This window comes from Notamacropus eugenii, chromosome 5 (genome assembly GCF_028372415.1).
Source record: "Notamacropus eugenii isolate mMacEug1 chromosome 5, mMacEug1.pri_v2, whole genome shotgun sequence".
Lineage (NCBI taxonomy): Eukaryota > Metazoa > Chordata > Mammalia > Diprotodontia > Macropodidae > Notamacropus > Notamacropus eugenii.
The window spans coordinates 20,158,659-20,273,859 of record NC_092876.1 but is presented as its reverse complement, the minus strand read 5'-3'; the positions used below and the strand labels follow the sequence as shown (position 1 = coordinate 20,273,859).

The window sequence follows — 115,201 nt, the reverse complement described above, 5'->3', positions numbered from 1 at the left end:
AATTCTCTCCACACTATTACTAAGACTTAACTGATGGTAACTTATTGTTGTTGATCTAAAGTCCTAAGCCTAATAGCTTAATTTTAGACTTTACCTCAGATGTTCCCCTACCAACAATCTATAATTTAATAGATCTGGTATTGGGCTTACAAACCTTTTGACTATAGGAAATTGCCACTCAGAGTAGGGACATTGCAGGGAAACAATATCTCTCCACCTTCATGTCAATTCTAGGCAGGAGTAGATTGTCAACTTGCATTCAATCAGGCTTAAAGTCTGTCAGGTGGCAGTGGGGAAATTGAGTCAGGAGAATCCTACCTCATCCCAGGCTGAATAGCCACTCTCCCAACCTTCGATGAGATCACCTTTTGCAGTTCATACCAACCTCTCACAGGCTTATTGGCATCATGGATTGGAGGCTCAGACTGCCTTTCTTGCCATCCATACCTGGAGTTAGACTCAAAAGAACAGTCACTTGATAGTCCCATAGCATCTTAAAATAGCAAGTTCCAATAACCAGGTTTCAGATATGACTATAATTTCACACTGGCTAAGGAACATCTTTTGAGGCAAGTCTTAAGTGTCTTACATGCCTTTCTATACATGTTCTAGTTTCTGATTAAATAACAATCATACAATATAATTTACCATTAGAACCTTAACTTTTTCATCAATGCCAAATTTTACCTGAGGTTATCTGCCTCTAGGAAACTTAGACTAAAATTCTTTTCCTCAAACCCAAGATACCTCTGATTTAGTCTCAGTAATTAATTCAGTCAATTGTTTTAGTACTAATTGCTTTTAATACTTAATAATTTAATACTAATTTTAGTACTAATTGCTTTTACATCACTTAATTTTAGTGGGTTGAGGTATCTGGGATCCTCTGCCCCAGAAGTCTGTTCAGGTCCTGTTCCTCCCTGTGCCATGCAGTCAGATCTGGGCTTGGCTCTGCTCAGCGTCCCGTGTGATAGATCTTTCCTGTTGGCCTTCCAGGTAATCTTTACCTGGAAACCTCTTTTGCTCTGTTGTTCTGTGTCTTCTGCTGCTCTAGAATTTGTTGAGAGTCATTTTTTACAGGTATTTTGTGGGCTGCTCTATTCACTAGAGAATATGTGTCTTTCTACTCTGCCATCTTGGCTCTGCCATCTTGGCTCCACCATTTGGCTCTGCCCCCGCTATGGTCTTTTCAACAAGAATGTTTGGAAATCCCTCATTTCATTGAAATTCCAGTTTTCCCCTGAAAAATTATATTCAGTTTTACTGGGTAGATGATTCTTGGTTTTAATCCTACCTCCTTTGCCTTCTAGAATATCTTATTCCAAGCCTATCAGTCCCTTAGTGTAGAAACTGCTAAATCATGTGTTATCCTGCATGTATTTCCACAATATTTGAATTGTTTCTTTCTGGCTGTTTGTAATATTTTCTCCTTCATCTGGGAAATCTGGAATTTGGCTACAATACACCTAGGAGTTTTCCTTTTGGAATCACTTTCAGGAGGTGATCAGTGGATTCTTTCCATTTCTATTTTGCCCTCTGATTCTCAAAAATCAAAGCAGTTTTCTTGGGTAATTTCTTGGAAGATGATGTCTATGCTCTTTTCTTTACCATGGTTTTTCAGGTAGACCAATAATTTAAAAATTATCTCTCCTAGATCTATTTTCTAGGTCAGTTGATTTTCCAGTGAAATATTTCACATTGCCTTCTATTTATTCACTCTTTTGGTTTTCTTTTCTAATTTCTTGATTTCTCATAAAATCATTATCATCCATGTGCTCCATCATGATTTTTAAAGAATTATTTTCTTCAGTGAGTTTTTGGACCTCCTTTTTATTTGGCTAATTCTGCTTTTTAAGGTATTTTTCTCCTCATTGGTTTTGTGGAAATCTTATGTCATTTATTTCAGTCCAATTTTAAAGGTGTTTCTTTCTTCAGCATTTTTGGGGGTGTCCTTTAAGAAGGTGTTGATTTGTTTTTCATGATTTTCTTGCATCACTCTCATTTCTCTTTCAAATTGTTCCTCCACCTCTCTTACATAATTTTCAAAATCCTTTTTGAGCTCTTCCATGGTCTTTTTGGAGGCTTTGGATGTAAGAGTCCTTCACCTTGCTGTCTTCTTCCATGTGCATGCTTTTCAATGAGTTTTGAAGCTGTTTTTTTGGTGGTTGTGGGTTCAGAAATCTGGAAACCACAGTAGCTGCCCATGATTGAGAACCCTAAAGCCTGTTCCAGTACCAACTATGTCAGCATGACCCAAGCTGGGCTGTGCTTCATTCTGAGTCTGGTGCAATAGACACTTCCTGTGGGCCTTCCGTGTTGTCTTGGTCTGGAAATTTGTTTCACTCTGTTATTTTGTGACTTCTGTTTCTGTAGAGTTTATTTACAGTAATTTTTTACAGGTATTTGAAGGGTTTTGAGGAAGAGCTTGAGAAGGTCCATGTATTTATTCCTCCATCTTGAATCCCCCCCCCCCAAGTGTTTCCTCATTTTTATGATGTCTTTGGGAAAGAGCTCTAGAAGTGATATTACTGGGTCAAAGGGTATGCACATTTTGGTATCTCTTTTTCATAGTTCAGAATTGCTCCCCAGAATGGTTGGATCAATTCATAATTCCAACAACAGTGCAGTACTCCAATAATTTTCCCATATCATCTCCAACACTTATCATTTTCCTGTTTTGTCATGTTAGTCAATCTGATAGGTGTGATTTGGTACCACAGAGGAGTTTGATTTGCATTTCTCTAATCAATAGTGATTTAGAGCCTTTTTTTCTTGTGATTATACATAGTTTTAATTTTTTGTCTGAAAAGTGCCTGTACATATCCTTTGACCATTTATCAATTGGGGAATGACTTGTATTCTTTAAATTTGACTCAGTTCTCTACATATTTTAGAAATAAGACCTTTATCAGAAACCCTGGTTATAAAAATTCTTTCCCAGTTTCCTACTTCCTTTCTAATCTTGGTTGCATTGGTTTTAGGGCACCTTTTTTCTCGCTACTTCCTCACACCAGGAGATGAGCAGTGGGAACCTTACTAAGCTGTTCAGACACCCAAGGGACTGACCAAATCCCACTGTTACTTCCAGTGAGAAGATGACCCTATGTTCTGGGCTGCTTGTGTGCAGGATTGTGACTACAGCTCCCAGTGTATCTATACCTGCTGTTTCATGACTTGCTTGTTGCCACAGGACTTTGAGATTGGTAAAAATGGTAAAATGGCATGGATGATGTTTTTTGATTTATGGATAAATTGAATTTTAGTGAGGCAGAATTACACAAAGTCATCAGCCCCACTCTTGTGCAAAGTTACCACAGCCCATTGGCAGGACAGAGTCAAGATGACTGGTTAATTCTCAAGATCCAGTTGATGATCTTGATGTCTTTGATGTTTAACCAAGCTCTAATTGGTCCATAGCATCTCCTTTAGCTGACTTCATGGCCATTGGAACAAGTTGTTCTCATCCATCCATTCCACCAGTGGAAGTCTTCACATGCTTCACCTCCCTAATTTACCAAAGGGTTTGAGACCCCTTGGTTACCCTCATCTTGGTTTAGCCCATCTGCTCAAATGTGTGGCTGCTGCAAATGCTGCTACTTCTTGGAGTCATAGGTGAGAATTAGATGGAAGAGGTGGACACTAAAGGTGGAAAGCCCCATTGAAAAGGGCTTGGGAGCCTTCACCCCAGAGGTACTAGTCATCCCTGAATACACTGTACTCCAATAAATAGAATTAAAGCTGTTTTTCAGGAAAAACCCATAAAAGAGATAAACCTTTTTTAATTTGGTTACAAAAAAGAAAGAAGAAGCCAAATTACCAGTATCAAAAATGAAGAGTGAATATGCCACCAATGAGGAGGAAATTAAAGTCATAGTTAGTAGCTGTTTTCCCAACTCTATTGAAATTTAGTGAAATGGATGAATATTTACAAAAATATAAATTTCTCAGATAAACAGAGGAAGAAATAAAATAATTAAATAACTCCATTTTAGAAAAAGAAATCAAGCAAGTTAACAATATACTCCCTTAGAAAAAATTCTTCAAGGCCAGATGGATTTACAAGTCAATTCTTCCAAATATTTAAAGAACATTTAATTCCAATACTATGCAAACTATTTGGGAAAATAGTCATAGAAGGAGTCTTACCAGATTCTTTCCATGGCACAAACAAGGTGCTGATACCTAAACTGGGAAGAGCCAGAATAAAGAAAAGACCAATTTCCCTAATGAACATTGTTGGAAAAATTTTAAATAAAATATTAACAAAGATTACGGCAATTAATCACTAGAATATACACTATGATCAGGAGGGATTTACACCAAGAATCCAGAGTTGGTTCAATATTAGGAAAACTATTGGCATAATTGACCATATCAATAACAAAACTAACAGAAATCATATGATTACCACAATAGATTAAGAAAAGGCTTTTGACAAAATTAGGCATCCATTCCTATTAAAAACGCTAGTGAGCATAGGAATGAATGGAGTTTTTCTTAAAATGAAATGAAGTATATCAAAAACCCTAAGAAAGTCCTATATGTAAGGAGTATAAACTAGAAGCATTCCCACTAAGATCAGGGGTGAAACAAGGATGCTCATTTTCACTACTATTATCCAATATTGTACTAGAAATGTTAACTTTAGCAATAAGAGAAGAAAAAGGAATTGAAGGAATTACAACAGGCAATAAGGAAACAAAACTATCATTTTTGCAGAAGATATGATATACTGAGAGAGTCCTAGAGAATCAATGTAAAACTGACTTGAAACAAGTAACAACTTAAGCAAAGTTGCAGGATATAAAAAACCCCCCACATAAATCACATTATCAACATTTCTATATGTTACCGATAAAGCTCAACAGCAAGAGATAGAAACAGACATTCCATTTGAAATATCTGTAGACAATATGAAATATTCGAAAGTCTGCTTGTCAAGACAAACTCAGGAACTATATGAACACAATTAGAAAACACTTTTTACACAAATAAAGTGAGATCTAAATAATTGGGAAAATGTCAGGTGTTCCTGAATAAACCAAGTTAATATAATAAAAATGACAATTCTACTTGAATTAATTTACTTATTCAGTGCCAAACCAAAAATTTATTTTATAGAGCTAGAAAAAATAGAAAAATTCATCCATGTTGTATTTTCGCAGAAGACAAGAGTCAACAAATGCTGAACATGGAGTATTCCAAATCAGCAATCCTTTGAGAACCGAACCACACCCTCTCTGAATGCATACATCCTGTAAGCACCAGGGTTCTCTTTTGAGGTTTGAGAGTCAGGTCCCTTCCTGAGTAGGAATGTTTGACATTTCAGCATACAGTGACATTTCAGGATATGACTTCACCTGGGAGGACTGGAAACTATTGAGTCCTGCTCAGAGAGACCCATGATTTGATGCTGGATAGCCATGAGAACCTTGTCTCTGTGATTGAGAATATCTTTCCTTTGAGATACAGTTTCTCTTTGGGAAAGTCTTTCCTTCTCATTTTGAGGGAAGAGTCAAAAGTCCATTGGAACTTTTAGATTGGTTATTTCTTGTTCTAGGGGGAAGGGCTTTGCTTTGGATATGTGGAAACCCCCTCAAAAAATTCTTGTCACATTTCCAGAGTAGATACATTAAGGAATGGATATTTGTCCAAATGGATGAATTTTCTATGTTGGATGCAAATTCAGTGTCTGACTGGTCTCAAACTTATACAGAATACAAGACAGTATCATTCAGAGGTCCTTTGTGCCATTCTCTACACCTTCTTAATGACTTTTCTCTCATGGATTAGAGGATGGGATTAAATTTAAGTCAGATTCCTTTCAGAATGTTTTCTCTTTTCTCTCTCTGTGAGCAGGGTCTTCAATTGCTAAGTTAGATGTCATCTCCCAGATGGAAAGAAGCACCATGAATGCCAGAGATGACAGTCCCAAGAGGTACCTGTACAGGTGAGGGATGGACAAGGAAGCTGATGGAATTCATTGTAAGCAGCCTATTTTCTGGTCATCGAAATGACAAGGCTATTGGGATATTAGATATACCGTTTTTGACCACTTATCCCTTGAGGAATGATTCTTGAACTACATCCTGCTGATAGATTCCTTTATCTATGAAAGAATAGAGCCTTACTGGAGAATATTGGATGCAATGGTGTCTTCCCAGGTGTTACCTTTCCTTCCAAATGGACTAGGTTATGTACCCCTGCTTTGAAGGTCAAAAATGTTTACACAGCCATAGTTGTGAAAGTGATCCCATCCACTCCTTTTCCACATTTCCTATTGAGTTCCCTAACATTCAGATCATTTATCTTCCTTTTTTTCTCCTGTGTCCATTTTGACCTCATCAGGGTAAGTGATATTGGCCTGAACCTTATTTTTCCTAAATCACTTTCCAGGTTTTGCACTATTTTTAATCAAATAAAAAGTTGTTCTTCAAGTACCTATTGCCCTTGGGTTTATGGGACACTGTGTTGAGTTCAGCTCTTTCTCATCTATCCTCCTCTAGTCTATTATACCATTCTGCCTTTTCATTTCTCATCAGTGTAAAGTAGTTTGATGGGGACAATTTTTAACAAAGTGTTGTAGAGGGGAAATCATAGAAGGTAAAAAAGCAGTTTGGATCATCAACAGTTAAAAAGTTTTTGCAGAAGCAATTCATTTCTATTAACCTAACTCCTTTCTAGCCTGTCCTGTGAGAAGGTAATTCATCAGTTTCAGATCACTGAACCCTGATCTTAAGAATTTTATAACTTTTTTACCCCTGCCATTTGTTTAATTTTCTATTCCATGTTTCTCTGACCACCCAGTTGCTTTCATTTCATCTGAGAGTCCCTCTCCTCAGAATCTTTACCTCCAAATGGCATCCATTTCCTTCTGATCAAGTCCTTCTCTTATACTCCTCCTCCTCCCCTTTCTCCTCCTGCTCCAATGGTCTCTGGCAGAAGTCGGTGTCCACAAATATTCAACATGGACTATTCCAAACAACTAATGGTTTGAGAAGCCCGCTCAATGCTCCCATCAAAGTGCCTGGGTCTTTCCTAGACTGTGGGTCATGCTCCCTGACTGAGCAAGACTGTGTTCGATGTTTGAGCCTCAGTTGACAGTCATGGATGTGGCTTTGGATGGTACTGTGGAAGAATGAAGACACTTGAACCCTACTCAAAAGGATCTGTATGGGAATGTGATGCTGAAGAATTAGGAGAAACTCATCTTTGTGGGTAAGGATAGTTTTCCCTTGTGTTAATTTTTTGCCTGAAATAGAAAAGTCTGAGGCACCAAGCTTCCACCGACAATGATTGATTTGGAATGCCAGTAATTACAACCTAATCAGAACTACTGATTCCTCTATAGTCAGAGACAAATGGATGACCTACAGAGCTTGTTTGTAGAGAAAAAAAAAGAGGAACTTACAGTCATGGAAAATGAAAAAATTTTAAGAAACTAGTTTTAAATATAATTCAATTGGAAAGACAGGTCCCTTGAGTTGTGGTTAGGCTAGGTACCTTCTGAACGAGGTTGAGTGTACCTTGGGATCATAGCCAATATTTGGCATGTGGGTATGTTGGGGTCATACAGGATATTTCTAGGGTGTAACAACTACTAAAACTATGATTCTATTGGATTAGGACCTATGTCTATCTTCCTTCCTGCCAAAGAGAGATTGTCTTAGAAATCTTTTTCTGCAGAAAGATTTTTGTCTTGAGGAATGCTGCTTTTTTGATCCATGTCAATTTCTGCAGTTGCTGTAAAGAGGAACTTCAGGGAGCTAAAGAAAAGAGGAACTTATCCACTTAAACTTAAAAGAAAGTAACTTAGCCTATAGAAAAAGCATTCTGGCATTTAGCTTAATGCAATGACTATTCCTAGAAAGATATTTGTAGTGATAATAGTTGAAAATAATAATAATTTAACCAGGGATAGTTTAATCTGAGGAAAAATATTCACATGATTTATTATGTCAATAATAAAAATTTTAAAAATCATAAGAATATGTCCATAGCTTTAGATAAAATTGAACTCATTTGTGTTAGAAACACTTGAAAGTATAGTCCAAAATGGATTTTTCCTTAAATTGATAAGAAACATTTACCTAAAACTGTCAGAAAGCATTACTTGTAATGGGGATAAGCTAGAAATCTTCCCAGTAGCACCCAATGGTCACCAAGAATGGCCAGTATTGTCAATATTATTCAGTATTCCATTGAAAATCCTAGAATAACAATAAGAGAATAAAAAGAAATAGAAGGAAGCAGACTAGGGAATGAGGTAATAAAAATATCTCTTTTGGCAGATGATATGATGGCCTCCATGGAAAATCCCAAAGACTCAATCAAAAAATTAGTTGAAACAATTAATCATTTTCATAAAATAGTGGGATACAAAGTAAACCCACATTAGTCATCAGTACTGCTCTATGTTACCAACAAAATCTTGCAAGAAGAGATTATGAGAGATACCCTGTTCAAAATAACTCTAGATAGTATAAAATGACTAGAGCTACACCTACCAAAACAAAACCAGGAACCACATGAACATAAGCATATATATTAAGAAGTTTTATAAAAATAAAATCAGTAGAGATATACTAATTCTTCATGGGGAGAGGGCCAATAAAATAACAATGACAATTTTCCCTGAAGTAATGTATACCTTTAATACCATTCCAATTAAATGATCAAAATTTTACATTAAGGAGTTAGGAAAAAACAATAACAAAATTCATTTGGAGGAACAATAAGTCAAGAATTTGAAAGGAAATAATGAAAAATAATACAAAGGAAAGAAGTTTTGTAGAACCTGATCTTAAACTGTATTATGAGGCGGTCATTATCAAAAGTATATGATACTGGCTAAGAAATAGAAAGGTGGATCAATGAAACTGAGCAGCCATACAATTATATAGCAGTCAATAAATAGAGTAACCTGATATTTGACCAGTGTAAAGACTTTAGATTTTAGGATAAGGATTCATTATTTGCTAAAAAAATAAAATAAAATAAAATCTGTTGGGAAAGCTGTAAAGAAGTGTGGCAGATATTATGCATAGACCAACATTTTATTCTATTTATCAAGATAGGGTCAAAATGAATATATAACCTATATCTGAAGAGAGATATGACAAGAAAATTTGAAGAACATGGAACATGTTACTTATTAGATTTATGCACAGGAGAACAATTTATGAATAAACAAAACATAAGGAAGAGAGGGAGTTGATTACATTAAATTAAACAAGTTTTGTATAAATACAGGTAATGTAACCAAGATCAGAATGAAAGCAGAAAATTGGGGGAGGGAGCTTTTATATACAGTTTCTCAGTCAAAGTTCTCATATATCAAATATACAAAATAGTCAAAGATCTTGGTAAAATCTATAAAAATGTGATTCCATGATTGATAAATGGTCAAAGGATATGGACAGGCAGCGTTCCAAAGGAGAAATCCACATAATTTATAGTCATATGAAAACATGCTATAAGTCATTGAGTAGAGAAATGCAAATTGAAACAATCTTGAGGTACCATTTTGCAACAAGCAGATTGGCTAAAATGCTCGAAAGAGAAAGTGGCAAATGTTGGAGGGAATGTGGGAAAAATGGTCCACTCATTCATTGTTGGTGTAATTGTGAACTGATGTAACCATTTTGAACATCAGTCTTGATTTATGCATACCCGTTGACCCAACAGTAGTATGCCTAGGTGTATTTCCAAAGGAGATTATGGAAAAAGGAAAAGATCCTCTATATTTGAAAATATTTATAGCACTCTGATTAGTAGTGGCAAAGAATTGGGTGATCTTCACTTGGGAGATGAATGAACCAGCTGTGGTAGATGTGGTAGATGATTGTGATGAAGTACTACTGTACTGATGTTCTTGATGATCTTAGAAAAACATGGAGAGATTTGGACAAAACAATGAAGAGAGAAAGGAGCAGAACCAAGAGAACTTTGGATACAATGACAGCAAAATATTTTTAAGAAGAACTTTGAGGGAATATTTCATTTTCACTATTATGAATAACCAAAAAAAGTACAAAGGACATACAAAGGAAGGTATCTGCCTCCAGAGAAAGAGCTGATGAATAGAAGTATGTTTGCAATGATGTCACACATATACACATATTTGCCATCTCTAGGCCAAAGGGAGCAGGGAAGAAAAACAAAAAAAGAGAAACAGTCACCAATATCATACTCCATTTCCCAAGATGTGGTGAAAATGGATACATGACCTAGATATAAAGGGAGACATCACAGGAAATTAAGAGAGCATGATGGAATGTATTACCCATCAGACTTATGGAGGGGTGAACAATTTATAGATAAAGAAGAGATAGTATGGTGAGGTGCAAAATGAATAATTTTCAATTCCATTAAATTGCAAAGGTTTTGTAGAAATAATTTAAATATTTTAATAGTTTTGAGTTTTCTCTCACTAAAAAAGTGTTGTTATAAATAGTCAAAAACATATACATTCTTTTCCTTTTACCTTTATTATCTTGAGAAACAGATCTAATGGTGGTATTGCTGGATCTAAGAGTATATATACGCAGTTTGGGGACATAATTCCATATTACTCTTGAAAATGGTTGGATTGGTCCACAGTTCCACCAACAGTGAATTAGTGTTCCAGTTTTTCCACATCCTCTCCAACATTTGTCACTTTGCTCACCTATCCTATCATTTTAGCCTATCTCATAAGTATAAAATGGTGTCAATATTGTTTTAATTTGCATGTCTCTAATCAATAACGATTTAGAACACTTTGTCATGAGGGTAAATTGTTTTGATTTCATCCTCAGAAACTGCCTAATCCTACCCATTAACCATTTATCAATTAGGGAATAACTTACATTCTTATACATATGACCAAATTCTTTATATATTCAGGTATGAATCCTTTATTCTGAAAAATTATGTATAATTTTTCCTCAGTTTTCTCCAGTCCTTACTTTTACTACATCGGTTTTATTTATACAGTAACTTTTTAATTTGATATCATTAAAACTATCCACTTTGTACCTCATCATGGCATCTTTGTTCATAAAATGTTTACTTATTCTTAAGTCTGGGTCCAGTGACCAGATCAGGGAGAAAGTTCAAGGAAGCCCAGAAGGGTAGCAGAGGGCCAAGTTATGCATGGCTTTGGATTCCAAGCAAAGCATTTTGTATTTGCTCCTGGAAGGAATAGGGTTTAAAATTAGAGTTTACTGAGTGGGGGAGGGTTTGACATGATGGGACCTGCACTTGAGGAAAATTATTTCAGGGCTGGGCCAGAATGGGGAGAGACTTGAGGCAGGCTAAGATCTTTGTCTCCTCTCAAGCAGAGACGAATAACTGGGATCTCTGAGGAGTCCTCCATCAGATTTAGTCCAGGACTGGGGGCAGGTCTGAGATCAGGTCCCCTACCTCAAAGGAAGGAGGGGTCTTTGTTTGGAGATATGTCTGCATTATTGGGGTTGAGGTGGCAGCACTAACCTTAGGCCACCCAACTCGGCCAGAATAAGTAAAGGCAGGTATGGAAGTTTGGCCTTCCCATCACCTCACCCGTACCTGAACTGGGAGGAGGTTGGGTAGGGAGGAGCTATGTTTAACCTTGCCTGGCTAGGAAGGCAAAGGGATGGAGGGAGTAGAGATATAAACATTGGGAGCTGTGGAAAGGTGGAAGACAGATTCCAGGGAACAGTCCCTCTTTGCCTTCATTCAACTCTGTAGCCTGATAGGGAAGACATCAAAGGACCAAGAGTTTTTGGCCAGAAAAAGTAAGTCTGAGGTGCCCCCTTTCCCCTTCCTTCCAAACGCTGGTCTGGGCAGCCCTGAAACTATCTGCCCTCCACCACCTCCTTTAGTAGATAAACCTCAGGACATGTCTCATGTCCCCCCTTACCAAGAATCCTTCTCCTTTCCTCCCAAGAGATTATTCCAAAATTTTATATTAAACATTATCACCTCAAACTAAGCTCCTTTAAGGTTCCAAATATACATGCATTTCTGTGATCTGGAGATCAGCTCAGAAAAAAAACCTCAGAAAAGTTTAGAGTTGAGTTGGAAAGATGTGAGAAAATGATCTTGAAATTCCCTACTGTTGTAAATCTGCGACCCAGGATGGAATTCTGGATGTTCTTTAATGCTCCTATAGCCCTGGGCCAATCATTGATCATTCTGAGCCTTGTTCTTCCAGACAAAATGAGGGCCTGGAACTCTGATGTTCCCTCTGATTCTAACTCATGATCCTTTGAGAGCTGGCCACTTGAAAGGTGGACTCCAGCCTGTGAAACCATTTCTGTCTTTGCTCAATTTCCTGATTCTCTGATCCTTTCCTACCTTGGATAATATCCCAGCCCTGCTGGGGCCCAGGCTCAATTGGGAGAACCCTTCAAACCCATTCTGGAACCTGAATGAATCTTAATCCAACCACTGTCTTTCTGCCTTACTTCTATTTTTCCAGGCCAACTAGATTCCTGTGGGGGCTTTTTATTCTCTACTTCTCTGCACTCTACCCTTCTTTTCAGAGACAATCTCTGGCCTATTCATCATTTTCTCTTCCCTTATCTAAAAGAACAAACTTAAAATACCCTCCTACCCTCCTCTCAGCACTGATTCATGTTCAAAAATTGGTCCAAGAAGCCTTGTAGGCCTGAACACATGATAGAGGTTTATGAGTTGTAATTTTAGAGGTTATCAGTCTTGTCTGACTCTTTGGGACTTCTTTTGGGGACTTCCTGAGAAAAATACTAGAGTAGTTTGCAATCTCCTCTTTACAGATGAGGAAACTGAGGCAAGGAGGATTAAATGACTTACCCATGGTCATACAGTTAGTGTCTGAGGTTGACATAATGTAATGGAAAGTTATTATCTGTTACTGCAGATGCTGCTCAAATTATTTGCATGTCCTTAACTTTTTTCTTGCTTATCCTTTTAATTTGTCTTAAGTCTGATAGTGATATATTATTATCTCCAAGGACTGTAGTTTTGCTACTTTTTCCTTTATCTTTTTTTCTTTCAAGTGCTATCTGTACCACTCCCTCCCTTCCACTATTTTCCTGATCGAATTTGCTATACTGGCTGAGGAAAGAATTTTCTTTTACGGAGCCAAGTAAACAAAATTACCAATGAGTCACCTCTACTCCTGGGACCTATCCAGGAACATAACTGGTTTAACTTCACTAACTTAAAAGGATTTTGGGGGAAAAAAACTAAGCTAAACATGATGAACCTGTACAGGTCTAAACTTCAGCCTTCTCTATCACTTCCACTCAGTAAGTTCCAGTGGCTCCCAAAATATCTAGGAACAATTATAGATGCCTGTTTGCTATTTTAAAGCTCTTCAGAACCTGGCACCAACTACCTCTCCATTTTGGTTACACACAATTCTTTACACAGCACTGAGCTGCCCAACTGGCCTTTTAGCTTCTCGTTGGTGATGCTCCATCCACCAGACTTAGTCTTTATGCTGGCTGTTCCCATGGTGAAAATGTTATCCCACTCTTACAATCCCTGAGTTCCCATGAAAAGCTGTAAAAAAGGTTTTAATTTTCAAATGAGCAGCAAAGCTCTACCACCAGTTCAAGAATATGTGTGCATATGTATGTATCTCTATATTTTTCTCTATTTCTCTTCCTTCTTTTTGCTTCATTTTCATCCCCAAACTTTGCCTCTCCTTACCAATTCAGCTAACAAGAACAAAGCTCAATACCTACTCTGCTGTAGTACCTGGATGTTGAGTGTGATTTTATGCCCTATGGCCCCAAACCCAGCCCAGTAACTTTTTCAGCCAGAGAGCATTTCCCTGCCTACCACTTCCTATGGCAAGATAAGGCACTGGGAGTGGGGACTGTCTTATTTTTTTTAAAATGTCAGAAGGATCATTAAGGATTCTGTGCTTGAGTATTGTACTCCCCTCACAGGTTTTGTTTGTCCTTAGTTCTGGAAGAGGACCATGACATCAAGATGACATGACTTGCAATTGACTTTGATTTGAAGGAGGGCTGTGCAAGGCCACCAGCCTCACTTTCTCCTCTTGATCCATCTGGGTCCAGGGGCCAGATATTCATCAGGATGACTAGAGATGGCCAAGGATGCAATGGGAAACCCTGGCCCTTTTAGCATAAGACCTTTTCAGGTTCTCACTATGAGAAAAGAGTGTAACTAACAAGGCCCCAACTGTGAGAAACATGCTCACTTTACACAATGAACAATACCTGTTGTGAAATGTCACAGGAAAACTACAAAACGTTCAGACAAATGGAAGTTTCATATGTTGTTCCAAATTTTGGACCTCCCACCCCACCATCCATTGGCACATGACTTCACGTTCTCCTCTCTCATAGGCTTTCCCTCAAATGGGTCATCAAGCATACGCACAAGGTTCTGACGTTCACTCTGACCATGCTTGGTCACAACTCTGCTCTATCCAAACTGTACAAACAGAACTTCTTCCTTGTTTCCCCAAAACTCCCCCCTTTTTCTCTTTATTAAAATTTTTTTCCACACCTAAATCCAATCAATCAAAAACTCCTTACATTCTTTCCTCCAAGAATTCTTCCCTTCATCTATCTCCCCTTCATATGAATATGGGAAGGGAGTAGAGTTGACCAACCAAGAAGGTGGGCCCCTTTCATAAGTACAAATACAGAGACTCAGAAGAAAAAGGTAAATCAATGAATTGTCCTTTAAGAAGTTGCATCTCATACTGCAGTCTGGGGAGGAACATCATCTGATGCAGTTTTCTGGTTTGGATGCTCTTTCAAGCTATCTTCAGCACAGCATCTCAGCATCTTCTTCCCTTTATCTTCTTGTAGAAATCCAGATGTCCACTCTCCTACCAAACTTACTTTAATACAATTTTAGTTTACCATTGAAAAACTTTATACTCTTGTCACTCTTATGAAATTAAAGTTGGAAATTTGGCCAATTATCATGTGTAAGAAATTCTCATTAGAATCCAGTTTCTACATTTCACATCAATTCACTATTCATTTTCCCCATCAGAAAGACGAGATTTCACTAAGTAATTACAAACAAGTTCCAGTACATACATAAATACAATAAATAATTTTTTGTAAACAGTACATATCACGTCACCATCAGAACTTCCAAAACTGTCGGACCATTACATACCTACACAGTTACCAAAAAGGCAAGCACCAGCTTAGGGATTTTCAAAGCCTGAGGTGCTCCTTAGTGGTTTCCCAGAGTTTCATCTGGACAAAGAAACACTTTCTGTCACTAAGCCCCAAAGATAACCACATCACAGAATCTTTGAACACTTTTTAGAGCCAGAGGGCATAATCCTCAGACCCAGGGCCTGAATACAAAAAACAAAAGGTACTTGGGACCCTCCTACGAAACAACTCCCCTAATCAAGCTTCCCACCATGGGCAGGCCAATCAAGGGATGAGGAAGGTCTTCTTTAAGGATATTATTCAATCAGAGGCACTTTTAGTAAAACAAAGACAGCAAAAGATTCTACTTTGCTTGGCTTTACAAAGCCAAATTATAAGGGATGCAATAAGGTCAAACTGTTTACTTTTGATGTGTGAAAATATTATGGATACCTTTAGGAATGCCATATTACTCTGATAGTTTGAAAAATAACCTTAGGGTGAGTTGAGTATAATGGAATCCTTCTCAAAAATAAGATTGAGTAGGGAGAGATAAAATGGAGCAGTTCTTACACACTAACAAGTCCTAAAGAGAGATATAAAGAAAGCACATGGGAGTGGAACTGTAGTAGGGCTGGAACCCTGTTCTCATGGAATAAAGAGGAAAAATTGGAATATCTAAATCATCTTTAAAAAAAAAGAAAGAAAGAAAATGAACTGACCATAAATGTGCTTGCTAAGACACAGGACCAGATAGATTTACAAGGGAATTCTATTAAAAATGTAAAACTCAGCTAATTCCAGTATTGTTATTGTTGCAGAAAACAGGAAAAGAAGGGGGAATGATCAAACTCTTTTTATGAAACAAATATGATATTGATATTCAAATCAGGAAGAATACAAAAGAGAACATTATAGAGCAATTTCATTAATATCTATGGATGACAAAATCCTAAAAAAAGACTAGGTAGGAGATGACAACAAAATATTGCAACGATTGTATATTGTGAGCAATTTATACCAGGAATGTAGGGGTGGATTAACCTGAGGAAAATGATATGTTTAATCTGTCATGTAAATAACAAAAACAAAAATCATATGAATATATGAATAACTGAAGAATAATATTTTGATAAAATGGAACACTCATTTCTGTTACAAACCCTTGAAAATATAGGGGAAAGTAATTTTTCCTTAAATTGATATAAAGCACTTAACTAAAGCTGTCAGCTAATGTTCAACAAGGATGGCCATTGTCACCAATATTATTCAATATTGTATTGGAAATCCTAGAATAGCAATAAGATAAGAAAAAATGGAAGGAATCAGACTAGGGAAGGAGGTAATAAAAATATCTCGTCTTGTGGATGACATGATGATATTGTTGACTTGAAAACTTGGTTAAAGAAAAGGCAACAGGCTAAATGCATATATTTTATAATTTAATTAATTAATCAATCAATTCCCTATTAAAGACAATGGTAACATAATGCATTATGGAGCCAGAAATATTCTGGCTACCCAGTGCAGAAATCTTCTGGCTTATATACATTTTGCTGTGAGAAAGGAACTCTCCTAGTTGAACAAATCATAAATTTAGAAAGACAAGACAATTAACAAAGTAATGTTGGTTGGGCCTTGCGATTCCAGGCTGTGTAAACATATGTCTCGGTGACAAGGAAAGAAATCCTACCATTAGTGAGTGGCAGGCTTCCTGCCCTAAACAGATAACTGACATAGGAAAGAGTAAACAAAGTTCAATAGAAATTACAACCTAAGATGTCTATATTTTCTTTACCATTAATATGCCATAACATAGTATATGTCTTTAGATAATAAGATATAAAGGAAAGTCCCATTATTCAAGATAGTGTCTTAAGTTAAAGGTCTCCTAAGGAATGTAGAGTCAGCCTTGGCTGGCTCTGTTGACATAGGAAGAGGCATTCTCTGAGTTTGCTTCAGAGAGAACAAAGAGATTATTCCAAAATTTTATATTAAACATTATCAATATCCATGGAAAATATCAAAGACTCAACTAAAAAGTTAGTTGAAACAATTAATTATCTTACAAAAATAGCAGAATATCATATAAACACATAAATATCACCAACACAACCCTGCAAGAAGAGATAGTAAGAGATAGCCTACTTAAAATAAGTCTGGAACAGGGGTAGGGAATCTGTGGAGACCACATGTGGCCCTATATCTAAGTCCTCAAGTACAGCCCTTTCACTGAATCCAAACATTGCAGAACAAATTCCCTTAAGAAAGGAATTTGTAACATAAAACTTGGACTTACTCCAAAGGCAGCACTCAAGGAGGTCAAATATGAACTGGAGGCCACAGGTTCCCTACCCCTGCTCTAGACAGTATAAAATTCCTGGGAGTACATCTGCCAGAACAAACTCAGGAAGTATATGAACACAAGTAGAAAAAAAAAATATTTTATACACATCAAAATATACTTACATAACTGGAGAGATATGAATTGTTCATAGGTACCTTCAATGCCCTCCCAATAAAATTACCAAAATCTTATTATTCTGAGTTAGAAAAAATTATTTTAAAAATTCATTTGGAAGAATAAAAGTCCAACAATATGAAAGGAATGAATGAAAAATAATTTAAAATAAATAAGTTTAATAGAACCTGATCTTAAACTGTACTAGAATAAGGCAGTAATTATCAAAACTCTGTGGTACTGCCCAAGAAAAAGTAAAACAGAGAATTTGAATGGAACAGATGTACAACATACAGCAGCAATTTGTGCGTAAACAAGAGATGCCATGTGAGGTCCAAAATGAATAATTTCCTACTGTTTTACATTACAAAAGTTTCTTAAAATAAAGCGAATGTAGCCAAGATCAGAAGGAAACAGAAAATTGGGGGTGGGACTTTTATAGACAGTTTCTCAGATAAAGGTCTCATATGTCAAATATATAAAAAACTGGGTCAAATCTAAAAGAATATGACTCATTCCCAAACTTGCAATGGTCAAAGGCTAGGAACAGGCAGTTTTTGCTGAATACATCTAAACTATACAGTCAGAATCATTATTACAGAAATGTTAACTAAAACAACCTACCTGTCAGGGAAAAGGGACAAATGTTGGAGGGGATATGGAAAATTTGGGACACTAATTCATGGTTTCATGGTTGGTTGAATTGTGAACTGATCTATCAGTTCTGCAGACCAAAGAAAGACCAAAGAATTAAACTGTGAGTACCCCTTGATGTAGTAATGAGATCTGGGGTCTGCTTTGCAAGATGATTAAGGAAAATAGAAAAAAAATATATGTGTTTCAAAATACTTATAGTACTGATGTTTTTGGTAGCAAGAATTGTAAAATGTGGGGTTGTCTATTAATTGGAGTATGGCTTAATAAGGACGGAGTAAAACCTGAGATAGATGGTCAGTAGCTTCAGCACTGTTTAAAAATGGTCTCTTGAGACTGATATGAAGGTGTTCAGCCCAACTCTTCATATCATGTCCTCATCACTAATCAATGTGGCTCCATCAGCCCTGAGTAGGTGAGGTATACCACAGTTGGATAGGTCTTTAGCATATAAATAGCCTTCAGGGGGCTTGGCCATCTCCAGTTGTCCTGATCTCCATCTGGCCACTGGACACAGATGGTTCTGGTGGAAAAAGTGAGCTTGGTGACCCTGCACAATTCTCCTTCACTTAAATGCTATTCAAATGCAATATCATCTTCCTGATGTCATGGTTTACTTTGAGAATAAAGGACAAATCAGTCAGCCTTCAGTGTTTTGGATTTTTATAATCAGCATAAAACTGATTTCCATCTTCTTCCATACTGAGTCAAGAATCTTGAATCTCTAAATTTTGCTTGCATTTAACTTTTGCTTGAGTTCAATACAGTCTTTCAGAGATGGATGAAGTAATCTATTGATAGACCTGTCAATTTCTCATTTTTATTTAGTACCTTTTAAATTTCCCCATCATTTTCATGAAAATCAATTCAGATTTTTATTACTGTTCTGACGCATATGAGTAAATGTGGAATTATACAATAAATCCCTGAATGCTGATCATTCCTTTGCTGCTAGAATGTTGAAAATCATATTTGGGCTCAGCCTTGTCTCCAAGTAAGCAACAAAGTGTTCTCCCATGGAGAGTCACTCTTAGCTGTTGACATTAAGTTTTCCCCTTACCTTGGGGATGCTGCTTTTGTTGAATGTGAGTGTATAGGCTCTGATGGGCCCAGCACTCTGTGATGTACATCTCCTTTGTCACTCTCACATCCTGTCTGTTCTCCTTACAGTGACATAGTTTATGTAATGTCACTGTTTGCCCCGACTATAACCATGATGTTTTGTTGCATTTGAGCTGCATAAGTGTTCAGTAACAACTTATGGATATGTGTATATCTTTTTCTGCATATATGTTTGAATGTTTATTTTCTTCAGATGTAGAGACCAAGTTTGAAGTAAAAGAAATACCGAGAAAGCTGGGAATTCTTTTGGAAGAGTGTGACCAGCAAAGTTTCATGAGCAGTGGTCCTTGGGAATTCAATTTGAGAGAAATTCATGACTTTATTCTCAAAGTAGATAAAAATCCAAAAAGTGACTGCGAATTTGATGAAGCTGGAAAGAGATTCAGAGTCTTCAATTCTAAATGACTGTAAGAAAATTACTATCTTCCAGACAGTGAATATAAGAAATGTTTTACTGAAGAGGTAAAGCTTTTTCAGTCCCCTGGGAAGCTTCCTGAAATGCAAATGTATCTAGGTGATCCAGGGGAAAGATCTATGAGCTGGAGTTCAGTCCTCCATAGACATCAGAAAAGTGATACTGGAGAAATGTTTTCTGTAAGTAAATGGGAAGGCCTTACTCATCAGCAAATTCTCATTCAAAAGGAGCCTGAAGAATGTAATGAATGGGAAACATTCTCAACCCTTCACTCATCTCTCCTTTGTCAGCTTGTGTTTCACCCTGGAATGAAAAGATATGCCTGTGTTTCTTGCGGGAAAGACTTTGGTTGGAACTCAGATGTGGATAGATTTCAGAAGATTGATGCTGGGGGGGAAGTTTTTTTTTAATATAATTAAGGTGGGAAGGCTGTCTGCTACAGATCTCTCCTTATTGATCTTCAGAGAATCCACACTGGCGAGAATCCTAATGCATGTAATCAACGTGGAAAGAGTTTCACAAGAAGCTCCGATCTTAATAAACATCAAAGAATTCACACTGGACAGATACCTTATGAATGTAACCAATGTGCAAGGGCTTACACACAGAGGTTCCATCTTGTTACACATCAGAGAATCCACAGGAGAAAGAGGCCTTTTGAGTGTCCTCAATATTGAAAGGCTTTCACACAGAATTCCAGTCTTAGTAAACATCAGAGAATACACACTGGAGAGAAGTCTTATGAATGTCACCAATGTAAAAAGGATTTCACAATGAAGTAAAGTCTTCCTATCTACCCATTAGAGAATCCACATGGAGAAAAAGTTTTTGAATGTAATCAGGGTGGAAAGGATTTCTTCATGAGGTGGGATCTTGTTGCACATCATATAATTCAAAGTGGAAAGAAGTCTTTTGAATGTAATGAGTATGGAAAGCATTTTGCATAGAGATACATTCTTGATGCATGTCATAGAATCCACACTGGTGAGAAGCCTAATCAGTGCGGAAATATTTTGAGATACTCCTCCAATTTTGCTATGCAGTAGAACATCCACACTGGTGAGATATCTTTTAAATATAATTAATGTGGAAAATCTTTCATACATAGCTTTACATCAGAGAATTCACAATGGGGAGAAAGCTAATAATGCAATTAATACAGAACCTCTTTTACACAGAGCTTCAGTATTGTTAGACATCAAAAAATTGATACTGAAGAGAAGTCTTATGAATGAAATCACCATGGAACCATTTCCCACTGAACTCAGATTTTGCAAAATATTGAGGAATCCCCACTGGAGAAAAACCTCATGAATGTCATGAATGTGTCAGAGCTTTCAGTTACTATTCTTAACATGTGTTACAAGAGCTTCCATATGTGGGAGAAACCTTAGAAATATAATCCAGGTGGTGCTGTTTGCAGGCAACAATCATCTCCAATCTCCCATCTCAGAATTCATATGACATAGAAACCTGATCATTGGCACAAAAAAGGAAAGGCATTCAGATGGAGTTCAGAGCTCAGATTAGAGTTCAGATGAGAGAAACCATGCAGAGAAACAGTTCCCTATATTCTTCATATCCATCAGTCTGCCTCTTGACTCATTCTCTTGAATACTGATTCTCAATGTTCGAGAGCTCTTGTATCTGTCCTTCATCTTCAAAGAGGACCATGACATCGGTGAAATGAAGACATGATTTGCAGTTGACTTTGATTTGACTGAGGGAGAGGTGTGCAAGGTCACCAGCCTTACTTTTTCCTCAGAGTCATCTGAGTCCAGTGGCCAGATATTCATCAGGATGACTGGAGATGTCCCAGGAGGTAATGGGAGACCCTGGACCTTTCAGTCGAAGGTCTTTTCAGGTTCTCACTTTGAGTGAGGGAATGCCCATTCAGTGAATTCCCAAAAGACTCAGGATGGAAAATGCTATCCACATCCAGAAAAAGAACTATGGAGTCTAAATGCAGATCAAAGAATATGACTTTCACTTTAAAAAAATGATTTTCCCTTGGTTCCCTTGGTTCTCAATTCCTCTTACATCCCCCAATGAAAGAATGAATGAAAAGCCATTTATTCGGCTGTTCATTATTCCATTCCAGAATTTGCAGTAAATGCTTTAGATTCTATGACTAGAGTACAGATCTGCCCCCATTAGCTCACCTAATTACAGGTGCTGACCTTTGGAACCCATTTCCTGAAAATCCAAGTCTTTTTGATTGTTGAGCCCAGGAATGCAGATGGAATGGGCATGTGGGGATTGGGTAATGGCTCCTCTTCCCACTTCTGATCTTTCCTCTGTTCTCTGGGATTAGCATTTGTTACTCACTCACCCCTACCCACCAACTCACAGATTCTGGAATTCCATTTTCCCCTCCCTTTTTCTGGGACTTTCTTCCTCTACCCTCTCACCATCCCATTTACAGAAGGGGAAAATGAGACAAAGTAACTTATCCAGGGTCACGCTGACAGCCAGTGTCTGAAGACCTATTGAAACTCAGGTCTTTCTGATTCCATCCACTTTCCCCTTCCAGGGATTCAGATGAAGGCCCTGTGATCTTGAACCCAGTCTTGCTGGGGTCCCAGGGGACCCAGGTGAATGTTAATAAAACCTGGCTGAAAGAATATGAAATTAGCAAAGCTTGTCACAGAAGAGGGTTCCTAGAAGGGTCTTCTTGTCCACCCTTGCTGGGCCACATGCAGTGACAGGGACTTGATTTCAGTAACAGCAGTGATAAATGGCAGGGACAGGATCTGAACCCAGGACTCAGGCATCTAAGGCCAGTGGGCAGTGAGTTTGCTTCCTATTGCTCCATTCAGGCTCCCACACATATGTATGTGTACTCAGACATGGCTGTGCACACTGAGGTAAATCACAAACCATCTGTAAAGGTAGAGAAATAAAGACTGTCCTGGAAAAACACACATTTTCAGGTGTTGAGGGTGGAGAGGTCCTAGCAGAAGACTGGTGTTAACAGGATTTTATTGAGCCAATGTCTAGGGACTCTAGGGATCAGGAAGACCTTCCCAGGGTTGATTGGAAGCAGAAACCTTTGGAGGTCAAATTTTTCTGCCCTCAATCCCTGGGAACTTAGATCTGTCTGTCCTACGGGAGCCAACTCAGCACATGCAGGTGCCAGGTAGGTCTGCAGGAGGGCCACACCCCACACCCCACTTCTACTGGGTTCCCTTTCCATTGGGCCTCACCTTCCCCTCTGACATTTTACTGAGTATCCTCCAGGCTTACCAGGATCAGGTCTCCAAGTCCTGACTGTGGGGGCTGCCTCAGCTACTACCCCATGTTCCCTGTCATGTCCCCAAAGTACTGTGGGAGTGCAGTACATCCATAGAGCTGATCACCATCAGCAAAGGGGGAATCCAAGACAGCCGAGGAAACTGTATCCTAGTAGGCATATATTGTCCTTAGCAGCACTGTCAGTAGAACAGAAATTGTCCTCCTGGTTCTGCTCATGTCCTCCTGCCTCAGGCCACACAAGTCTTCTCAGGTCTCCCTGAATCCTTCCCAATTACCATTTCTTAGGTCAAGTCAATAAACATTTAGAAAGTGGCTCCTCTGTGCCAAGCTCCATGCTAACATATTGATTGTGCAAAGAAAGATTAAAAATATATGACCCTGCTCTCCATGAGCTCAGTCAAATTGGGAGAAAACATGTCAGCATCTCTGTGCAAACAAGCTCTATACAGTATAGAGGACAGGTATTATGAGAGAGTAGGTGCTAGGTACAGATGGTTTTGAGGAAATAAGATCTTACCTGAGATGTGAAGGCAGTTAGAAAGCCTAAGTGAGGGGGGAGACATTCCAAGTATGAGAGACAGCCATTGGGAAGGCACAGGGTCAGGGGATGGAGGGTCTTGTTCAAGGATCAGCCAGGAGACCAGTGTTCCTGGGTCAGAGAGAAGAGGACCAAGGTGCAAACAGACTGGAAAGAGTTGAGGGGCTGGTTATATGGTGTCTTCTGATAATATTTAATATAAATTTTAGACTTTAATAAGGGCCAAAGTTTGAATTAAGAAGAGTCTGGACCTAATAGTCTCCTTTGTTTAGAGGATGCCTACACCTTGGGTTGTGAATAAACATTTCAAAGGCCTGTTGAGGACAGGATGTCTGCAGTCTGGGTGATGGGGCTTTTCCTTGCCTTGAATCACAAAGGCACGCTAAGGAAGGAAGATGCCCAGAGCCTGGGATCACAAAACCTAATTACCATGTGTTTACAGTGTGAGAACTCCTTTCTCATGGCAAAATGTACTTAAGACAGTCAATTTCTGTACTAAGTCAGCCAGTTCTGATCCTGGCTCCATAGCGCTATGTAACCGTTTTCTTTATAGGGAATTGATTAATGAATTAAATCATAAAAGGTATGCATTTAGCCTGTTGTCTTTTCTCTAACCAAGTTTTCAGGTCAACAGTTATGGCTCCCAAACATGGATTGGAACTGTGGAACCGGATGGACATTTCCTCATCTTGCCAACGCCAGGACTCCGGCTCCAATAGGAACCGTTTTTCCTACAGTCCTGGGCCTTGACGGGGTCGGGGTAAGTCCTTCCATTCCCAGCTTCCAAAGGACTCAAAAATTCCCTTTAAAGATAACCGCAGGACTGAGATCACTCTGCGTGAAAATGCCTCTGTATTAATTAGGTCTCCTCTGAAGATCTATCTAGGGAAATCAGCTAGCTATGGCTCAGTCAAAAAACTAGAAGTAGAAATCCGGCTGACTAGACCCCTACTTCTTGTATGCCAAGCCGTTACCAATCTGATGATCACAGGTATTACTAGCACTAGTGTCAATCAACTAAGGATAGCCCTAAATTATGCTGGCCACCACAGGGCTCTTTTGGACCGGTCAAAGTTACTTTATCTTACAACCAAATTAAGTTTAAAGGCCAACAAAACAACCAGTCAGCAGTGAGAACGTTTCATCCTGGGCTTGCTGACTTGACTGAACAAGAAGAAAAGACAGGTAGCCTCTTCCCTACAAGGCTGGGAGCTGCTTCAGCACCTAGTCATGACCTGGCAAAAATCTTTTCTTCTTCAAGGGCTCCAGTCTGTCCTTCCCTTCACACCCTCCATCTTATTCCTTGCCCCTTTCTTCCCTCCCTTTCCCTTTGAAGGCCTCTGATCTGGGGAAACTGATAGCACTTAGATGCAATCTTTCCCCCTCGCCTTCCCCTACCTTAGACCTGAGGAAGGCAGCCTCTGTTCAAGCCTCTGTTGCCTCCCTCCTCCCCATTCCCACTCCCCAATTTCCCGTAAGGGTTCTGGTCCTGAAGAGGACAGTTACAATCCACCTAAGAACTAGAGGCCTTGAACCTATTCCCATGGGGCCTGTTCCTTTAAGGTACTCAGAAACTTTGGGGCACCAAGGCTTCCCACCCCTCCAATGACCACAGGGGTGCTCTGAGCAAAGGCTGCAGGATTCCCCTTTACTATCAAGTTTTGAATTCTTGCAACCCTCTTTTCTCAGAATAATAGCCAATTCATGGATGGGGATTTCTAACAAGCTTCTAATTGCCCTCTCTCTCTGGGTTGTTTTTTTTTTTTTTTTGTGAGCTACATTTGTATTTGACCTGTTGTCAATTTGTCTGTTGGTGTATGTCCCTGTCCGTGTCATGTGTGCTGTGAATGAGTGTGTTATCTTGTAAGATTTAAGTGCAAGCAGCCAGACTTCAAGAGCTGGAGCTAGGGAAATAAACAAACAAAACTTTGAGACTTTTCTTTGTCATTCTGGTCTGGCCAACCTGGAATTACAATGGAAAGTTAGATCATCTTAGGTAAAATCATTTTAGCAGATTTGTATGTTGTGAGATTAATCATAAAACATTTCAGGAACTGATCATTTGAAATTACTCCTAAGATTGTGGGTAGCCCACCTTTCTAGGTACAGCTTGGAAATGCCACCTAGGTCCTAGACATTCTGCCCACCCTGTCCCAGCAGCCGTATACCGCCTTAGGGGCTCAGTAAATTCTGCTGCTGTGGGAGGTTGGAGGAAACATGGAAGAATCAGGCCTGTAGCGAGCATTTTCTACACTCTGCCTGCGAAAGTCACCACTGGGACATCAGTTTCTCTGCTCGTGGTAAGCTTCACTTTTCTGTTCAGTTGCAAAAAGTATTTTATCTCTGTTTGACCCATTTTCTGATTTGGACAAATAATTGTGCTTGTTGTTATGGGATCAAAATGATAAAATGATTGTAAAATGCTTAACATAATGACTGGTATATGTTACATACAACATTATTATCTTTCTAATGTAATTGTTAACTTTGAAGTGGTTTTAGTTGCTAAAAGTAATAAGATCAATAATTTTTGGAAATGCAAATTATACCATCTTCAGTTATTGTTGCGTTGAAACTATTTCTAGGATTGTATTTCTGAATTTCTCTTAGATTGTGAAAATTGAGTGACCACTGTAATCTAGAAATAGTGTTAGACAAAGCAATTTTTAATTTGAATTTTGTTGAAACTAAAAGATGTCGGGAAAATTGTGTAACACCAGTCATGTTACTTTATCAGTTCTGCTAACTTTGTCTTATAATGTTTTGTAATTGCCATTTAGAAAACCAGGTATTTTCACCCTTGTCTGTTAAAAAAGTTGAAGCTAAACAATTTGGCTCTCTTCTATGAAGTTGTAGGATTGTTAACTAAGTTATTTGGGATTATTGTTTTAATGCTGAAACCTAAAATTGTTAAGTGATTCCTGTGTATGAAAAGGAGGGAATGGAGTGAAAATTTTATCTAGATTCCCTCTGCCCATTCAGAACAATCCTCCCATTCCTGTGGGTAAGATCATCAGTCCTAGTAAAGGAATTTGGTTGGTTAATGCAAATTCTAAACAATGACTATTACTTGCACAGAAGTTGTAATAGATAGAGAGAATTTTTAATAATTGGCTTTTACATCAGGACAAGTTTTAAATTTGAGAAGGAAAGATGTTAAATGGAATCCCTTACGTGTGTGTGTCCTGGTAAATCTTTATTGTTTATTGTAACTCCATAAGAGTGGAAATAACTGTTATCTGACTCTAAGCTGTGATTAGTGAGACTTGCTGTTTAAGGTAAAGTCATTTGGGACCATAACTATTTTTGGTTTTGAGTTTGAATTTGGGTATAGTTGTCTGCATTAAATCAGTATCTGAGACAAATGCCAAAAGCTACTCAGAGGGAATGTGATCCTGTACTGTTAACAGGTGAAGTTTGTATCTGGAAAGGAAACACCGAGGGGACAGTTCTAGACTCAATCTAGGATGGGATCCCCCTGGGTCAGTTTCCCTATTGTGTTCCTTTAAAAAGGAATGTTTCTCACCTGTCTATTCCTGAGTCTGGCTATGAAACAGATACTGCATGATTGGAGAATTTCACTCCCATCTGAATTCAAACAGAGTAAAGAATGTTTTATCCTGTCACATTTGGTATGTCACATGTCCCTGCTTTTTCCTTCTATGGCAAATTTCTGTGGTCAATAACAAGTGACCAGCAAAACATGTGAGCCTTTTGTGTAATCTTACTGGGAAATCTAATATTATTTTTATCTGAAATTAGAACATGTGCACAAAATTATGTAAAGTGCTTAAGACTCATCTTAAGATGTTCCCATTGTTTAAAAAAGGATTTAAAAAGCAACAGTGTTTTTCTGTGAGTCAGTCTCTTACATCTAAGAATACTGTAATAATTAAGAATTCAGTTTGTTATAATACTTTGGAATTCATATTACTTAAGAACATTTTTGTAACAACTCAGCTTTAATGATTTCCAGTTTTAAAGGTTTATTTTTGCTTAAGAAAAAAAAAGGAAAGTGATATCAAGCATTTTAAAAGTTTCCAACTAGTTTTCTTCATAAGAGTTTAGTGAACATGAGAGTAAATTTTAAACTGTTTTTAAGAAGGGAAATACTTTTAGAAGAAATGTTTTGAAAAATCATGTGTGATTCTTAGAAGGCCTACTAAAGCTTCAAAATAATATACTGTTAAATTAAGCTGTTTTGATCTGAATATGTAGTCATTCTATGGCCTAAATTAAAGTTTACGTTTGAATTTATTATGTAAAAGATTTAATTCCTGAAGTATCTCATTCTTCCAGAGTGAGTATAATTAGGGAAGAATAACAACTTGTGAAACAAAGACAATTCCATCAATTTATAAGTTTAGTCATTAACTTCTTTGCTTTGTTTAAGCTGGAATAGGATTCCAGTACAGTTATGCTAGTAAAAAAGTAATAACTTAGGAGCTATCTTGTCTTATGGTTAAAATGCAAAGGCAAATGGAATAATCTGGATAATAGGATTGAGAGATTTGGAAAGATGAATTAAGTTCTGCTTGAAACTATGAAAGGTAGATAAGATTTGGGAATAAATATGGGTTATCTAAACCCCTCTTGCTCCCCCATAGTTGTTCTGGACACTTGTGTCAGTTTCAGATGGTTTAAAGTGTGAGGAAGTATTTTATCTGAGGTATACCAGCCAATATTTATTTGCTATATAAGACTGGGACTGCAATTTACTATTGTTTGAAGCTCTAATTACAGGAATACTTGTCTAAGTTATCATAAATCCAATTGACATGTGCTGCAGGCTAATGGTGGATGCATGGAAAGGTTTTGAAGACGACCTTGGACACAGCCTAGATAGGATCTTCCTAACTCTATTTCCCAAATGTGCTACTTCTTTTCTGAAAAAGGAAATTCCCCACCTGATTAATCAAAGCCCTGCTTTCAGCACCTAGTGACCTCACATGTCAGATAACAGCTTATTCCTGAAATCAACCAGAACTAAGGAAATCCTTTCCTTCTGTTAACATTGTCCCTCTCTTTTGCTTTTATAGCAAATCTTTGTAATTAAGAAGTTCTGTAAGTAGAACTAAGTCTATCAAAGAATAAATAGAAATTGGAGCATCTCTGAGTTACTAAAATGGGATGCAGGAATAAATAGTTTACAATTTTAACCTACATTCCTGGCCAAATAAAAATAAATATAATATAGAGATAATATCGAGGAAATGCTTAGACAAAGTAATAAGAGCAAATTCTGAGGAAAAGTAACAGGATCAGACTGATTCCTCTAAGAATTACATACAGGAGTATATGATTGGCTTCTAAAATTTATCATGCTTTTTTGATAATAAGATCTCAAATCTGGATTTTTGCACAAGATTGTATAAGATAGTGGTAAATTATTTTTTGTCTATTAAAGTACCTGTGCAATAATTTAAAGGACAGATGAGTTCATTTTATGGTTGAACTTCACATTTTCAAAGATTCTTATGCCAGGTAGAAGATTTAGGTAAAAACAGAAACAGCAAATAAGATAAACTGAAATTTTCTGAAATTTCAAAAATGGAGAACAAATTTTAAGTAATTGTACTAATTTATAGTGTCAGAAGTATCTGGGAACTTCTAGATTTGAACCAGAAAGGCAGAATTTTCTTTTTGAACTATCCCAAGAATAAAACTTATTGTCAAAGAAAAGATATCTAGTTATCAGATGACTACATGAGAAATCTGGGATTCAAAAAGTGATACTTGAATGAAAATCAAGGATGGATTACTGAGATATCAGGAATTTAATGTTAATTAACGACTGCATGTATTTGTACGGTTCATGTTTAAGTTTTCTTGTTTATTTTGGTGACATGTAAATCTCCCTTTCAAAACTAGTCTATTGTGGGCCATCTGTACCTGACAATGTAAAAATGCAATTTTGTGAACTGGAAAGAAAAAAAAACAAACCAACTTCGATGTGTTGTTTGAACCTAGCCCTGCGTGGCTGGGAAACTAAACTATTGCTAAGTGCTTTTAGCCATGTTAACTATGTTGTATTGTTTCATGCCAACTATCAAATCATATGTTTTCTGGGAGACCGTGTCAGGTTTTCTGTGTAGACTCTTGGATCCATCTGTCACCTCCATTGTCCCTGCTCCTGAGTGGACCATGCCCTCCAAGATTGAAAGGGCCTGAAGAAGATGACATCAGACAGAGACAGCTTCCCCAAGACCTACATGAAGATTTAGTTTTTCATATCTTTGTTGTTCTACAGGCGAAGCCTTCAGCTTGCCTTTGACCAAAAGGAGGGAATGATAATATTTAATATAAATTTTAGACTTTAATAAGGGACAAAGTTTGAATTAAGAAGAGTCTGGACCTAATAGTCTCCTTTGTTTAGAGGATGCCTACACCTTGGGTTGTGAATAAACAATTTCAAAGGCCTGTTGAGGACAGGATGTCTGCCATCTGGGTGATGGGACTTTTCCTTACCTTGAATCACAAAGGCATGCTAAGGAAGGAAGATGCCCATAGCCTGGGATCACAAAACCCAATTACAATGTGTTTACAGTGTGAGAACTCCTTTCTCATGGCAAAATGTACTTAAGACAGTCAATCTCTGTACTAAGTCAGCCAGTTCTGATCCTGGCTCCATAGCGCTATGAAACTGTTATCCTTATGGGGAATTGATTAATTAATTATATCATAAAATGTATGCATTTAGCCTGTTGCCTTTTCTCTAACCAAGTTTTCAGGTCAACACTTGTACATACCAGAAGTCATGTAAATATTATCTCATTTGATCATTTTGTGAGAATTGCAAGGGTCCTTGCTATGGACAGTCACAAGGGACCTGTAGGTTACCCAAGGACAGTGTACTGTGGTTTATGTATCCACTCAAGACTGTGACACACTCCCTCCTAGACATGAGTGTCTCCCAGTCCTATAGAGACATCTATGTGGGGTAGGATCCCTAAGGCCTAGTAGGCAAACTTACCAAGAAGTTTTGGTCAATCAGGTTAGGAGACAGAAAGACAGAAAAAGCATTTTTAGGAAAAGAAACAAAATGTGAATTTAGAGTTAAGAGTTAGGAAGGTCTGTTACAAAGGTCTTTTAGCATAGCTATTTAGACCAGTCATTTGCTAAGCCCTTTGGGCCTTCTTAGATAGAGTAAGAGGACAGGAAGTGGATCCTCAGTTTTCTCAGAGACTGGGGGAAGGGAGGTACTGAAGGGGACACTGAGGACATTGACCTCAGAACATCCAGTATAGCATACAATGGAGTCAGTTTATGGTTTCTGAAAAATTCCCTTTTAAAAACCATTACCCACTTTCCATGTGAAAGCCTCAGTGGTCAGATTTGGGAAACGAGTGCCAAAGGTGTGAGTGTCCTTCCCAGAGGTAAAGAAGGAAAGGCATTTTAGGGGTAAGTGGGTGACCAGAAAGCAGCAGTCACAGGATGCAAGTTGTGCAGGTTGAGGTGAACTCTCTCCAAATAGGAGACAGGGCCTCTGAAGGGGAAGGAGGAGGGGGGCTCTAGAGGGTTGTGTGAAGCAGAAATCATGGCATGAAGTCCTTGTCAGCTAGAGTACAGGTAGACCATCATGCCTCAGGCAGCATCTGTCTCTGGGAAAACAAGGCTAAGCAGGACAATAATACTGACATACACCACCAGCACTATCATCTCAATTCACCTCCAAAGGCCACAGGCTCAGTGTTAACAGGTGTTGACCTGAAAACTTGGTTAGAGAAAAGGCAACGGGCTAATGCATACATTTTATAATTTAATTAAGCAATTCCCCATAAAGGAAACAGTTACATAGCGCTATGGAGCCGGGATCAGAACTGGCTGACTTAGTGCAGAAATTGACTGTCTTAAGTATATTTTGCCATGAGGAAGGAGTTCTCTTAGATAAACACATTGTAAACAAAGTGGTGTCAGTTGGGTTTTATGATCCCAAGCTATGGGCATCTTCTTTCTGTAGCATGCCTTTGTGATTCAAGATAAGGAAAAAGTCCCATCACCCAGATTTCAGACATCCTGTCCTAAACAGGCCTTTGAAGTTGTTCATCTTAACAGAGTTTGACAAAAGCTGAAGTTTCAACCCAAGGTATCTGTGTTTTCCTCTCTTCACTAGGATGCTAGAAGAAGGGTCTGATAAGGGAGTCCCATTTGCTTGACATCAAAAGGTATCCTCTAAACAAAGGAGACTATTAGGTTCAGGCTCTTCTTAATTCAAACTTTGGCCCTTATTAAAGTCTAAAATTTATATTAAATATTATCACAGGTCAGTTAACTTTAATAGCTCTCAAAAGAGGCTTATCCTCATGGGCATGCTTCTACCCTACAGCTACACTCCCTTTCAAAGTCTGGAAGCTCTTTCACCAAGACTCTGCCATCAGATGTCTCCTTCCTTGGTCAGCCCAAAGGTCTCCTCTCCATTCTCTTCTCTACACTGGCTTGTTCCTTCAAGGCTGGCTCTCCTCAGGTTTGCTTTCTCAACATCAGCTTCTATATACAGTTCTGCTCAGTATCTGGGGGGCCAGAACCCACATGTACGTGTCTGAATTACTACAGCATACATGCACAGCTATGGAATTGAATTGCAGAATGAAGCAGAGTATTTTCTTTTGTGTTGTATTTTGATTTCTCATAGTTTCACTCAATTCATTTTAATTCTTCTATGGAACAAGACTAATTTCAAAATGTGTTTTATAAGAACGTATGTGTAGAACCCATATAGTATTGCATGTTGTCTAGGAGAAGAAAGGGCTAGGGAGGGAAAGGAAATCTAAGACTTATGGAAGTGATTGTAGAAAACTGAAAACAAATAAATTAATAATAAAAAACATAAAACAATATGGCCCACTACCTTAAAAAATATCGATAGGTCTCCAATAAAAGAGTATCTTTTACAACATCCAATGCAACTGAGTGAAGAAAATGGGTTTCTTCTGTGGCATTAAGCAATGTAAGCAAATTTCCATTGGGTATGTTCAGGGATTCATTGTCTGTCTGTCTATCTCTTTCTGTTTCCATCTCTCTTTCTCAAGTGAGCCATACATGACGAAACTAAGGATCCAAGGAATGATAGCCATAAAAGTAGTATTTTCATACTGATTTAATGTTTGCAAAGCAGTTAACAAATATTGCTTTAATTAAATTTTCACCTCAACTCTGGGAGGTAGATGTCCTTATCATCCCCATTCCACAGATGGGGAAACTCAGGCAGGATGAGGTGACATAACTTGGTCAGTCATATACAACTAGGAAGCACCACAGGTGAATTGTAATTCACCTAATCCCTTAAAGAAAGCATTATAGAAATTGATGTACAAAGACACTTAAAGAATTTTTCTGCCTGGAAAGAAAAGGAAACACTGTGAATACCAATTAATGGAGGAATGGCTGAAGAAATGAAGTTTATGAAAGGAATGAAATATTGAGGAGAAATGGCAAATAGCAGGATTTCAGAGAAAAACCATTACATGTACAGAGTTTTCCGTACAGGATGGAACCTGGGGATGTTTAATGAGGTCTCTTTTTTGGGAGGTATAATGCAGTCTGGGCTGCAGCAAGAAGCCTTCCCTTTTTAATTAAATCCAAAGTTTTGTCTCCAGCATGATTTCTCCAAAGTATAGTCAAATAGAATTTCTAGGGGATGTCCTTTCCACCTTCATTTCAGTAGGGACAAGGTTGGGTACTGATCATTGTCCTCTAGAGAAAAGCATGAAACCAAGCCCAGCATGTGGCATGTAGACCTGCCCAGCATGCGGCTCACAGACCAGCACAGCGGTGCACAGACCACCTTGTGCAGCAGGGACAGGAGCCAGACTAGGCTTCAGGGCACCACTCTTAGATTGCTCAACCCACAAATGCCATATATAGCTTCAAAGGTCAGTGTGAGGGCTCCTTCAACCAGGAGAAGGGAACATGGTCTGGACCTCCAGCAGTAGGCACTGCAGTGGCAGCTGCTATTTTGGGAGCCGTCTGCCTAGAGCCCCTGGGGGAATTGAATGACAGATCTGAATCTCAGCCCTGAGTGGCAACCCTGGGAGACCTCTGCCCAAAGCCCCTAGGGAAATTGAACCAATGATCTGATTCTCAGCGCTGAGCTCCACCCAGAGGTGAAGAAGAGTACTGGCAGTGGAACTGGAGGCAGTTCTGGTGAGAAAATTTCAATTGAAGATTCAGGGCAGCAAAATTTTTTATTACTCCCAGACCAGTGTGCAGACCAGGAGAAGAGTTTACCCATGATTTTGCCACCATGCAGGAACTGAGAACTTACAGGTCCCCAGAGTATACCCTCCTCTTGACAAAGGACTCAAAAGTCAAGTAACTGTCTGGGAAAATGCCCAAAAGAGTGAGAAAAAAATAAGAGTACAGAAGGTTACTTTCTTGGTGAACAGGTATTTTCTCCTATCCTTTTGGATAAGGAAGAACAAACCATAGCATCAGAAGAAGTCATGGCTTCCACATCCAGAACCACCAAAATAAATATGCAATGGTTTTAGGCCATTGAAGAGCTCAAAAAGGATTTTGAAAATAAAGTAACAGAGGTGCAGGAAAAACTGAGAAGAGAAATGAGAGCAATGCAAGAAAATCATGAAAACCAAGTCAACAGCTTGCTAAAGGACACCCCAAAAAATGCTGAAGAAAATAACACCTTCAAAAATAGGCTAACTCAATTGGCAAAAGAAGTCCAAAAAGCCCATGAGGACAAGAATGCTTTAAAAAGCAGGATTAGTCAAATTGGAAAAGGAGGTTCAAAAGCTCACTGAAGGAAACAGTTCTTCAAAAACTGGAATGGAGCACAAGGAAGCTAATGGCTTTGAGAAACTAGAAATTACAAAACAAAATCAAAGAATGAAAACATAGAAAATAATGTGAAATATCTCAATGAAAAAAAAAAACTGATCTGGAAAATAAATCCATGAGAGATAATTTAAAAATTATGGGACTATGGGAAAGCCCTGATCAAAGAAAGCCTAGATGTCATCTTTCAGGAAATTATCAAGGAGAACAGCCCTGATATTCTAGAACCAAAGGTCAAAATAAATGTTGAAAAAATCCACAAATCACTTCGTGAAAGAGAGTTGAAATGAGAAACTCCTAAGAATAATTCAGCCAAATTTCAGAGTTCCCAGGTCAAGGAGAAAACATTGCAAAGAGATAGAAAGACACAATCCAAGAATTGTGGAAACAAAATCAAGATAACACAGGATCTGGCAGCTTCTACATTAAGGGATTGAAGGGCTTGGAATATGATATTCCAGAAATCAAAGGAACTAGGATGAAACTCAAGAATCATCTGCTCAGCAAAACTGAGTATAATACTTCAGGGGAAGAAATGATCATTCAATGAAATAGAGGACTTTCAAGCATTCTTGATGAAAAGACCAGAGCTGAAAAGAAAATTTGACTTTCAAACACAAGAATGAAGAGAAGCATGAAAAGGTAAACAGGAAAGAGAAACCATAAAGGGCTTTATAAAGTTGAACTTTACCTACATACCTACATGGAAAGATATTTATAACTCTAGAGACTTTTTTTAGTATTTAGAATTTTTTTTCGTATTAGAATATAGTAGACTATATTTTCTCTCTCTCTCTCTCTCTCTCACACACACACACACACACACACACACACACACACACACACACATCAACAGAGCACAGACAGATTTGAATAAGAAGGGATAATACCTAGAAAAAAATAAAATTGAGGGGTGAGGGAGGATTATATTGGGAAGAGAAAGGGAGAAATGAAATGGAGCAAATTATCACCCATAAAGGAGGCAAGAAAAAGTTTTTTCGGTGGAGAAAAAAAGGGAGAAGGTGAAAAAAGGAAGCTCACTTCCTTCACATTTAGCTTAAGGAGAGAATGACATGCTCACTCAGTTTGGTATGAAAGTATATCTTGTGCTATAGAAGGGTAGAGGAGAAGGGGACAGGTGGGGTGAGGAGGATGATAGAAGGGAGGGAACATGAGAGAAGGGAGTAATCAGAAGTAAACACTTTTGGGGAGGGACAAGGTTAAAAGACAGAATAGAATAAATGGGGGGCAGGATAGGATGGAGGGAAATATAGTTAGTCTTATACAACATGACTATTATGGAAGTCTTTTGCATAACTACACATATACAGCCTATATTGAATTGCTTGCCTTCTCAGTGGGAATGGGTGGGGAAGGAGGAAAGGAGAGAAGTGGGAACTGAAATTATTAGGAATGAATACTGAGAATTGTTTTCACTAGAACTTGAAAATAACAAACACAGGTAGTGGGGTATAGAAATTTATCTTGCCCTACAAGAAGAGAGAGAGGAAGGGGATAAGGGAAGGGAGGGGTGTGATAGAAGGGAGGGCATATTGAAGGAAGGGGTAATCAGAATGCAAGGCATTATGAGGTGGAAGGAGGAGAGAGATGGGGAGAAAATTTGGAACTCAAAATTTTGTAGAAATGAATGCTCAAAACTAAAAATAAATAAAGACAAAAAAATTACAGATTACCTAATTTTTAAAAATCAAATGAAAAAAAAGCATGACCCCCTTTCCAAAGTGATTGAATTCATAAGGTTCTCTCCAGTGAATTCTTTGATATTCCGTAGGACTGGATCTTATTCTGAAAGTCTTTCCACAGTGATGACATTCAAAAGGTTTCTCTCCAGTGTAGATTCTCTGATGGGCCCCAAGTTTACTCCTTGTAGTGAAAGCCTTTCCATATTAATTACTTTGAAAAGTTTTCTCTTTACTGTGGGTTCTCTGATGAGCAACAACATGGGAGCTTCTTATGAAACCCTTTCCACCTTGATTACATTCACAAAGTTTCTCACCAGTGTGAATTCTCTGATGTTCACCAAGCTGGGAGTCTGTTCTCAAAGCCCTTCCACATTGATGACATAGATAAGGTTTCTCTCCAGTATGGATTCTCTGATGTGCAGCAAGACTGCTCCTGTCTTTGTAAGCCTTTCCACAATGAATACATCCATAAGGCTTCTCTCCAGTATGGATTCTCTGATGTGCAGCAAGACCACTCCCATCTCTGTAAGCCTTTCCACAATGATTACATCCATAAGGTTTTTCTCCAGTGTGGACTCTAAGATGGACACAAAGATTCTCCCTTCTTGTGAAAGCCTTTCCACAGTGATTACATTCATAAGGTTTCTCTCCTGTGTGGATTCTCTGATGAGCAAGAAGATAGGAGCTTGCTCTGAAAGCCTTTCCACAGTGATTACATTCATGAGGTTTCTCTCCACTGTGGATTTTTTGATGAGAAACAAGATGGAAGCTTGCTCTGAAAGCCTTTCCACAGTGATTACATTCATAAGGTTTCTCTCCAGTGTGGATTCTTTGATGAGCAACAAGACGGGAGCTTGTTCTGAAAGCCTTTCCACAGTGATTACATTCAAAAGGTTTCTCTCCACTGTGGACTCTTTGAGGGGCACTAAATTTGTTCCTGCTAGTACTATCCTGAACACAGTCATTCCCTGAGGTCATATTCTTACAGTGATTTAGGATACAAGACTCTCTGAATCTCTTTCCAATTTCATCAAATTGACAGTCACTCTTGGGACTTCTATCTAACTTGATAGGAGAGTGATGGTTTTCTCTCAACTTGCAGTCCCAGTGACCATAATTCATGAATCTATGCAGGACATGCTTTTCCAGAAAAATTCCAAGATTTCTAGTCACCTCGTTTTCTTTGAATCTGTTCTCTAAATCTGAAGAAAACAAACAAGCCAACATATATACAGCAAAAGATACACACATATAAAGATACACAGCAGCAATTATCAAAACCACTTGGTACTGGCTAAGAAACAGAAGGGCAGACAAGGGGAATAGGCCAGGTACTCAAGACACAGAAGCTAATGAACATAGCAATCTATTGTTTGATAAATCCAAGGACCCCAGCTTCTGTGATAAGAAGAAAAATTGCTAGGAAAACTCGATAACAGTGTAGTGGAAACTAGGCACAGACCAGTGCCTGACATTGTACACAAGAATAAAGTCCAAATGGGTACATGATCTAGGTATAAAGACTGATACTATAAACAATTAGTGGAACAAGGAATAGTGTATTTATCAGATTTATGGAGAAGAATTTTTGATTAAACAAGAGATAGAAAACATTATGAAGTGCAAAATAGATAGTTCTGATCACATTAAATGGAAAAGTTTTTGAAGAAACAAACCCAATGCACCCAAACTTAGGAGGGAAGCAGAAAACTGGGAAAGAATTTTTGCAAATGCTGTCTTTGATAAAGGCCTCATTTCTAAAATATATGGAGAACTGAGTCAAATGTACAAGAATACAAGTCATTCCCCAATTGATAAATGCTCAAAGAACATGAACAAGCAATTTTCAGAGGAAGAAATTAAAGCTTTCTATAGTCATATGAAAACATGCTCTAAATCACTATTTATTAGAGAGATGCAAATCAAAACAACTCTGAGATACCACATCACACCTATCAGACTGGCTAACATGACAAAACAGGATGATGATAAATGCTAGAGTAGATGTGGGAGAGTTGGAACACTAATTAATTGTTGGTGGAGCTGTGAGCTGATCCAACCATTCTGGAGAGCAATTTGGAACTATGCCCAAAGGGCTACAAAAATGGGCATACCCTTTGACACAGCAATACCACTTCTAGGACTGTATCCCCAAGAGAACATAAAAATGGGAAAGGGTCCCAAAGGCACAAAAATATTTATAGAAGCACTCTTTCTGATGGCAAAAAACTGGAAATCAAGGGGATGCCCATCAGTTGGGGAATGGCTGAATAAATTGTGGTATATGAATGTATTGTGCTATAAGAAATGATGAACAGGAAGACTTCAGAGAAGCCTGAAAGGACTTACATGAACTGATGCTGAGTGAAAGGAGTAGAACCAGGTGAACTTTATACACATCAACAAGCACAGTGTGCAAGGATTTTTTCTGGTAGACAAAGAACTTCATTGCAGTACAAGGACTTAAAAAATTCCAAATGATCTCTTAAGGCAAAAGGCCTTCCACATCCAGAGAAAGAACTATGGAGTTTGATCGCAGAATGTAGCAGAAAATGAATTTATTAGGAATGTATGTGTAGAAGCTATATAAAATTGCATGCCATCTCAGGGAGGGAGGGAGGAGTGAGGGCAGAAGAAGGGGGAGGAAAGGGGAAAAAATCCAAGGTATATGGAACTGATAGTAGAACACTGAAAACAAATAAAACAATAAAAAAGAAGAATAATAAAAGAAGTGGTCCTTACCCAGGAACAGCAGGTTCTGGACATTCTCCAGCATGACCTCCTTGTATAGCTCTTTCTGAGAATGGTCCAAGAGGCCCCACTCCTCTTCAGTGAAGTCCACAATCACATCCATCAGTGTCACCACCTCCTAAACCATCAAAAGTCACATGATTTAGAGCTCAAAGAGACTCCAAAATTCCTCTAGTCCAACTCTCATCCACTTCGAAGAGGAAACTGAAGTCCAAAGAAAGGATTTCCCTATCACTCATAACTTTTAAGAGCATCAGAGCCAACATTCGAAATCAGTTATTAAGACCACAATGGAATATGGAAAAAAGCATTTCATATTTGAAATGAGAATCATGATGGAATCAAAGCTAGTAAAATGTTTTACTAGACAAGGCTTCTCCTGATGGGATTAGGAACAAGATATGTGCTCTGTTAGTGATGCACAAGAATCTGTATGGGAGATAGTGGGGTCATATATAACTCCACCTCTGTCCTAAGTGACATTAAGAATATTCTTATGAAGAATTTGCAAGAAGTTGGTTAGGACTGTGGATTCTGGGAGGAAAAAAACAACAAAGGGACAGTGATCTCTCAGGAGTGAACAAAAATTATCAAGTCAATTTGGTAAAGTCTGTAATAAAGTATGAAGAAGAGAAAAGTATGAAAAGAATTCTAAAGGGAGATTACTCACAATATGGCCTCACCTGAGTGGTATGACTGTTTCTTATCCTGAGAGGTTAAGATGGCCCTGGGTATGATGAGTCATACTTAAACATCTTCTCTCTTTGCTTTACGATTGCTTTCAAGTGTTCATGGAATAAATACTTTCATTCATTTTAATATTTAATTATACAGAAATAAGAATAACTACAAGGGGAAAGGAGGGTTTCCTCTTTCATTAAAAATTTGAAATTTTATCAAGTGGGATTAGAGATTTCAAAAGAATGAGTCAAGAAGCAGATTGATGGAGACTATACAAGAAAGTGACTGATTCTTCAATTCCTTTGAGGCTTAGGAGGGCCCATCTACTGTCACAATCTGGTACATGCAAAACATGTATTTAGCTAAGGCACTTGGCGTTTCATGCTTCTCATTTCTAGCAGAATGGTATGATTCACTGGTTAAGAAGTTATATTACTGTGGAGCAATTCTCTTGTAGATAGAAATTTCTCCCCCTTTTTATCATTTTGATTTCATTTAAAACTTCTCATTTATCTTGTATTCATGTTTCACATATGGCTTCCTTTATTTCTGTTATGGAATTTCTGAGCAATTAAAGAATATTTTAATCTTTTGCTGACTTTGTTGATTCCCAAGATTTTACAAGTCTTTTCTTTTCACTAGGTATTCTGACTCATGACCCTTTGCTGCATTCTATACATTCATAATTTGAACAATCACTAGAGGAAGGCCATGCTTTTCTTCACTGATAATTCATGTCTGAAATCCCTAACTTGTTCTCATCAGAAGCTCTTGCACATTTCTTGCCTTTCCCATCCTCCCACATTTTCTCTTCCTCACCATGGGGTGAGTTCATGTCCTCCAAACACCTACATAAGAAGAGGGTCAGCTCACATATCTTCACATCTGCACATGTGCACTGTGGTGCTCTACTTTTGAACTTCTCAATGACTTTGCCATGCTATCCCAGTGTCTTTTGCCCAAATTCGCATCCTTTGGTGTGTTGTCTTTCCATTCAAAGCGGAATCTCTATGGGGAGTGGAGAGTTTTTCTTCATTTCTGTTTGAATCCCTAGGCCTTAACACATTACCTGGCATTATTCACTTGTTTCAGTTGTGTCTGACTTTTTAGGACCCAAGCTGAGATTTTCTGAGCAAAGATACAGGAGAAGTTTGTCATTTCCTGCTCTTCTTAAAAATGATCAAGTGAGGCAAACACAGTTAAGTGACCCTAAGTGACTCAGTATCACACAGCTAGTTAAGTGTTTGACTTCAGATGAGAACTCATGCACATGAGACTTCCTGATTCCAAGCCTGAGTTCTAAGCACTGGGCCACCTTGCTGCCCTCTACTTACTCCTTACCCCTTTACCTAACTTAGGTTTCATCCTTTCTTTCCTGAAAAGGCCCTCTGCAAATTTAGCATTGATGCTTTAATTGCCAAATCTGAAATATTTGTCCTGTAAAATGGGATTTAGTCGAGAAGCTACACTTATGGATCCAGAAGTCACAGGTGGCCTTGAATGCTGCAGGTTCCCCCCCACCATTACTCTAGATGGATTGCATTCACATACCAGGATAGTGATATTTTAATGCAATGATGTTCTTCACTCTTATCTTTATAAGTTTTGAACATATGGCCTTTATATCAAATGTTAAGAATATGTTTTGTGAAGGTCTGACCCACTGATAGAGGGTAAAGCATCACAAATATCCATGTGACTTCAGAGGGGACCCTATCATAATTTAGTTTGGGACACACTCAGTTCCATTTGCAGGCAGGACCTCAAAGTATAGCGCTAATTTCTTTTGATTAGTGTACTGCAAGAGTTTTAATGTGGTAGTCTTTCTCCTCAGAAGGTGAAAGAACTCAATCCCAAAATAGGATGAAGGAGGGAGAATGGGAGTTGATGGACAGATGAGGGAACAGGAGTGCCTAGGAGGAATCAGTGCTTTACATTTTGGCCCAGGCACAATGTGAGCCTTGGAGAGGAAGTGAGTGCACTAGGACAGGGTCAAGGAAGAAGAGGGGTCATTGCCATGGCCATGGCATTGCAGCTGATGGAGACCAGGAAGAGGAACAGAGAAGGCAGGGCCCTGAATTTCCAGCCATGAGTGTGAATGGAGGAAGATGATGATCCCGGAGGTTCAGGATTGAGGAAGAAAGAGACTGCTGCACCCTCAGAAAGGCTTTCTTCTGCTTTCCATATGGCCCACATTTCTAGACAAATTCTGGCTTGCGCTCCTCAACCTGGCAGATTCCCTGGCTGGCAGAAACAACCCTCTACCTTGACATGAAGATGTCTCCTAAAAATCCAGTGATAGACTTGCAGTCCCCAGAAAGGTCTGAACCAAGAGATCAGAGAGGTCAGATGGCCTGCCTGTAATCTAACTAACTAGGTTTCAGAGACAAAGAAGTGATCTTTGACGCCACCTTCATGCCAGGATTCCTGCTTCACTCAGCCCTCTTAGAGCCCTCCCCAAGAGGCCCTGCTTCCTGATTGGAGAGAGTTCACCTCAATGAGCTCAACATGTATCCGGTGACTGCTGCTCTTTGGTCACCCTGCCCATTTCCCCCAATCCCTATGCTTCTTTAACTCTGGAAAGCACACTCACACCTTTTGCATTAATATCCCCCAAATCTGATCACTGAGACTTTCACACGGAAAGTGGGTAATGGTTTTTAAAAGTGAATTTTGGAGAAACCACAACTGACTCTATTGGATGCTATACTGGATGTCCTGAGGTAGGTCAATGGTCCCTTAGTACCTCCCTTCCCCCAATCTCTGAGAAAACTCAGGACTCACTTCCTGTCCTGTTATTCTGTCTAAGAAGGCACAAAGGGCTTAGCCAATGTTGATTACTTTCCTGACTAATCAAGAAGTTACCATTTCCTTTGGACTGGTACAAGTAGGTACACTAAACACTTTTGTGACAGACCTTCCTAACTCTAACTCCAAACCCACACCCGAGTCCTGGGTTCAGATTCTGTCTCTGACATTTATCACCACTGTTATCACAATCCAGGCACTGTGACTGCCTGGGCCTCAGCTGGGGTAGCAAGAAGTCCCTGCTAGGACCCCAAGCCTGTGACAAGCTTTGCTAAGTTAACATTGCTTCTCTAAGATTTCTCTCACATTCACTGTGGGCCAGCTCCTGGGGGACCAGCAGGACTGGGTTCAAGATCACAGGGCCTTCATCTGAATCTCTGGAAGGGGAACTTGGATGGAACCACGAAAATCTGGGGTCCATGAGGGCATCAGACACTGACTGGCTGGGCAATTCATTTCATTCTGGCTGCCTCAGTTTACCCTTCTGTAAAAGAGGATAAAGCTTCTTAGGCTCTCTTGGATTCTACCTTGCTGATGGTGGTCAGGTCTCTGGATGGACTGCACTCACCTGGGATGAGGGTTTCTGGGCCATAGGCATTATTCTCCTTAGACTCCTGCCTAGGAATAGGTTGTGGTGCTCTGCAAGGTGACCTGGGGAGGGAGAAGAACCTCAGGGTGGGAGACATTGACTTTGCCTTCTTCTTCCAGGATGGATGCTGACTTACCAAGAATGCTGGAGGAGGAGCTCTCAGAATGCTCTGCCCTCAGGGGAGAGACTTCACCTCAGAAGGAGGGCAGTAGGGAGTTTTTTTCCAAAGTAAAAGGCAAAGGAATTTCACCACCAAAGGAAAAGGGCAGAAACATCTCCATTCCAAGGGAAGAGGTCAGAGAGACCTCAGCTCCAGGCAACGTGAAGGGTTCTCTGTTCTGAATGAAGAATGCATACAGATATTAACTACAAAGGAAGAAAGCAGAGAGACCTTAGGTCCAAAGAAGGCAGAGATCTCACCGCCTACTGCTTCTTTTCCTAGCCAGTCTTCTCTGGTCTAATCCCAAGAGTCTTGCCCAGTCCTGCCATCCTTCTTCTAGAATGACCCCTCTTCTCCCCTGCCCTCCCCCCAGGATTCCAAATGTCACCCCAGGGAGAGAATTCCACCAGGGCCCCCACCCAACTGGCTGGTCATATTTGAGCTCCCCTCCCCCATTTCTCTACCACTTCCCTCCTTCCCTTTCTCTGGGACTCCAGATGTCCTGAGCAGAATCTCCTGGTCTTGCAGCTCTCCTGCCATTACACTCATCTCCCCTACATGGATATGCCCATCCTAAAACCTTCCTGGTTCTCCCAGCCATTCCCCTCCCCTCTAACACCCCCTTTCTTCTCTACAGCCTGGTCCCAGACCTGCCCACCCCCACTGAGCTCTCCTCCAAACTAGAGACATTTGTCGCCTTGGCCCATCTCCATTCCTGACTTTACATATTCCAATGTTAACACCAAGGGGCCCTTTCCTTCTGTCTTGCTTTCATCTGCCAAGAGATCTCATGGGAACATAGGTGGATCCTAATGGGGAGCTGGGGCCAGGACATCAGGACCCCTGGGTCCCAACTTCTGTTACAGCTCACTTTACAAACTTTTATCGACTGATATAAACCTTCCCACCTCCCTCTAAGTCTAGGGGTTTGGATGTTACCTGATTTAGTAATTTGATTCCATGTCCTGGGAGGACCAACTCTTTTTCTTCCCCTGCTCAAAACCTGAATTCTAATAGTAAGGGGAAAAGGGCAGGAAGCAGGAGATGTTGGTGCAGGGGCACAAGAATGGCAGGAAATTAGGAAGGAGACCAGAGAAGGACCATCCTGGGATTGCTGTTGGGAGTGAGGGGGAGCACATTAGCCCAGCATAGAATCCTCAATGATCCTTCAGGTACTTTTTTTTTGTTTTTTTACAAAAGTAAAGGCAGTCCCCCACCCTCAGGAACCTTATCTGGCAATGGGTATGGTGGGCAGGGAGAGGCTCTGTGGTAGAAAACTTTGCTGGGCTGGGCAGAGAGGCCTTAGGGCACAGAATGACACTCATCCTTCAGGGCCTGGAGCAGAGAGGGAGAGCACCTAGGGTCTCATTTCCTCAACTGGAGAGGAAAGGGAAAGGTTGGGAAGGAAAAATAAAGCCATATGAAGGAGTATATCTACCTACCTACAGATTTATATATTCACGTACTTACATATGTATCTATAAACCTACTTGGCTTGGTGGTAAAACTGACTGCTCAGTTGAAAATTGAAAGCTTTTTTTTACAACTTTTCAAGGGAACTCAGGGATTTTCAGAGAGGGATGCACTCTAACCATGGGAATTCCCAGGATAAAAGACAAAGCCTGGGATGGAGCATGATCAACGAGAAGCCAAAAGGCCAGTTTGGCTGCTCAGTGCTGCGTGAAGAGGAGCTGTGTGTAACCAACTTGGAGAGGTGGCTGGGGTCCAATTCTGTAGAGCTCTTAAGTAGCTAACAGATACATCTTATGGGAGGTGCTAGAATTTACTGAAAGGAACTGATGTGGGAAGAATTGAATTTTAGGCAGATAGAGATGTCACCTTCAGAAGAGATTTTCCCTCCCCTCCCCCTCCTTCCCCCCAGTGCCTAGTGGGCAATGCAGTTAAGTTCACAGTCAGGTGTTTTGAGTGGAAGTGGCTCACATGGGCAGTTTTGTTTACTTGGCCCAACTAGAGAGAATTCTTTCTGTAGCCAGTATTCCAATGTGGTTCAGAAAAATGGTAGAAGGGAGAGAGACAGATAGTTCTCAAAAGAAAAAAATGCAAGTCAAAAATAGACAGTAAAATTGTAAAACTTGGAGATAACAATATACCACATTCAGACTCAGACAAATTAAAAGGCTAATCAAGAAGATTTAGTAACTAATGCTCTATGGGGAAAGGGAGCCAAGACAGAGGAAGGAATAGGGATGGTTTCCATGTTGCTAATGTGGAAGAAACTGAATTTGGGGGACATAGCTCCTCTCCAGAATATTACCTTAGATGTCAAAGAAACTGAGGTTCCTTACAGGTGAGTGAAATAAGGACATTGTGAAGACTTTTTATAATAAAAAATATGGGTAATATTGTATTTTCTAAATAAAATTTCTTTCCTATAAGATATCTGATATCCAGGAATTCAGGCCTTGTGGGGCCCCTCCCCTCCTCTCCCCTCCCTTCTCTCTGTGAAAGTGCTATGGACTGTAGTGGAAACTTGGAAGTTACTAGAATCTCCCCTTTGTTTGTTATACTGTTGCCACATCGACACTACAAGCTCTCCTTTTCCCCCTCCCCTCCTCTTTACTTTAGTTATAGAATAGCTAGTTAGGAATTACATGAGGAAGTGTGTTGGGATAGGTGAATATTTCCTGGGTTTTGTCTAGTTTTTCTGTGTTTAGACTGTAAGCCCACCTCCCAGATAACAGAGAGGTGGGATAGTGGTGAGGTGGAATTCTCTGCCTTAGGATATATAATGGTGCTTTATTCTCTGTAAATTGCTTCCTTCCATCAGCACTGTCCTTGTGGAGGGATGCCCTTTCTCACAATTGTCATGAATTGAATAAATCACTTTCTATTCTTACCACAAGAAGTCTTTTAATTTATTTAAAATTTTGGGTAAGGGTCTTTTAACCCACACACAGGGTTATGAAAACAAAGACAGATCCTCAGTTGTGTGTTTTTTTTTCACAGCATAAGCTCACTAATTCTGTCTTGAAGGAAACCTCCAAAAACTGGGCAGTCTCCACCGCGATATTCTGACAGAATAACTAGAGACCTAACACCCCTGACCCCACTAGACATTCTGCAAAAAGGGAAAAAATCCCCACTGAAATAAACTTTGCAAGTTCGGAGACCAAGGTTAACATTCTCCCCAAACCCAAATCACCTGACTTCCTGTCTCTATTACCCACCTACCCCAATGAAGAAAGTGGCTGCCCAGCCTCCCCAAATGGACTGAGGCTGATAGAACCCTTAATTATGACTCCATTTGCCCTTCTTTCCTTGAGGTTCTAATCACAGGGTAATTACCAGGGGGCTGAAGCTACTTTATCTTCTGGGAGGAATTCCAGTTAGTTGGAACAAGGGAAAGAGGCCTGGGCCTGGAGTCAGGAAGAACCAAGGGTTCACATTTGACCTCAGCCTCTGTGTCATTGTTGGCAAGTTACTACACCTGTTTGTCTCACTTTCCTCAATTATAAAGTGGGGAGAATAATGGCACCTCACCTCAAAAGTTGCTCTACAGATTCCATTGGTCAAGTGCTTGGCAGTTCCTGTCACGTGGGTGTGATAAAAAGGCGAGCTATTATTATTTTTATTTCTCTCTAGGAGGTTCTGAGGACCTCTAGGATGAGGAATAATCCAACAATAATTTGCTTAAGACAAGACACTGTTTCTCCTCTGCTTTCCAGTGCAGTGTCTCAAACAAACAGATGAGGAAACTGAGGCTAAGAGACTGAGTGACCTGATACAGCTGATAGATATCTGAGGCAGTGTTTGAACTCAGGTCTACCTGACTGAGGTCCAACAAAACATGCTGTTCCACCCAGCCAGTTCACATCATGCAGCAGCCTGATAGCCACAAAAAAGCATGCCCAGGATTGAGGGAAAGACCATCCAGCAGAGAGAGCTTTTTCTAAGAAGTTACCTGTTGAAAGGCAGGATTTGTTGTGTTTGTCCTTCCTTGCCAAAGAAGACCATGCCATCAGAGAAATAATGACATGACTTGCACTTGACTTTGTTTTGAGTGAGGGAGGGCTGTGCAGGTCACCAGCCTCACTTGTCATCCAGAGCCATCTGAAACCAGTGACCTGATATTCCTCAGGATGACTGGAGATGACCTGGGATGCATTGGAAGACCTTGGGCCCTTTAGGCCAAGGTCTTTGCAGGTATTCCCTTAGGGTGAGGCAAAGCCCATTCACTGAAGAGGCCTGTTTAAGAAGGAGCCAGGGCATGGACCCTTTAAGGAGGTAAAGAAAAAGAAAGACATCAGGCTGGGTGGGAAAGCAAAGGAAAGGAAAGTGAAAAGGAAAAGGACAGGAAAAGAAAGGTGCTAGCTGAAGGATGAGAAGGTTAAGGGAAGGTCTTCTCAAAGTAGTGGAGACCTGGGCATTTCATGTTTGGAGTTAGTACTTCAGTGGATTGAATGCTGAAAGGAACTTGGGGTTCAGTTATTTTCAGTTAGGTCCCACTCTTCCTGACCCATTTAGGGTTTTCTTGGACAAAGGTACTGGAGTAGTTAGACACTCCTCTGTAAAGACATGTTCTTTGTCCCAGAAACAATGTTTTTAAGAACCCAATCGTTAGAAACAGTCAGTGATCACAGGACCTCCCAGGATGGGAAACAGTTGGAAGCAATTGGGAGATATCAGACAAGGCAGGGCTTAGGTGGGATGTAGGCAATCAAGAGGTAATCAAGAGATAACAAACAATGGAAGGCCAGGCTAAGCCAAGGACAACAGATTTGAGTATAAAAGGCCAGATTAAGTGGGAGGACTCAAGGAGGTTCCCAGAGTCTGAATCTCATCACATACACTTCAATGCCCATATCAGCAAATAAGACTGAACAGGTGAATAAATCAGTAAATATTAATTAAGCACGTACTAGGTGGTATACTGGACAATGTCTTGTCTGGAGTCGGGAAAACCTAAGTTCATATTCCAGCCTCAGATATTAGCTATGTGACCCTGGGTAAGTCACTTAATCCCATTTCTCTCAGTTTCCTTATTAGTAAAAAGGAGTTAGAAGAAATGGCAGCCCACACTAGTACTTTTTCCAAGCCCCCAAAAGAAGTTCCAAAGAGTGAAACATGATTGCAAACCTACAAATGAAAAAAAAAAAAAACCTCAAACCCCATAAAACTCCAGTGCCTTCAAAATGCTGGGCCAGTGCTGGAGAGAGGGGACAAGGGTATTTTATTTTGTTTCTTTTTTTAAATACGGGAAGAGAGCTTGACTAGGAGGCCAGATGCCCTCCCTGAGAGAAGAATAGAGCACAGAGGAGTGGAGAAGAAAAAGACCCCACAGGAATCTAATTACCCTGGAAAAACTGGAGCAGGGGAGAAAGCTGCTACTTGGCTGAGGATTCATTCAGGTCCCCAAAATGTTTGAAGGATTTTCCAATTGAGCCTGGGCCCCAGCAGGGGCTGGGGTGCTGTCCAAGGTAGGAAATTATCAGGGAACCAGGAGATTGAGCAGGGACAGAGGTTTCACAGGCTGGAGTCCACTTTTCAAGTGGCTAGCTCAGAAAAGACCATGGGCTAGAGCCAGAGGGGACCAGAGAGCTCCAGGTCCTCATTTGGCCTGGAGGAACAAGGCTCAGAGCTGTCACCGACTGGCCCAGCATCACAGGGGCATTAAAGAATAACGAGGATTCCAGCCTGGGTCACAGATTGACACCAGTAGGAATTCCAAGATCATTTTCTAATGTACTTTCAACTGTAAATGTCCAAGAGGTTTTTTTTTTTTTTCTGAGCCGATTTCTAGGTCACAAAAATGCTCCTATACTTGAACAGCCCTTACCTGGTAAGGTTGTGAGGCTCAAATGTGATCATACGTGTGAAGCACTGAATAAAATCTAGTAGTGGGAACTGGGGGAGCAGAATTCCAACCCAGGTCCTGATTTCAAATGCAGAGCTCATCTCTCCCACCTCCAGCAGCCTCCCAGCATGGGGAAGGGGCAGGCTGTGGGAGAGTTCTCTCTTAGGAAGGAGGGAGAAAGATTCTTGGGGAGGGAGGACACAAGGCTAAAAGGATTCTGAAAAATGCTTCATTTCCTGGTCCTGAGGAGGTTTCTCTAACAAAAGAGGTGGGGGAAGGGCAGAAAACTGTTGGGCTGTCCAGACCAGCTTGGGGGGGGGGGGGGGGAAGGGTGAGGGAGGGGCACCTGAAGCCCAGACTTACCTTCTCTGGCCAAATACTCCACGTTCTTTGGTGTCTCCTGGGTCGGGCTACAGAGTTCAACGAAGACAGAGACTGACTGCTCTCCTACCTTCCATAGCCCCCAGTATTTATATCTCTTCTCCTTCCACCACTGTGCCTTCCTAGCTAGGCAAGGTCAAACTTGACTCCTCCCTGGCCCACCTCCACCCAGCACAGGTGAGGAGGCAGATGGGGGAGGGGTCAAACATCCTAAACTCCCTTTACCCAGAGTGGATTACTTGGGTGGCCTGGGATCAGTACTACCACCCCTGCCCCAAAAATGCAGAGCTGCCTCCAAGCAAAGACCCCTCTTTATTTTCACCTGGGGGATCTGACCCCAGACTCACCAGGTCCCAAACTGACTCAGATTGAGGACTCCACAGAGATCTCAGTTATTCTTCTAATAATAGGAGGGGGAGGAGACAAAGACCTGTAGCCTGCTCCCCTCCCCACTTACCCAGGCCCCTTTCTGCCTAACAAAATAATGAATTCTAATCATTTACCTTTATTCTCTACATTAAGGTTTCTCAATCATCTTCCAACAAAACACCATCATCTCACACCTGGACTATGACAATAACTGTGTAGGGAGTGTCCACCTGTCTCAACTCTCCTCACTTCAGTACAGTTGCAAAGTCATTTTCCCACAGTACAGGTCTGTCCATGTCACCTCCCTCCTCCACTCAATAAACTCCAGTGGCTCCCTACTGTTTCCAGGAGTAAATATAAAACGCTTCATTTGGCATTTAAAGCCTTGCATAATCTAACCCTCTCCCACCTTTCCAGTCTTCTTACACCTTTTCCCCCCACCTTTTCTCCTCCAGATTTGAGCCACAAGACCCTCGAGCTCCCAGCTCCCAGCATTTTCTCTGGCAATCCCCCCAAAGCCTGGGACACTCTCCCTCCTCTGCTCTGACCAAAAGATCTTCCTGGCTTCCTTTAAGTCCCAACTAAAATCCCTCTTTGCAGGAACCCTTCTCCAAGCCCTCTTAATCCCAGTGTTTTCACAGCTAATTATGCCCCATATCCTGTCCATACCTCACTTTACATATACTTGTAGGTTGTCTCCCCTTCCATTGTAAGCTCCCTGAGGCCAGGGACTGTTGTTTGCCACTTTTTCCATTTCCAGGGCTTAGCAGAGTGCCCAGTACATTGTGACTGCTCTGGCGTTCAGTCTTGTCTGACACTTCCAAGGAACATTTGCCAGAGGCTTCATTTGGCATCATGGTTTGATGACCTTGCCGACTTCCCCTGGGATATGGAAACATCTGATTGACTAGGGCCACCCCCTCCACTGACTAGGGGTTCAGTAATTACATTCATATGATATTTATAATAATCAGTTATCTTTGATCATTTCCCTATTTCCATTTAAAAATACTCGATTATTTGCCAAAAAATCCCAATATATCTCAAATAACACATGATCTTTCGCAACACACAATGCAATTATTTGAAGAAAACAGGTTTCCTCCATGGTATTAAGAAACAGAAACAAGTTTCTTTTGGGGAAGATCTGGGACTCTGTCTTTCTGTCTCTCTCTAGCTCTCTGTCTCTCTCCATTGAGTTATCCATAGTTTTAGCCGACTGCCTTTACTAGGAGATGAATGATCCAGGGAATGATCCTCATGAAAATACCAATATTTCTAAAGTGATTTAATGTTTGCAAAGCATTTTACAAACAACTGTTTGATTCCATCCTCACCTCAACCCTGGGAGGTAGTTGCCCATGAGTGGGATAGGTTTAGTGAAGACTTCTCAGATTCTAATTCTTCTCCCAGGGGTGAGGTAAGACTGAGAGGATCAAGGTTACTATATTTTTAGAACAGAATAATTCCATATAAGGATATAAAACTATGTAGTACATTAGGGTCTCAATGACTGGATAAAGTTTACCTAATTCTTCAATGGCTTCATTTCAAAAGGGATTGGTTAGATTTCGTGTCTAGAATGTAAGGTCATATTCTCAGCTAATGAGAATAATGGTCAGTGGGGGGGGAGGGACTTGTGTTAGAGTCTATATAAATCACTGCCTTTTCTTTGTCTTCGGCTTTCCTACTCCAGGTGAACTGCTGTAGGATTGTCCAGATTCTCGAGAATCGAATAAATCTCTTTTCTCTCATCACTTTGAGAGGCCTCTGAGTAATTGATTTATGTAGGGACCTGAGCCATCCCACACACCCATGTTCCCCTTTCCACAGATGGGGGAACTCAGGCAAGATTAGGTTACACTGATGAGACAGAAAGGAGTGCTGGAGGAAGAGAAAGTAAGCAGGATGCTGGATGTGAGCTAGGAGATAAGATGCAGGATGTGATCAGCCAGAAAAGTGACCAAAGAAGGCTGTGCACTGAAGCCCTCAACATGGACTTTTCTGTGTGCTTTCCCAAAGCCTAGCCAATTCCAGAAGAGCTCTTCCCCTCCCCTCTCCTATTCTCTGTGCTTAGCTGTAGGAGAAAGGCACCTCAGGCCTAGGGAATATCTCAGGCATTTCTGAGTCCTGCATGCTCCTCCCATCCTCTTCTCCCCTTTCCCCCGACTGTATTTAAACCAGGGGCCTAACCCCAATAACTGCCTTTGCCTCCTACAGGAGCCTGGACCTGCTACCTTTGCTCTGCCTCCCAGTGGAGTGGAGCCCTGTGGGGCTCTGCCTCATGGGAAACAGATCCACTTGGTTGCATCACCCCAATGAATGCCTTTCTTTAACCTGGAGATAGTCTGAGTGAATTCTTTCAGGAAAATAGGACCTGTGTGTTTATTCCTCATCACTTCAGGAGGTACCTCAACATTCTTACTTACAGAAAGCATTCCTCCAGGATCACTTTTCTGATGTCTCAGGAGGTCTGAACTCCATTTCCAGGCCGTTTCCCATTCAGGGGGCTTCTCATGGAACTGAAAATGCTCTGCCTCTTCAGTAAAACATTTGCTATATTCACTACCTTAAAAATAGTCGTGTCCTGAGGCTATTTTCTTACAGGGATTTAAGATCCAAGGCTGTCTGAAATTCTTTCTTATTTCACCCAATCCACAGTCATTCTTTGGATTTTTATCTACCTTGATACTGGAGTCATGGATTTCTCTCAACTTGAAAGCCCAGGGACCATCTCTCCTGAATCTTTGCAGGTCACATTCTTCCACAAGAATTCCCAGCTTTCTGCTCATCTCATTTACTTCAGACCTCTTCTCTACATCTGAAGAGTACAATCTAACATATATACTCAAAAAGATATACACACATAAATATATGCAATAGCAATGGTTACTTAACATTGTTGAAACTTGTGACCTTATCACTAACCTAAATGCAATGACATTTTGTGGATGCGCTCTTGGGGCGAACATTGGCGTTAAACAGACTGTATCAGTGCAAGGAGAAAGGCTGTGAGAGTGACAAAGGAGATGGGCACCACAGGGTGCTGGACCCAGGGGAGCTTCAACATTCATATTCAACAAAAGCAGCAGTCCCAAAGCAAGGTCCCTACCAGAAGATGTCATATCAAGAGATTAGAAGGATTCTCCATGGGGGAGCACTTGGAGGTTAATAAGGAGGGGAAGCTGAGCCAAGAGACAGTTTGCAATATTTGAGCAGAAAAGATGTGTTCAGAGATTTCTTGCACAGCACCGCATTTCCTCATCGGGGCCAGAATACATGTAAACATCCAAACGGGTTTGATGACAATTATGGGGAAATTCAAAAAACACTAAATTAAAAAAAAATTTTTAAAGGGCTTACCAATAGGTTTCTTTCTCCATCCCTATCTAAGAAGGCAGCTTTTACCTTCACCAAGAATTAAATGAAAGAAAAGTTTATAGAAATGCAGGATTCTTACAGGCTTAGTAAGAAGGCAGATGAGATTTACTTTCATGCAGATAACAGACCATCCTCCAGCACAGCTGAAGTCACTGACCATTGACCTCAGGTTGTACTCAATCCCTCTCTAGCCATTTCCCCAATTGATGGGCATTCCATAAGTTTCCTGTTCTTGGTAACCTCTGAAAGAACTGCTATGAATATCTTTGTACATATAGATCCTTTTCCCATTTGTATGATCTCTTTGGGACATAGTTCTAGAAGTGGTATTGCTGGGTCAAAGGGTATACACATTTTTATAGCACTTTGGACATAGTTTCAAATTCTTCTCCAGAATGGTTGGATTAGTTCACAACTACATCAATGATGCATTACTTTTCCAGTTTTCCCACATCTTCTCCAGCATTTATAATTATCCTGTTTTGTTATGTTAGACAATCTGATAGGCATGATATGGTATCTAAGAGTTATTTTAATTTGCATTTCTCTCATCAATAGTGATTAAGAGCATTTTTTTCATGACTATTAATACCTTTCATTTCTTCCTCTGGAAACTGCCTATTCATATCCTTTGATCATTTATCAACTGGGGAATGACATGTATTTTTTGACTCATTTCTCTATATATTTGAATAATGAGGCTTTTATCAGAGATAGTGGTTGTAAAAATTGTTTCCTGGCTTTCTCCTTCCCTCTAATCTTAGTTGCATTGGCTTTGTTTGTGGAAAAACTTTTCAATGTATTGTAATTAAAAGCATCCATTTTGAATTACATAATGTTCTCTTTTATTTGATTATAAATTCTTCCATTTTCCACTAATCTGGCAGTTAAACTATTCCTTCCTCTCCTAGCTTGCTTACAGTATCAGCCTTTATATCTAAATCATGTACCCGTTTATAGACTTTGTCTTAGCATACAGTGTAAAACCTTATTTCATGCCTAGTTTCTACTTTACTCTTTTCCCGTATTCTCAGCAGTTTTTGTTAAATAGTGAGTTCCTATCCCAGAAGACAGAGTCTTTGGGTTTATCAAATAATAGATTACTCTAGTCATTGAATACTGTGGGTTTGTTTTGGCTTGTAGAATCCCAAATGCTTTGTAATGTCTACAAGAACTTTCAATGCAATTTGTCTTTCTATCTCGAACTGTTGCATTTTGTTAGTAATATGTAGCAATGCCAATGATCTATCTGAGCTTATTTTATATTCTGCAACTTTGCTAAAGTTGTTTATTATTTCCTGCAGTTTTTTATTGATGCTCTAGGATTCTCCAAGTATATTATCATATCATCCGCAAAGACTGATACCTTTGTTTCTTTTTTGCCTATTCTAATTCCTTTCAGTTATTTTTCTTCTCTTCTTGCTAAAGCAATAATATGGTTTCTAGTACCTTATGGAATAACAGTTGTGGCAATTGGCATCCTTGTTTCACCGCTGAGCTTGGTGGAAATGCATCTAGCTTATCTCCATTACATATAGAGCTTGCTGATGGTTTTAGGTAGATGATACTTACCATTTTAAGGAAGACTACATTTTTTCCTATGGTCTCTAGTGTTTGTTTATTTTTTTAATAGGAATGGGCGCTGTATTTTGTCAAAAGCTTTTTCTGCATCTATTGAGATAATCATATAGTTTCTGTTAGTTTTGTTACTGATATGGTCAGTTATGCTGATACTTTCCCTAACAATGAACCAGCCCTGCATTCCTGGTATAAATCTTACCTGGTCACAGTGTATTACTCTTATTCCAAGTTGCCATAATCTTTTTGCTAATATTTTATTTGAAATTTTTGCATCTGTTTTCATTAGGCAAATTGGTATATCCTTTTCTTTTTCTGTTGTGGCTTTTCCCAGTTTAGGTATCAGTATCACATTTCTATTATAAAAATAATTTGGTAGGACTCCACCTATTTTTTTTTATTTTTTTAAAATTAATTTAATTAACTTTTAACATTCATTTTCACAAAATTTTGGGTTCCAAATTTTCTCCCCATTTGTCCCCTCCCCCCAACCCAAAACATCAAGCATTCTAATTGCCCCTATCACCAATATACCCTCTCTTCTATCATCCTCCCTTCCCTTGTCCCCATCTTCTCTATTGTCCTGTAGGGCCCGATAATTTTCTATACCCCTTTACCTGTATTTCTTATTTCCTAGTAGCAAGAACAGAACTCGACAGTTGTTCCTAAAACTTTGAGTTCCAACTTCTCTTCATCCCTTCCTCCCCACCCATTCCCTTTGAAAGGCAAGCAATTCAATATAGGCCATATCTCTGTAGTTTTGCAAATGACTTCCATAATACTTGTGTTGTGTAAGACTAACTATATTTCCCTCCATCCTATCCTGGCCCCCATTGCTTCTATTCTCTCTTTGGATCCTGTCCCTCCCCATGAGTGTTGACCTCAAATTGCTCCCTCCTACCGTTGCCCTCCCTTCCATCCTCCCCCCCACCCTGCTTATCCCCTTCTCCCCCACTTTCCTGTATTGTAAGATAGGTTTTCATACCAAAATGAGTGTGCATTTTATTCCTTCCTTTAGTGGAATGTGATGAGAGTAAACTTCATGTTTTTCTCTCACCTCCCTTCTTTTTCCCTCCACTGAAAAGTCTTTTGCTTGCCTCTTTTATGAGAGATAATTTGACCCATTCCATTTCTCCCTTTCTCCTCTCAGTATATTTCTCTCTCACCCCTTAATTTCATTTTTTTAAAGATATGATCCCATCCTATTCAATTCACTCTGTGCTCTCTGTCTTTGAGTGTGTGTGTGTGTGTGTGTGTGTGTGTGTGTGTGTGTGTGTGTGTAATCCCACACTTGAAAAGTTTCAAGAGTTACAAATATTTTCTTTCCATGTAGGTATGTAAACAGTTCAACTTTAGTAAGTCCCTTATGACTTCTCCTTGCTGTTTATCTTTTCATGCTTCTCTTCATTCTTGTGTTTGAAAGTGAAATTTTCTTTTCAGCTCTGGTCTTTTCATCAAGAATGCTTGAAAGTCCTCTATTTCATTGAAAGACCATTATTTCCCCTGAAGTATTATACTCAGTTTTGCTGGGTAGGTGATTCTTGGTTTTAGTCCTAGTTCCTTTGACTTCTGGAATATCCTATTCCATGCCCTTCGATCCCTTAATGTAGAAGCTGCTAGATCTTGTGTTATCCTGATTGTATTTCCACAATACTTGAATTGTTTCTTTCTAGCTGCTTGCAATACTTTCTCCTTGACCAGGGAACTCTGGAATTTGGCCACAATGTTCCTAGGAGTTTCTCTTTTTGGATCTCTTTCAGGCAGTGGTCACTGGATTCCTTGGATACTTATTTTGCCCTCTGGTTCTAGAAACTCAGGGCAGTTTTCCTTGATAATTTCATGAAAGATGATGTCTAGGCTCTTTTTTTGATCATGGCTTTCAGGTAGTCCCATAATTTTTAAATTGTCTCTCCTGGATCTATTTTCCAGGTCAGTTGTTTTTCCAATGAGATATTTCACATTATTTTCCATTTTTTCATTCTTTTGGTTTTGTTTTGTGATTTCTTGGTTTCTCATAAAGTCATTAGCTTCCATCTGTTCCATTCTAATTTTGAAAGAACTATTTTCTTCAGTGAGCTTTTGAATCTCCTTTTCCATTTGGTTAATTCTGCTTTTGAAAGCATTCTTCTCCTCATTGGCTTTTTGAACCTCTTTTGCCAATTGAGTTAGCCTATTTTTCAAGGTGTTATTTTCTTCAGCATTTTTTTGGGTCTCCTTTAGCAAGGTGTTGACCTGCTTTTCATGCTTTTCTTTCATCTCTCTCATTTCTCTTCCCAGTTTTTCCTCCACCTCTCTTACTTGATTTTCAAAATCCTTTTTGAGCTCTTCCATGGCCTGAGCCCATGGTATACTTATTTTGGATGTGTGGGATACAGAAGCCTTGACTTCTGTGTCTTTCCCTGATGGTAAGCATTGTTCTTCCTCATCAGAAAGGAAGGGAGGAATTATCTGTTCATCAAGAAAGTAACCTTCTATAGTATTATTTTTTTCCCCCTTTTCTGGGCAATTTCCCAGCCAGTGACTTGACTTCTGAGTTTTCTTTCCACACCAACCTGGCCTCCAGATCTGCCTAGCCAGCGCTTGGGGTCTGAGATTCAAATGCTGCTTCCTAGCCTCAGGGCTTTCTGCAGGGGTGGGGCTGGGTTGGGGGTGCTATTCAGTGTGAGATTATGTTCAAGTGCTCAGGTGGGGGCAGGGCCGCCACTCAGGGCTCAGTTCCCTCAGGGGGTTTATGCAGAGACCTTCAACAATGGACCCGAGCTCCTGCCTGCTTGGGAAGCCCTTGTCCACTGCTGCCTCTGCTGCTGCCTCCCGAGGGAGACGGAGTTATGGGGACACCCCACTTCCCTCTCGACCAGCCAAAGAGACTCTCTCACTGACCCTTGTCACCTGTGGGTGGAGGGACCTGTGTGGCTGCTGGAGATTCTGTCCCTGAAGCCCGCTGGGATCCTCTCGGTGCAGCACAGCCATGGCAGGGCTGGGCTCTGCTCCGTATCCAGTGCGTGATGGACCTTTTGTGTCAGGATTTCAGGGCTCTCTGGAACAGAAATCTCGTCTGCTCTGTTGTTCTGTGGCTTCTGCTGCTCCAGAATTTGTTGGGAGTTCTTCTTTACAGATATTTTATGGGCTGTGGGTTCAGAGCTAACATATGTGTGTCTTTCTACTCCGCCATCTTGGCTCCTCCCCCCTGCTTCACTTATTTTCTCAAACACTTTTTACAGGATTGGACTTCATTGTTGTTTAAGTCTTTGACAGAATTCTGCATAATCCTGACTGTGGTTCCATGATATTTCAATTGTTTCATTTTGACGACCTGCAGTATTTTCTCTTTGACCTGAGAGTTCTGGATTTGGCTACAATATTCTTTGGTGTTTTCAAATTGGGATCTGTTTCGGGAGGAGACTGGTGTACTCTTTCAATGACTATTTTACCCTCTGGTTCTAGGACATCAGAGCAGTTTTTCCTTGATGGTTTTTTAACAAGTTCCTGTCCAGTTCTTTTTTTGATCACGTTTTTCAGGTAGAACGACAATTCTTAAATGATCTCTCCTGAATCTATTTTCCAGGTCATTTGTTATTAAAATGAGGTAGTTTACCTTTTCTCCTATTTTTTCAGTGGTACTAAAGAGAAGTCTTACAAATGAAATCAACATGGAATTAGTTCCCACTGAGCTCAGATTTTGCAAAATATTAGGAAATCACTGGAGACAAACCTAATGAATGTCATGAATATGTCAAAGCACTTAGTTCCTATTCTTAACATATGTTACAAGAGCTTCCACATGTGGGAGAAGCCTTATGAATATATTTCAGGTGGTGATATTTGCAGGCAACAATCTTCTCCAATTTCCCATCTCAGAATTCATATGAGATAGAAACCTGATCATTGTCAGAAAAAAGGAAAGGCATTCAGATGGAGTTCAGAGTTCAGATTAGAGATACCATTCAGAGAAAGAGTTCCCTATATTCTTGATATCCATCAGTCTGCCTCTTGACTCATTCTCTTGAATCCTGATTCTCAATGTTCTAGAGTTCTTGTATCTGTCCATCTTCAAAGAGGACCATATCAGGGAAATGATGACATGATTTGCAGTTGACTTTGATTTGACTGAGGGAGAGGTGTGCAAAGTCACCAGCTTCACTTTCTCCTCCACAGTCATCTGAGTTCAGTGGCCAGATATTTATCATCTGCACGACTGCAGATGACCCAGGATGCAATGGGAGATGCTGGCCATTTCAGTCTAAGGCCTTTTCAGGTTCTCTGAGTGAGGGAATGCCTATTCAGTGAATTCCAAAAAGACTGAGGATGGAAAAGCTATCCACATCTAGAGAGAGAACTATGGAGTCTGAATGCAGATCAAAGCACACTACATTCACTTTTAAAAAATGATTTTTCCCTTTTGTTTTATTTCTTCTTTCCCAACATGACCAAAGTGAAGATGTTTACATGTTTGTACATGTGTAACTTATATCAGATTGTTTTGTATCTTGGGGAAGGTAGAAAGAAGAGAGGGAGAAAAAATTTGGAACAAAAAAATATTACAAAAAGTGAATGGTGAAACGTATTTTTACCTGTAATTTGAAAAAATAAAATACTATTTCAAAAAAAGAGAACAGACAATGAACAATACAGTAAACAAAGTCTTTATTTGTTGCAACTTCAGAAGCATTTGGGAAAAATATAATACTATTTAAAAGAAAAATAAAGCTAGTCGTCGCACCCCATTCAAACACTGAAGGAAGACATCTCTTTTCTTTCTCCCATTTTCTCTCCTTTCCTTTTTCTTTTTATCCATTCTCCTGTAGGTCCTTTTATTTCTAGGACGCTACAGGATTAACCTTCCTTTCCTTGTCACCCTCTGACTTGATCAAGGTCCATCCCATTTCCCAGCTACGAGTTTCTTTCCTTCTTATTTCTGCCTCTTTACATTCTGTAATTTAGTTCCAGAAAAGCATCAAATCATCACGAAGATGGTACAACGATTAGTTCATGATCTTTCAAGTCTATTTCTCCCACTTTCACTTCTTTTTCATCTTTGCTTTCACCTTGGTCTCCATATTGTATATTTAGAAAGAATTCTCTTGATCAATACTCTAGTTTGGTTGTACTTGGTTGCCTCAGTGGTTTAAGAAACAAATAATTTCTTCCAGTCTGCTTTTCTTTCTAGGAATGTTTTGAATAACCCTTTCTTTATAAGGGTCCATCTACTTTCATTTATAGTTTGTCACCCCCCCCCCCAAATATACAGAGTTTAATCTAAGAAAGAAAAACTAGATTGGGGGAGGCACATTTTTAATTCTCTCAAGCTGCCTTGACTTGCACTGCATGGGAATTGCAGTCTAGAACTAGCCCCTCTAAGGGGACCAGGGCAGAACTGATTTGATTTAGGACATGGGAGTAGAGAGCTATGTGCCATTCAAAGTGTAAGTGTTCACAAAGGAGCCAATCAACTGTGGTCAACACACTGGGAGGTAGACTATATTAAAATAAGGGTCTGGAGTAAATGGCTTAGGTCACTTCATCCTGGTATAATACAATAGTGGCTGATATCACACCTACCTGGGGAACAGAGGAAATACCTCTTCTATCAAATCACAGCCCCAACTGTACCTGACCACTCCCAATATTGGGCTATCTAGTCTGAAGAATCTGTCTCCAGCCAAGCCTGGGCAGCTTCCAATGCAATCTCATTATCAGGAATGTCCTTCTAAAGAATTTTTTAGAAGGGGACTGGAACTCTGATTTCTTCAGCCTAAAATTATATTCCTTTCTACATCCTAAACAAATTTGTAATTAGGTATTGCTATTAATTACTGAAATTAAACCAGGAACATTTTCAGTTTGCTTTGGGGAATCGAATTTCAGAGCAATCAATTTTCTTCTATCCTCCCAAGTCTTTTATTATAAAAAAAACTTCTAAAATTTCTATCTGCAAAACTGTTGTTGCTTCCCAACAGCATCTCATCCTCTTAAGGCAAGTGGAATCAGAGTGGAAGTCTGGGGAAGTAACAAGATCAGAAAACCCTGTATGTCACATGTGAATGAATGTAATGGGGCTCTCATTTTCTTTCTTTGTTTTCCCCAACTCTGACATCACTTTTAATTTTCCATGCATTTATCCCTTCCTATTGAACTGGCTTCTGAGTCTAGCTTATGAGATGTGTGTCTTCCAGACTCCAGGCAACTGACCTACCATTCTTAGCAAACAGTGGGTACCAACCCATGCCCAATCTTCCTCCAGAAGAAGACTGTGTGTGGTTACAGTCAGCCTTCTCCCTGTGACCCCCTCAAAGCAGAGATATCTCTATGGCCCTGGCTAGCAGGAAGAAGTTTAAGAAGGCCAGACCCAAGAGATTTTGGATCGTACTTTGGCAGTGGGAAATAATGGTGTTGTTGGACCTGGACCCTGAATTTTCCCAAGCATTTCAGCAATCCAGTCCCTGGCATCTGGCCCAATCCAACCTAGCCCACCTAGATACTCAGTAGGTCTTACACCCTCCCAGACCCCTGTTTTACCTGAGCCAGCCCAGGCTATTTACCATCCTTAATCCTATCCAGATTTCACAGTTCCCTTTTCCTATATAAGTATCACTGTTTAAATCCCATTAAGGGGCTAGATAACTATGAATCCAGCCCTCTTCTATTGGCATTATAATAAACCTTGCCACTTTAACTGAAAGAAGTGTGTGAAAAATTGGTGAATGACTGAAAAGTTTCTGGTATATGAATGTAACAGAATACCATGGTTCCATAAGAAATGATGAGCAGGCAGACTTTAGAAAAATCTGGAAAAGCTGGAATGAAATGATGTGAATGAAGTGAACAGAACCAGGAGAACACTGTACATAGGAAAAGTAATAATACTGTAAAATGCATTGACCAACTTCATTAGACTGAGCCATTCCCAGGAATGCAATGATCCAAGACAACTGGAAATGCTTCTTCATGGAAAATGCTGTCCTCATCCAGAGAAAGAACTACAGACTGACAATTCCATGTTCAACGGCGTGCTTCACAGTCAGAATCTCTCTCTAGTACCAGGCATGTGAACCAACACTGTTAAGGATTATGGTCACATGAGCACAGTAATTACAACCCAAGGTGAATGAAGTTCCTAGGGTTTCTTCCTAGTATGAAATGTCTGATGTAAAGCAAGGCTGGAGGTGAGTATGAAAGCCTTTACACATTGATAATATCTAGAAAGCTTTGCTTGACCATGGATTTTCTGATGTTTAACAAGCCTGAAGTTCTGTATGAAAGCCTTTCTACAATGACAACATCTCTAACGGTTCTCTTCACTGTGGATTCTCTGATATTGAGCTAGAGTGTAACTGTGTGAAAGCCTTTCCACATGGATTACATGCACAAGGCTTCTCTCCACTGTGAATTCTCTGAGGTCTGTGAGCTGGACAGTCTTATAAGTGAAACCTCCAGGAGACCAGTGTCACTGGAAGGAGAAGGATATGTGGGAAGAAAGGTGTAATAAGTATGTTTGTTCTTTGTTCCCGAAAAAGACCATGCCATCAGAGAAATAATGATATGACTTGCACTTGACTTTGTTCTGAGTGAGGGAGGGCCGTGCAGGTCACCAGCCTCACTTCTCCTCCACAGCCCTCTGAATCCAGTGACCAGATATACGTCAGGATGACTGGAGATGACATAGGATGAGGCAGTTGGGGTTAAGTGACTTGCCCAAGGTCACACAGCTAGTGAGTCTCAAGTGTCTGAGGAGATGTGAACTCAGGTCCTCCTGACTCCTACTTTATCCACTGTACCACCTCCCTACAGGGAGGAAGGTGTAAGAAGACTGTTAAGGTGAGAGAAGGCCAAGCTATGCAGGGCTTTGGATGACAAACTCAGCATTTTATATTTGTTCCTGGAAGCAATAGGGAGCCACTGGAGTTTACTGAGTGAGAGAGGGGAGGACATGAAAAGACTTGCCTTTTGGGGCTGGACTGGAATGGGGAGAGACTTGAGGCAGGCTAAAAGTCTTTGTCTCCTCCCCTCAGGCATAAAGAATAACTAAAATCTCTGGGGAGTCCTAAATCTGACTCAGTCTGGGAGGCAGGGGCAAGTCTGGGATCAGAGCCCCCAACTCAAAGGAAGAAGGGATCTTTGCTTGGAGACACCTCTGCATTATTGGGGAAGGCGGTGGCAGCACTGACCCCAGGTCACAACGAATCCAGCCTGGGGAAAAGTTGGTTTGGACATTCTACCCTCCCCTCATCTCACCCCCACACACCTGGGCTGGAAGGAGGAAGGGCAGGGTGAAACCAAGATTCACCTTCCCTGGCTAGGAAGGCAAAGGGGCAGAAGGAGAAGAAATATCAATATTGGTAGTTATGGAAGGTTGAAGGGCAGAATCCAGGGAGCAGTCCCACTCTGTCTTCATTGAACACTGTAGCCAGATGTAGAAGACATCAAAGGACAAGGAATCTTTGGCTAGAGTAAGTCTGGGTCTCAGGTGTCCCCCCCAATCTGTCTGAAACCCTGGTCCATATAGAACCAGAGCTGTCTGCCCTCCCTCTCCCTTCCTTTGGGAGAGAAACCACCTTGGGACAGGAAATGAAGCATTTTTCAAAATCCTTTTAGTCTCCTCTCCCTCCTCCCCAAGAATCCTTCTCCTTTCCTCCCAAGAAAGACCTCTCCATTAACACTGACCCCTTCCTCATGCTGGAAGTCTGCTGGGTAGAGGTGGGGAAAAGCTCTGTATTTGGAATCAGGACCTGAGTTTGAATGTAACAGCCCCAGGTTCCATGACTATACTCTAGCACTCATGCAGTGCTTTCCAGGTATAATCTCCTGATATCCTCACAACAATCCTGGCAGGTAGGGGCTGTTATTCCCATTTAACAGATAGGTAAGCTGAGGGTGATAGGTGCAGTCACTTTCCTAGAGTCTTAGGAAGGAAATAACAGAGGGAGCATTCTCTCTTCTCTGACTCCAGGTTCTCTCCACTTAGCCTTGTCTGGTAACTCACTGAGCCTCAGTGTTCTCTTCTGTAAAATGAGGGGGCTGGACTTGGTGACCTCAAACTAAGCCCCTTCTAGGTTTCATACATACTTGCATTTCTGTGATTTGGAGATCAGCTCAGAAAAACAACAAACAATAATAACTCAGCAATGTTTAGTGTTGGAAGCATGTCACAAAATGATCTTTGAATTCCTACTGTTTGTAAATGTATGGTGCAGGTTTGAATCCTGACTGTTCCTTAATGCCCCTGTGACACAGTCATTGATAATTCTGAGCCCTGTTCCAACAGGCAAAATGAGGGCCTGGATCTTTGAGACCCCTCCTAGCTCTAGGTCAGGGTCCTTTGAGAGCTGGCCACTTGAAAGGTGCACTCTAGCCTGTGAAACCATCTCTGTCCTTGTTCAGTTTCCTTATTCCCTGATACTTTCCTTGAACAGCACCCCAGCCCTGCTGGGGCCCAGGTTCCATTGAGAGAATGTTTCAAACACATTTTGGGGACATGAATGAATCCTAATCCAACCATGAACTCTCTCCCCTGCTCCAATCTTCCCAGGTTAATTATATTTGTGAGAAACATGCTCACTTTAAACAAAAGAATATATGTGTGAAATAAGGAAAGATTTTTATTAACTTTCACATTCATTAGCTCATAAGGGATGGCTACTACAATTATGTAGACCAATGCAAGTCCTTTGATACTGTTCTAAATTCAAATCCCCTGCCCTGGATTCACTGGCTAGAAGAAGCCTGAACACCTCACTTCATGTTCTCTCTGACAGGCTTCCCCTCAAACAGCTCATCAAGTTTGGGAACAAGTTTCTTACCTTTTACTGATCAGGAGCCTGTTTCTGCTATGTCACAACCCTGATTAGCTGAGATCATCCAGAGCTGGGAGGAGGTTTACTCCTGTGGAAACAGAATTCCTTCTTTTGTTTTCCACACATTGCTGTAAGGTCTTTTTATTTTCCAGTCAATCTCTGCACTTGTCTCAGGGACAGTCCCTGTCCTAGTCATTCTCTCATGTCATCCTTAAATGAACAAACATAAAATCATACCCTCCTACCCTCCTCCCAGCACTGGTCTGTTCTCAAAAATTGGTCCAAGAAGCCTTGTTGGCCTTTACACAGGGCCAGGCACATAGAAGATGTTGGATTTATTTTTTTATCATTTTACAGACTTTCAGTCATGTCTGCCTCTTTGGGACTTGTCTTGGGTATTCTTGAAGAAAATACTAGAGTGATTTCCCATCTCCTAAAGCTCATGTCACAAACCACAAACCAGGTAAATAGAGTTAAGTGACTTATCCAGGGTCACACAGCCAGTGTCTGAGGTTGGATTTGAAGTTAGGTCTTCCTGATTCCAGACCAGGCACTCAGTTCACTGCTTAATTAATATTTATTGATTGACTGGCCTGTTCAGCCTTATCGGCTGATGGGGGCATGGAAGTTGGTGATCTCTGAGGTTCTTTCTTAATCTAAGAACCTAGAAACCTTGGTTATGTGACCCTTGTCTGCCTCAGTCCAGCCTTATTTCTAAGTGCAGGGATTGGGGTCGTCAGAGCCATGGAATCTATGGCTACCTCTTTAAAGACTGGGATCCAGAACTTCGTTGTCGATCCCTCTTACATCCCCTGATGAATGAATGAAAAGCTATTTATTCAGCTCTCACGATTCCATGCCAGGATGTGCAGTAACTGCTATAGATTCTATGCTTAGAGTGCAGATCTGCCCCCATTAGCCCACCTAACTACAGGTGCTGACCTTTGGTAACTATTTCCTGAAAATCCAAGCCTTCTTGATTGCTGAGCCCCAGAATGCAGATGGTATGGGCATGTGGGAATTGGGTAATGACCCCTCCTCCCACCTCAGATCTTTCCTCCATTCTCTTGGATTAGCATTTGTTACTCACTCACCCCTACCCACCAACTCGCAGATTCTGGAATTCCATTTTCCCCTCCCTTTTTCTGAGACTTTCTTCCTATACCCTCTCACCATCCCATTTACAGAAGGGGAAAATGAGACAAAGTGACTTATCCAGGGTCACACTGACAGCCAGTGTCTGAAGACCTACTGGAACTCAGGTCTTCCTGATTCCATGCACTTTCCTCTGCAGGGATTCAGATGAAGGCTCTGTCATTTTGAACCCAGTCCTGCTGGGGCCCCAGGGGTGAACCACAGTGAATATGAATGAAACCTGGCTGAAGAAATACTAAATTAGCAAAGCTTGTCACAGGAGAGGGTTCCTAGAGGGTCTTTTTGTCCACCCTTGTTGGGGCACATACAGTGACCATGACTTGATTCCAGTAACTGCAGTGATAAGTGGTAGGGACAGGATCTGAACCCAGGACTCAGGTGTCTAAGGCCAATGGGCAGTGGGTTTGCTTCTCATTGCTTCTTGCCAGCTCTCTCTCTCTCTCTCACACACACACACACACACACACACACACACACACACATACACATACATATGTATATCTGTACTCAGACATGGTTGTGCACACTGAGGGAAATCACAAACCATCTGTAAAGGTAGAGAAAAAAGACTGTTCTGGAAGAACATGCATTTTCAGGTGTACTGGAGGGTAGAGAAGTTCTAGCAGAAGACTGAGGTATTAAGCGGATTTTACTGAACCACTGTCTATCCTGAGAGTGACAGAAACAGCCAGCCAGAGACAAAGTGCCATTAATCAGGTATTCAAGTAATTAATTTCATTATGAGGCACAGACTGGCAGATCATAATTCCCTTCTGAAAGGGCAGGACTCTAGGGATGAGGAAGACCCTCCCTGTGTTGACTGGAAAGGAGCACAAACCCTTGGAGCTCAAATCTTTGTGCCTTCTTCCCTCAGAGCTATGATCTCTCTGTCTTCTGGGTGCCAGCTCTGTACATATAGCTGTCAGGTAGGTCTGCAGGAGGGAACCACCCTACACCCCACTTCTGCTGGGTCCCCTTTCCATTGGGCCTCACCTTCCCCTCTGACATCTTGCTGAGCATCCTCCAGACTTACCAGGATCAGGTCTCCCTCCAAGTCCTGACTCTGGAGGCTGCCCCAGCTACTTGTCCAGGTTCACTGTCATGACCCCAAGGTATTATGGGAGTGCAGTCCATCCACAGACATAAAGGGGGAATTCAAGAGAGCCAAGGAAACTCTATCCCAGTAGGTATCGTCCTTTGCACTGCTGTCAGTAGAACTGAAATTGTCCTCCTGGTTCTGCTCATGTCCTCCTGCCTCAGGTCACACAAGTCTTCTCAGGTCTCCCAGAATCCTTCCCAATTGCCATTTCTTAGGTCAAGTCAATAAGCATTTAGAAAGTGGCTCCTCTGTGCCAAGCACCATGCTAATGTACTGGTTGTGCAAAGGAAGTTTTAAAAAATAAGTCCCTGCTCTCCATGAGCTCAGTCAAATTGGGAGCAAATATGTCAGCACTTGTGTGCAAATGAGCTCTGTACGGTATAGAGGAGAGCTGCTATGAGAGAGCAGGTAGCAGCAGCCACAGGTGGTTTTCAGGAAGTGAGATCTTACCTGAGATGTGAAGGCAGCTAGAAAGCCTAAGTGAGGGGGGAGACATTCCAAGTATGAGAGACAGCCATTGGGAATGCACAGGGTCAGGGGATGGAAGGTCTTGTTCAAGGATCAGCCAGGAGTCCAGTGTCCCTGGGTCAGAGAGAAGAGGACCAAGGTGCAAGAAGATTGGAAAGGATTGAGGGGCTGGTTACATGGTGTGTGCTATGTGTCAGGAGCCATGTAATTATCTCATTTGATCCTTTTGTGAGAATTCTCAGGGTCCTTGCTATAGACAGTCAGAAAAAAGAAGTGCAGGTTACCCAGAGACAGTCCACTGTGGTTATTGTATCTACTCAAGACCGTGACACACTCCCTCCTAGACATGTCTGTCTCCCAGTTCCAAGGAGGACATAGAGACAGGCTCTGCTGAGGTACATGACCCATCCTTTGATGTAGTACCCAAGGTCTTGTAGACAAGCTTACCAAGAAGTTTTGGGTAACATCAGGTTAGGGGACAGAGAGAGGGAAAGGAATATTTTTAGGAAAAGAAGCAAAATGTGAATTTAGAGTTAGATTTAGGAAGGTCTGTTACAAAGGCCTTTTACCATACCTACTTAGACCAGTCATTTGCTAAGCCCATTGTGCCTTTTTAGACAGAATTAACAGGACAGAAAGTGGATCCTGAGTTTTCTCAAAGAGATTGGGGGAAGAAAGGTACTGAAGGGGACACTGAAGATACTGACCTCAGAACTTCTGGTATAGCATCCAATGGAGTCAGTTACGGTTTCCCAAAAATTCTTTTAAAAACCATTACCCACTTTCTATATGAAAGCCTCAGAGGTCAGGTTTGGGGAATATGAGTGCCAAAGGGGTGAGTGTCCTTCGCAGAGGTAAAGGAGGAAAGGCATTTTAGAGGTGAGTGGGTGACAAGAGAGCAGCAGTCACAGGATACAAGTTGTGCAGGTTGAGGTGAGCTCTCTCCAAACAGGAGACAGGGCCTCTGAAGTGGAAGGAGGAGGGGGGCTCTAGAGGGTTGAGTGAAGCAGGAATCATGGTATGAAGGTGACCTCTCAAAGACCAGTTCTTGGTCTCTGAAGCCTAGTCAGCTAGAGTACAGGTAAGCCATCATGCCTCAGGCAGCATCTGTCTCTGGGAAAACAAGGCTGAACAGGACAATAATACTCACACACACCACCAGCACTGTCATCTCAATTCACCTCCAAAGGCCACAGGTTCTGTGTTAACAGTTCAGTTGACTTTAACAGCTCTCAAAAGAGGGTTATCCTCATGGGCATGCTTCTGCCCTACAGCTCTATTCCCTTTCAAAGTTTGGAAGTTTCTTCACCAAGTCTCTGCCATCAGAGGCTTCCTCGGTCAGCCCAAAGGTCTCCTCCCTGCTCAGAGGTCTCCTCTCCATTCTCTTCTTCACTACACTGGCTCGTTCCTTCAAGGCTGGCTCTCCTCAGGTTTGCTTTCTCAACATCAGCTCTCTATATACACTTCTACTCAGCATGTGAGTGGCTAGAACCCACATGTCCATGTCTGATTCGCTACGCCATACATGCACATATCTGATTGTTTAAAACTCAAGCCAAAAAAACAGCAAAGATTCTACTTTGCCTGCTGTTACATACACACAGGTCCTATTCTGTTAGAATCCTAATTTTAAAAGTTGTTAAGTGCTGAAACATACTGTAAGCCTCCAATAGTCATATTCCAAATGGAGTACATTCAACTTGTTTCAGGAAGTACCCAGTCTAACCACAACTCAAGTGGCTGACTTTTCCAACTGAATTATCAGTAAATTAAAGTAAATTGTCAATTTTATTTGATTATTAGGTTAGCCTACCTGTGAGCAACAGACATTTTTCCAATTATTTAGATCTCACTTGGTGTAAAAAGTGTTTTGTAACTGTGTTCGTATAGTTCTGGGTTTGTCTTGGGAAGTAGACTCCCAAATATTTTACATTGATTACACTCATTTCAAATGGAATTTCTCTATCTCTTGCTGCTAAGCTTTATTAGTGACATATAGAAATGCTGATGATTTATGTGGGTTTATTTAATATCCTGCAAATCAGTTTAAGTTGTTAATTGTTTCAAGTCAGTTTTCAGTTGATTCTCTAACTATATCATATCACCTGAAAAAAGTGATAGCTTTGTTTCCTCACTGCCTATTCTAACTCCTTCAATTCATTTTTCTCCTCTTATTGCTAAAGCTAACATTTCTAGTACAATACCAGACAATAGTGGTGATAGTGGGCATCCTTTTTTACCCTTGATCTTACTGGGAATGCTTCTAACTTATCCCCCTTACATACAGTGCTTGTTTATAATTTTAGATATACTTCTTTTCATTTTAAGAAAAACTTCACTCATTCTATGCTCTCTAATGTTTTTTTTTGTTTTTTGTTTCTTTTTAAATTTATTTTTTTATTATTATTTTTTAATGTTTAACAATCACTGCCATACAATTGAGATTTTATCCCCCCCACACCTGCCCCCTACTACCCCCCTCCCTCCCGACTGCATACAGTTCTGTATAGGTTCTACATATACTTTCCTATTGAGTACATTTTCACTATAGTCATGCTATGTAGTTGGACTAAAATAAATGGAAGAAATCATATAACAAATCAAAACATGACACACAAAAACACACACACACACACAAACATGATCTGCTACATTTTGCGAATGACTTCCATATTTCTTTCTCTGAGTGTGGAAGGCATTTTGCCTTAGAGAACCACCACTGGGATTTTTTTTTTTTTAAGAAGTTCTTGCATTATTACGAAATTCCAAGTCTACCAGAAAAAACTCTCGGACACTGTGGTCGTTGCTGTGCACAAAGTTCTCCTGGTTCTGCTCCTTTCACTCAGCATCAGGTCATATAAGTCCTTCCAGGCCTCTCTGAAGTCTTCTTGTTCATCATTTCTTATAGCACAATAGTACTCCATTACATTCATATACCATAATTTATTCAGCCATTCCCCAATTGATGGACATCCCCTTGACTTCCAGTTTTTGGCAACTACAAAGAGTGCTGCTATGAATATTTTTGTACATGTAGGACCCTTTCCCATTTTTATGATCTCTTGGGGATCCAGTCCTAGTAGCGATATTGCTGGGTCAAAGGGTATGCGCATTTTTGTAGCCCTTTGGGCATAGTTCCAAATTGCTCTCCAGAATGGTTGGATGAGCTCACAGCTCTACCAACAATGAATTAGTGTTCCAGCTCTCCCACATCCTCTCCAGCATTTATCATTTTCTTGTTCTGTCATGTTTGCCAATCTTATAGGTGTGATGTGGTACCTCAGAGTTGTTTTGATTTGCATCTCTCTAATCAAAAGTGATTTAGAGCATTTTTTCATATGATTATAGATATCTTTAATTTCTTCTTTTGAAAATTGCCTGTTCATATCCTTTGACCATTTATCAATTGGGGAATGACTTGTATGATTATACATTTGAGTCAGTTCTCTATATACTCTAGAAATGAGGCCTTTATCCCCGAGCTTAGCTGTAAAAATTCTTTCCCAATTTACTACATCCCTCCGGATTTTGGTTGCATTGGGTTTGGTTGTGCAAAATCTTCTCAGTTTAATGAAATCAAAATGATCCATTTTGCATTTCATAATGCTTTCTATCTCTTCTTTAGTAAAAAAAATTCTTCCCTTCTCCATAAATCTGATAAATACACTATTCCTAGTTTCTCCAGTTTATTCATGGTATCAATCTTTATACCTAAATCATGTACCCATTTGGACTTTATTCTTGTGTATGGTGTCAGGTATGGGTCTATGCCTAATATCTGCCACACTGTTATCCAGTTTTCCCAGCAATTTTTGTCGAACACTGAGCTCTTATCCCAGAAGCTGGGGTCCTTGGGTTTATCAAACAGGAGGTTGCTATATTCCTTGCCTACTGCGTCTTGAGGGCCAAGTCTATTCCACTTGTCTACCTCTCTGTTTCTTAGCCAATACCAAGTGGTTTTGATAACTGCTGCTTTATAGTACAATTTGAGGTCTGGTAGCGCTAGGCCATCTCTAATGTTTTTAATAGGAATGGATGCCTAATTTTGTCAAAAGCCTGTTCTGAATCTACTGTGGTAATCATCTCATTTTGGTTACTTTTGTTATTGATGTGGTCAATTATGCTAATAGTTTTCCTAATATTGAACCAATCCTGAATTCCTGGTGTAAATCCTACCTGATGATGTTGCATATCCTGGTGATAAACTGCTGTAATCTGTTAATATTTTACTTAAAATTTTCCCATCAATATTCATTAGGGAAACTGATGTATAATTTTCTCTGTTTTGGCTCCTCCCAGTTTAGGTAGCAGCACCTTGTTTGTGTCATAAAAGGAATTTGGTGAAGACTCTTCCTATGCTAGCTTTCCCAAATACGCTCCATGGAGTTGGAATTCAATGTTCTTTAAATCTTTGGGAGAATAAGGGAGTGTACTGTTGACTTGCCTGATTTCTTTTTCTAAAATGGGATTATTTAATTATTTTATTTCTTCCTCTGTTCATCTGGGCAATTTATATTTTCGCAAATATTCATACATTTCACTAGATTTCTATAGAATTGGGCAAAATAGCTACTAATTATGGCTTTAATTTCTTCCTCATCAGTGGCATATTCACTGTTTCCATTTTTGATACTGGTCATTTGGTTTTCTTCTTTCTTTCCTATTATCTAATAAATTAACCAAAGGTTTATCTGATTGTTTTTTTCGCTAAAACCAGCTCTCATTTCTATTTACTGGTGTAGTGTGTTCAGGGAAGACTGGTACCTCTGTTGTGAAGGCTCCCAACCCCTTCTCAGTGGCTTTCCACCTTTGGTGTCCACCTGTTCCTCCAAAAAGCAGTAACATGTGCAGCAGTCACACCCTGGTAAATTATTTGGGCAGAAAGGATAAACCAGGTTGAGGGTAACCAAGGAGTCTCAGACCCATGGGTGAAAATTAGGGAGGTGTCTAGCCCAAACATGTAAAGACTTCTTCTGGTGGAATGCAGGGATGAGAACAATTTGTTCAAAAGGCCATGAAGGCAGCTCAAGTAGGTGCTGTGAACCACTTAGAGCTGGGCTGACCATCAAAGACACCAAGACCATTCACTGCATTTTGAGCCCAAACCAGCCTCGATTCTATCCTGTCACTGGACTGCAAAGACTGTGGAGGAAAGGGTGAGGTCAATGACTTTGTGCAACTCTGCCTCACGTAAATCCAATTTAGCCACAAATCAGAATACATCACCCATGCCATTTTACCAATCTCAAAGTCTTGTGGTGATAGACAGATGAAGCAACAGTGTGGATGCAATGGGAACTGCAGTCACACAGGGGGTCCAGGTCCTACGGCTATTGTGTCACTGGAAGCAGCAGTGAGATTTTGGAAGACCCTGGGTGGCTGAACATCCTATTAAGGATGGCACTGCTCATCTCCTGGTGTGTGTAAGTAGCTAAACAAGGCGTCCTAGAGCCAATGCAACCAAGATTGGGAATTTTTGCAACTAGTGACTGTGATAAAGGCTTTATTTCTAACATATATAGAGAAGCGAGTCAAATTTACAAGAATACAAATCATTCCTCAACAGAAATGGGCAAAGGTTATGAACAAGCAGTTTTCAGAGGAAGAAATTAAAGCTATCTAAAGTCATAGGAAAAAATGCTCTAAATCACTGTTCATTAGAGAGATGCAAATCAAAACAACTTTAAGGTACCACACCACACCTATCAGATTGGCTAACATGACAAAACAGAAGATGATAAAGGTTGGAGAAGATGTGGGACAGTTGGAACACTAATTCATTGCTGGTGGAGCTGTGAGGTGATCCAACCATTCTGGAGACCAATTTGGAACTATGCCCAAAGGGCTACAAAAATATGCATGCCCTTTGACCCATAAATATTGCTTCTAGGACTGTATGCCAAAGAGACCATAAAAATGGGAAAGGGTCCCCCCATGTACAAAAATATTTATAACAGCTCTCTCGATGGGGGCCAAGAATTGGAAATTGAGGGGATGTCCATCAACTGGACAATGGATGAACAAGTTGTGGTATATGAATGTCATGAAATGCTATTTTGGTATAAGAAATGATGAACAAGACTTGAGAGAGGCCTGGAAGGACTTATATGAACTGATGCTGACTGAAAAGAGCAGAACCAGGAGAACTCTGTACACAGTAACAACCACAAGGTGTGAGGGATTTTTCTGGTAGACTTAGCCCTTCACAGCAATGCAAGGATCTGAAACATTCCCAATGGATTCTTGAAGCAAAATGCCATCTACATCCAGAGAAAGAACTATGGAATTGAATCGCAGAATGAAGCACAATATTTTTTTTGTGTGTTGTTTTGTTAAGGTTTTTCTCATGGTTTCTCCCATTCATTTCAATTCTTCTATGCAGCATGATTAATGTGAAAATGTGTTTAATAAGAATCTATGTGTAGAACCCACATAAGATTGCAAGTCATCTAGGAGAGGGAGGGGGAGAATATTTAAGACTTATGGAAGTGATAGCAGAAAACTGAAAACAAATTATTAATAAAAAACATAAAAGAAAATGGTCCATTACCTTAAAAAATATCAATAGGTCTCCAAGAAAAGAGTATGTTTTACAACATCCAATGCAATTGGGTGAAGAAAATGGGTTTCTTCTGTGGTATTAAGCAATGTAAGCAAATTTCAGTTGGCTAAGTTCACTGTCTCTCTGTGTCTATCTCTTTCTGCCTCCCTTTCTCTTTTGCCCATGATAAGACTAAGGAGCCAAGGAATGAGAGACATAAAAATAGCATTTCCACACTAATTTAATGTTTGCAAAACATTTAACAAATATTGATTAATTAAGTCTTCACCTCAATTCTGGGAGGTAGATGCCCTTATCATCCCCATTCTACAGATGGGGAAACTCAGGCAGCATTAGGTGACATGACTTGCTCAGTGATATACAACTAGAAGTCCCACAGGCTGAACTGGAATTCACCTAACCCCTTAAAGAAAGCATTACAGAAACTGATGTTCAATAGGTACCAAGACACTTAAAGAATTTTTCTGCCTACAAAGAACAGGAAACACTGTACCAATTAATGAAGGAATGGCTGAAGAAATGAAGTTTATGAATGGCATGAAATATTGAGGAGAGATGGCAAATAGTATGACTTCAGAGAAAAAAACATTACTTGTATAGGGTTTTATGTATAGGATGGAATTTGGGAATGTTTAATGAAGTCTCTTTTGGTGGGAGGTCTAATGCAGTCTGGGCTGCAGCAAAAGGCCTTCCCTTGTTAATTAGATCCAAAGCTAAGTCTCCAGCATGATTTCTCCAAATACAGTCAAGTAGAACCTCAAGGGAAAGTTCTTCCCACCTTCACTCCAGTAGGAGGAAGGCTATCTACTGATCACCATCCTCCAGAGCAAAGCATGACCCTCTGGGCACATTGGTGAGGCTTCTCTCGACAAAGAATCCTCTCACAGAAAGTAAGAAGTGATGTTGAGACCACAGGGAACTGCTCCCCACAATGTTTTCTCTAGTCCTCAAGAACCTTTGAACTCCATCCGAACGCCTTTCTTTCTTCATGACAATGATCAGATTTCTATCTCATAAGAATTCTGAGAAGGGAAATAGGATATGATTGTTGCCCAAAGGCATCACTACCTTGATTATAGTCATGAGGTTTCTCCCAAGTGTGGAAGCTCTTCTTACACATGTTAAGAATGGTAACTAAAAGCTTTGACACATTCATGAACAGTCATGACGTTCACCTCTAGTGGAAATTCTATGATGTCTAGCTAAATCTGAGAGCAGGGGGAAATCATTCCACATTTAATACATTCATAAGACTTCTCTCTGCAATATCATTTTTTAAATATATATATAACTACAGTGGATCACTGTGTGAAACTTTCTAGAATAATTACATTTTGGAGTTTCTCCCCAGTGTAAATTCTCTGATGTAAAGCAAGATGGTAGTTTTGTGTGAAAGATCTTACACATTAATTATATCGTAACAAATTACATGGTCAGTAGCAAGATGGGAGGAGCATATCAAAGTCTTTCCACATTGATTACATCCATAGACTTCCTGAGTGTGTAGCAAGAATGCATCTCTGTGCAGAATCATTTCCCTTTAATGATATTCAAAAGGCTTCTATGCAGTGTGGATCATCTGATGTCCAGCAAGATGGGAGCTCTTTCTGAAAGTCATTCTAGCCACTGTGGATTCTCTGATGGCTGGGTGGCAAGACTCTACCTCAGTGGAAAATCTTTCAACATTGATTATATTCATAATGCTTCTGCCGAGTGTGGATTCCTTGATGGAAAGCAAGATTGTCCCTGTCTCTGAAATCCTTTCCAAAGTGACTGAATTCATAAGGACTTTCTACACTGTGGACGCTCTGATGCATATCAAGATTCTGCCTCCTTACAAAGTGTTTCTACATTGATTACATTCAAAAAGTTTTTCTCCAGTGTGGGTTCTCTGATGGCCAGGAAGACTGTCCCTGTCTTTGAAAGTCTTTTCACATTGGTGACATTCATAAGGATTCTCTCCAGTAAGGATTCTCTGATGGGCCCCAAGTTGACTCCTGGTAATGAATGCCTTTCCACACTGATTACTTTCATAAGGTTTCTCTTTAGTATGGATTTTCTGATGGAAAGCAAGATGGTAGTTCTGTGTGAAAGATTTTCCACATTGATTACATTGTATTATACTACATGATCAGTACCAAGATGGGAGGAGTATCTGAAAGTCTTTCAACACTGATTACATCCATAAGATTTGTATGACATTTTGTTTTGTTTTATGATTTCTCCCATTCATTTTAATTCTTCTATGCCCAGTGTCGATTCCATGACGTAAAGCAAGACTATCCCTGTCTCTGAAATCCTTTCCAAAGTGATGGAATTCATAACATTTTTCTACAATGGATTCTCTGATGGGACCCAAGGTGACTCTTGGTAGTGAAAGCCTTTCCACACTGATGACATTCAAAAGGTTTCTCTCCACTGTGGATTCTCTGATGTACAACAAGACTGGAGCTGCCACTATAAGCCTTTCCACATTGATGACATTCATAAGGTTTCTCTCCAGTGTGGATTCTCTGATGTACAGCAAGACTACTCCTGTCTTTGTAAGCCTTTCCACAGTGACTACATCCATAAGGTTTCTCTCCAGTGTGGATTCTCTGATGGGCCCCAAGTTTACTCCTGGTAGTGAAAGCCTTTCCACACTGATTACATAAATAAGGTTTCTCTCCAGTGTGGATTCTCTGATGCATAACAAGATTCTGCCTCCTTACAAAAGTCTTTCTACACTGAATACATTCATAAGGTTTTTCTCCAGTGTGGGTTCTCTGATGTGCAGTAAAATCTTCCTTGTGTGTAAAAGCCTTTCCACATTGATTACATTCATAAGGCTTCTCTCCAGTGTGGATTCTCTGATGGACCCCAAGTTGACTCCTGGTAGTAAAAGCCTTTCCACATTGATCACATTCATAAGGCTTCTCTCCAGTATGGATTCTCTGATGTATAACAAGACTGGAGCTGCCACTGTAAGCCTTTCCACACTGATGACATTCAAAAGGTTTCTCTCCAGTGTGGATTCTCTGATGTACAACAAGACTAGAGCTGCCACTGTAAGCCTTTCCACACTGATGACATACGTAAGGTTTCTCTCCAGTATGGATTCTCTGATGTCCAGCAAGACTGCTCCTGTCTTTGTAAGCCTTTCCACAGTGATTACATCCATAAGGTTTCTCTCCAGTGTGAATTCTCTGGTGGGCCTCAAGTTTACTCCTGGTACTGAGAATCCTTCCACACTGACTACATTCATAAGGTTTCTCTCCAGTGTGGATTCTCTGATGTGACCCAAGGTGACTCCTGGTAGTGAAAGCCTTTCCACACTGATTACATTCATAAGGTTTCTCTCCAGTATGGATTCTCTGATGTGCAGCAAGACGACTCCTGTCTTGAAAAGTCTTTCCACACTGACTACATTGAAAAGGTTTCTCTTCACTGTGGATTCTCTGATGAACAAGAAGATGGAAGCTTGTTCTGAAAGCCTTTCCACAGTGATTACATGCATAAGGTTTCTCTCCAGTATGGATTCTCTGATGGGCCCCAAGTCTACTCCTGGTAGTTAAAGTCTTTCCACATTGATTACATTTATAACGTTTTTCTCCAGTATGCATTCTCTGATGCATAACAAGATTTTGCCTCCTTAGGAAAGCCTTTCCACATTGATTACATTCATGAGGTTTTTCTCCAGTGTGCGTTCTCTGATGTGCAGTAAAATTTCCCTTGTGTGTGAAAGACTTTCCACATTGATTACATTCATAAGGCTTCTCTCCAGTATGGATTCTTTGATGGTCAGCAAGATGGTACCTGTCTCTGAAAGCACTTCCACACTGATGACATTCAAAAGGTTTCTCTCCAGTGTGGATTCTCTGATGTGCAACAAGACTGGAGCTGCCACGGTAAGCCTTTCCACACTGATGACATTCATAAGGCTTCTCTCCAGTGTGGATTCTTTGATGATCAGCAAGATGGTACCTGTCTCTGAAAGCCTTTCCACACTGATGACATTCAAAAGGTTTCTCTCCAGTGTGGATTCTCTGATGTGCAACAAGACTGTTTCTGCCACGGTAAGCTTTCCCACATTGAGGGCATTCATAAGGTTTCTCTCCAGTATGGATTCTCTGATGTACAACAAGGCTGGAGCTAGCACTGTAAGTCTTCCCACATTGATGACATTCATAAGGTTTCTCTCCACTATGGATTCTCTGATGTACAACAAGACTGGATTTGGCACTGTAAGACTTTCCACATTGATGACATACATAAGGTTTATCTCCAGTGTGGATTCTCTGATGTGCAGCAAGACCGCTCCTGTCTTTGTAAGCCTTTCCACAGTGATTACATTCATAAGGTTTCTCTCCAGTATGGATTCTCTGATGTGCAGCAAGACTTTTCCTGTATTTGAAAGTCTTTCCACATTGAATACATTGAAAAGGTTTCTCTCCATTATGGATTCTTTGATGAGCAACAACACAGGCGCTTGTTCTGAAAGCCTTTCCACACTGATTACATTCAAAAGGTTTCTCTCCACTGTGGACTCTTTGGTGGGAAGCAAGTTTGCTCCTGCTAGTGCCACTCTGAACACAGTCATTCCCTGAGGTCATATTGTTACAGTGATTTAGGATACAAGACTGTCTGAATCTCTTTCCAATTTCATTGAATTCACAGTCAGTTTTGGGATTTTCATCTAACTTGATATTAGTGTCATGGACTTCTCCCAAGTTGAAGTCCTCGGGACCATCACTCATGAATCTGTGCAGGACATGTTTTTCCAGAAAACTTCCAAGATTTCTAGTCACTTCATTTTCTTCGAACCTACTCTCTAAATCTGAAGAAAACAAACAATCAAATATCTATACAGCAAAAGATATGCACACATAAGCATATGCAATAGCAATGGTTAGTGGAGGTTTATCTGGCTCATGACCTTGGCATTACCAGCTGAAACGCAACTTGTGTACTCTGATACCAAACACATGCATTTAAGAGACTGTATCAGCATAAGGAAGAGACAGACAGGCTGTGAGAGTGAGAAAGGAGCTGTACACCACAGAGGGCTGGACTCAAAAGACTTATTTACTCCAACCTAACCATTCACATTGAACAAAAGCAACAGGGACAACTCAAGATGGGTACCAGATTTCATGTCAACAGATTAGAGTGATTCTCCATGGGAGAAGAGTTTAGTATCTGGGTTTTTTTTAGCAGGTGGACTCCCAGGTATTTTATACTGTCTAGAGTTTGGGGCAATTCCTTTTCTTCCTTTAACGAGATTTTTGGAGAGCCAAGGATTTCTTGTCCTACTCTACCACGCTGCCAGAATCCCCTCCCACTCATTTAGGCATGAAATTTTCAGTGAAGTTGTTAGAAATCTTCACAGAGAGGAATATGGCATTTAGGTCTGACAGCTGACAGGTGGTAAATTATTTAAATTGAAAAAGTGACAAGCCAAGACCAATCGAGATATGGTACACACAAAAGAGTGTGCACTCAGTGAAGTTTCTGAGGCTGAGATACACCAGAATATGGATCTATTCTCTGCAACTTGTGAAAATTTACACCTGAAAATTAACATCAAGGAAAGAAAGGAAATGGTCCTTACCCAAGGACAGCAGGTTCTGGACATTCTCCAGCATGACCTCCTTATACAGTTCTTTCTGAGAATGTTCCAAGAGGCCCCACTCCTCCTTAGTGAAGTCCACAACCACATCCTTCAATGTCACCACCTCCTAAACCATCAAAAGTCACATGATTTAGAGCTCAAAGAGACTCCAGAATTCTTTTAGTCCAACTCTCATTCACTTCATGGGGAAATTGAAGCCCAGAGAAAGAATTTCCCTAACACTCAGACAACTTTTACAAGTGAAAGAGCCAACACTTGAAATCAGTTATTAAGAGCACAATGGAATATAGAGAAAAACATTTTACATTTGAAATGATAATCATGATGGAATCAAAGCTAGTAAAATGTTTTACTAGACAAGACTTCTGATGGAATTAGGTACAAGATATGTACTCTATTAGTGATGCACAAGAATCTATATGGGAGATAGTGGGGTCATGTGTAACTCCACCTCTGTCCTAAGTGACATATTAATATTCTTATGAGGAGTTTGTGAGAAGTTGGTTAGGACTATGGATTCTGGGAGGAAAAAAACAACAAAGTGACAGTGATCTCTCAGGAGTGAACAAAAATTATCAAGTCAATTTGGTAAAGTCTGTAATAAAGTATGAAGAAGAGACAAGTATGAAAAGATTTCTAAAGGGAGATTACTTACAGCATGGCCTCACTGGAGTGGTATGACTGTTTCCAGCCAAATAATGAAGAATTCTCTACTCTTATACTGAAGGGTTGAGATGGCCCTGGGTATGATGGGTGATACTTAAACATCTTCTCTCTTTGCCTTATGATTGCTTTCAACTGTTCATGGGATATTCATTCATTTTAATATTTAATTATATGGGGAAAAGAAGGTTCCTTACTTCATTAAAAATGTAAAGTTTTATCAAGTGGGGTTAGAGATTAGGCTAATGTATAAAAAAGACATTGCAAACTTACGAAAAATAAATTATTTTATCATGCTGCTTCAACTATGGATCAACACTGGGCTTGGGTTGTTTAGGGAGTCAAAAGAATGAGTGAAGAAGCACACTGATGGAGACTGTACAAGAAAGTTGACTGCTTCTTCAAATCCTTTGATGCTTGGGAGGCCCATCTATTGTCACAATCTGGTACATGTAAAACACGTGTTTAGCCAAGGCACTTGGCATTTGATGATTCTCATTTCTAGGAGAATGGTATGATTCACTGGTTAAGAAGATGTATTATTGTGGAGCAATTCACTTTTTTTGTGGATAAAAATCTCTTCACCTTTTTATCACTTTGATTTCATTTAAAACATCTCTTTTATCTTGTATTCAAATATGTCACATACGGCTTCCTTTACTTTTCCTTTAATTTTGTTATGGAACTTCTGAGCAATTAAAGAATTTTTTATTCTCTTTCTGATTTTTCTGGATTTCCAAGATTTTTTAATACTTTTCCCTAGATGTTCTGACTCACGACTCTTCAGTGCATTGTATTCACTCATAATTTGAACAATTACTACAGAAAGGCCATGCTTTTCTTCATTGATAATCCATGTGAGCAATCCCTAACATGTTCTCATCAGAAGCTCATGCACATCTCTTTCCTTTCCCGTTCTCCCACATTCTCTCTTCCCCACCATGGGGTGAGCTCACATCCTCCAAACACCTACATAAGAAGAGGGTCAGCCCAAATATGTCCACATTTGCACTACCCTACTTTGGAACTTCTCACTGACTTTGCCACCCTGTCCCAGTGTCTTGTGCCCAAAATCTCTTCCTTTGGTGTGCTGCCTTTCCATTCAAAGTAGTATCTCTATGGGGAGAGGACAATCTTTCTTCATTTCTGTTTGAATTCCCAGGCCATAACACATGGCATGGCATTATTCACTTGTATTAGTTGTGTCTGACTTTTCTAGACCTCAGCTGAGATTTTCTGACCAAAGATACACCATTTCCTGCTCATGCTAAAATGATGAACTAAGGCAAACACAGTTAAGTGGCCTAAGCGACCCAGCACTTAACATAGCTATTAACCATCTGATGTCAGATTAGAACTCATGCACATGAGTCTTCCTGATTCCAAGCCCAGGGTTCTATGCACTGGGCCACCTTGCTGCCCTCTACTCACTCCCTATCTCTTTACCCAAGTTAGATTTCATCCTCCCTTTCTTGAAAGGGCCCCTTGCAAATTTAGCATTGATGCTTTAATTGCCAAATCTGACAAATTTGTCCTATAAAATGGGATTTAGTTGAAAACTGCATTCATGGATCCAGAAGTCCCATGTGGCCGTCCATGCTGCAGGCTGCCCACCCCTGGAGACTGCATTCAGATACCAGGAGAGTGTCATTTTAAGGCAATCATGTTCTTTACTGTTATCTTTATAATAATTGCTGAACATGTGGCCTTTATATCAAATGTTAAGAGTACATTTTATGAAGGCATGACCCACTGACAGAGGGTAAAACATCACAAGTACCCATGTGACTTCACAGGAGACCATATCATAATTTAGTTTAGGACACATTTAGCTCCATTTGCAGCCAGGACCTCAAAGAAGAGGGCTCACTTCTTTGGATTAGCCTATTGCCAGAGTTTTAATCTGGCAGTCTTTCCCGTCAGAAGCACAAGGGACTCAGTTCCAAAATATAGTGAAAGAGGTAGAACAGGAGTTGAAGGACAGATGAGGGAATGGGAGCTCTCAGGAGGAACCAGTGTTTTACATTTTGGCCCAGGCACAATGTGAGCCTTGGAGAAGAAGTGGGTGCCCTAGGACAGGGTCAAAGAAGAGTAGGGGTCATTGCCATGGCCACGGCATTGCAGCTGAGAGAGATCAGGAATAGGACTAGAGAAGGCAGCAGCCTGAATTTCTAGCCATGAGTGTGAATGGAGGAAGAAGATGATCCTGGGGCTTCAGGACTGAGGAAGAAAGAGACTGCTGAACCCTCTCAGAAAGGCTCTCTTCTGCTTTCCATATGGCCCACATTTCTAGGCAAATTCTGGCTTGCACTCCTCAATCTGGCAGACTCCCTGGCTGGCAGAAGCAACCCTCTTCCTTGACATGTAGATGTCTCCTAAAAATCCTGTGCTGGGCTTGCAGTTCCCAGGAAGGTCTGAGCTAAGAGGTCAGATGTCCTACCTGTAATCTGACTGACTAGGCTTCAGAGATCAAAAGTGGCCTCTGATGCCACCTTCAGGTCATGATTCCTGCCTCACTCAGCCCTCCAGAGCCCTCCCCCAGAGGCCCTGTCTCCTGACTGGAGAGAGTTCAATTAAATCACCCCAACTTGTATCCTGTGACTGCTGCTCTCTGCTCACCCCACTCCCCCAATCCCTTTCCTTCATTAAGTCTAGAAAGCACACTCACACCTTTTGCTTTAATGTCCCCCAAATCTGACCACTGAGGCTTTCACATAGAAAGAGGGTAATGGTTTTTAAAAATGAATTTTGGACGAACCATAACTCACTCCACTGGATGCTGTACTGGATGTCCTGAGGTAGAGGTCAATGGCCCCTTCACTACCTTCCTTCCCCCAATCTCTTTGAGAAAACTCAGGACTTACTTCCTGTCCTGTTATTCTGTCTAAGAAGACACAAAGGGCTTAGCCAATGTTGCTTACTTTCCTGACTAATCAAGCAGCTACCATTTTTTTTGGACTGGTATAAGTAGCTATGCTAAAGACCCTTGTGACAGACCTTCCTAACTCTAACTCTAAATCCACACTTTCTTTTCCTGAAAATGTTCCTTTCCCTCTCTCTGTCTCCTAACCTGATGTGACCCAAAACATCTTCATAAGGTTGCCTACAAGATCTCAGGGATCCTACCCACAGGATGCGTCATGTACCTCAGGAGGAAAGCTGATCTCTGAGTCCTCAGTGGAAGTGAAAGACACACATGTCCATCAGGGAGTATGTCATGCTCCTGAGTGGATAAATAAACCACAGCACACTGTCTGTGTGTAACCTGGACTCCCATATTCTGCCTGTCCCTAGCAGGGACCCTTTTAATTCTCACAAAAGGATCAAAGGAGATAATACTGATATGGCTCCCGGCATGCAACACACACAATGTAACCAGCCCCTCAACCCTTTTCATTCTTCTTCTATCTTGGTCCTCTTCTCTCTGACCCAGGGACTCTGGCCTTCTGGCTGGTCCTTGAACAAGACTCTACATCCCCTGACCCTGTGCCTTCCCAATGGCTGTTTCTCATGCTTGGAATGTCCTCCCACCTCACTTGGGGCTCCTGCCATCCTTCACATCCCAACTAACATCTCCCCTCCTGAAAACAAGCTATATCTGGTCCCTTCCCTCTCACAGTGCGTCCCATCCATGCCCAACAAAGCTTGTTTGCACACAGATGCTGCCATGTTTTCTCCAATTAGAATGAGTTTGTGGAGAACAGGGACTGTTAATTTTTTAAACTTTCTTCGCACAACCAATACTTAAGCACAGTGTTTGGCACAGAGGAGCCACTTTCTAAATGCTTATTGACTTGATGTAAGAAATGGCCAATGAGAGAGACTCACAGAGACCCAGGCAGGTTGGTGTGGCCTGTGGCAGGAGGATATGAGCTGAATCAGGAGGAGAATTTCTTCTCTGCTGACAGGAGTGTAAAGAACAACCCACCTCTAACAGGATAAAGCTTCCTCCGCTCTCTTGGATTACAGATATGCTGTTGCTGGTCAGGCATGTGGAGGGACTGCACTCACCTGGGATGAAGGTTTCTGGCCCATAGGAAACATTGTCCTTAGTCTCTCATGTAGGAATAGGCTGTGGTCCTCTGCAAGGTGACCTGGGGAGGGAGACGAACCTCAGGGTGGGAGAGACATTGGCTTTGCCTTCTCCTCTCAGGGTGCATGCTGACTTGCGAAGAATGAGGGAGGGGGAGCTCTCAGAATGGTTATAAAGGCCCTGCTCTGCCTTCAGGGGAGAGACTCCACCTCAGGAGGAGGGCAGCAGGGAGTTGTTTTCCAAAATAAAATGGAAACAGATTTCACACCAAGGGAATAGAGCAAAGACATCTCCCTTCCAAGGGAGTTCCAGGGAACATGAAGGGCTCTGTGAAGAATGCATAGAGACCTTAGCTACAAAGAAAGAGGGCAGAGAGACCCTAGCTCCAAAGAGGGCAGAGATCTCACCACCTACTTCTTCTTTTCCCAGCCAACCTGCTCTGCTCTAATCCCAAGAGTCCTGTCCAGCCCTCCTGTCCATCTTCTAAATTGAACCCTCTTCTCCCCTCCCCTCCTCTCAGGGTTCCAAACTTCACCCCAGGGAGAGAATTCCACCAGGGCTCCCACCTATCTGGCTGGTCATGTCGGAGCTCCCCTCCCCCATTTCTCTACCACCTCCCTCCCTCCTCCTTCTCTGTGACTCCAGACCTCATCAGAAGAACCTCCTGGTTTTCCAGCACTCCCCGCAATACACACATCTCCCCACAAGGATATGCCCAGCCTAAATCCCTCCTGGTTCTCTCAGACATTCCCCCTCCCTGATTCCCTCCCCTCTAACACCCCCTTTCTTCACTACAGCCTGGGCCCAGACCTGCCCACCCCCACTGAGCTCTCCTCCAAACTGGAGACATTTGCCACCTTGGCCCATCTCCATTCCTGACCTTACATATTCCAGTGTTAACACCAAAAGGCTCCTTCCTTCTGTCTTGCTTTCATCTGCCAAGAAATCTTCTCTCACGGGAATACAGGTGGATCCTAATGGGGAGTTGGGACCAGGACATCACAACCCCTGGGTCCCAACTCCTCTTACACCTCACTTTATAAACTTTATCTACTGATATAATCCTTCCCACCTCCCTCTAAATCTAGGGGTTTGGCTGTTATCTCATTTAGTAATTTGATTCCATGCCCTGGGAGGCCCAACTCTTTCTCTTCCTTTGCTCAAAACCTGAATTCTAATAGTAAGGGCAGAGAGGCAGGAAGCAGGACATGCTAATCCTGGGGGATGGCAGGAAATGAGGAAGGAGACCAGAGAAGGACAGACCTGGGATTGCTGTTGGGTGTGAGGGGGGCATAATACCCCAGCACAGAATCCTTACTGATCCTTCAGGTACCTTTTTGTTTTTGTTTTTTACAAAAGTAAAGCCAGTATCCACCTTCAGAGACCTTATCTGGCAATGAGGAGTAGTGGGCAGGGAGGGCTCTGTGGGCTGGGCAGTGAGGCCTTGGGGTAGACTGACCCTCATCCTTCAGGGCCTGGAGCAGAGGGGGAGAACACTGAGGGTCTCATTTCCTCAACTGGAGAGGAAAGGGAAAGTTTGAGGATGAAAAATAAAGCGAAAGGAAGGCATATACCTAGTTACCTACTGATTTGTGTATTCATATATTTACACAGATACCTATAAACTTACTAGGCTTGGTGGAAAAACTGACTGCTCAGTTGAGAACTGAAAAGCTTTTTTTGAGCCTTTCCAGGAAATTCAGGGATTTTAAGAGAGGGATGCATTCTAAACCTGGCAACAATCAGGATAAAGACAATGCCTGGGATGGAGCATCACCAATAGGGAGAAGCCAAGAGGCCAGTTTGGCTGCTCAGTGCTGTGTGAGGAAGAGCTGTGTGTAACCAAGTTGGAGAGGGGGCTGGGGCCCAGTTCTGTAGAGTTCTTAAAGAGGAAACAGATGCATCTTTAATCACATATAAATATTATGGGATTTTTACTGAATTTACTGAAAGGAAGTGATGTGGGGAGGATAGAAGTTTAGTCACCTTCAGAGTAGATTTTCCCTCCCCTTCCACAGCCCTCACCCCCCCACCCTCCAGTGCCTACTGAGTTACTTAAGTCAATCCAGTTAAGTTCATAGTCCCATCTTTTAAGTGGAGGTGGCTCACAAGGACAGTTTTGTTTACTTGTCCCAATTAGAGAGAATTCTTTCTGTAGTCAGTATTCCAAAGTGGTTCAGCAAAATAGTGGATATAAAAGAGAGAGACAGTTCTAGAAAGAAAAAAAGGAAAGGCATTGGAGATAACAATATACCACATTCAGACTCAGACAAATTAAAAGGATAATCAAGAAAATTCAATAACTAATGCTCTATGGGGAAAGGGAACCAAGAGAGAGGAAAGAATCAGGGATGACTTCTACATTGCTAATGTGGAAGAAACAAACTGAAATTGGGGGACATAGCTTCTCTCCAGAAAATTACCTTAGATGTCAAAGAAACAGCTTCCCTACAGGGCTATGAAAACAGAGACAGACTCTCAGTTGGGCTTTTTTTTTAAAACATGACCCCACTGATTCTATCATGAAGGAGACCTCCAATAACTGGGCAGTCTCCACCGAGATATTCTGACAATAACTAGAGACCTACCTCCCTTGGTCACACCAGACATTCTGAACAAGGGAAAAAATCCCCACCAAAATAAACTTTGCAAGTTCGGACACTAAGGTTAACATTCTCCCCAAACCCAAATCACCTAACTTCCTGTCTCTATTACCCAATGAAGAAAGTGGCTGCCCAGCCTCCCCAAATGGACTGAGGCTGATAGAACCCTTAATTATGACTCTATTTGCCCTTCTTCCCTTGAGGTTCTAACCACAGGGTAATTACCAGGGGGCTAAAGCTACATTATCTTCTGGGAGGAATTCCAGCTAGTTGGAACAAGGGAGAGAGGCCTGGGCCTGGAGTCAGGAAGAACCAAGGGTTCACATTTGACCTCAGGCACTGTGTGACTCTTGGCAAGTCACTAGACCTGTTTGTCTCACTTTCCTCAGTTATAAAGTGGGGAGAACAATGGCACCTCCCCTCAAAGGCTGCTCTACACATTCCATTGGTCAAGTGCTTGGCAGTTCCTATCCCATGTGTGCAATAAAAAGGTGAGCTATTATTATTTTTATTTCTGTCTAGGAGGTTCTTATGACCTCTAGACTGAGGAATAACCCAAAACTAACTTCAATTTGCTTAAGACAAGATACTGTTTCTCCTCTGTTCCCCAGTGCAGTGTCTCAAACATACAGATGAAGAAACTGAGGCTAAGAGATTGAGTGACCTGAAGCAGCTGGCAGGTATCTAAGGCAGTTTTTGAACACAGGTCTACCTGAGGTCCAGCACAACCCACTGTTTCATCCAGGCAGTTCCCATCATGCAGGAGACTGATACTTAGCTACAAAAGAGCAGGCCCAGGAATGAAGGAAAGTCAACCACATGGGAAGGGAAGAAGCTGGGCAGGGAGCAAAGGAGACCAGGTCAGATCAGAGGAAGGACTTATTGAGGACTTATGGATCTTTTGGGTATCAGTTCCACAGGCAGCAGAAGAACCAGGAGAGGAATCTTCAAGGACGTGTTTATCCAACCAGAGAAGATTGGTTACAATGATAAATGCTACAGAGAAGTCAGGAAAAAGTCAGTGAAGGGGCTACAGCTGGGTCTAATCAAAGCCTCCATTCAAGAAACCTCAATTAGATATACTTGAAAATCTACATTTTTTGTAAAAATCTAAGTACTATGAATAATTTCAATAAGTGAAAACTACTTCTTAATTTTAAACAATCAAAGGCCACAGGTTCCCCATCCCTGGGCCAGGGTCTTTACAAATAAGGACACCACTGCTTTTAGCTGCCTGAATGATTTGCAGATGTTGGAGAAGGGAGTAGAGGATGGGAAAAGGAGAGACCATCCAGTAGAGGGAGCTTTGTCTAAGAGGTTACCGGTGAAAAGGAGGAAAGAGGCTAGTTGAAGGATGAGAAGGTTAAGGGAAGGTCTTTTCAAAGTGAGGGAGACCTGGGCATTTCATATTTGGAGTTAGCAGTTCAGTGGATATAGTGCTGAAAGGAAGTTAGGGCTCAGTTATTTTCAGTCAATTCCCACTCTTCCAGACCCAGGCTTGAAGGGACACCTTCAGAAAGTCACTGAGATATTAATGGCTTGGAATATTTTCAATATCCAGGCTAACTCTGATGTTCAGAGATCTTGAAATACTGAACCCACAGAGAACTCCCCAACAATCCAATGGAGTGTAAACTCAGCAAAGGCAAGGAGTGGTTTTTTTTGGCAAGTCCAGGAATTTTCAGAGAGGGGGACTACTGACTGAGAAACAGAATAACTGGGCTATTAACCCCACACAAACGGAAAAATTCAGAGACTGGGGTGGGTAGAAACTGGGTCTGGGTAAATTTTTTGGAGAAACAATAGCATTTCTAAAATCTGTCATTCCATCAGATCCCCCAACAAAACTAGAAGGCAAAGGGAGGGGCTCTTGGCTTCTCACAGAAGAAAACAAAGACAAAAGAGGGAATCTGGGCTTTGAGGACTAGAAAGAACTTGGGTGAATGTTGGGGGCAGCCTAAAGACCTGGGAGAGTCTCAGTGGTCAAGAGTAGCCCCAATCCCTTCTGGTCCAGCCTGGCTGGTTGCTGGTTGTCCTTCCTTCTCCAAGAGGACTGAGATGTCATCACCATGATGGTCCATCCACCAAGAGCTAGAAGGGTGAGATGTAAGAAGAAGAGGAATGGTGAGAGGGAGGAGGAAGAAAGGCCCAGAAAAAGGAAGGGGAACACGGAATTCCAGAATCCATGACTTGATAGGAAGGGGTGAGGGAGTAACAAATGCTAATAAAGAGAATGGAGCAAGGTCAGAGGTGGGAGGAGGGGTGATAACCCAACCCCCACACTCCCATTCCGTCTTGGGTCAGGGACTCAGGAATCAAAAATACTTGGATTTCAGGAAAGGATTTCCAAAGGCCAGCATCTGTAATTAGCTGGGCTAATGGGGGCAGATGTGCCCTCTGGTCCTAGAGACTACAGCACTTACTGCAGATCCTGGCATATATTAATGAAGAGCTGGATAACTGACTTTTCCACTTCATTCATTCATTCATTCATTCATTCATTCATTCATTCACTGGGAAAGGTAAGAGGAATTGAGAACCGAGTTCCAGGTCCTCAGTCATTTAGGAGGTGGCCAACAATTCCCTGGCTCTGGGGACCCCAGTCCCTGCCCACTGGGTACTGAGAAGTAAAGCTGAGCTGGGGCAGAAGGGGCTCACGGCACCAAGGCTCCTGGGCTCTCAGATGAAGAAGGAACCTCACAGATTTCACCCACCTCCAAGCTGCCTTCAGCCCATAAGGCTGATCAGGACAATCGATCAACATCCATTAAGCACCGAACACGCCTGGTCTGGAGTCAGGAAGACCTAGGTTCAAATTCCGCCTCAGACACCAGCCGTGAGACCCTGGACACGTCACCTGACCCTCCTGGCCTCACTTTTCCTCTTTTACAACACGAGCAGAGACGCCTCCAGGATGCCCAACACCCCGGAACCACCGCGTCCCAACCGGCGCCGGACCGTCAGAACCCGCGGCCATCCCCCCTCCTCTCCTCCGGGGTCTCCCCGCAGGCCCCGTCCCTGCGGAGCCCGGTCCGGTCCGTGCGCTCGGACCGACCCTGACCCGGCGGCTCCGGCCATTTCTCACCGAATTCTCCTTCCACAAAGCGGGATCCCACGGAGCCCACAGGACCGGACTCCCGTCCCACGCACGGACCGTGGACTCCCCTAGTGACCCCCCGGGACCGAGAGATGCCCCGGGACCCAGAGATGCCCACGTGCCGAGAGACCCCCCCCCGGACCGAGAGACCCCCCCCGGGACCGTGAGACCCCCACGGACCGAGAGACCCCCCCCGGACCGAGAGACCCCCCCCACGGGACCGTGAGACCCCCACGGACCGAGAGACCCCCACGGACCGAGAGACCCCCACGCGCGGGGGCTTCGGCCGCGGATCCAGGTCAGGATCCGACGTCCTCGAGGCTTCCTCGGGCCGTGAAGGAGGCGGGCACGTCCGAGGCCGCGGGCAGACTCCGGCCCGTCCTCGCGGAATCCCCGGGTCTTACGCTCCTCCGGACAAGCTCCCCTCCCCCACATCCGGGTCTCCCGCTCCTTGTCCTGGGGGGGGGGGTCTCCCTGGGCTCCCCCCCCTCCCCTCCCTCTCCCGATACAAGTTCCCGGGGGGCCCGGCCCGGCGGAGGAAATCTCGCGGGATTTCCCTTCGGGGCTCCCCCCGCTGGGCCCGGACTCTCACCTGGTCCCGGCTCCGGGTCCGCTCGAACCTGCTCTTTGATCTCTGGGGCGGAGGGATAGTGGGAGAGCTTGCAGCAAGCCGACTTACGCCGCCATCTTCCCAGAATCCTCTGCGGGACGTGGTCTCCTAGGCAACGGCAGACGCTCTTTACAAGTCGGAAGCGGAAAGAGTCACGCGGAAAGGATTCCCGCCTCCAGAAAGACCGAGAAACCTCAATGATTAACTGGGGCCAAGTGTCAGGAATGCGAGAGGCAGAGGCGGGGTGGGCAGAAAGACCTAAGATAGAAGAGAAGTCGGGAAAAGACTTGGAGGGAAAGGCCCCGGAAATGAGAATTTAAAACAGGGATTGCACGTGACAGGGAACTGAGGGGAAGAGGAAGAGGAAGGTTAAATACTTAGAGTAAAAACTAAAAAGGGATGAAGGAGCCAAAATCTGAGTCTAGGACTCACTTTAACGTGAGAGGAGGCGAGAAAGAGAAACCAGACTCAGGACTTTGAGGGAAAGTTAAAAATAACCCAACAGCCAGCGGGGGAGGGGTCAGAAAACAAAACCCTGAGTCTCTTGTTTACACCAAACACGTTTAAAAGATTTTAAAAAGCCAAAGAATAAAAATAAACGTCTGATAAAACGTGTTCCACTTCTTGGGGGAAACCAGACCAGCAGGATCCCACTCTTGCTGTCAGCCTCAGCAAAAACCATCCTGACAAACACGGGAAGGGATAAGCTAGGAAAAGAAGATTCTGCAGCATCCACAGAGAGCCAAGCAAGAGCCACACGGACATGCCAGGCTCCCCAGCCTTGACCTTTCCCTTGGACCCAGAACCATAGAAGGACAACACTTTACCAGTCCTGTCACCTCTGGATTAAGTGTCTCATAAAGATGAGAAAAACAAAGCAGACCTGAACAGGAGGCCTGAGAGACTAAAGCAAGGAGACTTATGTGTCTGCTGAATGGGAACTGATCAATAGACATATTTCTCAACAATATATATGATCAGGTCAGGGAACAAAATGTTGAGGTTTGGGGTGTTTGGGACCCCAAAATACTGCAGCCAGGTGCTGCTGAATGAATTCAACTCCAGCCTCCTGTGATATCCCCCCACCAATTCTCTGCTTTCCTTCTGATCTTCATTACTTTGCTTTTATTTGTACAAAACCTTTCTAATTTAACCTAATCAAAATTACATTTTTCACACCTCACTCTCTTCCTTATCACTTGTTTATCCATACATTGTTCTCCTGTCCATAAGTTTAATAATTAGCATATTTCATGATCTTCAAGTTTTCTGGTATCTCCCTTCAAATAAGTGTCATGTATCCATTTTGACCTTATCTTGATAAATAATGTAAAATATTGATCTGTGCATAATTTCTGCCATATTTCCTTCTGGTTTTCTCAAAAATTTTTACCAGATAATTGAATTCCTGTCCCAAAATCTTAAGTCTTTACACTTGTCAAATGCGAAGTTCCTTTGTTTCTTTGCTACTGTAAATTGTACGTCTACTATATTTTATTCATCTACCTTACTAATTCTTAGCCTGTACAAGATGGTTTTGATAATTACTGCCTTATAATACAATTTTTAAGATAAAGTTCTGCTGAACCTTTTCCCTTTACATTACTTTTTTATTTCTTCGGTTCATATTGTGGACCTTCTGTTCTTCCAAATAAATTTTGTGATTTTTTTTCTTTCTCAATAAAATAAGGTTTTGATAAATTTAACTGGGATACCCTTGAAGATATAAATTAGCTCATGTAAAATTGGCATAATTATTGTATTTGCCATGCCAACCCATGAAGACTTAATATCACTCTAATTATTTCAATCTAATTTTATTTGTATAAATTATTTTATATTCATATTAATGTATTTTTAGGACTTCTTCTGGCAGGTGTGCCCACAGGAATTTTATACTGTCCACAGTTATTTTAAATGGGGTATCGCTTACTCTCTCCTTTAACAGGGTTTTGTTGGAGATACATAGGAATGCTGATGATTTGTGTGAGATTACATTATATCCTGCTATTTTGCTAAAATTATTATTTCAATGAACTTTTTAGTTCCTTCCATCTTTGCAATTTTCTGTGGATATCATCATATCATCCACAGGAGAGATATTTGTATTACTTCCTTCTCTAGTCTGATTCCTTCATTTCTTTTTCTTCTCTTATTGCTATTCTAGGATTTCCAATACAGTATTGAATATTATTCATGACAGTGGTCATCCTTGAACCTTAGATCTTAGTGGAAAGACTTCTAGGTTACCACTATTACAAGTATAGCTTTCTGATGGTTTTAGGTAAAGGCTTTCTTTCTAGTTTAAATAAAATCCATTTTTTCCCAGAAATGAGTATTGATTTTTATCAAAAGGGGTTGGGGTCGGTTATAAAGGTTATGTGAGTGTTAAGCAGATCCCTTCTCAGGGTTTCACTTTCCTCTTCTAAGTTGATGAGGGTTGGACTAGATAAATTCTGGAGTCTTTCTTTTAGCTCTAAATGATGTGTATGTCCAGAACCTGCTGTCCCTGGAAAGTGACAATTTCCTCTCTTTTTTTTGATGTTCAATGGTCAGGTCTAAATTTTTACAAGTGGCAGATAACGGATTCATATTCTGGTGCATCTCAGTCTCAGAAGCTTCATTCAGTGGACAATCATTTTCCTGCACCAATTCTCCATTCACTTTGGTCTTTGCTTGTCACCTTTTCAAGTTAAATAATTTACCATCCATTAGGTATCTGACCTTGATGCTATATTCCTCCTCTGTCAATGTGTCTAATATCTTCACTCAAAATGTCATGCTAAAAAGAGTGGGAGGGGATTCTGGCAAGGTGACAGAATAGGACAGGAAATATTTTTCTCTCCAAGAGTCTCCTTAAACAAAGAAAAAGTTTTGTTATATATATGGTCAATTATGCTGATAGTTTTCCTAATCCTAAACTAACCCAGAATTCGTGGTATAAATCCCACCTCATCATAGTATGTATCCTGGGGTGAGTTCCCCAACTGACTGGGTCCCCATTCATGCAGCTTGGACTACTCACAAGTTGTATTTGTCCCTTTTCCATGAAGAGGACCGTGACATCAGGGAGATAATGACATGACTTGCAGTTAAGTTTGATTTGAATGAAAGAGGGCTGTGCCAAGTCATCAGCCTTACTTTCTCCTGCAAAAACATGGGTGCAGTGACAAGATGAGGGAGAAAGGTGTAAGAAGACTGGAAAGGCAGGAGAGGGCTAAATTATGCAAGGTTTGGATGGGAAACAGAGCATTTTGTATTTGCTCCTGGAAGTAACAGGGAGCCACTGGAGTTTGATGAGTGGGGAAGGAGGGTGACTTGGACAGACCCCCACTTTAGCAAAATGACTTTGGGGCTGGACTTGAAGGACACCAGCATAATTAAATGAGGCAGAGAATTACAGTCATCCTGGAGAGCTAGAGAACATATCCCGAACATAGAGATAGAGTGTCTTCTTCCTAGTATATAAAGGAGGCCAGTGTCATTAGATCAGAGAAAGTGGCAGGAAATAAGGTGGAAGAAGTCTGCGGAAGTAAGTGATGTCTAGTCATGATGGACTTTTAAAGAAAAATAAAAAGATACACAGAGGCAGTAGGTGTTGCAGTGAATACAGCACTGGCTCTGGAGTCAGGAGGACTTGAGTTCAAATCTTGGCCTCAGACACTTGAAATTTACTAGCTGTGTGACCTTGGGTAAGTTACTTAATTCCAACTGCCTTGCCTTCACCCCTTCAAAAAAATTGTTAAAAAAAAAAAAAAGAGACAGATGACAGTGTTTGCATAGTCAGTCATCAATAAGCATTTGTAAATGACCTGCTCTATGCCATGTACTGTGCCAAGGACTTGGGATTAAAATAGAAAAGAAGAAAGACTGGTCTGTTCCCATGGAGTTTACACATTCAAGGGGAAGCCAACATATCAGTGGAAGAGAGTTCAGAGAAAAACTCTGGACCCTGGGACATGGTGGCAAAGTCAGTGAGAGTTCCAAAGTAGGACCACCAAGTGCAAACTTGGAGATGTGGCAGCTGGCCCTCATTGTGTTGTGGGTGGGAGACATGAGTTCACTCCATGATGGGGAAGAGAAGAGAATGGGGAAGGATGGGGAAAGTAAGAGATGTGGGAATGTTTCTCTTAACAACAAGTTAGAAATTCAATAGATGACTTATCAGTGAATAAAAGCATGGCCTTCCTAAAGTGACTGTTCATACTATGAATAAATGTAATGCAATGTAGGATCATGACTCACAACACTAAGTGAAAAAGGCAAATTTTGTAAATTCTAGTAAATCAAAAAAAAAATCAGGAAAAGTCTAATAAATTATTTAAATTCTCAAAGTTCAATAAAGAAATAAGGGAAAAAAATAAAATGTAGATTACAGAGTATAAATAAGATTTTTAATAAAAGCAAAATGATTAAAAAGTGAAAAGAGGTTTTTATCTACCCGAAAGAGAATTGCATGCCATACCAATTAAACTATAAGATAACCATTTTCTACAGCTGGAAAAAATAATATCAAAGTTCATCTGGAAGAAGATAGGGTCCAGAATATCAAGGGGACTGATGAAAAAGAATGCTAGGGAAGGTGGCCTACTGCTACTAGATCTCAAATTGTATTATAAAGCAGCAATTAGGAAAACCACTGGGTACGGGCTAAGAAACAGAAGGGTAGACAAGTGGAATAGGCTAGGTACTCAAGACACAGTAGGCAATGAATATAACAACCTACTGTTTGATAAACCCAAGGACCCCAGCTTCGGGGCAAGAACTCACTGTTCAACAAAACTTGCAGGGAAATCTGCATAACAGTGTGGCAGAAACTACGCATAGAGGAATGCCTGACACCATACACTAGAATAAAGTCCAAATGGGTACATGATCTAGATATAAAGATTGATATCATGGACAAACTGGAGGAGCAAGGGATAGTATTTATCAGATTTATGGAGAAGGGAAGAATTTTTGACTAAAGAAGAGATAGAAATCATTATGAAGTGCAAGATGGATAATTTTGATTACATTAAACTGAAAAGTTTCTGCACAACCATACCAAGATTCAAAGGGATGCAGAAAACTGAGAAGGAATTTTTACAACTAGTGTCTGTGATTAAGGCCTCATTTCTAGAATATATAAAAAAACTCAGTTAAACGTACAAAAATACAAATCATTCCCCAATTGATAAATGGCCAAAGGATATGAACAGGCAGTTTTCAGAGGAAGAAATTAAAGACATCTATATGCATATGAAAAAATGCTGTAAATCACTGTTGATTAGAGAGATGCAAATCAAAACAACTCTGAGGTACCATATCACACCTATCTGATTGGCTAACATGATAGAACAGCAAGGTGACAAATGTTGGAGAGCATGTGGGAGAGTTGGAACACTAATACATTGTTGGTGGAACTGTGAGCTGATCCAACCATTCTGGAGAGCAATTTGGAACTATGCCCAAAGAGCTATAAAAATATGCATACCCATTGACCCAGCATTATTGCTTCTAGGACTGTATCCCCAAGAGATCATAAAAATGGGAAAGGGTTCCAGATGTACAAAAATTTACAGCAGCACTCTTTGTGGTGGCCAAAAACTGGAAATCAAGGGGATGCCCATCAGTTGGGGAATGGCTGAATAAATTATTGTATATGAATGTCATGGAATACTATTGTGCTATAAGAAATGATGAACAGGAAGACTTCAGAGAGGCCTGGAATGACTTATATGATCTGATGCTGAGTGAAAGGAGCAGAACCAGGAGAAATTTGTGCACAGCAACAACCACAGTGTGCAAGAGTTTTTTTCTGGTAGACTTGGAACTTCATTGCAATGCAACGACTTAAAAAAATTCCCAATGGTCTTTTAAGGCAAAATGCCTTCCAAATGCAGAGAAAGAACTATGGAATTCAATTGCAGAATGTAGCAGATCATTTTTTTGTATGTGTTATATGATTTCTCCCATTCATTTTAATTCTTCTATACAGCATGACTATAGTGAAAATGCATTTAATAGGAATGTATGTGTAGAACCTATATAAAATTGTATGCTGTCTCAGGGAGGGAGAGGGGAAGAAGACAGGAGAGAGGGGAAGAAGACAGGAGGGAGGGGAAAAAATCTAAGTTATATGGTAGTGATTGTAGAACACTGAAAATAAAAATTAATTTTTTAAAAAGAGAATTGTCCTGAAATAATTAGAAAAACTTTAAAAGTGACTCCTTCTGCTGCTGAAAATGGAAGAAAATGAGATTGAAGAGCATTGAATGCCAATTGCATTGGCTGAACATGTGTCCTACATGTTGCAGGTTGGATAAATAGATGAGCCCTCCCAACTATCAAAGGCTTTTCATATATTACCACTCTCTTCTATGATATCCACCAGTCTGCTTCTAGACTCCTGATGGTCAATGTTCTCAAGATTTAGTGGTTTGTTGAAATAATTATTTTTCACTAGTAGTGTCAGTGTGTCTTAAGCATTAGCTCAATCTCCAACCCCAACTCATAAAATATTATGTTTTTACTGAGTCAAGGCACCCTCCTTCCCCACATACTTGTTTTTGTTTCTCAATAATTAAATAATACAAGGAATGAATACACACCTTGAACAATTGCAAGCAATCATAAAGTAACAGCAGCAGATGCTTTTGACCAGGACACATCATAGACAGTGTCATCTGAACCCCTCATTATAAGAACAGAGAACTCTTCTTCACTTGTCTGGACACAGTCTCATTCCACTCACTTGAGGTCAGCTTGTGAGCAATCTCTCTTTAGAATCCTTTTCATATTTTCATCTAGGTAAGGATTTATTTCAGATTTATAGGAAATTTACTAGATCATTCCTTTTTCTTTGTTCTTTCCTCAGTATCAAAGCTCTTCTCTTCCTCCCCTCAAGAATACACAGTACTTACCTGCTCAGAAAGTCTTCATTGAATTTTCTTAATATGTCACTAAAGACATTGTATGGAGGAATTTCAGATGACCTGATCTCTTCCTCCACCACAGATTCTTTTTTGGAATTAATTAATTCATGTTTTAGTTTTCAACATTCACTTCATAAGCTTTTCAGTTTTAAATTCTCTGCTTTCCTCCTCTTCCCCTCCCCAAAATAGGGCACAATCTTATATAGGCTCTACGTATACATTCATATTAAATATATTTTCAGATTAGTTGTACTAAAGGAAGTATTGGAACAAATGAGAACTACCACCAGAAAGAAGAAATAAAACAAAAAAAAACAAGAAAAAAAGAGAGTAAACAGTATGCTTTAATTTGCAGTCAGACTCCATAGTTCTTTCTCTGGATGTTGATAGTCTTTACTATCATGAGTCTTTTGGAATTATCTTTGTTTCTTTCATTTGTGATTAGAGCTGTCTATCAAAGTTGGCCATCACACAAGGTTGCTGTTACTGTGCACAATATTCTCTTGGTCTTGTCAAATTCACTCGACATCAGATTATATAAGTCCAGGTTTTTCTGAAGTCTATGTGCTCATCATTTCTTACAGCACTTCTTTTTCTTTTAAAGGTGATCTCTCTTTTTTAAATTTTTTTAAAATTAATTTATTTAACTTTTAACATTCATTTTCACAAAATTTTGGGTTCCAAATTTTCTCCCCATTTGTCCCCTACCCCTACCCCAAAACACCGAGCATTCTAATTGCCCCTATCATCAATCTGCCCTCTCTTCTTTCATCCCTTCCTTACCTTGTCCCCATCTTCTCTTTTGTCCTGTAGGGCCAGATAACTTTCTATACCCCATTACCTGTATTTCTTATTTCCTAGTAGCAAGAACAGTACTCGACAGTTGTTCCCAAAACTTTGAGTTCCAACTTCTCTTCATCCCTCCCTCCCCACCCATTCCCTTTGAAAGGCAAGCAATTCAATATAGGCCATATCTGTGTAGTTTTGCAAATGACTTCCATAATAGTCATGTTGTGTAAGACTAACTACATTTCCCTCCATCCTATCCTGCCCCCCATTGCTTCTATTCTCTCTTTTGATCCTATCCCTCCCCAAGAGTGTTGGCTTCAAATTGCTCCCTCCTCCCATTGCCTTCCCTTCCATCCTCCCCCCCACCCTGCTTATCCCCTTCTCCCCCACTTTCCTGTATTGTAAAATAGGTTTTCATACCAAAATGAGTATGCTTTTTATTCCTTCCTTTAGTGGAATGTGATGAGAGTAAACTTCATGTTTTTCTCTCACCTCCCTTCTTTTTCCCTCCACTAAAAAAGTCTTTTGCTTGCCTCTTTTATGAGAGATAATTTGCCCCATTCCATTTCTCCCTTTCTCCTCCCAATATATTTCTCTCTTACCCCTTAATTTCATTTTTTTAAGATATGATCTCATCCAATTCAATTCACTCTGTTCTCTCTCTCTCTCTCTCTCTCTCTCTCTCTCTCTCTCTCTCTCTCTCTCTCTCTGTGTGTGTGTGTGTGTGTGTGTGTGTGTGTGTGTGTGTAATCCCACCCAGTACCCAGATACTGAAAAGTTTGAAGAGTTACAAATATTGTCTTTCCATGTAGGAATGTAAACAGTTCAACTTTAGTAAGTCCCTTATGACTTCTCTTTGCTGTTTACCTTTTCATGCTTCTCTTCATTCTTGTGTTTGAAAGTCAATTTTTCCTCCACCTCTCTTACTTGATTTTCAAAATCCTTTTTGGGCTCTTCCATGACCTGAGACCATTGCATATTTATTTTGGAAGTTTTGGATGCAGAAGCCTTGATTTTTATGTCTTCCTCTGATGATGTGCATTGTACTTCCTCATCCAAAAGTATGGAAGAAAATACCTGTTCACCAAGAAAGTAACCTTCTGTAGTTTTAATTTTTTTCCCTTTTGGGCAATTTCCCAGCCAGTTACTTGACTTTTGAGTCCTTTGTCAAGTGGAGGGTATACTCTAGGGACCTGTAAGTTCTCAGTTCCTCCAAGGTGGCACAATCAAGAGAGAGTTATTTACTCCTCTCCTGGCTGGCACTCTGGTCTAAGAGCAACCACAAGCTTTTCTGTCCAGGATTTGTAAGTAGAATTCCCTCTCCAGAACTTCCACTTGTTCCACCATGCCAGCCAGTGCTCCTGCTCACCCCAGGACCACCATTCGGAACTGAGACCAAGATCAACAGCTAGATACCCCCAGGATCTTTAGCCTGAGTGCTGCAAAAAGGTTGGGCTCAGAGCAGACTGTGTTTGGTTCTTACCCAGGTGAAAGAGTTTTCTCACTGACCTTTGAAGCTGTCTTTGGAAATTGTGGGGTTGAGGAATCTGGGAATCACAGCTGCTACTGGTGGCATGCTCTGGTCCCTGTTCTCATGGGATAAAGAGGAAAAAATAGAATATCTAAATCATCTTTTTTTAAAAAAGAAGAAAATAAGCTGGCCATAAATGTGCTTGCTAAGAATAAAGACATGGGACCAGATGGTCTTGCAAGGGAATTCTACTAAAAATGCAAAGATCAGCTAATTCCAGTATTAAGTTAATATTTCAGAAAACAGGCAAAAAGGGGGGAACTACCAAACTCCCTTTACGAAACAAATATATTAATATTCAAATCAGGAAGAATATAAAAGAGGACATTACAGAACAATTTCATTAATGTCTATGGATGACAAAATCCTAAAAAAAAAAAAAAAAGACTAGGTAGGAGATGACAACAAAATATTGCAAAGATTGTATATTGTGACCAACTGGGATTTACACCAGGACTGTAGAATTGGATTAACCTGAGGAAAATGATATACTTAATCTGTCATGTGAATAACAACAATAACAAACCCTTGAAAGCATAGGGGAAAGGAATTTTTCCTTAAATTGATAAAAGCACTTACCTAAAGCTGTTAGCAAGAGTTACTTATAGTGGAGAGAAGTTAGCTAGCAATCTTCCTATTAACATGTAATGTTCAACAAGGATGGCCATTGTCACCAATATTATTCAATATTGTATTAAAAATCCTAGAATAGTTAGACAAGAAAAAATGGAAGGAATCAGACTAGGGAAGGAGGTAATAAAAATATCTCTTCTTGTGGATGACATGATGATATCCATGGAAAATCTCAAAGACTCAACTAAAAAGTTAGTTGAAATAATTAATTATTTTACAAAAATAGCAGAATATAATGTAAACTCACATAAATATCACCAACAAGACCCTCCAAGAAAAGATAGTAAGAGATAACCTATTAAATATAAGTCTGGATCAGGGGTAGGGAATCTGTGTTCTTGAGGCTACATGTGGCCCTATATCTAGATCCAAAATTACAGCCCTTTCATTGAATCCAAACATCACAGAACAAATCCCTTAATAAAGGAAATTGTAGGGGGGGCAGTCAAGATGGAAGAGTAGAAAGATGCATACACTCTAGTGCTTCCCCCACAGCCCACAAAATACCTGTAAAAAATGACTCTCAACAAATTCTAGAGGAGCAGAAGCCACAGAACAACAGAGCAAAAGAGGTTTCCAGCCAAAGGTAACTTGGAAGGCTGACAGGAAAGGTCTATCTCACAGGATTTTGAGCAGAGCAGAGACCAGCCCTGGCCACACCACACTGGGAGGAACAGGACCTGAACAGACCTCCAGGGCAGAATTCCCAGTAGGGATGGTCCCAGATACCTCAACCCACAACTGACAAAGAAAGCTCCAAAGGTCAGTGTGGGAGGGCTTTCCCAGCAGGGTGAGAGTGGAACAGGGTTCCTGATGGCACCAAGAGCAGCAGCAGACTGCAGGCAGATATGGGGTGGGGACGCAACCTAGGTCCATTGCCCAGGCAGCTCAACTAAGCCTCTGGCAGTAGGGAGCAGCTGATCTAAACCTCAGCCCTCAGTGACGGCCCCACCCCCACCCAAAGCCCTAGGGGAATCAAGCAGCCCAGTCCAATTTCAGCCTTGAACACAATACTGGGGACACAAGGGGCAATAGGATCACCTTCTTGACAAAGGAATCAGAAGTCAAGTAACTGGCTGGGACAATGCCCAAAAAAGGAAAAAAAATAAAACCATAGAAGATTACTTTCTTGGTGAACAGGTGTCTCTTCCCATCTTTTCAGATGAGGAAGAACAAGGCATACTGTCACAGGAAGTCAAGACCCCTGCCTCCAAGGCCTCCAAAGTGAACTTAAATTTTGTTCAGGTAATAAAAGAGCTCAAAAAGCAAGTTAACAGTCTGCTAAAGGAGAAACAAAAAAATACTGAGGAAAATAACACCTTTAAAAAGAGGCTAACTCAATGGGGAAAAGAGGTCCAAAAAGCCAATGAGGAGAAGGAGGCTTTGAAAAGCAGAATTAGCAAAATGGAGGAGAAGGCTCAAAAGCTCACTGAACAAAATAGTTCTTTAAAAGAGAGAATTGAGTTCAGGGAAGCTAATGACTGAGATAAACCAAGCAGTTAAAAAACAAAACCAAAAGTTTGAAAAAATGGAAGATAACGTGAAACATCTCATTGGAAAAACAACTGACCTGGAATATAGATCCAGGAGAGACAATTTAAAAATTATGGGACTACCTGAAAGCCATAATCAAAAAAAAGAGCCTAGACGTTATCTTCCATGAAATTATCAAGGAAAACTCTCCTGATATTCTAGAATTGGAGGGTAAAATAAATATTGAAAGAATCCACAGATCACCTCCTGGAAGAGACCCGAAGTGACAAACTCCTAGGAATATTGTGGCCAAATTTCAGAGTTCCCAGGTCAAGGAGAAAATACTGCAAGTAGCTAAAAAGAAACAATTTGAGTATTGTGTACAATCAGGATAACACAAGATCTGGCAACTTCAACATTAAGGGATCAAAGGGCTTGGAATAGGATATTCCAGAAGTGAAAGGAACTGGGATTAAAACCAAGAATCACCTACCCAGCAAAACTAAGTATAATACTTGAAGGGAATAAATGGTCATTCAATGATATAGAGGACTTTCAAGCATCATGATGAAAAGACCAGAACTGAAGAAAAAATTTGACTTTCAAAAACAAGAATCAAGAGAAGCATGAAATGGTAAGCAGGAAAGAGAAATCATAAAAGACTTTCTAAAGCTGAACTGTTTACATTCCTACATGGAAAGAAAATATTTGTAAGTCTTAAGACTTTTCTCAGTATTTGGGTAGGAGGAATGATTGTACATACACACACACACACACACACACACACACATACACACACATACACAAAGACAAAGAGTACAGGTTGTGTTTAATCAGAACAGATGATATCCACAAAAAAAAAAAACCAAAAATAAAATAAAAATTAAGGGGTGAGAGAGGAAAATACAGGGAGGAGAAAGGGAGAAATGGATTAGGGCAGGCTATAACTCATAAAAGAGGTAAGAAAAATCTTGTTCAATGGAGGAGAAAAGGAAAAAGAGGAGAGGGGAAAAGTGAAGCCATTTTCTTCACATATGGCCTAAGGAGGGAATAACATGCTCACTCCATTTGGTATGAAAATCTATCTTACACTACAGAAAAGTAGGGGAGGAGGGGACAAGTGGGGTGAGGGGAATAATAGAAGGGAGGGCAAATGGGAGAAGGCAGTAACTAGAAATAAACACTTTTAGGAAGGGACAAAGTCAACTGAGGGAATAAAAAACAAGGGGGGATAGTAGGATAGAGGGCAATACAGTTACTATTCCACATGATTATTATGGAAGTCTTTGGCAAAACAGCACATATTTAGTCTGTACTAAATTGCTTGCCTTCTCAGTGGAGATGGGGAGGGAGGGAGGGAGAGAAGTTGGAATTCAAAGTATTAGAAATGAATGTTGAGAATTATTATTGCATATAACCAGGAAATAAGAAACACAGGTAATGCGGTATAGAAATTTATCTATTTATAGAAAAATATCTAAAATAAAAAAGAAATTTATCTTTTACAGAAAAGAGAGAGGATGGAGATAAGGGAAGGATGGGGTGTGATAGAAGGGAGGGTACATTGAAGGAAGGGGTAATCAGAATGCAAAGTATTAGAGGGTGGGGGGAGGGGAGAGATGGGGGAAAAAGTAGGACATGTCACAAAGTGATATAAAAGCAATTAGTATTAAAACAATTGACTGAATTAATTACTGAGACTAAATCAGAGACATCTTTAGTTTTGGGGAAAGAATTTTAGTCTAAGTTTCCTAGAGGCAGGTAACCTTTGGGAAAATTTAACATTGATGGAAAAGTTAAGGTTTTAATGGTAAATTTTATTTTATCATTGTTATTTAATCAGGAAATAGAACATGTATAGAAAGGTAGGTAAGCCACTTGAGACTTGCGTCCTCATAAGATGTTCCTTAGCCAATGTGAAATTATAGTCATATCTGAAACCTGGTTATTGGAACTTGCTATTTTAAGATGTTGTGAGACTATTAAGTGACTGTTCTTCTGAGTCTAACTCCAGGCATGGATAGCAAAAAAGGCAGTCTGAGCCTCCAATCCATGATGCCTGTAAGCCTGTGAGATGCTGGTATGAATTGCAAAAGGTGATCTCATGGGAAGGGTGGGAGAGCAGCTGTTCAGCCTGGGATGAGGTAGCATTCTCCTGACTCAATTTCCCCACTGACACCTGGCAGACTTTCAGCCTAACTGAAAGCAAATTGACACTCTCCTCCTGCCTGGAATTGACATGAAGTTGGGGAGATATTGTTTCCCTGCAATGTCCCTACAATTTCCTATATTGAAAAGGTTTGTAAGGTTAATACCAGATCCATTAAATTATAGATTGTTGGTAGGGGAACATCCAAGGTTAAGTCTAAAATTAAGCTATTAGGCTTAGGACTTTAGACCAACAACAATAAGTTACGGTCAGTTAAGTCTTAGTAATAGTGTGGAGACAATTAGGTCAAGGGTTTGTGAAGTTAGCATACAGAGTTATTATGCGTGTCTCGGTTAATGTTAAAAAAAAATTCGTTTGTGGTCTATATTGTAAATGTTTTAAAAGTTGGAATTGTTTTATGTGATAAGAACTGTGTTAAAATGAAAAATAAAAAGAATTTAATAAAAGAATCTAAAAGATAAATATAAAGGAATTTGTAACATATAACTTGGATTTAGTCAAAAAGCAGAACTCAAGGAGGTCAAATGTGAACTGGAGGGCAGAGGTTCCCTACCCATACTCTAGACAGTATAAAATTCCTGGGAGCACATCTACCAGAATAAACCCAGGAAGTATATGAACACAAATAGAAAAAAAACCATTTTATACAAATCAAAATATACTTAAATAATGGGAGAGATATGAATTGTTCATAGATATGTTCAATGTCCTCTCAATTAAACTACCAAAACCTTATTTTACTAAGTTAGAAAAAATTATAAAGAAATTCATTTGGAAGAATAAAAGACCAAGAATATGAAAGGAACTAATGAAAAATAATGGAAAGTAAAGAAGTTTAACAGAACCTCATCTTAAACTGTAGTATAAGGCAGTAATTATCAAAACTCTGTGGTAGAAAGAGTAAAACAGAAATAGTAAAGAAAGAGTAAAATAGAGAATTTGAATGGAATAGATGTACAACATACAGCAGCAGTTTGTGCATAAACAAGAGATAGTATGAGACGTCTAAAATGAATAACTTCCTATGGTTTTACATTACAAAAGTTTTGTAGAAATAAAGCCAATGTAGCCATGATCACAAGGAAACAGAAAATTGGGGGTGGGACATTTGTAGACAGTTTCTCAGATAAAGGTCTCATATCTCATATATATAAAGAATATGAGTCAAATCTAAAAGAATATGAGTCATTTCCCAACTTTCAATGCTCAAAGGCTGGGAACAGGCATTTAGTGCTGAATAAATCTAAACTATACACAGTCATATGAGAAAGTAATCAAAATTATTATTACAGAAATGCTAACTAAAACAACCTTGAGATATCATCTTATACCTATCAGGGGATAGGGACAACTGTTGGATGGAATATCGAAAAATTAGGACACTGATTCACGGCTGGTGGAACTGTGATTTGATCCATCAGTTCTACAGGCCAAAGAATGCCCCCAAAATTAAACTGTGACTACCCCCTTGATCCAGTAACGAGATCTGGTGTCTACTTTGCAAGATGATTAAGGAAAATAGAAAAAAATAGATGTGTTTCAAAATACTTATAGTATTGATCTTTGTGGTAGCAAGAATTGTAAAATGTGGGGTTGTCCATCAATTGGAGCATGACTTAAGAAGGATGGAGTAAAACCCGAGATAAATGGTCAGTAACTTCAGCAGTGTTTAAAAATGATCTCTTGAGAATGCTATCGAGGTGTTCAGTCCAATTCTCCACATCATGTCCTCATCACTAATCAATGTGGCTCCATCAGCCCTGAGAAGGTGAGGTGTACCACAGTTGGATAGGTGACTGGCCTATAAATAGCCTTCAGTGGGCTTGGCCATCTTCAGTTATCCTGATCTGTATCTGGCCACTGGACCCAGATGGCTCTAGAGGATAAAGTGAGCTTGGTGACCTTGCACAATTCTCCTTCACTTCAATGCTATTCAAATTCAACGCATGGTGTCATCTTCCAGATGTCATAGTCTCCTTTGAGAAAAAAGGACAATTCACTGAGCCTTCAGGGCATAATAAAAGTGGTTTTCAGCATAAAACTGAATTCCATCTTCCTCCATACTGAGTCAAGAATCCTGAACCTCTCTAAGCTTTGCTTGCATTTAACTTTTGCTTGAGTTCAATACAGTCTTTTAGAGGTGGATGAAGTAACCTATTGGTAGGTCTGTCAATTTCTCATTTTTATTCAATACCTTTTAAATTTCCCTAAATCAATTTCATCAAAATCAATTCAGATTTTTATTAGTGTTCTGACACAAATGTGTCAATGTGGAACTATACAATAAATCCCTGAAAGCTGACCGTTCCTTTCCTGCCAGAATGTTGAAAACGATGATGAGCTCACAAAGTGTTCTCCCATGGAGAGTCACTCTTAGCTGTTGACGTTAAGTCTTCTGGTAGTGACCTTACCTTGGGGATGCTGCTTTTGTTGAAGGTGAGTGTATAGGCTCTGATGGGTCCAACACTCTTGTGATGTACATCTCCTTTGTCACTCTCACATCCTGTCTGTCCTTCTTACAGTGACATAGTCTATGTAATGTTACTGTTTGTCCCAAGACTACATCCATGATGTTTTGTTGAATTTGAGCTGCAGAAGTCTTCAGTAACCATTTATTTATGTGTGTATATATTTTTCCATATACATGTTTGAGTGTTCATTTTCTTCAGATGTAGAGACCAAGTTTGAAGTAAATGAAATACTGGGAATTCTTTTGGAAGAGTGTGACCTGCAAAGATTCATGAGTGATGGTCCCTGGGACTTCAATTGGAGAGAAATTCATGACTTTATTCTCAAAGTAGATAAAAATCCAAAAATTGACTGTGAATTTGATGAAGCTGGAAAGAGATTCAGAGAGTCTTCAATCCTAAATAAATGTAAGAAAATGACTGTCTTCCAGACAGTGAAAATAGGAAATGTTTTATTAAAGAGGTAAAGCTTTTTCAGTCCCCTGGGAAGCTTCCTGAAAGGCAAATGTATCTAGGTGATCAGTGGGAAAGATCCTTGAACTGGAGTTCAGTCCTCCTAAGACATTAGAAAAGTGATACTGGAGAAATGTTTCCTATAAGTAAATGCGAAGGCCCTTACTCATCAGCAAATTCTCATTCAAAAGGAACCTGATGAATGCAATGAATGAGAAACATTCTCAACCCTTCACTCATCTCTCCTTTGTCAGCTTGTGTTTCACCCTGGAATGAAAAGATATTCATGTGTTCCTTGTGGGAAAGACTTTGGTTGGAACTGAGATGTGGATAGATTTCAGAAGACTGATACTAGTGGGAAGTTCTTTTGAATATAAAGAAATTGGGCAGGCTGTCTGCAACAGATGTCTCCTTATTGATATTCAGAGAATCCATACTGGAGAGAATCATAATGCATGTAATCAGTGTGGAAAGAGATTCACAAGGAGTTCCAATCTTAATAAATATCAGAGAACTCACACTGGACAGTTACCTTATGAATGTATCCAGTGTGGAAGGGCTTTCATACAAAGGTCTCATCTTGTTACACATCAGATAATCCAGAGGAGAAAGAGGCCTTTTGAGTATAATCAATATTGAAAGGGTTTCACACACAACTCCAGTCTTGGTAAACATCAGATTCTACACTGGAGAGAAGCCTTATGAATGTCATCAATGTGCAAAGGCTTTCATAATGACGCAAAGTCTTCCTACCTACCTGTCAGAGAAACCACATGGAGAGAAACTTTTTCAATGTAATCAGGGTGGAATGACTTTGTTAATGAGGTGGGATCTTGTTGCACATCATATAATGCATATTGGAAAGAAGCCTTTTGAATGTCATTAGTGTGGAAAGCATTTTGCACAGAGATACATTCTTGAAGCACATCAGAGAATCCACACTGGTGGAAAAGTGGAAATATTTTGATATTCCTCCAATCTTGCTATGCAGTAGAAAATCCACACTGGTGAGATGCCTTTTAAATATAATCAACCTGGAAAGTCTTTCATACGTAGCTACTATCTTGCTTTACATCAGAAAATTCACAATGGTGAAAAACCTAAGAATGTAATTAATACAGAAACTCTTTCACACAGAGCTCCAGCATTACTAGACATCAAAAAATTGATACTGAAGAGAAGTCTTATGAATGAAATCACCATGGAACCATTTCCCACTGAACTCAGATTTTGCAAAATATTGAGGAATCCCCATTGGAGACAAACCTCTTTTATTTCTCCCATTTTCTCTCCTTCCCTTTTTTTATCCATTCTCCTATAGGTCCTGTTATTCCTAGCAGACTACAGGATTAAACTTCCTTTCCTTCTTACCTCTGATGTGATTAAGGTCCATCCCATTTCCCAGCTATGAGTTTCTTTCCTTCTTGTTCATGCCTCTTTACATTCTGTAATTTAGTTCCAGAAAGACATTAAATCATCACGAAGATGGTACAACGATTAGTTCATGATCTTTCAATTATATTTCTCCCATTTTCTCTTCTTTTTCATCTTTGCTTTCACCTTGATGTCCATATTATACATTAAGAAAAAATTCTCTTGATCAGTACTCTAATTTGGTTGTACTTGGTTGCCTCAGTGTTTTGAGAAACAAATAATTTCTCTCAGTCTTATTTTCTTTCTAGGAATGTTTTGAATAGTCCTTTCTTTTTGAGGGTCCATCTTCTTTCGTTTATAGTTTGTCAACCCCCCCCCCCAAATATACAGAGTTTAATCTAAGAAAGACAAACTAGATTGGGGTGGGGGGACATTTCTATTTCTCTCAAGCTGCCCTGACTCGCACTGCATGGGAATTACAGTCCAGAACTGGCCCCACTCAGGAGATCAGGTGAGAACTGACCTCATTTGGGACATGGGGGTAGAGAGTTATGTGCCCTTCAAAGTGTAGGTGTTCACAAGGGAGCCAGTGAACTCTGGTCAATACACTGGGAGGTGGGCTATATTAAAACAAGGGTCTGGAGTAAGTGGCTTAGGTCACTTCATCCTGGTATAATACAATAGTGGCTGATATCACACCTACCTGGGGAACAGAGGAAATACCTCTTCTATCAAATCACAGCCCCAACTGTACCTGACCACTCCCAATATTGGGCTATCTAGTCTGAAGAATCTGTCTCCAGTCAAGCCTGGGCAGCTTCCAATGCAATCTCATTATCAGGAATGTCCTTCTAAAGAATTTTTTAGAAGGGGACTGGAACTCTGATTTCTTCAGCCTAAAATTATATTCCTTTCTATATCCTAAACAACTTTGTAATTAGGTATTGCTACTAATTACTGAAATTAAACCAGGAACATTTTCAGTTTGCTTTGGGGAATCGAATTTCAGAGCAATCAATTTTCTTCTATCCTCCCAAGTCTTTTATTATAAAAAAAAACTTCTAAAATTTCTATCTGCAAAACTGTTGTTGCTTCCCAACAGCATCTCATCCTCTTAAGGCAAGTGGAATCAGAGTGGAAGTCTGGGGAAGTACAAGATCAGAAAACCCTGTATGTCAAATGTGAATGAAAGTAATGGGGCTCTCATTTTCTTTCTTTGTTTTCCCCAATTCTAACATCACTTTTAATTTTCCCTGCTTCTAAGTCTAGCTTATGAGATTTGTGTCTTCCAGACTCCAGGCCATTGACCTACCATTGGTAGCAAACAGTGGGTACCAGCCCATGCCCTCCCTTCCCCAAGAAGAACAATGTGCTTGGTACCAGTCAGCCTCTCTGACCCCCTCAAAGCAGAGATATCTCTATGACCCTGGCCAGCAGGAAGAAGCTTAAGAAAGCCAGACCCAAGAGATTTTGGGTCTTATTTTTTTTCAGTAGGTAATGATGGGTGGTGGGACCTGGACCCTGAATTTTCCCAAGCATTTCAGCAACCCAGTCCCTGCCATCTGGCCCAGCCCTGCCCCACTAGATACTCAGAAGGTCTTATGTTTTGGTTCTCTGACCCAACCCAGACTCCTGTTTTACCTGAGTCACCCCAAGCTATATACCATCCTTAATGCCATCCAGATTTCACAGTTCAAGGGGAAGAGGGATCTCAGCCCTCTTCTATTGGCATTATAATAAACCTTGCCACTTTAACTGAAAGAAGTGTGTGAATTCTTTCCAGGCATACTCACCCTGTACATTCACATTTCAGGCTTCCAAGCAACTCTAAAATGTTATATAAAGATATTTTATATGTATATGTGTATATATACATATATATATTCATGTCTACATGTATATATATATATGTTCATGTCTACATGTATATTCCTTCTTTTGCCTTCCTTTTCATCCCCAAACTTTCCCTCTCCTTTTCAATTTGGCTAGCAAGAATCAAGATCAATACCCACTCTGCTCTAGTACCTGGTTGATGAGTGTCAATCTATGACCTAAGGCCCCATTCCCCAGCCCAGTCACTTTTTCGACCATTGAGTCCCTACCTGCCTACCACTCCCCATTGCAAGATTAAGTCCAGGAAGGTGAAATCTGCCTTGACTTTTGAGGGGATGCCCATCGATTGGGTCATGGCTGAACAAGTTCTGATGTATGAATGTAATGGAATATCATGTTTCCATAAGAAATGATGAACAGGCAGACTTTAGACAAATCTGGAGAGGCTTCCATGAACTGATGCTGAATAAAGTGAACAAAGTCTGTGGCTACCTCTTCAAAGACTGGGAAACCGGAACTTGGTTCTCAGTTCCTCTTATATCATCTGATAAATGCATGAAGCTATTTATTCAGCTCTCACTATTCCATGCCAGGATTTGCAGTAGGTGCTATAGATTCTATGCCTAGAGTACAGATGTGCCCCCATTAGCCCACCTAATTAGAGGTGCTGACCTTTGGAAACCATTTCTTGAAAATGCAAGTCTTTTTGATTGCTGAGCCCCAGAATGCAGATGGAATGGGCATGTGGGAATTGGGTAATGACCCCTCCTCCCACCTCAGATCTTTCCTCCATTCTCTTGGATTAGCATTTGTTACTCCCTCATCCTTACCCACCAACTCAGAGATTCTGGAATTCCATTTGCCCCTCCCCTTTTCTGGGCCTTTCTTCCTCCACCCTCTCACCATCCCCCTTTTACAGAAAGGGAAACTGAGGAAGCCAGAGACAAAGTGACTTGCCCAGGTTCACAATGCCAGCCAGTGTCTGAGGCCCTACTGGAACTCAGGTCTGCCTAATTCCATCCCATTTCCCCTTTCAGGGATTCAGATGAAGTCCCTGTGATCTTGAACTCAGTCCTGCTGGGGCCCCAGGGGTGGCCTACAGTGAATGTTAATGAAACCTGACTGAAAAAATATTAAATTAACAAAGCTTGTCACAGGAGAGGGTTCCCAGAAGGGTCTTCTTGTCTACCCTTGCTGGGCCACATGCAGTGACAGTGACTTGATTCCAGTAACAGCAGTGATAAGAGGCAGGGACAGGATCTGAACCCAGGACTCAGGCATCTAAGGCCAGAGGGCATTGTGTTTGCTTCCCATTGCTCCATTCAGGCTCCCACACATATGTATCTGTACTTGGATAGGGTTGTCTACGTTGAGGGAAAGCACAAACCATCTGTAAAGGTAGAGAAATAAAGACACTGTCCTTGAAGAACATGCATTTTCAGGTGTCGTGGAGGGCAGAGGGTTCCCAGAAGAAGACTGAGGTGGTAACAGGATTTTACTGAACCAATGTCTATCCTGGGAGTGACAGAAACAGGTGGCCAGAGACAGTGCCATTAATCAGGAATTAAACTAATTAACTTTATTATGAGGCACAGATTTGCACATCATAATTCCCTTCTGAAAGGGCAGGACTCTAGGGATCAGGAAGACCCTCCCAGGGTTGACTGTCAGGAAGCAGAAACCCTTGGAGCTCAAGTTTTTCTGCCTTCTTCCCTTGAAGGTGACATCTGTCTTCTGGGAGCCAGATCTGCACATGCAGGTATCAGGTAGGTCTGCAGGAGGGCCCCCACCCACACCCCAATTCTGCTGGCTCCCCTTACCATGGGGCCTCATCTTCCCCTCTGACCTCTTGGTGAGTATCCTCCAGGCTTACCAGGATCAGGTCTCCCTCCAAGTCCTGACTATGGGGGCTGCCCCAGCTACTTGACCAGGTTCCCTATCATGTTGCCAAAGTACTATGGGAGTGCAGTCCATCCACAGGCCTGATGACCACCAGCAAAGGCGGAATCTAAGAGAGCCATGGAAACTCTATACCAGGAGGCATAAATTGTACTTTGTACTGCTATCAGTACAGCAGAAATTGTCCTCCTGGTTCTGCTCATGTCCTCTTGCCTCAGGCCAACAAGTCTTCTCAGGTCTCCCTGAATCCTTCCCAATTACCATTTCTTAGGTCAATAAGCATTTAGAAAGTGGCTCCTCTGTGCCAAGTACTGTGCTAATGTATTGGTTACATAAAGAAAGTTTAAAAAAATAAGTCTCTGCTTCCCATGAGCTCAGTCTAACTGGGAGAAAACAAGTGTGCAAACAAGCTCTATACAGTATAGAGGACAGGTGCCACGAGAGACTAGTTACGAGGAGCAGCTGGTTTTCGGGAAGTGAGATCATATCTGAGATGTGAAGGCAGCCAGAAAGCCTAGGTGAGGGGGAAGACATTCCAAGTATGAGACAGCCATTGGGAAGGCACAGGGTCAGGGGATGGAGGGTCTTGTACAAAGATCAGTCAGGAGGCCAGTGTCCCTGGGTCATAGAGAAGAGGACCAAGGTGCAAATACACTGGAAAGGGTTGAGGGAATGGTTACATGGTGTCTTCTATGTACCAGGAGCCATGTAAATATTATCTCATTTGACCCTTTTGTTAGGATTGCAAGGGTCCTTGCTATGGACAGCCACAATAAGGGACTGTAGGTTACCCAAGGACAGTGTACTGTGGTTTATGTATCCACTCAAGAGTATGACACACTCCCTCCTAGATATGAGTATCTCCCAGTTCCGTAGAGCACATAGGGAGATCTGTATGGGATAGGATCACTGAGGTCTTGTAGGCAAACTTACCAAGAAGTTTTGGGTAAGATCAGGTTAGGGGACAGAGAGAGGGAAAGGAATATTTTTAAGAAAAGAGACAAAATCAATGAGGGAATGCCTTGTGTTGTTGTACATTTAACTCAGTTCTCTATGTATTCTAGAAATGAGGCCTTTATCTCTGAGATTAGCCATAAAATTTTTTTTCCCAATATACTACATCCCTCCAAATTTTCATTGCATTGAGCTTGGTTGTGCAAAAACTTTTCAGTTTAATGTAATCAAAATTATCCATCTTGCACTTCATAAGGCTTTCTATCTCTTCTTTAGTCAAAAATTCTTCCCTTCTCCATCAATCTGATAAATACACTATCCCTTGATCCTCCAGTTTGTCCATGATATCAATCTTTATACCTAGATCGTGTACCCATTTGAACTTTTTGCTTGTGTAGTGTCAGGCATAGATCTATGCCTAGTTTCCACCACACTGTTTTACAGTTTTCCCAGCAATTTTTGTCAAACAGTGAGTTCTTATCCCAGAAGCTGGGGTCCTTGGGTTCATCAAACAGTTGATTGCTATATTCACTGTCTACTGTGTCTTGAGTACCTAGCTTATTCCACTTGTCTACCCTTCTGTTTCTTAGCCAGTACCAAGTGGTTTTGCTAATTGCTTCTTTATAATACAATTTGAGATTTAGGCCACCTTCCCAAGCATTTCTTTTCATTAGTCCCTTTGATATTCTGGACCTTTTGTTCTCCCAGATGAATTTTGATATTATTTTATCCAGCTCTAGAAAATAATTATCTAATAGTTTAATTGGTATGGCACTACATAAGTAAATTAATTTAGGTAGAATTTTCTTTTTTATTATATTGGCTTGGCCTACCCAAGAGCAACTGATGTTTTTCCACTTACTTAGATCTGACTTTATTTGTGCAAAAAGTGTCTTGTAATTATGTTCATATAGTCCCTGAGTTTGTTTTGGCAGGTAAACTCATAAATATTTTATGGTGTCTACACTAGCATTAAATGGGATTTCTCTTTCTATCTCTTGCTGTTGGACTTTGTTCTTAATACATAGGAATGCAGAAGATTTGTGCGGGTTTATTTTGTAACCTGCAACTTTGCCAAAGTTGTTTATTATTTCAAGTAGTTTTTTGCTTGAATCTCTGGGATTCTCTAAGTATATCATCATATCATCTGCAAAGAGTGAGAACTTTGTTTCTTCTTTACCTATTCTAATTCCTTCAATTTCTTTATCTTGTCTAATTGCTACAGCTAACATTTCTAGTACCATATTGAATAATAGTGGTGATAATGGACATCCTTGTTTCACCCCTGATCTTACTGGAAATAGACCTACCTTATCTCCATTGCATACAATGCTTGCTGATGGTTTTAGGCGGATACTGCTTATTATTTTATGGAAAGTTCCCTTTATTCCTACGTTCTCCAGTGTTCTTAATAGGAATGGGTGTTATATTTTGTCAAAAGATTTTTCTGTATCTATTGAGATAATCATGTGGTTTTTGTTAGTTTTGTTGTTGGTATGATCAATAATGCTAATAGTTTTCCTAATATTGAACCATCCCTGCATTCCTAGTATGAATCCTACCTGATCATAATGTTCATGATAAGATGCTGTATTCGTTTTGCTAAAATCTTATTTAAAACTTTTTCATCTATATTCGTTAGAGAAATTGGTCTATAATTTCTTTCTCTGTTTTGTCTCTTCCTGGTTTAGGTATCAAAACCATATTTGTATCATAAAAAGAATTTGGGAGGACTCCTTCCCCAATTTTCAAAAATAGTCTATATAGTATTGGAATTAATTGTTCTTTAAACATTTGATAGAATTCACTTGTAAATCCATCTAGCCCTGGAGATTTTTTTCCTAGGGAGTTCATTGATGGTTTGTTCAATTTCTTTTTCTGAGATGGGGTTGTTTACATATTCAACTTCTTCTTCTGTTAATCTAGGCAATTTATATTGTTTAAAATACTCATCCATCTCATTTAGATTGTCCAATTTGTGGGCATAAAGTTGGGCAAAATAATTTCTAATTATTGTTTTAATTTCCTCCTCACTGGAGGTGAGTTCACCCCTTTCATTTTTTACATTAGTAATTTGATTTTCTTCTTTCTTTAAATCAAATTAACCAAAGGTTTATCAATCTTATTAGGTTTTTCATAAAACCAACTATTTGTTTACTTATTAATTCAATGGTTTTCTTAATTTCAATTGTTATAGCTAATGTCAGTAATAAAGGCCTCATCTTTAGAATATATAGAGAACTGAGTCAAATGTGCAAAAATACAAGTCATTCCCCAATTGATAAATAGTCAAAGAATATGAACATGCAATTTTCAGAGGAAGAAATTAAAGATATCTACAATCATATGAAAAAATGCTCTAAATCACTGTTCATTAGAGATGCAAATCAAAACTCTCAGGTACCACATCACACCTATTAGATTGGCAAACAGAACAGAACAGGAAAATGATAAATTTTGGA

General features: G+C 40.5%; 2 protein-coding genes and 1 long non-coding RNA gene across 19 annotated transcripts; all 3 read right to left on the bottom strand.

Annotated features, from left to right (window-relative positions):
- Positions 1-32,625: 32,625 nt before the first annotated feature.
- On the bottom strand, positions 32,626-69,513 carry LOC140508332 (uncharacterized). Of its 3 annotated transcripts, XM_072616162.1 has the most exons (6): positions 65,597-69,513; positions 64,351-64,432; positions 43,006-43,207; positions 42,849-42,931; positions 38,783-38,909; positions 32,626-37,242 (listed from the first exon to the last, which is right to left on the bottom strand). In XM_072616162.1, the coding sequence occupies exons 4-6, from the start codon at positions 42,876-42,878 to the stop codon at positions 36,245-36,247; spliced, it is 1,155 nt and encodes a 384-aa protein (XP_072472263.1). In that variant the 5' UTR covers positions 42,879-42,931; positions 43,006-43,207; positions 64,351-64,432; positions 65,597-69,513; the 3' UTR covers positions 32,626-36,244. The 3 variants fall into 3 exon arrangements, with proteins under 3 accessions (XP_072472263.1, XP_072472266.1, XP_072472264.1); XM_072616165.1 differs by lacking the exons at positions 64,351-64,432; positions 65,597-69,513 and adding an exon at positions 49,208-55,441; XM_072616163.1 differs by lacking the exons at positions 43,006-43,207; positions 64,351-64,432; positions 65,597-69,513 and adding an exon at positions 49,208-55,441.
- Positions 69,514-73,830: 4,317 nt separating this feature from the next.
- LOC140508329 (uncharacterized) lies at positions 73,831-92,916 on the bottom strand. 14 transcript variants are annotated; one of them, XM_072616147.1, is made up of 6 exons: positions 90,228-92,916; positions 89,253-89,343; positions 88,504-88,629; positions 83,914-83,996; positions 79,219-79,345; positions 73,831-78,444 (listed from the first exon to the last, which is right to left on the bottom strand). In XM_072616147.1, the coding sequence occupies exons 3-6, from the start codon at positions 88,607-88,609 to the stop codon at positions 75,947-75,949; spliced, it is 2,814 nt and encodes a 937-aa protein (XP_072472248.1). In that variant the 5' UTR covers positions 88,610-88,629; positions 89,253-89,343; positions 90,228-92,916; the 3' UTR covers positions 73,831-75,946. The 14 variants fall into 14 exon arrangements, with proteins under 14 accessions (XP_072472248.1, XP_072472252.1, XP_072472247.1 ...); XM_072616151.1 differs by lacking the exons at positions 88,504-88,629; positions 89,253-89,343 and adding exons at positions 84,816-84,909; positions 85,983-86,147 and having other exon boundaries at positions 90,228-92,914; XM_072616146.1 differs by lacking the exon at positions 90,228-92,916 and adding an exon at positions 89,624-89,787.
- A 5,710-nt stretch (positions 92,917-98,626) lies between these two features.
- Positions 98,627-104,162, bottom strand: LOC140508327 (uncharacterized). 2 transcript variants are annotated; one of them, XR_011968385.1, is made up of 3 exons: positions 100,062-104,162; positions 99,461-99,542; positions 98,627-99,028 (listed from the first exon to the last, which is right to left on the bottom strand). It is a non-coding gene; the product is annotated as an uncharacterized lncRNA (long non-coding RNA). The 2 variants fall into 2 exon arrangements; XR_011968386.1 differs by having other exon boundaries at positions 99,461-99,537.
- Positions 104,163-115,201: the final 11,039 nt, after the last annotated feature.

Bases quoted from the DNA above. Each gene is read 5' to 3' on its own strand.
- LOC140508332 (XM_072616162.1), bottom strand. From the start codon at position 42,878: ATGCCTATGGCCCAGAAACCCTCATCCCAG. The intron at 38,910-42,848 runs GTGAGTGCAGTC...TTGATGGTTTAG, and splicing joins CCCAGAAACCCTCATCCCAG to GAGGTGGTGACACTGATGGA. The intron at 37,243-38,782 runs GTAAGGACCACT...TGTTTTCTTCAG, and splicing joins CCAGAACCTGCTGTTCCTGG to ATTTAGAGAACAGATTCAAA.
- LOC140508329 (XM_072616147.1), bottom strand. From the start codon at position 88,609: ATGGTGATGACATCTCAGTCCTCTTGGAGAAGGAAGGACAACCAGCAA. The intron at 83,997-88,503 runs GTCTTTAGGCTG...CTCCCTCCCCAG, and splicing joins GACCACTGAGACTCTCCCAG to GTCACCTTGCAGAGGACCAC. The intron at 78,445-79,218 runs GTAAGGACCATT...TGTTTTCTTCAG, and splicing joins CCAGAACCTGCTGTCCTTGG to ATTTAGAGAGTAGGTTCGAA.